Source organism: Hyperoodon ampullatus (assembly GCF_949752795.1).
Source record: "Hyperoodon ampullatus genome assembly, chromosome: 8".
In the NCBI taxonomy this organism is placed as follows: Eukaryota; Metazoa; Chordata; class Mammalia; order Artiodactyla; family Ziphiidae; genus Hyperoodon; species Hyperoodon ampullatus.
The window spans coordinates 53036329-53143463 of NC_136921.1; the positions used below are offsets into that span (position 1 = coordinate 53036329).

General features: G+C 38.9%; 2 protein-coding genes across 8 annotated transcripts; one reads left to right on the top strand and one right to left on the bottom strand.

Moving 5' to 3' along the window:
• Window positions 1-5352: 5352 nt before the first annotated feature.
• On the top strand, window positions 5353-49801 carry CCNT2 (cyclin T2; the record flags this gene model as incomplete). Of its 7 annotated transcripts, none has more annotated exons than XM_079710270.1 (10): window positions 5353-5510; window positions 6337-6418; window positions 8348-8374; window positions 33031-33159; window positions 34976-35036; window positions 37662-37739; window positions 40952-40997; window positions 42641-42804; window positions 47797-47867; window positions 48371-49801. In XM_079710270.1, the coding sequence occupies 10 exons, from the start codon at window positions 5353-5355 to the stop codon at window positions 49799-49801; spliced, it is 2247 nt and encodes a 748-aa protein (XP_079566396.1). The 7 variants fall into 7 exon arrangements, with proteins under 7 accessions (XP_079566396.1, XP_079566395.1, XP_079566397.1 ...); XM_079710269.1 differs by having other exon boundaries at window positions 37677-37739; XM_079710271.1 differs by lacking the exon at window positions 8348-8374 and having other exon boundaries at window positions 37677-37739; window positions 48371-49532; window positions 49634-49701.
• Window positions 49802-58554: 8753 nt separating this feature from the next.
• On the bottom strand, window positions 58555-101433 carry MAP3K19 (mitogen-activated protein kinase kinase kinase 19; the record flags this gene model as incomplete). Its single annotated transcript, XM_079710695.1, is given in 20 exon segments — window positions 58555-58621; window positions 63633-64330; window positions 65060-65209; window positions 68535-69148; window positions 69151-69286; window positions 69290-69359; window positions 69562-69752; window positions 69754-69887; window positions 69890-70838; window positions 72725-72738; window positions 72741-72767; window positions 78391-78490; window positions 78492-78651; window positions 82133-82154; window positions 85156-85216; window positions 85222-85251; window positions 92460-92575; window positions 95774-95889; window positions 98349-98503; window positions 101251-101433. Coding segments are annotated over 20 exon segments (3867 nt in total). The 5' UTR covers window positions 101308-101433.
• Window positions 101434-107135: the final 5702 nt, after the last annotated feature.

Sequence of the window (107135 nt, forward strand, 5' to 3'; positions counted from 1 at the left end):
AAATTGGAAAAGGAGAAGTAAAACTGTCACTGTTTGCAGATGACATGATACTATACATAGAAAATCCTAAAGATGCTACCAGAAAACTACTAGAGCTAATCAATCAATTTGGTAGAGTTGCAGAATACAAAATTAATACACAGAAATCTCTTGCATTCCTATACACTAACAACAAAAGATCAAAAAGACAAATTAAGGAAACAATCCCATTTACCATCATGTCAAAAAGAATAAAATACCTAGGAATAAACCTACCTGAGGAGGCAAAAGACCTGTACTCAAAAAACTATAAGATACTGATGAAAGAAACCAAAGATGACACAAACAGATGGAGATATACCATGTTCTCGGATTAGAAGAATCAGTATTGTGAAAATGACTCTACTACCCAAAGCAATCTACAGATTCAGTGCAATCCCTATCAAATTACCAACAGCATTTTTCAAAGAATTGGAACAAAAAATGTTACAATTTGTATGGAAACACAAAAGACCCCAAATAGCCCAAGCAATTTTGAGAAAGAAAAATGGAGTTTGAGGAATCAGGCTCCCTGACTTCAGACTACCTACAAAGCTACAGCCATCAAAAAAGTATGGTAGGGACTTCCCTGGCAGTCCAGTGGTTAAGACTTCACCTTCCAATTAAGGGGGTGTGGATTTGATCCCTGGTCAGGGAGCTAAGATCCCACATGCCTTGGGGCCAAAAAATAAAACAGAAGCAACATTGTAACACATTCAATAAAGATTTTAAAAATGGTCCACATTAAAAAAATAAAAAAAAAATTTATAATTGAAAAAAAGAAGAAAAAAATGGTCCACTTTAAAAAAAAAAAACCTTGGGAAAAAGAAAAAGCAGTATGGTACTGGCACAAAAACAGAAATATAGATCAATGGAACAGGATAGAAAGTCCAGAGATAAACCCATGCACCTAGGGTCACCTAATCTATGACAAAGGAGGCAAGAATATACAAATGGAGAAAAGACAGTCTCTTCAATAAGTGGTGGTGGGAAAAGTGGACAGCTATATGTAAAAGAATGAAACTAGAACACTCCCTAACACCATACACAAAAATAAACTCAAAGTGGATTAAAGACCTAAATGTAAGGCTGGACACTACAAAACTCTTAGAGGAAAACATAGGCAGAACACAAATCGCAGCAAGATCTTTTTTGATCCACCTCCTAGAGTAATACAAATAGAAACAAAAATAAACAAATGGGATCAAGTAAACTGAAAAGCTGTTGCACAGCAACAGAAACCATAAACAATACAAAAAGACAACCTCAGTATGGGAGAAAATACTTGCAAACAAAACAACCAACAAGGGATTAATCTCCAAAATATGCAAACAGCTCATACAGCTCAGTATCAGAAAAACAAACAACCCAATCAAAAAATGGGTGGAAGATCTAAACAGACATTTCTCCAAAGAAGACATACAGATGGCCAAAAAAGCACATGAAAAGATGCTCAACATCACTAATTATTAGAGAAATGCAAATCGAAACTACAGTGAGGTATCACCTCTCACCGGTGATGGTCATCATCACAAAATCTACAAACAATAAGTGCTGGAGAGGGTGTGGAGAAAAGGGAACCCTCCTACACCATTGGTGGGAAGGTAAACTGGTACAGCCACTATGGAGAACAGTATGGAGTTCCCTTAAAAAACCAAAAATTGAGCTACTAGGAACTTCCCTGGTGGTCCAGTGGTTAAGAATCTGCCTTCCAATGCAGGGGACACGGGTTCAATCCCTGGTCGGGGAACTAAGATCCCACACGCGTGGGGCAACAAGCCCGCGCACTGCAACTAGTGAGCCTGTGCGCTCTAGAGCCTATGTGCCACAATTAGAGAGCCCACGTGCTGCAACTACTAAGCCTGCACACTCTGGAGCCCGCCACAACTAGAGTGAAGCCTGCACACTGCAACAAAGAGCCCGCGCCACAACGAAGAATTCCGCATGCTGCAACGAAGATCCGGCGTGCCGCAACTAAGAACTGCCGCAGCCAAATAAATAAATAAATATTTTTTAAAAATAAAAATAGAGCTACCATATGACCAGCAATCCCACTCCTAGGCACATACCTGGAGAAAACCATAATTTGAAAAGATACATGCACCCCAATGTTCATTGCAGCACTATTTACAGTAGCCAGGACACGGAAGCAAGCTAATGTCCATCAACAGAAGAATGGATAAAGAAGATGTGGTACATATATAACAATGGAATATTACTCAGCAATATAAAAGAACAAAATAATGCCATTTGCTGCAACATGGATGGACCTAGAGATTGTTATACTGAGTGAATTTAAGTCAGACACAGAAAGACAAATATCATATGATATCACTTATATGTGGAATCTAAGAAAAGGGTACAAGTGACCTTACTTACATAACAGAAGTAGAGTCACAGATGTGGAAAACAAACTTAGGGTTGCCTGGGGACAAGTGGGGTGGGGGAGGGATGAGCTGGGATTGACATATGCACACTACTATATACAGAATAGATGACTAGTGGGGACCTGCTGTACAGCACAGGGAACTCTGCTCAATTCTGTAACGGCCTATATGGGGAAAGAATCTTAAAAAAGAGTGGATATATGTATGACTGATTCACTTTGCTATACACCTGAAGCTAACACAGCACTGTGAATCAGCTATACTCCAATAAAAATTTTAAAAAAACCTCATTGCCACACACAGTCACCTCCATTTTCTCCTATGTTATCTTCCAGAGATTTTAAAGTTCTGCATTTTACATTTAGGGATATGATCTACTTAGAGTTAATTTTTGTGAAAGTTGTGAGATCTGTGTCTCAATTTTTTTTTCCATACACATGTCCAGGTGTTCCAGCACTATTTGTTGAAAAGACTATCTTTTCTCAATTGAATTACCTTTGCTCCTTTGTCAAAGATCAGTTGACCATATTTGTGTGGATCTATTCCCAGGCTCCCTATTCTGTTCCACTGATGTATGTCTATTCTTTTGCCAGCAAACGCTGTCTTTGGTACTGTAGCTTTGAGGTCGGATAAAGTCAGTTCAGCTTCTCTGGTATTGTGTTGGCTATTCTGGGTCTTTCACCTTTCCATATAAACTTTAGAATCGATTTGCACATATCTACAAAATAACTTTCTAAATTTTTTTATTGGGATTGCATTTGAATCTACAGATCAAGTTGGGAAGAACTGACATCTAATGATATTAAATCTTCGAATCCATGAACCCAGAATATCCTTCCACTTATATCTACTTTGATTTCCTTAATCAGAGTTTTGTTGTTTTCTGTATACAGATCCTGTACATATTTTAGATTCATACCTAAGTATTACTTTTTGTAAATGGTATTATGTTTTTAACCGCAAATTTCAATTATACGTTGCTGGTATACAGGAAAGCAATTCACTCTTGTATATTATAATCCTGCTATAGCCACTTACTGTTCCAGTTTTTTTAGTACTCTGAGATTTTCTACATGAACAATTATGTTATCCATGAACAAAGTCAGTTTTATTTCTTTCTTCCCAATCTGCTTAGCTTTGATTTCCTTTTCTTATAAGACTTATAATACAACGTTGAAAGGAGCAGTGACAGGGGACATCCATGCCTTAGCAGGAAAGCTTCTAGTTTCTCACCATTAAGTATGCTGTAAGGTTTTTATAAACGTTCTTCATCAAGTTGAAGAAGTTCTCCTCTATTCCTAGTTTGTCGGAGCTTTTATCATGAATGAGCGTTGGAGGTAGACACTTCTAAAATGCTGCTTTAAGTCAATCTATCCTGGAACCTCTAAGCAGCCTAAGATGTGAGGCAAGGTAGGTAAGAAGTTAGACAATGTTCACGATAGCTGCCTACCAAATCAACAGCTCAACACTGTGGCCTGACGGGGGCAGGCAGAGCCAAGGTATATCAGTACATTGAGCAGCCCCGAAACAATGACAAAAGCCTGGAGATATAATCAAGAACTCAATGAAAAGTAGTATTTATTGCCTTTCGAAGTATGACTTCCTGCATGTATACACTACTATGTATAAAATAGATAACTAATGAGAACCTACTGTAGAGCACAGGGAACTCTACTCAATGCTCTGTGGTATCCTAAATGGGAAGGAAATCCAAAAAAGACGGGATATACGTATACTTATAGCTGATTCACTTTGCTGTACAGCAGAAACTAACACAACATCGTAAAGCAACTATACTCCAATAAAAGTTAATTTAAAAAGGAATCCTGATATAACAATGCAAACAAAAAAGTATGTCTTCCTATACGCTGTATCTTTGGCAAATAGCTAAAATTTAAAAGTTAGCAACTTTATTCACACACATTAGGCGTTGGCTCAGAGCCAGAGGCCCACCGACTCCCAGTCTGCAAAATTTCTTGCAGGGACAGGATAAAGAGTTAATCAATAGATATGTGCGGTGTTACCATATTAAACACTGATAACTTTTAAACTCAGTTCCTTTTACACTATCTGCTTCTCTTTAACCTTCTCTTTCAAACTGACTGATTTGAAAACACACTACAGATAGGGACTCCAAACCTAGTTTAGAAATTCAGCTCCTCTGGTTGCTAATCAGATAACCTTTGGCAAGCAATTAAAAAAATAAACCCACGGCCTGCGTGGTCGTAGGATTCAAACAAGATAATGTAGGAAAAAATAAAGTGCGGCACAAACGTAGGCGGGTGCGGGGGGGGGGAGGGGGGAAGCATTTCTTATGCACCCTTTCCCAGGTAGGTCCTTCCCAGAGCCGCCCGCTGGGCGGAGGCTGTCCCTCGGGGACTCCGGAGTCGGGAGCCTACGAGACTGCGCAGACCGACGCTAGAGGAGAATGGAGGATATGGCGCGCGACTGCGACAGAGGAAGGTTCTTCTGCTTTTTAAAGCACCGCCAGACTCCCGGCCCAAGAACCAGCCGGGATTTCAGAGCCCACGCCCAGGCCCCACGGCGCAGCCGCCCGCCCGCGTCTCTCGCCACCCGACACGAAACCAGCCTCTTCTCGCCTCTCCTCCCCGCCCTTCTCCCAGCCAATCCTAGGCCCGGCATGCACCGCGCTGACCTTTCCCTTCCAGCCTACCCCCACCTTTGGGCGCCTCCAAATGACAAGAGGCGCGGAGCATTGTGGTCCCGTGCGCGAGAGCGAGGCCCGGGCCGGAAAAAGAAAGCAAAAGACTAGGGCGAGCCGGTAGGGCGGCCCCCGCGCACGCGCACGGGCGGTGGCGGTGGTGAAAAAGGGTGGTGCGTGATCTACGGCGAGCGGAGTGGGGCGGGGTCGCGCGGCCTTGGCTGGGTGTCCGCGAGCCGGGAGGGGCGGGGGGTGGGTGAGGGAGCGGGCGGAGGAGGAAGTGTCATGGCGTCCGGCCGTGGAGCTTCTTCTCGCTGGTTCTTTACTCGGGAACAGCTGGAGAACACGCCGAGCCGCCGCTGCGGAGTGGAGGCGGATAAAGAGCTCTCGTACCGCCAGCAGGCGGCCAACCTCATCCAGGACATGGGACAGCGTCTCAATGTGTATCCTTCCCTATTTTTGGCCCTGCGCCTCTCACGCCCTGTCCCCCTCACTACTCGCCCGGTCGCCGGGCCTGGTGCCCCGCGAACATGGCGCCGCCGCCTCGGTCTTTCCTGGGCCTCGGCCGCACCGTAAGGGAAGACAAGCTAGGGTCCTGGAGGCTCCGAGCGGCCGGCGGCGGAGGAGGGGAGGAGAAAGGGAGTCCGGTGAACGCGGGCCGGGAGGCTGCGTTGTGTAATCTGTTAGGGGCCGCGCGTGGTGACGGCGGGGGATGGAAGTGCCGCCCGGGCGAGAGGGAAATCTTAGGGATTATCGCAGAAAAGAGGCGGCTGCTTCTACTTCTAGTCCGAGAAGGGGTTGAGAGCTAGGAGGGAGATGCTGAAAGGCGTAAGTGTTGTCTGCAGCCTTTCCCCGCTCTCATCGCCGGTTTGATGGCGGTTCTCATGTACCTTGGGAGCGCACGGGACGTCTTTCTGTTCCTGGCATGGTTTTGCATGGGTGCGCGCGCGCGTTTCAACTGGTTTGATTTTGGGTTTAGTCGTAGCCATTGATAAATCCTTCCTGGGCTCGCTTAATAGCAGTATTGGAGTGGAATGGTCGGCGTTTGTTATTATTCCGGCTATTTATTCGGTGGGGAGCCTTTTCCATCCGCCAGCCCCCACGCCACCATCCTGTGGGTATTTAGTTCCTTATTATTACAGTTTGGGGATTGGTTTTGAGTGAACGGGGGCCTTGGAAAAGAACCGTAGATCGGGAATTTTCCTTCAAAATAGTTTTGGAAAAGAGATCTTGTTTTTCTCCGATATTTCCTAAATATTAACTTTCCAGCTCTCAGCTTACAATAAACACTGCGATTGTTTATATGCACAGGTTTTACATGCACCATTCTTTCACCAAATTCAATAGAAATGTAAGTACTGTTTTACTAATCTGTTTTTGAAACAACCAAATTTTAATATATAATCATACGCAGAAAAAAGTTGGTCGTGGATTTTACTATTGTATTTAATGTTCTAAGTTAACAGTGAAGGTGAATCGCGTGGTAAACATTTTGCTTCAAATGTGGGGTTTCTGGTTGGTTGGTTGGTTTTTTAATTTGTGTTGACAAGCTGCCAGGCGCTGTGTCAGGCTCTGCCAGGTCTTTTGAGCTAAGAGATAAATCAGAAGCATTTCTCTTCTCAAAGAGTATTTATTACATTGGTATTCATTTAAATTTTACACTCAACATTTGAACAATTTATAGGTACAGTGTAATTGTCGAAAACCCAGTCATTTTGTTGTACATCTTAATTGTATTGGACTCATATTGCTTCAAATACTGTGAATTGGGCTTAGTTTAATTGTAACATTGTTTTCAAATGACCCTTTGAAAGAGTTAAATGTTTAGCAGAAATATTTCATTTGCTAACACAATTTAAGTTGTAAAACGTTCTTGTTTATCACATTTTAGCATTAGTTGTCTACTTAAATTTTTGGTGGCTTGAATGGTGTCTTGCTTCAGAAATACTATGTCAGAGGTGTGTCTGTGTATGTACAATTAGTTTGAAGTAAATCTTACCTTCCAATACTAAAGTACTGATTTGGAACATATTCTGTAAATTTTGACAAGCTGAGTAGTGGCATTTAGTTGAAATTTTCATTTTAAGTTATGAAAACGGCACTTCGGTGTCTGTTCTTTTCAGAGAAACACGAATACTGTGTTGTACCTGTTATCAAAGGAAATTGCATATTGTTTAGAAATATTTAGCTCTACCTTATTTCTCACCATATTTTTTGCTCACAGCTATTTATAGAATGCTATTCTGAAAAGAGTGTGGAAAAGTTGACCCTGGAAGACTTTATGCAATTTGTGGATTGTCATTAGAACCTTTTAAGAAAACAGTCTTTGAAAAGGTCCTTTTTTTTAGTTGGAATGAAAAGCTTCATAGTTTAGATTGATTCCTATTTTAATCTCTTCTGATCATAAATCTGATTTGGTTTATCAGATTGGCATATAGGTTTATATTAAACAGTATACATTTTGGTCTCTTGCAGTCTCCACTGCTTCTACTTTTCATCTTTTAAATCTGTTTGATTCTTGCTGTTTATATTTTCCCAGTTATTTCTTGTACACAGAACTTAGGTCAGTGATAGTGTTATGGAAGAGAGAGGAAGCCTTTTTGGTATAACATTTAGATTGAGAGAAATACATTTTTATTTAAATTGTCTCCTAAGGCAGTAGTGAACTGATGAATACTAATATAAGTATGGCTTCCCTTAAATAGCCCTGGAATATTCTGGTAGGAATCACAAATCAAAATAGTTCTGGAAATTCTTGATGTGGCTACAGATGTCCTATTTGCTTACTTTTCTACTTCAGTAGTGATTTCACCTCAAGACTACACTTCTCCTTTTGAACCCTCCGTCTTTCATAATTTGTCTCTATGGCCTGGTTGGTGTGCTTTAAAGCAAAACCTTACTTAACAGCCAAAATTCACAGCTGTAACTTTAAGTTGACTGGTGAAGCCCAGGTCACTTGCATTCTAACTCTTATGATTTTATTTAAATGCCATCATTTAATAAGAAAGCCAGAGTATTCATTTTTATGACCCTACTTTCTGTCTTCTGTGTGTATAAAGGCAGACTTCAGTGTTTTACATTGAGTCGTTATTAGGAGGAATAATTGAAATCTGATGCTAATTTCTGTTTTGAGAAGTAAATTGCACCCTTCATATGTAACCATTGTCTTTTTTACCTTTGCTATTTTATCAAAAGTGGTTTTAATATTTATTTGTGTTGGTACACTTGCATCAATTGCACAGCCTCACTCTTTTATCTTTTTTTTTCCCTATTCTTTTAGGGTGAAGGGGGTGGTCTCAAATTGAATGTGAGTCACTTTCAAATTCATACTCCCTGACATCACTGGGAAAATTTTTCTTACAAGGTTATAATGGAATGTCATGGTAGACTTTAAAAAAGCATGAGTCTCCACCACTAAGTAAATTGAACACCATTCGGTAAATTAAACCGTATAACAAGCTTCAATTTAAAGATGCTAGTAACAACATATATCTAGTTTTATAATAAATATGCATTCATTATGTTAAAATATTTAAAAATATTTATGTGGCTTTATTTTATTTTTTCACATTAACAAATTTAAAAGTAAAAAAATCCCCTAAAGGTCAAGTTGGTCTTGTGTTAAAAGTTAGTGTCAACAGAGCTGTCTTTTATCATTGTTACTTTCTCTTTTTAGAAGGTTGGATGGCTACCAGCAGGAAATGACTTTTATATGTAACCTAATTAAATAAATCTATCCTTTGCTCACTGGATGCAGTGAGGTTTATGTAATTGAGATTAGTAATTGAAGAATGGCCTTGCTGGATCAAGCTCAAGATAAATCTAATGAAGTATATAAAAGAGCCCTGGAACCAGCAGTGCCTCCACAAAGTATGTACTGTGGGAGAGCACCCTCCCAGTGTCAGTCGTAGAATAGATATTGACCCAGCTTTTCCTAGAAACTCTGTTCATTAGTTTTGTTAGTCAAGTTATGATGCATTTGTTTCTTATATTAATTCCAAGTCTTCAGAGTTCTCTTAAGATGAGGTTGTAAAAAACACACTCTTAGTATTTTTGTTGGTCATGGTCTAGTCTCATATCTCTCTCCAATTCATGTGATCATTTTAATCTTCTCTTTCTTTAGTTCTGTTGCCTCTTTTTTGAGCTCCAGCAATTGAAACATTATAGTATGCCAAAATTTAAATGTAGCTTTGTTTAAGGTCTCAAGAGTACACAGTAAGTTAAGGGCAGTATTCAGAACTAATGATTTTTGACTATGATGACATCTAAGAATGCACCATCTATGTCATATCTGAGTTTCACTTAATACATCTAAGATTAGTCAGCTGATATGCATAAAGGAACTTGTATTTGCTTGTGCTAAAATTTGATTACCACTTTTTGCTTGCAGTCTTAATCTTTCTCAGTTGACTTGGTTCTTGACTAGTAGATACCGTTTGAAAATTTAAAGATTTTCTTTTTGCATTCCTTTTTTCCCCTGTAAAGACTTAAGTGATTTAAAGGAAAACCATTCTTTTTTCTCTCTAGAAAAGTGCCCACAATCCCTGTTCTTTGTCCGATAATAAAATGTTCTCCCATTCTAATTTTTATTAAGTCTTTGCATAGAAATTTATTCAAGATTTTTTAATGGTAGATTTCATTCAGTTTACACCAACTGTTGCTTATTTATACTCAAATTGCTCATAAAATTGTCATAAACAATTGCTACTTGTGAAAGAATAACATTTTGGGCAATTTGGTTAGTTAAGGATTTTGTTTAAATTTATATTGTGAAAACCCTAAATTTCTCTCAAACATAGGAATCTAGATAAAGTTAAATGTAACCCCCCTGCCCCAAAAGGACGGGGGGGGGGGTTGTTTCCTTTCTTTTTTGGCTGTACTCACCATTACCTCACATAAAGTTGATATTTGGCAATAGTTTGTTAATAGAATGTATCAAATCTTCTTGCTCACAGGTCTGTTGAGTGAATTCTTCTACATTTTCCTCTATATTCATCCTCCCCACATAGACACATTTTAAATGTTTTATTATTGAAAACTAACAGACACATGGTAAATGAAAACAGTAGATAAAGGGATATGATAAACCTCCCTCCCATCCAGGTATCTAAGCCCCCTGCCCTACAGCATTTGCTGTGCACAGTTTCTGTGTGCCCTTTCAGAAATAGTTTTTGCTTGTGCAAGCATATATGTGTGTATTTTTTTCAGCACAGAAAAGGGTTTTTGTTTGCTTTTTTCACAGTTCTTAGATCCAGCACACAACAGCAATATGAGAACAGACGGAATTGGACTGGTCCTAGTTGGGGTTAGATGTGGCTGTTTCTGGAGAAGTAATTTTTAATATGGCACCAGAAAAGGATAGTATAGATTGACCCAGTGGATCTCAACCAGAGGCAGCTTTGTCCACCAAGGGACATTTTACAATGTTTAGAGATATTTTTGGTTGTCACAGATGGGAAAGGGGTACTACTGGCATCTGGTGGACAGAAGCCGGGGATGCTGCTAAACATTCTACAATGCATAGGATATTCCTGCAAAACAAAAAGTTACCTGGTACAAAATGTCAGTAGTGCTGAGGCTGAAAAAACCATGGGTAAACCTAAAGAGTTAAGAAGTGAGACTAAAAGCTATGTTATCATCACTAGATTAATTTTGAGTGTTTGGTGAATTTTATCTGTTCTAGTAAGAAATAGCCTATTTATCTATAATTCTTCAAGGACCATAAGAACAAAGATCACATTTGTAATCTTTTTCTAATTGGGGGCTTTAGGGAAACTTTTTGGTATTTCTAAAATTTAAAGTTTAAATTTAGCTTGTTAATGTTGCTTTTCTGTTAAGTACTAATGTGTTTTTTAGCCTCTTACTTGAGTTTGTTATGAATCTTACAATATTAGAAGATATTTTAGTAGTTTGGCTTCTAATTTTGTTTATGGTGGGGTTTTTTGGGGGGTTTTTTGTTTTGTTTTTTGCGGTACGCGGGCCTCTCACTGTTATGGCCTCTCCCGTTGCGGAGCACAGGCCCCAGACGCGCAGGCTCAGCGGCCATGGCTCACGGGCCTAGCCGCTCCATAGCATGTGGGATCTTCCCGGACCGGGGCACGAACCCGTGTCCCCTGCATCGGCAGGCTGACTCTCAACCACTGCACCACCAGGGAAGCCCTATGGTGGGTTTTGACATAAATTTTTTTGTTACTCAAATCTACCAGCCTTTAATTTTGCTTTATTTCATTACCTTTATGTTTATCTGGAGATAAATGTCTACCTATATTTATTTACTGATTTCATGGGAAGAGATTCTTGGGTTTTGGCGTTTGTTTTTCCTTGTTAGGTTTATTTTGGTATGTGGTTCCTAAACATTTACTTAAGGTTGATATTCTCTTTCTTACCCCAGATAAGGAAGAAAAGAATCATAAAGGTTAAACACTTCGTCTGAAGTCACACACCAGCTGAGTGACAAAAGCTAAAAATCGCACCCAGATCTAGACTCCATTGTTCATGCAGTTATCAGTATTTCTGCCTCAAGTATCTGTTACTAGGAGTCTTTTCATAGCCCTGAAATTTTTCACTAAAAGCAGTTGATGTGTAAAGCTTTTGTGATGTGCCAGTTGTGATTCACCAACGCTCGGCATGAGAATTATCAGGATGCTCCTCTAAAATATGCTTTCGTGGGCTGTACCTTAGACGTATGTAATCAGAATATTTGTGATGGGACCTGGGATCCTCTCCCTTAACAAGCTTCCCAGGTGATACTGATGCCTGCTAAAGTTGAAGACTGTTCGTTTAAATTTTGATGTTTCCCTTGTGTCTCATAAACTGTTATACAGTCAGCCCTCCATGTCTGTGGGTTCTGCATCTGTGGATTCAACCAACTGCAGATCAAAAATATTTGGGAAAAAATTCATTTACAAAAAGCAAAACTTGTATTACCCCACACCAGTAACTATTTACATAGCATTTGCATTGTATTAGGTATTATAAGTAATCTAGAGATGACTTGAAGTATAAGTAAGGATGTGCGTAGGATATATGCCATTACTATGCCATTTTATATTAAGAGGCTTGAGTATCCATGGATTTCGGTAAATGTGGAGGGGTCCTAGAACCAATCCCCCGCCTGTGGCTACTGAGAGATGACTGTACACTGGCCGTTTTGTAGAAGTTAAATCAGCATGTTTCATTCTTTTACCTACTAAAGTAAAATGTCTTTGAAATCTGAGTGGTTGTTTATATTATAGCTCATTTATGCTTCTGCCTTTTAATTTAATAAAGCAATTAGTCGAAGAATAATCTTATGTTCAAAATCCATTAATGCTACTGGGAAATACTGTAGGGCTGTCCAGTAGAACTTTCTGCAATAATGGACGTATTCTGTATCTTTTATGTTCAAAATCATATGTACTGACCAAACACGTTTCCTAGATTGTAAATTTGAGATTATTAGACTATATGATTTCTAAATTCCTTTTCAACTATAAATTGTGTGGATGAAAATTTATTAAGATCCCACTCTGTAGGGCTTCCCTGGTGGCACAGTGGCTAAGAATCCGCCTGCCCATGCAGGGGACATGGGTTCGAGCCCTGGTCCAGGAAGATACCATGTGCTGGAGAGCAACTAAGCCTGTGCGCCATAACTACTGAGCCTGCACTCTAGAGCCCATGAGTCACAACTACTGAGCCCGCATGCCACAACTGAAGCCCGTGCACCTAGAGCCCGTGCTCTGCAACAAGAGAAGCCACTGCAATGAGAAGCCCACACACTGCAACAAAGAGTAGTCCCCGCTCGCTGCAACTAGAGAAAGCCCGTGCGCGGCAACAAAAACCCAATGCAGCCAAAAATAAAGAAATAAAATAAATAAATTTATTTTTTAAAAAGATTCCACTATGTAATAGGCATTTTACTTATGGCAGCTGAAGTATTCTCCTCCTGAGGAAACAGATGCAATTACTAAGTTACTTGTCCAGAAAGTAGCCGTATGTGATTGGCATTTGAACCTAGATCCCTAGCCTGATCACATGCTGCAGTTCTCGCTTGTGTCTAATGTGCTTAAGAAATGTTCCTAATGTGTTTCAGAAATAGGGCACACTAATTATCGATGCCAGTGATTTCTAAGGAGGAGATGAGTATACAAGTGAATAATGAAAATACTCTCAGATTTTGCTTTTCTCATTGGGTGAAATCCAGTGAAGTCCTCTTTTGAGTTAGGCCCCAATTCCTCCTTCAGCCATACATCAATCTTAGGATTTATGCATTGTGCACCCCTATTTTTCCATGTGGTGCTTTCCCTTCACTTTTCATGTGATCCTGACCTGTCACGTGGTGAGACTGAGCTGAAGTTCCAACTCTTCATAAGCCATTCCCCAGATAACTCCACTCTTTCACTTCTGTTTGATTCTCTGACCTTATCCTTTGGGTCCTGTTCACCTCCTGTTCTATTTCATCTATTTGGTATTCTTTAGTGCTGTAGTGTAACTGTGCATATATGAAATGAAGTGGGTTTCTTTGTGTTTTTTGTTTGGTTGGTTGAGTTTTTTTGGCCATGCCACGTGGCATGCAAGATCTTAGTTCCCCGACCAGGGGTCGAACCCAAGCCCCCCAACAGTGGAAGCGCAGAGGAAGTGGGTTTTTTTAATTGTTATAAAATGAAACACAAACATGTAAAACCACTAAATATATAGCATAGTGAAGTATTATAAGGTAAACAACTTTGTAACTACCACTCAAATCAAACAAGGGAACTTTGCTAACTACCCCAGAAGTGCCTTCATGTTCTCCATCCCAATGTCAACCCTTTCCTTCCCTCCACAAAGGGATAGAAAAACTGTTCTATCCTTTCCCATTATTAAAGATTTGATAGGTTTCTTAAATCTCTCAAGGTACAGGTTTCCCCTCTATCCCTTTCTTTTACTTAAATTTTATCTGTTGAAAGACCTAGGACATTATACCTGTAGAGTTTCCACTTGTCTGGGTTTTGCTAACTGTATATTCATGGTGCAGTTTATTATGTTCCTTTGTTGGTGTATTCCCTGCAAATTGCCAGTTGGATCCAGAAATTTGATCAGACTCATGTTAGATCCCTTTGGCAGGACTACAGGTGATGTTATATTCTTTAATCAGCAGGCACCTAATGTCTGGTTGTCTTTTTGTGGTGTTAGCAGCTGTTGATATTCAATGCCTAGATCCTTTTATTCATTGTGATACTTTAATTCTGTTATTTCTTCTTCATTTATTAATTGGAATGTTTGTATAGTGAAATGTTGTGATTCATCACTATTTGGACATCCGGTGGTACAAGTTCATATAGGAAAGGCAGAATAAATACTTGATTCTTGCCCTATATTTACCACCTTTGTTGAGATAAAATTCACATACCATATATTTCATCCTTTGAAAGTGTACAGTTCAGTGGTTTTTGCGTACATTCACAAAGTTGTACATCAATTTTAGAAATCCGTATCACCCCAAGAAGAAATCCCACATCCTTTAGCCATCTCTTCCCAGTCTTCCAACCAGCCTATTCTGGACAGTCCCTATAAATGGAATCATTCAATGTGTGGTCCTTTGTGACTGGCCTCTTTCACTTAGTACATAATATTTTCAAGGTTCATCTGTGTTGTAGCATGTATCAGTACTTCATTTATTTTTCTTGCTAACTACCATTATACCACATTTTGTATATACATTTATCAGTTAGTGGACATTTGGGTTGTTTCTACTTTTTGGCTGTTATATCGCTACTATGAACATTTATGTATGTTTTTGTGTAGATACATGTTTTGGTTTCTCTTGAATATATACCCAGGAGTAGAATTGCTGGACCATCTAGTAACTCTGTCTGTACCCGTATAGTCTGGGATAGTTTCCTTAGTATCTGTTATAGCAAGATATTCCAGGTTCATCCTGTATATTTTATATCCACAGCTGAAATGGCCATTTCTTTAAGAAACTCTGCTTTTTCTTTTAGTAGAAATGGTATTTCAAGATATCAACCTGGACCCTGGAGATACTCATTGTTGCTATGTTTGTCTTGTTTTTAGGCATCTTCAATGAACAGAGCAAGGAAATACATAGTACAGTAAATATGTATTCACTATACGCATCAACATATTGTTTATTATTCATTTAACAGTAAATATATGAACTATACAAAATATAGGTGGACTTGTTTTATATATATATTTTTTTTAAATACATATATTTAAGATATCTTAGGAATTCATTCTGATTCAAGCAACAATAGCATTTTTACTTAACTTTTTTTTTTTAAACCTCTTTTGTACTACATCTTTGTGACCTTTCTTTCACACCAAAAATCTTAGTTTTGAAGGATGTGGGAATGATAGAATTTAAATATCCCAATATCACTTGTTAATCCCACATTACACAAACATGTTTCAGAATTACAGTACAACCACCACCAGTATAATTACTGAGAACATGTTTTTGTTTGCTTTCCCCTCTCACCCCTGGTTTTTAAAAGTTGTATCTACATTATAATAAATAGCCATTACAAAACTCTCCCTTTTAATCTTCATTCGACCTTAGTTCTGCAAGTAACTTTATTTGTATTGTTCACTACCAGTGTGTATGTTGAAGTCTCTGTAGTCATTTTGATTGTTTAAAGTTATCTTGAAGATCATGGAAACAATATTGTCTAAATCCTTGGATGTTGATAATTGTTTGTGCCCTTTATATCCAAGGTCAGTTTTGCTGGATATAAAATTTTTGGCTTGTGCTTTCTTTTCTTGAGTATCTTAAATATGTAACAATTGCTTTTTTCTTTTTTCCTGGTATAAAGCATTGCTGGCAGTTTGGGTGGTGATCTAACTTTCTTATATTTATTTTTGCCTAAGTGGTCAAAGGATTTTTTTTCCTTAAAAATCTAGGTGGTTCTGGGTTGATATGCTCAGGTGTGTGATGTGCTCTTTGAATGTGTGATTTCATGTCTTTTTTACTTAGGTTTTGTATTATGAATCGTTTTTTTTCTCTTTTTAACATCTTTATTGGAGTATAATTGCTTTACAATGCTGTGTTAGTTTCTGCTGTATAACAGAGTTAATCAGCTATACATATACATACATCCACATATCTCCTCCCTCTTGCGTCTCCCTCCCACCCTCCCTATCCCACCCCTCTAGGTGGACACAAAGCACCTAGCTGATTTCCCTGCGCTATGCGGCTGATTCCCACTAGCTATCTACTTTACATTTGGTAGTATATATATGTCCATGCCACTCTCTCACTTCATCCCAGCTTACCCTTCCCCCTCCCTGTGTCAAGTCCATTCTCTACATCTGCATCTTTATTCCTGTCCTGCCCCTATGTTCTTCAGAACCATTTTTGGGGGGGGGGGATTCCATATATATGTGTTAGCATACGGTATTTGTCTTTCTCTTTCTGACTTACTTCACTCTATGTGAAAGACTCTAGGTCCATCCACCTCACTACAAATAACTCAGTTTCGTTTCTTTCTATGGCTCAGTAATATTCCATTGTGTATATATGCCATATCTTCTTTATCCACTCATGTGTCGATGGACACATAGGTTGCTTCCATGTCCTGGCTATTGTAAATAGAGCTGCACTGAACATTGTGGTACATGACTCTTTTTGAATTATGGTTTTCTCAGGGTATATGCCCAGTAGTGGGATTGCTGGGTCGTATGGTAGTTCTAGTTTTAGTTTTTTAAGGAACCTCCATACTGTTCTCCATAGTGACTGTATCAATTTACATTCCTACCAACAGTGCAAGAGGGTTCCATGTTCTCCACACCCTCTCCAGCATTTATTGTTTGTAGATTTTTTTTTTTAAGATGTTGGGGGTAGGAGTTTATTAATTAATTAATTTATTTTTTCTGTGTTGGGTCTTTGTTTCTATGCGAGGGCTTTCTCTAGTTGTGGCAAGCAGGGGCCACTCTTCATCGCTGTGTGCGGGCCTCTCTTGTTGCGGAGCACAGGCTCCAGACGCACAGGCTCAGTAGTTGTGGCTCACGGGCCTAGTTGCTACGCAGCATGTGGGATCCTCCCAGACCAGGGCTCAAAGCCGTGTCCCCTGCGTTAGCAGGCAGATTCTCAACCACTGCGCCACCAGGGAAGCCCGTGTTTGTAGATTTTTTGATGATGGCCATTCTGACTGGTGTGAGGTGATACTTCACGGTAGTTTTGACTTGCATTTCTCTAATGATTAGTGATGTTCGGCATCCTTTCATGTGTTTGTTGGCAATCTGTATATCCTCTTTGGAGAAATGTCTGTTTAGGTCTTCTGCCCATTTTTGGATCGGGTTGTTTATTTTTTTGATATTAAGCTGCATGAGCTTCTTGTATATTTTGTCAGTAGCTTTGTTTGCAAATATTTTCTCCCATTCTGAGGGTTATCTTTTCATCGTGTTTATGTTTTTCTTTGCTGTGCAAAAGCTTTTAAGCTTCATTAGGTCCCGTTTGTTTATTTTTGTTTTTATTTCCATTTCTCTAGGAGGTGGGTCAAAAAGGATCTTGCTGTGATTTATGTCATAGAGTGTTCTGCCTATGTTTTCCTCTAAGAGTTTGATAGTGTCTGGCCTTACATTTAGGTCTTTAATCCATTTTGAGTTTATTTTTGTGTATGGTGTTCTAATTTCATTCTTTTACATGTAGCTGTCCAGTATTCCCAGCACCACTTACTGAAGAGGCTCTCTTTTCTCCATTGTATATTATTGCCTCCTTTATCAAAAATAAGGTGACCATATGTGAGTGCGTTTATTTCTGGGCTTTCTATCCTGTTCCATTGATCTATATTTCTGTTTTTGTGCCAGTACCATACTTTCTTGATTACTGTAGCTTTGTAGTATAGTCTGAAGTCAGGGAGCCTGATTCCTCCAGCTCCGTTTTTCTTTCTCAGGGTTGCTTTGGCTATTCGGGGTCTTTTGTGTTTCCATACAAATTGTGAAGTTTTTTGTTCTAGTTCTGTGAAAAATACCATTGGTAGATTGTTAGGGATTGCACTGAATCTGTAGATTGCCTTGAGTAGTATGGTCTTTTTAACAATGTTAATAGTATGGTCTTTTTAACAATATTAATTCTTCCAATCCATGAACACAATACATCTCTCCATCTGTTTGTGTCATCTTTAATTTCTTTCATCAGTATCTTATAGTTTTCTGCATACAGGTCTTTTGTCTCCTTAAGTAGGTTTATTCCTAGGTATTTTATTTTTTTGTTGTTGAGTGGTAAATGGGAGTGTTTCCTTAATTTCTCTTTAAGATTTTTCATCATTGATGTATAGGAATGCAAAAGATTTCTGTGCTTTAATTTTGTATCCTGCTACTTTACCAAATTCATTGATTAGCTCTAGTAGTTTTCTGGTAGCATCTTTAGGATTCTCTATGTATAGTAGCACGTTATCTGCAAACAGTGACAGTTTTACGTCTTCTTTTCCAATTTGGATTCCTTTTATTTCTTTTTCTTCTCTGATTGCTGTGGCTAAAACTTCCAAAACTCTGTTGAATAATAGTGGTGAGAGTGGGCAACCTTATCTTGTTCCTGATCTTAGTGGAAATGCTTTCAGTTTTTCACCATTGAGAACGATGTTGGCTGTGGATTTGTCATATATGGCCTTTATTATGTTGAGGTAAGTTCCCTCTATGCCTACTTTCTGGAGGGTTTTTTTCATACATGGGTGTTGAATTTTGTCGAAAGCTTTTTCTGCATCTATTGAGATGATCATATGGTTTTTCTCCTTCAATTTGTTAATATGGTGTATCACATTGATTGATTTGCGTATATTGAAGATATTGAAGAATCCTTGCATTCCTGCAATAAACCCCACTTGATCATGGTGTATGATCCGTTTAATGTGCTGTTGGATTCTGTTTGCTAGTATTTTGTTGAGGATTTTTGCATCTATGTTCATCACTGATATTGGCCTGTAGTTTTCTTTCTTTGTGACATCTTTGTCTGGTTTTGGTATCAGTGTGATGGTGGCCTTGTAGAATGAGTTTGGGAGTGTTCCTCCCTCTGGTATGTTTTGGAAGAGTTTAAGAAGGATAAGTGTTAGCTCTTCTCTAAATGTTTGGATTCACCTGTGAAGCCATCTGGTCCTGGGCTTTTGTTTGTTGGAAGATTTTTAATCACAGTTTCAATTTCAGTGCTTGTGATTGGTCTGTGTATATTTTCTGTTTCTTCCTGGTTCAGTCTCAGAAGGTTGTGCTTTTCTAAGAATGTCCATTTCTTCCAGTTTGTCCATTTTATTGGCATACACTTGCTTGTAGTAATCTCTCATGATCCTTTGTATTTCTGCAGTGTCAGTTGTTACTTCTCCTTTTTCATTTCTAATTGTGTGGATTTGAGTCTTCTCCCTTTTTTTCTTGATGAGTCTGGCTAATGGTTTATTAATTTTATCTTCTCAAAGTACCAGCTTTTAGTTTTACTGATCTTTGCTATCATTTCCTTCATTTCTTTTTCATGTATTTCTGATCTGATCTTTATGCTTTCTTTCCTTCTGCTAACTTTGGTGGTTTTTTGTTCTTCTTTCTGTAATTGCTTTAGGTGTAAGTTTAGGTTGTTTATTTGAGATTTTTTTGTTTCTTGTGGTAGGATTGTATTGCTATAAACTTCCGTCTTAGAACTGCTTTTGTTGCATCCCATAGGTTTTGGGTCATCGTGTTTTCATTGTCATTTGTTTCTAGGTATTTTTTGGTTTCCTTTTTGATTTCTTCTGTGATCTCTTGGTTAAGTATTGTTTAGCCTCTATGTATTTGTATTTTTTACAGATTTTTTTCCTGTAATTGATATCTAGTCACAAAGCATTGTGGTTGGAAAAGATACTTGATACAATTTCAGTTTTCTTACATTTACCAAGGCTTGATTTGTGACCCAAGATATGATCTATCCTGGACAATGTTCCATGAGCACTTGAGAAGAAAGTGTAATCTGCTCTTTTTGGATGGAATGTCCTATAAATATCAATTAAGTCCATCTTGTTTAACATATCATTTAAAGCTTGTGTTTCCTTATTTATTTTCATTTTGGATGATCTGTCTGTTGGTGAAAGTGGGGTGTTTAAGTCCCCTACTATGATTGTGTTACTGTCGATTTCTCCTTTTATGGCTGTTAGCATTTGCCTTATGTATTGAGGTGCTCCTATGTTGGGTGCATAAATATTTACAATTGTTATATCTTCTTCTTGGATTGAGCCCTTGATCATTATGTAGGGTGCTTCTTTGTCTCTTGTCTTTATTTTAAAGTTTATTTTGTCTGGTTTGAGAATTGCTACTCTAGCTTTCTTTTGATTTCCATTTGCATGGAATATCTTTTTCTATCCCCTCACCTTCAGTCTGTATGTGTCCCTAGGTCTGAAGTGGGTCTCTTGTAGACAGCATATATATGGGTCTTGTTTTTGTATCCATTCAGCCAGTCTGTGTCTTTTGGTGGGAGCATTTAATCCATTTACATTTAAGGTAATTATCAATATAACTAAATAAAAAAAGTAATTTTAAAAAGAGAGAAGGAAAAAAGAGAGCAAACCAAAATAACAAATCTTCCAATGATAACAAGCACTAAAAACTATACTAAAAAACAAAAACAAAAAACAGTCTGTCAGAACCCTAGGACAAATGGCAAAAGCAAAGCTATACAGACAGAAAACACACAAAGAAGCATACACATACACACAAAAAGAGAAAAAGGAAAAAATATATGTATATAAAAAATTTTTAAAAAGAGAGCAAACAAATCAGTAAGCAAATCTACCAGTCATAATAAACTCTAAATACTAAACTAAGATAAACATAGAACCAGAAATAAATTAGATGCAGAAAGCAAACCCCAAGTCTGTAGTTGCTCCCAAAGTCCACCACCTCAGTTTTGGGATGATTTGTTGTCTGTTTAGGTATTCCACAGATGCAGGTACATGAAGTTGATTGTGGAGATATAATCCGCTGCTCCTGAGGCTGCCTGGAGAAATTTCCTTTTCTCTTCTTTGTTCGCACAGCTCCCGGGGTTCAGGTTTGTATTTGGACCCACCTCTGCGTGTAGGTCGCCTGAGGACGTCTGTTCCCCACCCAGACAGGACAGGGGTAAAGGATTGGCTGATTCGGGGGCTCTGGCTCACTCAGGCCCTGGGCGGGGAGGGGTACGGATGCAGGGCGAGCCTGCGGCAGCAGAGGCTAGTGTGACATTGCACCAGCCTTATGCACGCTGTGTGTTCTCCCGGGGAAGTTGTCCCTGGATCACGGGGCCCTGGCAGTGGCGGGCTGCACAGGCTCCCAGGAGGGGAGGTGTGGATAGTGACCTGTGCTTGCACACAGGCTTCTTGGTGACTGCAGCGGCAGCCTTAGGGTCTCATGCCCATCTCTGGTGTCCGTGCTGATAGCCACTGCTCGTGCCTGTCTCTGGAGCTCGTTTAGGCGGTGCTCTGAATCCCCTCTCCTTGCTCACCTGGAAACAGTGGTCTCTTGCTTCTTTGGCAGCTCCAGACTTTTTCCCGGACTCCCTCCCAGCTAGCTGTGGCGCACTAGCCCCCTTCAGGCCGTGTTCACGCAGCCAACCCCAGTCCTCTCCGTAGGATCTGACCTCTGAAGCCTGAGCCTCAGCTCCCAGCCCCCGCCCGCCCCAGCGGGTGAGCAGACAAGCCTCTTGGGCTGGTGACTGCTGGTCGGCACCGATCCTCTGTGCGGGCATGTCTCATCTTTGCCCTCCGCACGCCTGTTGCTGTGCTCTTCTCCGTGGCTCTGAAGCTCCCCCCGCCCCCCCGCCCACCCCTCGTCTCCACCAGTGAAGGGGCTTCCTAGTGTGTGGAAACCTTTCCTCCTTCACAGCTCCCTCCTGGGGGTGCAGGTCCCGTCCCTATTCTTCTGTCTCTGTTTATTCTTTTTTCTTTTGCCCTACCCAGGTATGTGGGGAGTTTCTTGCCTTTTGAGAGGTCTGAGGTCTTCTGCCAGTGTTCAGTAGGTGTTCTGTAGGAGTTGTTCCATATGTAGATGTAGTTTTGACGTATTTGTGGGGAGGAAGGTGATCTCCATGTCTTACTCCTCCACCGTCTTGTAGGTGCAAATTCACCATCTGAATCATTTTTTTAATGTCTGTTAGTTCGGAGGTGTGTTTGTTAAATTTTTTGGTGTTTTTAATTGTTGTAAAATATAACATAAAATGTAACATTTAAACCATTTTTAAGTGTACAGTTCAGTGGCATTAAGTACATTCACATTGTGTGCATCCATCCATATCCAGAACGTTTTATCTTCACAAACTGAAAGTCTATTTAGTAATCAAACTTCACATTTCCCCTTTCTCCCCGCTCCCAGCAACCACCATTCTACTCTGCTATGAATTTCACTATTCTTGGTACCTCCTATAAGTGGAGTCTTAAAATAGTTGAACTTTCATGTCTAGCTTATTTCACTTTACCTGATGTCTTCAAGATTCATGTTTGTTGTAGCATATGTCAGAATTTCCTTTCTTTCTAAAGCTGAGTAATATTCCATTGTATGTTTGTACTACAGTTGTTCATCCATTTTAATTTGTTAATGGACAGGTGGATAGCTGCTATAAACATGAATATACAAATTGCTCAATTCCTTGCTTTCAGTATTTCAGGGTGTATACCCAGAAATGGATTTACTGGATCACATTGTAATTCTGGGTTTAATTTTTTGAGGAACTGCCATACTGTTTTCCATAGCAATAGCACCATCTCATATTCCAACTAGTAATGCACTCAGATGCCAATTTCACATCCTCACCATCACTCTTGTTTGGTGTTTTTGGCTGCATTGGGTCTTTGTTGCTGCACACAGGCTTTTCTCTGGTTGCGGAAAGTGGCTACTCTTCATTGCGGTGGCTTATCTTGTTGCAGAGCACGGGCTCTGGGCGTGTGGACTCTAGAGTGCAGGCTCGGTAGTTGTGGCTCACGGGCTTAGTTGCTCTGCAGCATGTGGGATCTTCCTGGACCAGGGCTTGAACCCGTGTCCCCTGCATTGGCAGGCGGATTCTTAACCACCGTGCCACCAGGGAAGCCCCACCAACACTTACTCTTCTCTGGTTTTCTGATAGTAACCATCCTAATAGGTGTGAAGTGATATTCATTGTAGTTTTGATTTGAGATTCTCTGATGACTACTGGTGTTGAGCATCTTTTCATGTGTTTATTGGTCATTTATCTTCTTTGGAGAAATGTCTACTCAAGTCCTTTGTCCATATTTTAGTTGGGTCTTTTGTTGTTAAGTATATGAGTTCTTCATATACTCTGGATGTTGATCCCTTATCATATACATGATTTGCAAGTATTTTCTCCCATTCTGTAGGCCAACTTCATATATATGTATATAATATATATTTTAGTGCACAAAAGTTTTTAATTTTGATGAAGTCCAAATTTTTTCTTTTGTTGCCTGTGCTTTTGGTGTCATATCCAAGAAATCATTGCTGGGCTTCCTTGGTGGCGCAGTGGTTGAGAGTCCGCCTGCCGATGCAGGGGACACGGGTTCATACCCCAGTCCGGGAAGATCCCACATGCCACGGAGCAGCTGGGCCCGTGAGCCATGGCTGCTGAGCCTGCGCGTCCAGAGCCTGTGTTCCACAACGGGAGAGGCCACAACAGTGAGAGGCCCGCGTACCGCAAAAAAAAAAGAAAAAGAAATCATTGCCAAATCCAAAATTATTTCCCGTCTTCTTCTGAGTTTTATAATTTTAGGTCTTACATTTAAGCCTTTGGTCCATAGTGAGCTAATTTTTATATATGGTGTAAGGTAAGGGTCTGATTTTTGCATGCGGATGTTGTTTTCTCAGTACCATTTGTTGAACTTTTTTTAAAGCAAGTCTTTCTAGTGTGATTTTTGTTGCTTGGGGACAACTCTTCTAATTTTTTTCTTATAGTATCTTTGTAAGACCTAAATACTTCTTGTGATACTCACTTTTTTTTTTTTTTTTTTTTTTTTTTTTTTTTGCTGTACATGGGCCTCTCACTGTTGTGGCCTCTCCCATTGCGGAGCACAGGCTCTGGACGCGCAGGCCCAGTGGCCATGGCTCACGGGCCCAGCCGCTCTGCGGCATGTGGGATCTTCCCGGACCGGGGCACGAACCCGTGTCCCCTGCATCGGCAGGCGGACTCTCAACCACTGCGCCACCAGGGAAGCCCGATACTCACTTTTTTGAGAGATTAGTTTTCCTGAGTTTTAAGTAGATGTGTTTCAGAGGAGCTTTTCTAACTTCACTGTTATTTTGTGTAATATTCAGAAATGTAGCAGGTTGCTTTCTGGGGTTTCCTGGCTGTGTTCCCCTACCTCATTTTTATCTCTGCTTTGCCTTGTACCTATCCTGCCAATTTTGCTTTATGTTCCCAGTTTTTCTTCAATATGGAGTCCTGGAAGAGAGCCTTGGAAGATCAGTTTCAAAAGTTCATAGAAGTTAGCTTCAACCCTTTAAGCCTTATTCTAGGCCTCATGCATTCATCCACTTAATTGGACTTGACATAATTTTTCCCAGGTTTAGCTGCTGTTATCAGATTGGCCCGCCATGGTTTCCAGTGGATGCCTGTTGGCTACTTTGAGTTTCTTCTGTTATCAGATCCAGCATATGCCCCATTACTTCCCTTTCCTTATTGCATAGATGCTGATACTGTAGATATTGTGGTTACAGTAGCCTGTTTTCTCCTCTCCCATTTGTATTTTGGGATTTCCTCGTTAAGTGGTTTGGTTATAAGCATCCGTAGGCTCTTGGTTTTGCTGTCTTGTTACTCTGATTTTCTGTGGAGATTTGGGTAAGCAAGGCAGAAGATCCATCAGAGAGAGTTTGATAGACATATGAAAGCATGTGATATTCTTGTTAGATTTTTTTTCAGATTGATTCTGAAAAGAGCTCAGAGTTTAAAAAAAAAAAAGCTTTAAGGTTATTTTGAAACATGGTGCTCTATATGTATAGTTACATATGTTGACTGATGGAGTGTATTGACCATATCTTATACAAGTCTTTATAAAGTCTTCATGAATCAGCTTTTTTCCCTCAAAATTAAATGATTGTAAAATATTCACATAATTCATACCTTTTTTCGTGCACACACATACTTGTGTCTGCTAGTCTTGATAGTTCATATGCTTCTTTGATGGCTTTAGCTTATTTGTCCCAGAACTAAGAAAGTATTTTATACAATTTGGTGATGTAGTAATTCTAAACTGAGCCTGGTCTATAGAATCGAGCAGATTTTTATGTTAACAAATATGCAAAGAGTGTTTGCATTAGCCAAGGCACACAAAGGTCTCTGTATGAAGACTGACTTTATGTAATTTATAAACTGATTTTGAAGGCATAACAAAGATATTTTTAGTACATAAAATTGTTTACAGTAATTTTTTTAAGTGAAAATCAAATTATATCACTATACATTCTACTATAAACATGTATACACATTCTAGGGAATGAGGAAAGTGATAGAAACATCCTTACCACCCCACAGCATTTTGGGACATTAACTTAATATTTTATACTTAAATGTAAGTTGTGGTTCTGGTTGTAAAGCTGGCATGTTAAGTACTCCGTGTATGTCATATTTAAGGAAATAGATGTGATGTGAACTAATGGGCACAGGGTTTCTTTTGGGGGCGATGAAAATATACCTTAAATTCACCACTTTAGAATGTGCAATTCAGTGGGTATATTTATAGAATTGTGCAGCCATTATCACAATCTAAGTGTATAGTACTTTCATCACCCCAGAAAGAAACCCCATGCCTATTAGCAGTTCACTGATTTTTCTCCCCACTCCCAATCCTGGACAACCATTCTGTCTCTGTAGATTCGCCTATTCTGGACATTGCATATAAATGGAATTATGCAATATGTGGTATTACACTTAGCATAATGTTTCCAAGATTTGCCCATGGTTTAGCATATATTAGCACTTAATTCCTTTTTACTGCTGAGTAACATTCCATTCATTGTGTGGATATACCTCATTTTATTCGTCTATTTATCAGTTTGTGGACATCTAGGTTGTTTCAGATTTTTTGCTATTGTGAATAATGCTGGTGCGAACATTCGTGTGCAAGGTTTTGTGTGGAGTTATGGTTTTGTTTTCTCTTGGGTATATACCTGGGAGTGGAATTGCTGGATTGTATGGTAAACCTAGACCTCAATAATCTTAGGTAGCTTTTTTTTTAATATATTTTTTATTTATTTTTATTTATTTATTTATTTTGGCGGCACCAGGTCTTAGTTGCGGCACGTGGGATCTTCCTTGTGGCGTGAGGGATCTTTTAGTTGAGGCATGTAGACTTCTTAGTTGCTGCATGTGGACACTCAGTTGCAGCATGCATGCCGGATCTAGTTCCCTGACTAGGGATTGAACCCGGGCCCCCTGCATTGTGAGTGAGGAGTCTTACCCACTGAACCACCAGGGAAGTCCCTTGGATAGCTTTTTTAAAGACATTTTGTGAAACTGCCAAATGGTTTTCCAAAGTATTCATACCATTTTACCTTCCCACAAACAACGTTAAATGGTTCCACTTTCTCCACATCTTTGCCAACACTTAAACTGTCTTTTTTCAAAATTATGGTTATCCTAGTGAGTGTACAGTAGTATCTCGTGGTTTTGATTTGCATTTCCATAGTGATTAATGGTCTGGAGCATCTTTTCATGTGTGTGTTGGCTATTTGTATATGTTTAAGCCTTGAACAGTGCAGGGTTTAGGGACCCCACCCCCACACACTAGGAAATATGCATAGAACGTTACAGTTGCCCTGCCCTCTGTATACAAGGTTCTGCATCTGTGGATTCAACCCACTGCAGTTGCTAAGGCACTGTAGTATGTATTTATTGAAAAAAATCTAAGTTGTAGGACATCTTTATATATTCTGGGTAATAATCGCTTATCAGAAAAATAATTTGGGAGTATTTTCTTCCATTCCATTGCTTGTCTTTTTCACATTCTTGATGGTGTCATTTGTAGCACATGTATCCAATTTATTAATATTTTTCTTTTGTCACTTGTGCTTTGGTATGTCTAAGAAAGCATTGCCTGATCCAAAGTCATGAAGATTTATTGCTGTATTCTTCTAGGAGTTTTTTTTAAATAGTTTTAGCTCTTACATTTTGGGCTGTGATCCATTTTCAGTTACTTTTGGTGTGTGGTGTTAAAGAGGGAGGGATGGACTTCATTTTTTTGCATGTGATTATATGGTTGTCCCAGCACTATTAGGTGAAAAGACTGTTTATTGAATTATCTTGACACTCTTGTTGAAAAATCAGTTGACCACAAATATGTTTATTTCTGAACTCTTTGTTCTATTCCACAACCTATATGTCTTTATGCAGTACCACATAGTCTTGATTACTGTAGCTTGTAAGTTTTGAATTCAGGAAGTATGAGTCTTTCCAACTTTGTTCTTCTTTTTCAAGGTTGTTTTGGTTATTCTCTGTCCCTTGCATTTCCATATGAATTTTAGGATCATCTGGTCAGTTTCTGCAAAAAAGAAGCTGGGATTTGACAGGGATTGTGTGAATCTGTAGATCAGTTTGGAGAATCAGGCCATCTTCACAGTATAAATTCTTCTATAATATTAGTTTTTGTTTGTTTAGCCATCTGAAGAAAAGTGGTCTTTTTAAGGTTTATGTGGTATGATAGAATACATATGCAACGTTAATGTTCTTATTTCACAATACTATGATTGTTTATTATGGGCTGGTAGGAGCTGAATATGTAAGGGAGAGTTGAACACCAACATTTGAAATGCTAAGGGTATTTTAAACTATAAATTGATTTTTTTTTATTTTTGTAACAAATTCATAATGATGAGGTACTCCTCAATAAATAAATTTTAAAATGCCAAATTGTGTTAAGCATATTAAATGTATTTAAATATAATGTAATTACTCTGAAAATCAAGCCCTGTTCTCTTCATCAGTACTATTTTTCAGCAATACTGAATACTAGTATTTTTTTGGTCTTTATTAAGCCAGCTCTTTTTTAAATGTAACTAGATGTTCCAAATAACATCCAACCTGAAGATTTTTTTAAATTCTCAACATAAAATTTCTTACGTTGACAGTATTACACTCACACATAATTATTTGGGTAGGAAAACAGCTAAAATGCCAGAGTGAGTTAATGACATTTTCTGTAACACTGAAATGCCAGTCTTTTCAGTGCAGTAAAGTTAAGGGTTTAAACCCCTTTCTAACATTGTACTGGAATTTTGGTTTAATTTGTTGAAGCTTGGTGATCTTTCTTAGTAACAAATGGACATTTTGACCTATTCCGTTTTCTTCTTTGTTGGGGGGCTGTTTTTCTTTATATCTAAGTTTTTACTTTACTTTTCCTGTTCTGGGATCCTCTTTCTGTGAGTCTTTGCTGAAGTTATACCATTACCACTTTTCCTTAACTATAGCCATAGGCAAGTGAGTTCCAAATTCAGACTGTGGTATCTAGAACTAGCTGGATATTTATTAATGAAGCATCTTCAAGGCACAGAGAATAGTTACTCCTACTCTTAGGGGACAGGAAGTGTTGGGGCAGTTAAGGGACAAGGCAGAAATGGCCTCACCAGCCTGTAGGACCTAAAGATGAAACCTAAGAAAAGATTAGAAAAAGCTTGTTGATGATGTATTAGCAAATAGAAAGCAGACTTGGAGATCTTTGCTTCTGTTAGGGCTTTTTTGCATTAGGAGATTTAAAGCTGAAGAGTAATTAAACAGCTATGGCTAGTTCTTAAATAAAAATGTATACACAAAGTGTATGCAGAAAATTAACTACTAAAAGAATAAAGACCAGAATGATTTATTTGAAACTGATTTTGATGTAGCCATTTTCAGTGACTTAGAAATCACCCAAGCTTTTTGTTAATGCAAACTGACCTTGCCTCCAACTATCAAGGTTGAAGCCAGCAATGGAGAGTGAAGAATGTCAGCAGTGAGGGCATCATGAGCAGAAGGGGGAGACAGCGGCCAGGAATGGGCAAGAGGAGAAAGATGGAGAAGTAAGGGAGTCAGATCAAGAGATAGGAATGGAAACATACAAAGGAATAGAATAAGAGAAGAATGTAAAAACAGCTGGAGGGAGAAGGGAAGAGAGGAATACAAGTGTAATCATTGAAGTAAAGTCAAGTGTCATTATTTCAGTGTTTGAATCTGCTTATTAGTTAGGACTACAATGAACCCTTTAAAGAATTGAGTTTAACCGTGGAAGAAAGAAGTTGAGCAAGAAAGAAGGGAATTTTGATGAGCATGTTAAATCACTTTTTAAATTTAGGATCAACCCTAAAAATACACAACTGTTGTTTCATTTTGCAGCATAGTAACAATAATATTTGAGTCATATTACAATGGGGCACTATTCTAAGTGCTTTACATATATTGATTCATTTAATCCTTACCACAACTTTATAAGCAGATACTATTTCTCCCATTTTACAGATGCGGAAACTGAGCCACAAAGAGAATAAGTAATTTGCCTAGGCTAGTCAGATAACAGAGCCAGGATTCCACTGAGGCAGTCTGACTACTGTGCTACAGCTGGCTTCATCACCTCTACCTCCCCCTCTCCATCATTTGTATGGTATATTTCTGTAGAAATTTATCTTGTTTTGAGAATGTAATATGCCCTTGAAATAGTTGTACATCTGCTAGAGTGACAAACTGTGGACACTATTTAAAGATCACTTTTTCTTCCCTTTAGTTACAATAACTTGAGAAAGTTTATTAAACTCAGTACCAGAACACAAAAGATGAATAGTGCATGGTCCCTGTCCCCAGTGAACTGAATCTCAGTTTGTAATTGGTCATTTGAACCAACCAAATGTCTACTCCAATATTGGTGTGAATTCTTTTACTTTGAACCAAGTTTGCTAATGAATGTTTATTGCCTTCAGAAGTATGCTCACCTTTAAAAGCCACCGACCAACTAGTATTGTCGTTACTTAAAGGTTTTTGAGTTATTTTTGTTTTAATAAGCTACACAACAGTCAGCTTTTCATACAAAAAGCAGTGGTACCTAGTTTGATTACCTTCCTTAGTCATCCTTAAAATTAAAGCCGCGCATGGATATTCACAAAGTATCTAAAAAGGTGTTTTGTTTTGTTTTGTTTTTACAGCCCTGATGGAGTAAGATGTTTGCAGGCAGTAGAGGAGGAAATGTGAATGGAGGTAGTGGATTTCACCAGGAACTTTGGAAGAGTGTTGGGTATTAGTTGCACTGGAGGAGGATGAGAATTGAGCCCTATTTAGAGGGAGAACAGAAAGACTTCTGTGAGGAGTGTGGGTAAATAAACCAGGAACCTATCCTGAAGATCATTGCTTAGCTCCTTGAATACTTAATTTTTAAAACTTTTTTGTAGAATTTTAGAATCATTCACTAGCATGCATATTTTGTGTCCATTGAGACTGTCTTCTAAGGAGAAGAGCTATGTGGTTTGAAAGTGCTTCTTGATATTGAGGTTTACAAAAAGTCTGAAGAGGATGGAGCTGTGACTGGGAGTCCTAAGAGATTTTACCAAGAAAAACTCATTGGAGACTTTTAGAAGTGCCTTTAGGCAAGTAAGAGAAATTCTGGATTATCTGGTGTTAGGAAGACAGTTTAAATATTAAGTTCAGTCTAATTTGACTTTTCATTTGAGCCTGTATTGCTTCACTGTCTGACAAAGAGTTCTGGCATATGAAGGTTGACTTAGCCATTTCCCTCTTAGACATGAACGAGATAATAAATGAGAGATTGTGGGAAACTGAGAGTATCTTCATTTTATTGAGTGTTTCTTGCATTTCTTACCTTGGCATTGGCTCTTAGATTTTTTTGTTGTGACATTTGGAATACTCTGAACTTAATATTGGTGCCTTTATATTAATATGTGGATTATCCACATGTCATTCCTTCCGCAAGCATTTTGAACAGCAGCTGCACAATGCTGGATAATGGGAACACGAATGAATAATTTAGTCTCTGTGTTCAAGCTGCTTCTAGACTGGTAGGGCAGACAAAATTAATAAACCCCAAGTTAGAGTACAGTGTAAGTACAATGATAGAGGAATACACCGTTTGCTATTGAGTAAAGAAGAGCAATTCGCTCTGACTCGGGAATTTTACCTTGGGCGGTGTGATCTTTTGAGGCAAGCTGTTAAATAGAAAAGGAATTAATCAAACAGACTAGGTAGCAGTGGTAAGAAGTTTTCAGTATGTAGACAGAGTGACAGAACAGATAGAAGATAATTGTCCACTCTCAGTTATCTTACACTTTGTACATCTCAGGGACCCCCCTGCCCTGGATGACTGCCATATAACTGGTATTTCAAGAATATTGACTAATTTTGGCGTTGCTTAATTAAATCTGTTGTAAAGAATAACAGTTTAGTCTGTATCTATGAAAACTAAGAATAAGTTGCTTTTCTGAGCATTCTCAATTTTTTTTTTTTTTTTTTTTTTTTTTTTTTTTTTTTGTGGTACGCGGGCCTCTCACTGTTGTGGCCTCTCCCGTTGCGGAGCACAGGCTCCGGATGCGCAGGCTCAGCAGCCATGGCTCACGGGCCCAGCCGCTCCGCGGCATATGGGATCCTCCCAGACCGGGGCACGAACCCGTATCCCCTGCATCGGCAGGCGGACTCTCAACCACTGCGCCACCAGGGAGGCCCAGCATTCTCAATTTTTTAAACCATTTCCTGTTGTAATTTTAAGAGACTGAAATAAATTGAAAGTCCAAGATGGAATTATTCAGTCTATTTAAGGTAACATTATTTCTGGTTGTTTGTAGCCAAACTCACTTAATTTTAGGTATGTTTTAAAGATTTATACCTAGGAAGAGAACTTCGTGAAGTCATTTTTACTCCATTGACTCATCTGCAAATGCAGTTGGACTAGAGAAGGCCCCTTTCAGATCCAGAATCCAGTGATTAAACTTTATATCTCAAGAATGATATTTATAAGTTGTTTTAAAAGCTATCAGAAGAAAGATCCACCTCCCCTGTATCAAATTTTCTCCTTATGTTAACTACCCAAATCATGTAGCTTGATTTATGCCCTCCTCTCTCCTCCCCTCCTTCTTTTGGCATTGTTTCTGTATAGTGATTGATAACACCCCTCAGATGCAGTTAGACTCAGATATTCATCTCTTGAAAAATAATGTACCTGAATCTTGATGTTTAGAAATTATATTTTCATGACAAATTTTTTGTATATATTCCTAGAATGTTATTTGAACTTAAATTATGCCAGTTTTCTGAGTCAGCAATTATTTGGTTTACTACTAAGTTTTTGGATAAATATTTGCTCAAAATTGGTGTTCTCTTAGTCAGTATCTTTATAGTGCAATGTTCTTATGTTTCTATCCCAAGAACATAACTTACTAAAGCTGAAAAAAAAAAGTTAATTTTTTCATCTCCAGTTAGAAAGGTTTCTACTCTATTGGTTTGTCTTACATGTTTATATTCCCTGGTTTTTTAGCTACTTCTAATATTGCTGTATTGAAGTAATAGAGATATTAGGTAGCAGTTTCATGTTCAGAATCCTCTTATTTTGTCTTGTAGATTCTTGTTCTTTTTCTCTCTTAAGCAAGATTGTATAGCTCTTAGCCACAAAATGAAGCATTGATTAAAAGAATCCTAGTAAGTGGTGACTGCCTCAAAAGAGGGAAAATCTGGGTATACTTTACCCACTTTTCTGTTTTTTCTTTTTTCTTTCTTTTTTTTTTTAAAGCTTTGGCTTCATTATTTTGCTTGAGTTTTTTCATTTACCTCCACAATGTGCGTTAATATTATTTAAACTCTCTTTTAGCTAAAGTGTAAGTCTTTTTCCTTTTAGAATTCTACTTGCAAAACAAGTAAAACAGATTTTATAGACTGAGGTAACTAGTTCTATCTAATGAATAACTTTTAAAAAATTTAATCTCGTCATAGCCCAACTTCAGTTCATACTATTAATATTGCATTCCTTTCTTGCATGCCCCCTCCCTTAGAAAGTAGAAGGTGTTTCCAAAATTTATTTGTTTTTAAATCACCAAATTTTATCTTTCCCACAGATAATATCACCTACTGCATTATTTTTGGCTGCAAAAGTAGAAGAACAGGCTCGAAAACTTGAACATGTTATCAAAGTAGCACATGCTTGTCTTCATCCCCTAGAGCCACTGCTGGATACTAAATGTGATGTATGTAAAAATTGGGTGTTTTGGGTTTTGAAACCTTTTCATTATTTAGACTTAATAAAAATATAATTTGATTAGTGTTGCCTTCCAATGCTGCTTATTACTATTACAACTCAGGAATGTAATACCAGGAAGTGATCTGACAGAAACATATTTCATGTTATGTTCATGAATTTCATTGTCATTCTGCATCATGTAAAGCTTTGATTCAAAGGTACTTTTTAAGGGTTTCACATTTTGTTTATCCTCACAGCAAACCTGTGATATATGTAGAGGGTATATCATATCACCTTCATCGTTTGGGTGTATTTAAGACCAGAGATATATAATTCTCTTAAATTGTCAGCAAATGAGGGAATAGGAAAACCTCTGGATTTATCCCTAGACCAGTAATTACTCTTTTTATGGAAGTGTTCCTTTATTAATGCGTGTATGCTACTACTATTCTCTGATACATAAAGATTTATTTTACCATGCTTTCATGAGTGCCATTTTGAAATTATTTTTGTTTTCCTAAAGAGTAATACTGGTTTACAGGCAGCTTGTTCATCACCAGTGTTTCAATAGACCTTGTTTGAAAACACCATTTTTAAATGTTCTGACATCTTAAAACAGAAGCTAGCATCCTGGGCCTTTCAAATCCTTTTTCTAGCACTCCTATGTAAGTGAGTTGCTTTATCAGGAACTGTTAACTACTGAATGACTACCAGACTGTATGAATTCAGTTTGATTTGGATCAAGTTTAAGGTCCAAATTAAATATATCTGATTTTATTAATGACAGGTTTTATCCTACATGTTGGCTTTAAGGCACTAAAATATTAATGTAGCTATTCAGTAATAGAGAATGTATGATTATTTAAAGTTACTTCTTATAGTTTCTGTTAAGTTTACAAATTCAGAATTATCTCTTGTGAATGCTTAGGGTATTGTTCAAATAATAGAAAAATCTATGTTTTAAAATTCAGCTCAGTGATCTCAAAATGGGCATAAATAAAATTAAAGGTGCTTTCACTCTAAGTTTAGTAATATGTCCTTACAGAAATGAATATTTATATATAATATAGTTTTCTTATCACCTTAGTCAATTGTCATGATATAAGAATGAGATGGCAGGAAAGTTTTCATACCTTTTATCCCCGAGTAATTACATTAGGGCAATGATTTATTGAAGTTGAGGGAGAAGATCATCTATTTTTGTCCCCACAGGTGTATGGTACATTGTTTTGGTATTTTATAGCTAAAATTTTTTCTTTTAATCTAGGGGTTTGAGGGATTGTTTTATTTTGTCTTTTCTGAAGAGAGGAATTTAATTCTAAAAAATAACGCACTGACCTACTGTGACAGTCAAGGAATTACCACATGAAATATCCTAGAGTGAGTTGATAAATCCTTTTCTTTAAAGGCCAGTTCGAATTTAATCTTACTTGGATTGGTGCTTCCTGTCCTTAATGAGTCTTGAAGCACCAATGCCTAGGTAAAGTTTTACGTTAGACTGGAGATGTCTTTTTTCAATTAACCTACCCCCTTTCATATTATTATTTTTAGATTGGTTTTTGTTTTGTTTTGTTTTGCTTTGTTTACATTTCCTGTATTAGAAGTAATTGAATTTAGAGTTTCCTGTATTAGAAGTAATTGAATTTAGAATTATCACAGAAAATAGGTTTTCTCTATCACCCTCAGTTTTATTTTCTTCATATTTCCAAACTATCTTGTAGTAGTTTATAATGAATCTGTAATACTCATGAGATTTAACAGTCCCATAGTCTAGTAGTGTTATGTTTATTAAGCATTTTAATATTATTATTTTTACCTGGCAGGCTTACCTTCAGCAGACTCAAGAACTGGTTTTACTTGAAACCATAATGCTACAAACCCTAGGTATGTACTTATGTCAGGTATTATTTGTGTGTATGTTCTTCAGTGCAGTATTCTAAATAAAGGAAAAGATTTCTGGAATAATTTTATCATTGAAGAAAGTTTTATTTGAAAATAAGGTTTGGCGCCAGGATAGTATTGCCTGGTTCTAAGGAAGCCATTTTTTTAAATTTAATTTTGTTTAGTATTTAATTGAATGGCAAACATCGCCTTCAGTGTGATTTCTTATATTTTCAGATAGTTGAGACACTGTGCTTCATTTTGGATTTGCATTGGGGAATAAAATGGTCCTTTAGGGCTGTGGTGTATGACTGTAATATGTATAATATACATGGCAGTCCTTCTGTACTAGAGCTTATGAATTTATCACATCATTTTATTGTATTTTTTTAATATTTGGTTGCACTGGGTCTTAGTTGGGGCAGGTGGGCACCTTAGTTGAGGCACGTGGGCTCCTTAGTTGTGGCATGCGAACTCTTAGTTGCAGCATGCATGTGGGATCTAGTTCCCTGACCAGGGATGGAACCCAGGACCCCTGCACTGGGAGCATGGAGTCTTATCTGCTGTGCCACCAGAGAAGTCCCTATCACATCATTTTAAATGTGACATAGTAGTTATTTAAATGTTGATTGTCTTTGTCTAAAAGTTATATTGTCTGCAAGGTTTGTGCAACTTAAGTATCTGTAAAAATCGTTTATTCTAATCTTTTACTTTACTCATGAGGAAATTGAGCCCTAAGCAGGTTTTGACTGTGTACAGTCATATATTACTTCTGGAAGAACCTAGCAGGGTGTAGTGGGAAGAACATAGGCTTTATGGAGATCTGCGCTTAAATGTGTAAGCCTCTTTACTTGCTTTCCAAATTTGGTCAGAGTTCCTTTACCTTTCGTACCTCCGTCCTGTATGTGCAAGGTGGAATAATAATGTAGCTATAACATTGTGACTTTGAAGATGAAAGATTGTTTGTTTGTTTGTTTTTTTGCGGTACGGGGGCCTCTCACTGTTGTGGCCTCTCCCGTTGCGGAGCGCAGGCTCAGCGGCCATGGCTCACGGGCCCAGCCGCTCCGTGGCATGTGCGATCTTCCCGGATCGGGGCACGAACCTGTGTCCCCTGCATCAGCAGGCGGACTCTCAACCACTGCACCACCAGGGAAGCCCGAAAGATTGGTTTTTTAAAAAATTGCCACGTAGTGTTTCATAAATACTCATTATTTATTATGGTAGTTATTTTTATCTTATTGATACTCCATTCCCAAATGTTGAATAGAAGTCTAATAGTCACAGCAGATTCTTTTTTTTTTTTTTTTTTTTTTTTTTTTTTTGCGGTACGTGGGCCTCTCACTGCTGTGGCCTCTCCCGCCGCGGAGCGCAGGCTCCGGACACGCAGGCTCAGCGGCCATGGCTCACGGGCCCAGCCGCTCCGTGGCATGTGGGATCTTCCCAGACCGGGGCACGAACCCGCGTCCCCTGCATCGGCAGGCAGACTCCCAACCACTGCGCCACCAGGGAAGCCCCATGACAGATTCTTTTTATTACAAAAGGAGGTTGTTTGAAACACATATAACTTGTTGAAAGTTTTTATAATATAAAGGTATAAAAATAAAAGTGAGAATCTTTTTATTCCCTCCAAATCCAATTATTTAGCATGTTACTGTTTTATTATATAAATATGAATTTTTACGAATAATGAAAGTTGAAGGAAAATAACATTTTAAAATAGTTATTTTATCATGAAATCAATGTATCGTATTCATATTGTTGATGACAGATTCTTAAACACAGAATGAATAGCATTATTTTAAGGGGAGCATTAGAATTAACTATGGCTTTTGTTAAAGTGCGATTTTGCAGGTTTAATGACAGTAGAAATATGAAGAGACCACACAATAACTTTATAAATCCAAATAATCTGTTTATTAGGATGTTATTCCTTTACTACTGCTGAAGGCACCATACAACGACCTCCACTTTAAAAAAAAAAAAAAAGGAAACGGAAAAACCCTGCCCTACCTAAGGGGTTGACTGGACATGATAGCTTTTCAATATGTTGTCTTTCGTTTTAGAAACAGTGATTTAATCTTGAGGCCTATAAGGTTCACTTGCCTTAACAATTTTATTTTTATTAGTAATGAAATGTAGTTATAAGCTAACTGAAACCCATTGATCTAAGGCACAGTGAGAAAATAAGAGGACCATATTTAAAAGGTCATTTCTCCCACTGTGGCCCAAAGGTTATATTTATGAAAAATGTTCTTTTCACATCTTCTGAAAGAGTTGGAACATATTTAAGAAATATGTTATGTAGTTGAATTCCCTGCTTAAACTGTGGGGCAAGCTTAATAATTGTATTTGTCATGATTTTAGTTTGTTTTTAACTTGAGGATAGTCTCAAACTAATTGTAATTGTGAATTTTGAATACATATTATCTCTAAATAACTTTGTCAGTTTTCATAACTGGAACACTATTTTTGAGAAGATATTATTTCATATGATTGGGGATATAATAAACATGTCAGTGATGAGAAACTTTGTCTTTGAGTTTTTTTAATAATGAAAAATATACGTTTATGGTTATGAGTGGCATTTCTCAGGCAAGTATTATAGTGGTAAGTGATTGGGAAAAAAAGTGCTTTTCATTTCAGGTTTTGAGATCACCATTGAACACCCACACACAGATGTGGTGAAATGTACCCAGTTAGTAAGAGGTAAGTGACACTTTTAAGTTTTAATGCTTTTTATTGTCTATAGTTGATAATTGAATGCTATTTTGTTCTTCTAGCCTTTTCTTGAGTTTTATTAAAATGGCAGAAATGTCATTTTGAAGCATTATTTTTCAGTGTTCTACACCTGCCTATTCATCTACTTCTATTTTTGGTTCTTCCTGGTGAATTAGCTTCCTTTAACTTTAGGTGAGAGTCTTGTTTCTCTAAAAAATAAGAGGGCTTCCAAATATTAGGACTCTTTCTACTTCCCCATTGGGCTATGCCCATCCCAATTCAGGTAGTATTTAAGCTGTAGGCCAAATTTAACATATAGGTGCAGAAAATAGTATTAATTTCCAATTTATGTCAAACTTTGATTGACTTCCTGAAAAGTGATTACGGTTTAAGAATTTGGAGGTCAGCTTCAAATCTTTCAGGTAAAAATTGCCTTTCTTAGCGGATTTGTCATTTTGGGAAATGTTTTGCCCATGTTCGTTTGAACAGAATTGATTTAATACATTTTTCAAAGTTCTTCAGCATTACTAAAAATGGTTTCCTTTTTGTGTATAATGAGGAAATTATTATATAGCATGATATATAACAGCATGTGATGTACTTATTAAACCTTTTATAAACAGGAGTACAAAGTTTTTGTATTGTTTTCTTTACTCCTTATAAAGCATGTGATATATATTTTTCTGCTCTTGTTAATGAATCCTATGTATCTATCGTTGTATCTCTAGAAATAATTTTTCACACAGATGCATGCAGTACTACTTCTACTTTCCTGTTTACTATGTGAAGTGTTACACACTAATAGCAACCACTTGGAACCTTTAGCGTGCCTTTTTCTGATACTTCTTTTTGAAAATGAAATTTTGCAGTTTCATTCCTTTACCACCAGACTTGTTTAGGTTTATTCTAAACAAAATGGGTAAGACTTTTGAAGGCCTTGTTTCTAGTGTTTACCTAAGTGTTCTCTTATTCATTCTAAATTGAATTCACTTTATACCTAGGCTAAGGTTTTATTACTATGCTAATGGCTACATATAAAAACAGACAAACCTGTTGTCTGGTATCATTGTTAAGAAATGGACTAATAAAAATCCCATTTATATTTTTTTAATCCTAAAAGCAAATGTTATCATTTATAAACTAAACTAGAACATATTTAATTTTTGTTTCTATTCTTCATGGTTATATATTTTATAGCACTTTCTCATCCTCAGTATTACAGTGTAGTATAGAATTGTATAGATAACTAGTGTAGATGTTGGATTAAGAAATAGAGCTTTAGAGAAGTTCTGTTTTCCTGAAAACTTGAAAGGGTAAGCTGTTTTGTTTAAATAATGGAGAGTCATATAATTTGCCTTAAGTTGAGATTAGTAAAGAAAGATGTTGAAGATATTAAATATAGGTTAAAAATATGTATGTGTATGTGCATATACATACACACACACTCTTAGTAGGAAATGAAACTGAATTTTCAGCTTAATATTGTGAAATTTGAGTCAGCTTCTCTTAAATCCTATCTAAAGAAGCTAGAGACATTAAAGTCCATTTATTTGGCAAAATTGAATAGTAAAATTTAAACATTTACAAAAACTATGAATTTGATATATCATCCAAAGCAAAATATTTAAATCTGATTTTTTTGTTGTTGTTGTTAATGTTTAAAATGTGGCCAATTCTTAAATTTTAGTATGACTCTCATATGTGTTTAACATCATTTTGTCTGACTAACATTTCAAGTAACTATAATTTGCATCTTACTCCATTTTTAAAATGTTCTTTCGTGTTTGGTATATTTTTTTCCTTTGCCCCTAAAACCACTTTCAGCTAACAAAAGAACATTTTCCCTACATTCTTCTCTGTTGCAATGACTTTTAATAGGTTATTGAATTTACATATGTTCTGAGGTGAAAACTGCAATAGCAATTTAAACTTATTTTTACTTACTTTTCTATATGTTTTGATTCTTTCGTGGGTGGGGGTGAGGGTAAAAGTTTTGAGTTCTTTGAAGTTCTCCCCTGCCCCCGACCTCTGGAGATGAGAAAGTTATTATGCTACTTTGCTGCAGGATTGGCTGTTGTCATTTTACAGGGACCTTTCATTTCTGTGATTTCTCCTTCCCTCCCCACCAGGAAAGAATGCCATACTTAAGTCACACTGCCTCCAAGACATCTGATGCTTTGACACTCTTCCTTAGCACAACTCTGCTAAACCCAAATCCCTTTTGTAAACCTTTATGTTGATGATCCACATGGGGCAGCGGGGAATTACAGGTGCCACAAATAAAAATAGGAGAGGGCAAGGAATTTGAGACCTGTTAGAGGGGGTGAGCTGAGGTGAACTGATCCTAGGTGAGCAGAGAGGAAAGGTATGTCAGTGATTATGAATGTAACTGGGGAAAGGGGGGAGACTATAGCAGAGACATCCCTGTTGGGAAGAATAAGAAGCAGAAGAAGGGAGAGGGGAACTGTTTTCAATTTCAGTGTTTCAAGAAGCTAGTTATTAAAAATTGCTTTTCTATTGAGGACCAGTATTGAAGCATCCTGATTCCCTCTAGAGTACTTGTATCTTTTCTAACATTATGGTTAACTGGGTTATATAATTTAAAAATAATACAATAGTGTTTTCTATATCTACATCCTTATGATGTTTCTAGGTTGTTTATTCTCTGTTGATGCTTAGTAGCATGATGAAAAACTGAGCAGTTTGTGCTCTCTGAGTTTGGGGGTTGGGGTTTGTTTTTGTTTTTTCTTTTGGTGGAAGTACTTAAACCAACTTAAATATGATGACTGAGGATTAAGTCTGGCAGGCAACTCTTTGTATTTTGTATTAGACTTCAAAATCTTTTCTTCTTCTTCTTCTTCTTTTTTTTTTTTTTTTAAATCCAGGAGAATGCTTTATTGCAACTTTTAGCTGACTAGATGCTTAACTTAGTAACAAGTTTAGCCCTTGTAACTGGCTAGCTAAAAGCAAATCGGCTTGTTTCTCAGATCTTTGGGGGATAGCAAGAAACATTTGAGTGAATGTTGTTGAAGATTTTCAGTAGTATAGAAAATGATGGCGCTCTTGTGATATTTGTAAGTAGTAAGTAAAATTTACTTTTTGTGTACAAATCTTTGAAGTTTTGTTGTGTTGAGAACTTTTCGATGGTAGCATGTTAAAGCTGATAGTATGGTCTTCGTTTTTTTTTTCTTTTCTTACAGCAAGCAAGGATTTGGCACAGACATCCTATTTCATGGCTACCAACAGGTTGTTATCCTGACCCTCTTTGTTGCACTGTTGTAGCACACTATAGCTTCCTTTAATGCAGGGCCCCCTCAATGTGTCTCTTACCCTTGTTGCAGCAGGAGACTGGACCATCTACTGTGGTGGTACCTTCCTGTCTGCTTTGCGGTGTATTGTACAAGGGACTTTTGGCACAGAGGGGTTAAATGCACAATGTGAAGTGTAGTGGTGCTTTCTGATGACATATTCTCGATTTGTGAGTGCATAAGTCTAAAATTGGTAGCCTGAATAGCAGCTAAAGATTACAAAGAGCTAAACTTAACGTAGAAATTCGAGCAACTTGGTAAGTATAAAGCTATTTCTAGTTTACAATTATAGTTAAATGACAATTTAAAAAAATTTCACATTGATCCAATCTTAACTTTAAAATAATCATTAAAGCTTTTTTAATAAATAAAATTTATATAACTTGGTTTTTTTTTTCCAGATAATACCCACCAGTAGTAGATTAGTAGTAGTCACGTCCTATCAGTGCCTTGATTTGCATAAGTATAACTTTAAAAAAAAAAACTTCCTTTTCAGTTCATATAAAGAATGGTATGGGTTTGTGCTTGATCAGTAGACATTTTCATCAATTCTGAAACTGAACTGGAAGAATAGTTTTTAAAAGTCTTTCACATCTAATATATTAATTTTGTTCTAGATTGATTATATTAATGATTTAAATTTGTTTTTAAAATGAGTCATTGGGGAGGAGTGGACCATACCATCTTTATGTGGTCCTTAATTTCTTGTGACACTATTAAGTTTTGTTTAAAACTTTGGATTGGCAAAAGCCAATATATTTTCTTAGGTATATGTTGTTGGGATTTAACCTCTATCCCTAGAAATTCTGAACAACAAGGCCAAAAAAATCACTTAAATTTAAAACTTTGGTTAGAAGAGGCTAGCTGTGACATGCTACATGCCCAGTCTTTGGCATGTCATGGAAGGAGAAAGGTAGTATTTTTGTAGTATTTAACAACATTGGGCCTTCAAGCTGTTCAGCAAAAGGTAAGTTTCCTCTGTGGCTTTGCTGAGAAGAAGATAGTTTTACCTAGATAGGTTTTAAGTTGTCTGAGTTACTTAAGAATTAAAGTTTGTTAAGCCACATCAAATGGTAATCCCTGATTATGATGTGTTATTGAAATTACCTTGTCAGTTTTACAGTCTTCTGCTTTTTCTTTAGTTTTTTGCCATGACATTACAAAAGAAACAAAAATACCACCAAAGAAAGTTTAAAGCATTTTACTTGTATGTAGTAATTAGTTGAAATATACTGTCTTCCTCTCCTTTTATAGAGAGGTAAAAATACTTTTAATTTAGATGTAAAACAAAAATTTAGAAATATTAATATATTAGTAGTATTAATAATATACTCTAGGAAGTAAGTGTGAAAATGTTCATAATCTATATAGGTTTTTTAGTGTTCAAATTTTTATGACCATAGTCATAAAAAGTGTTATAATGTTAACTTTTAATTTAATAAAATAAGGTTTTATACTCTAGACTTGAAAAAGAAAACCTTTATAATTTTGTTTTTGCTCTAATCTTATTGGTAAATGTTTTTCTTTGTTTTACATATTTGAATTTCTATGACTCTTCATTTCAAACCTGCTCCACAACAGCCTGCATCTTACAACCTTCTGTCTTCAGTATAAACCAACAGTGATAGCATGTGTATGCATTCATTTGGCTTGCAAATGGTCCAATTGGGAGATTCCCGTGTCAACTGATGGAAAACATTGGTGGGAATATGTGGATCCTACCGTTACTCTGGAATTACTAGATGGTAAGTAGAGAAAATAAATCTTTTTGTTACATTAAAATTTTTTTCTTTTTATTATGGATTAAAACTTCTATCTACTTTTGTATAGGTTTGAAAAAATACTCAGTCCCCATATACTCATGCTCAATTGAAGTTATCAGTTCTGGCCAATCCAACATCTTCCTTCCCCCATAGTTACTTTGATGCCAATCCCAGACATCATTTCATCTATTAATATTTCATCTATTTTGAAAAGATAAAGACTCTTTAAAAACATAATTCCATTTTAACAATTTGGCAGTAGAATTTAAAAGTATAGTTACATGGGCTTCCCTGGTGGCGCAGTGGTTGAGAGTCTGCCTGCCGATGCAGGGGACACGGGTTCGTGCCCCGGTCTGGGAAGATCCCACATGCCGCGGAGCAACTGGGCCCGTGAGCCAAAATTACTGAGCCTGCGCGTCTGGAGCCTGTGCTCCGCAACAAGAGAGGCCGCGATAGTGAGAGGCCCGCGCACCGCGATGAAGAGTGGCCCCCGCTCTCCACAACTAGAGAAAGCCCTCGCACAGAAACGAAGACCCAACACAGCCAAAAATAAATAAATAGATAAAGCAAACTGTCAACAAGTAAAAATAAACACTATAAAAAAAAAAAAAAAAAAAGCTTTAAATAAAATAAAAAAAAAAAGTATAGTTACATGATCAGGGCTTCCCTGGTGGCGTAGTGGTTAAGAACCCACCTGCCAATCCAAGGGATACGGGTTTGAGCCCTGGTCCGGGAAGATCCCACATGCCGTGGAGCAACTAAGCCCATGTGCCACAACTGCTGAACCTGTGTTCTAGAGCCCATGAGCCACAACTACTGAAGCCCGCATGCCTAGAGCCCGTGCTCCGCAACAAGAGAAGCCACCGCAATGAGAAGCCCGCACACCGCAACGAAGAGTAGCCCCCGCTTGCCGTAACTAGAGGAAGCCCACGTGCAGCAATGAAGACCCAACACAGCCAAAAATAAATAAAATTTTTTTTTTAAAGTATAGTTACGTGATCAAATGAACAGGATGAAAATAAGGATTCATTAGCCTAAAGGGGGGGGAAATGAGCATATATTAACCACCACTCAATATCTAAAGCCTTTTCAGGACTTTTCAAAGAAATATGATTTATAATGCTACAGGTTGATAATACAAGAATACCTAATTTAAAGTACACTAATTTAGGGCTTCTCTGGTGGCGCAGTGGTTGAGAATCCGCCTGCCAGTGCAGGGGACACAGGTTCAATCCCTGGTCTGGGAAGATCCCACATGCGGCTGAGCAAATAAGCCCATGCGCCACAACTACTGAGCCTGTGTGCCGCAACCTCTGAAGTCCGTGCGCCTAGAGCCCCTACTCCGCAACAAGAGAAGCCACCGCAATGTGAAGCCCACTCACCGCAACTAGAGAAAGCCGCCCGTGCGCAGCAACAAAGACCCGATGCAGCCAAAAATAAATAAAATAAAATTTTAAAAATAAATAAAAAATAAAGTAAACTAATTTTGTTGAGTTTAAAATGTATAAACACAAAGTCAGGTATTAACTTACTGTAGAAGATGTGAAGCAGTGAGCTAAAGGTATTTTCATGGTAGTATTCCTTGCTCTGTTCCACTGATGGTAAAGGGTGTCATTGTTGTCTTGCATTAATAAGTATGAATTCACAAGGAAAGATCGGGAGTATAAGTTCTGTACATTATGGACCTGGAATTTGGAGGTCTCCTGATAGGACGTTTTTCTGGTAGAGAAATAAGCAGGCCAGAGGCAGGGGATTCCTGGGGATTAAGACATTTTAACCAGGCACTCTAGATTTCAGAAAGGAAATAGATAACATTTCTTACCTAATATATACATAAATCTAAACTGGTATGTTAGGTTTTCTGCTTCTTTTTGTGGGCTTTCCCCAATTTCCTTTACAAAATTGAAGCTAATTTGAAAACTGGATTTACATAACTTCTGTTATATAAAGTGAGAGACCCCTATGGCTTTGGAATGTGGTTTTCCATTAATATCTTAGATGCTTCTTTAAGACAGAAATTTCTTTAAGGGTCTGCTCCCTTTTCTGTGAAGGGCCAGATGGTAACTATTTTAGGGTTTGTGCGCTATACTATCTATGCACCTAGACAGCTCTTGCCACCGTAGCTGGAAAGCAGCCATAGGCAACCTGTAAAATGAGTGGCTGTGTTCCAGTAAAACTTTATTTACAGAAACAGGATGCAGGTCATATTTGGCCCACTGGTGATAGTTTGCCTACCCTTGTGGTAAAATATGCTCTTTGTTAGGTCTCTTGATTTTGTTTTGGTTTTTTTTCCTCCCTGAAAAATTTCTTCCGGATTATATACCTCATGCTGTATTACTGCCGCATGATTATCCTCTTTTCCTTACATTGCCAGAGGTTTTTTTAAAGGTTATTGAGAGTGGTAGGAAATCTTCAGTGAGTTGAAATAACATCTTCTAAAAACTAGTGGGGGGCGGGGTGCTTCCCTGGAGGTCCAGTGGTTAGGGCTTCACGCTTCCATTGCAGGGGATGCGGGTTCGATCCCTGGTTGGGGAAGTTCTGCGTGCTGCGAGGTGTGGGCAAAAAAAAAAAATGTAAAGCAACTATACTCCAGTAAAAAAAAATTTTTAATAATAATAAAAAATAGGGCTTGCCTGGTGGCGCAGTGCTTTGCGAGTCCGCCTGCCGATGCAGAGGACACGGGTTCGTGCCCCGGTCCGGGAGGATCCCGCATGCCACGGAGCGGCTGGGCCCGTGAGCCATGGCCACTGGGCCTGCGCGTCTGGAGCCTGTGCTCCGCAGCGGGAGAGGCCACGGCAGTGAGAGGGCCACGTACCGCAAAAAATAATAATTAAAAAATTAATTAATTAATTAATTAATTAATAATAAATTAAAAACTAGTGGGGGCTTTTTTTTTCCATCTGTGACTTGAAATTAGTTTATCTATGCCACCGTTCTATTTTAGCGGTCAATAGGATAAGATAAAATAGGCATAAACTTAATAAAAATAGTTTGTATATATGGTGCTAAAATAAAGCTCACAGAAAAGCAAGTAATCTGCCTTTTATCCTGCTCTTAAATTGTATCAATAGGTAAAGTCTTTTTTTGACACAACAGGAGGCACCTAAATATCCCTTTGCTTCTATTCTGAAAAGGCTCAAGTACATTATTCATTTGGAGAACCACTGAATAGGAATCTTGGACACTTAACACATTGAAAATTTCAACGTATTATGTGGCAGCCTTTTCTCACATTTTTATGGGATCACATTGTGATCCCGTAAAAATAAAGTAACAAAGTATAAGATATTAAGAGTATCTGAATTTTATCAAGATGTCTGAAGTATCAGTGTTTACTAAAATAATTCATTTAATGACTGTCCCCAAAACAACATTGGGTTGTATTTGGCCTACCTGTAACAGGGTTTGGTGTGGGGGGGGGGCTTGGTGGTTTTGTTTTTTTTAATGATTAATAACAAACCTTCATGTGTTTTTTATAACTTGAATTTTTTCTGAAATTGAGTCAAAACAATTTATTGTTAATTTGGGGCCCAAAGGCATGTGTCTGCTAGATTTATTGCTGTGTCCAAGTAGAAAAGTGTTCTTTTTTTTTTTCAGATGGAAAAATGGTAGTACAGACATTAGATTGTTTTCATCCAGACTGAATCGAAAAGCTTCTGAGACTTTAGCAGGAATTAGTTGTCACAGCTTGTGAGCATGTAATGGTGCCAAGTTTTTGCATGAATCTAGTCTCTGTTAAATTAGCATTGATATTATTACATGACATTGTAATTCATTTGACTAATATTATTATTTGTCTTGAGAGTGGCCAATAACTTTATTAATGACACTATTTTGGAGTCAAAAACTATAATTCATCATAACCACACCACTTTGGAAAAGTGGGTCATCTCATTGTAATCCTAAATTTTAGGGAAAAAATTGTAAAAATATGACCAGGGTGATTTACTGATAATGTTACTAGTGTTGATTGCTAGGAAGTTATGGGTATAGGTAAAGGAATTTTTTTCATTTAACTTTGAAATGATTTTAAATCTAAAGAAATTGCGAAATAGTACAGATTCTGTACTATTATACCCTGCACCCAGTTTCTCTAATGTTAACATCTTCTATAATAATAACATGATTATCAGAACGAAGAAGTTAACATTGGTGTAATACTATTAACTACAGATTTTACTCAAATTTCCCCAGTTTTTCTATTCTAGAATCCCATGTTCCATTTAGTTGGCATGCCCCTTTAATCTCTTCCAATCTGTGATAGTTTTTCAACCTTTCCTTTTCTTTCATGTCCTTGACACTTTGAAGAAGAATGGTCAGTTACTTTATAAAATGTTCCTCAATTGGAGTTTGTCTGATGTTTTCCCATTATTAGTGTGAAGTTATACGTTTTTGGCAAGAATACCACAGAAGTGGGTTGTATCCTACTGTGCATTTTATCATGGGGTGTCATGTTGATATGTTGTATTGCTGGTAATGATAATCATGATCACTTGGTTAAGGTCATAAAGTTACTGATTTTCTCTTTATAATTAATATCTTGACGGTATGTTGGGATTACACAAATATTCTCTTTTTCCTTAAACTTTTGCCCACTGATTTTAAAGAATCTACTGATGGATCTTGCCCATCACAATTATTACTATGATGTTTGCCTAATAGAGATTTTCTATTTAGAAGGAATTTTTTAAATGTGACTAAATTTTCCAGAGATTCTAAGTAAGCATGTAAAATCAGGGGGGTGTGGGAGGAGTGTTTTGTTTTGTTTTGTTTAATTAAAACAAATTTTTTTAAGATTCATCTTTGAAAATACCAGTTCAGAGCTGTGTCTACTTCTGTATGTGCTGATGGTTGAATTAGGAGGGTGATAGTGAAGTAGATGAACTCTTGAGCTTTCTTTCTAATATTGCCCACTTGAGAGAATTCTAAATCTAAAGGCACCTTCTAAGTTTTAAATTTGAATTTTATCTTTAGAGCTAACACATGAGTTTCTACAAATATTGGAGAAAACGCCTAGTAGGTTGAAGAGGATTCGAAACTGGAGGGTAAGAGAATGGGCGGGTTTTTAGAACATCAATTTGTTAACTACATAGCTAATCAGTTTGATTTTTTGTGGTTAAATATTCTTATTTCCAGTATTCATAAGTAGTTACAGTGTTTCGTAAGCTACATACACTCATAATTTATTCAACTACGGTGTCCAGTAGACTTTGCTATAAATACTTTATAAATTCCTTATTTAATTCTCTTAGTGATTACCATGGAAATAGTCTCCTCACTTTACAAACAGGAAAATTAAAGCTTAGACGAGTTAAATTCCTTTCTCAAATGCTGGGCTAGGATTTAGTCTGCATCTAATTTAAAACCAGTGCTTTCAACTATTTATATCCTTTTTATGCCTCTAAATAAGATATTTATTTACTGGCAACATAAAGTGAAACCCCAGGTGATTTTATTTCCATGTATTTAATATAGAATCTTTATAAGCAAAGAAATTTGTATTAAATTCCTTTGCTGTCATTGCTTCTTCTGTGTTTTATTTAAATAGGCTAATCAGGCGGCTAAGAAACCAAAAGTAGATGGACAAGTATCTGAAACACCACTTCTTGGTTCATCTTTGGTCCAGAATTCCATTTTAGTAGATAGTGTTACTGGTGTGCCTACCAACCCAAGTTTTCAGAAACCATCTACATCAACATTCCCTGCACCAGTACCTCTAAATTCAGGAAATATTTCTGTTCAAGACAGCCACGCATCTGATAATTTGTCAGTGCTAGCAACAGGAATGCCAAGTACCTCATATGGTTTGTCATCACACCAAGAATGGCCTCAACATCAAGAGTCAGCAAGGACAGAACAGATATATTCACAGAAACAGGAGACATCTTTGTCTGGTAGCCAGTACAGCATCAACTTCCAGCAGGGACCTTCTGTATCACTGCATTCAGGATTACATCATAGACCTGACAAAATTTCTGACCATTCTTCTGTTAAGCAAGATTATACTCATAAAGCAGGAAGCAGTAAACACCATGGGCCAAGTTCTGCTACTCCTGGAGTAATTCCCCAGAAAATGTCTTTAGATAAATATAGAGAAAAACGTAAGCTAGAAACCCTTGATCTGGATGCAAGGGATCATTATATAGCTGCCCAGGTAGAACAGCAACACAAACATGTACAGTCCCAGGCAGCCAGCAGCAGTTCTGTAACCTCTCCCATTAAAATGAAAATTCCCATTACAAATGCTGAAAAACCTGAAAAATATATGGCAGATAAGAAGGAAAAGAGTGGATCGCTGAAATTACGGATTCCAATACCACCACCCACTGATAAAAGTGTCAGTAAAGAAGAACTGAAAATGAAGATAAAAGTTTCTTCCTCAGAAAGACACAGCTCTTCTGATGAAGGCAGTGGGAAGAGCAAGCATTCCAGCCCACATATTAGCAGGGACCATAAGGAGAAGCACAAGGAGCATCCTTCCAACCGCCACCACCCCAGCGGTCACAAGTATTCCCACTCCTACAGTGGCAGCAGCAGTGGTGGCAGCAAGCACAGTGCTGATGGGATACCACCTGCTGTTCTGAGGAGTCCTGTTGGCCTGAGCAGTGATGGCATTTCCTCTAGTTCCAGCTCTTCAAGGAAGAAGCTGCATATCAATGATGCATCTCACAACCATCACTCCAAAATGAGCAAAAGTTCCAAAAGTTCAGGTAGTTCATCTAGTTCTTCCTCCTCTGTTAAGCAGTATGTATCCTCTCACAACTCTGTTTTTAACCATCCCTTACCCCCTCCTCCCCCTGTCACATACCAGGTGGGCTACGGACATCTCAGCACCCTCGTGAAACTGGACAAGAAGCCAGTGGAGACCAACGGTCCTGATGTCAATCACGAGTACAGTACAAACAGCCAGCATATGGACTACAAAGACACATTCGACATGCTGGACTCGCTGTTAAGTGCCCAAGGAATGAACATGTAATCATTTGTTTAGGTCAATTTTTCCTTTACTTTTTTAATTTAAAAATTGTTAGAATGGAAAACTTCCTCCTGATCTAGCAGTGGTAACACCTGCTGTTACTGCCACTGCTTCAATATTTGTAAGTGCTGCTTTATTCTTCATTCTGAAAAGAAGAGATTATAGTAAACAAGTCTTTATCTCCACATATGATAGTGTTATAAATACTGTAAAAGCATGGAAGGTGCAAAACTCAGTATTTCTACAATTGCAGCTAAGAACATTAGGGTGAATGGCTGGCTGCTTCTAGGAATATAAGATGCCTCAAGCATTCGTTTATTTATAATTTGAATACTGTAGCTATTTTTTGTTGTTGCTTGGCTTTTGAATGAGTGTAAATTGTTTTCTTTTGTGTATTTATACTTGTATGTATGATTTGCATGTTTCAATGATAAAGGGATAAAACAGTATACTGACAACTGTTTACAAGAAAGTGGAGAAAAATGTACATACATTTTTGTATGTTTAGATATTACCATAAATACTCAGGATTGGAGCTGCTTGTAAGTATAACAATATACAGAATAACTTTATTTTATCTTGTCAGAGTCCATCACTAATCTAAAACAAAGGTGGCACTTTTTCATGTTAACCTTAAACTCTAGGCCTTACTGGAAGCCACTGAAGGGGGACACTTCACTACCAGATGGGTATGCAGTGCCGCAGATGGTCATTTACACTGTGAGGCACTGATTCTGCCTTCAGAGGTTCTGACCAGATTGGCTGCTGAAATAGCCCCTAATTTTCTGAAGGCTTGAAGAGGAAAAAATAAAGTTTACATACTCTTGATGTGAAGTGCATTTAAGTGTTTGTTGGCTTGTTGCAGTACTATAAACACAGAGCTGTTAATAATGGTTATGTAGATTACTGTGATTTGAAAACTGAATTCACAAAAACTTACATTAGTGAAGAATTAGTAAGTCTTTTTCTTAAATAGAGAACTTTAACACTACGTATTTTAACAGTAAACAGGAATCGCTTTTCCTTTAGCGTTCAGAAGGACACCATGTTCTTAAACATACTCCTCCCCTGAAGCGTGTTTGTGTGTGATGCCATATTTCTTTTTCAGGTAAATGCAGTCTTCCTTATAAAAATGAAATTAAACTTATTGCTCTTTCAGTTCTTTTATATTCTAACAATAAATAAAACAAAAAGATCACTGACTGTGCATTGTACCTGTATTTATAGCTTATGGTTGTTAACAGGAAGCTCACTGAGAAAAAAAAAAGGTAAGCCTCCAGGTAAACAGCTAGTGGAGGTTTTACATTTGTTTGCACATCTCAGTATATTCCTGTTGAAGTCAAGTTTGCACAGTCTTCTGACTTCGGAACAAATGATAGACTTTAACTTGTTTAAAATTTGTCTTAAATGCCGGTAACATGGCTCTGGTTTATCAGCTAATCTTCAATTCTGTGGTAAATCTTTGGGCTGTTGAGTATCTTTGAGATAGATTGAATTCAACTTCTGTTGAATTGAAAACTGTCTTAATTTTTCCTCTATGTATATGAATTATTTTTGTTACAAAGCCACTGATACGTGCACAATTGTAATTTTACTCAAGTATGTTGCAGTTGTAAATATTAGAGTTTAATCTCGTGCTCTACTCTTATTTAGCAATTACCTGATTTGCCAGTAGCTTTATAATTTTTTTTTAAGATAATTGTTCATTATTTTGTCAATGTTATTTGAACTTAGGATACTAGGATCCTCTTTCTAGGGACTTTGCCTAGCTAGCATGTCCTAACTTTGTTCTTGTCTGGCATAACTTTAGTAATCTTTGTCATTACATGTAACTTTGTTACTCTGTATGACATATTATTGTATCCATAAACATGGTAATTTTGATACAGTTATACTTTTACAGTGGTACATAATCCAAGGACTAGTATAGAATTAAGATGAGTGCAAGATGAGGGAGGGAAGGGTTTTGTTCTTGGTAATTTAGATGTGAAACCTCTAAGGAGCTATCATGTGAAACGACGTAGGGTGGTTGTGCTACTGTATAATTGGGGTGATAATACCAGGAATTTTAATGAGATTTTGTAAAGAATATCCAGAAAAGTAATGAACTTATTTTCAGTATGACATAGAAAACAATGTGAATATTTAAGGTCTGTGACTATACTTCACTAAGAATTTGCAGAATTGTTTTGAGATGTGAGAATAAAGGTAATTTTGTTGAATCTTTATTGGTGCTAATGATGGACAGTTAAAAAGGTAGCTAGTGTATATTGTTATGGGTCAGTACTTATTAGTACTTCCAAAATTGAATTTGAAATGCTATGTATTCACTTTTCACTCTGTAAATGTAATTCTTTACAATGACTTTATTTATTAAAGGGCAGCCAGTTGTAATTTTTACAGGATTGTGTGAGCTATTCAAACTCTTCAACCTCTGAACAGGATATTAGCTTCCGTAAACCACAATGGGGATAAAATATGGAATTTCTTTTAAGTTTCGTTTCCATTAAATGAGAACCCTTATAATTCATATTGCCATGAATTTAACCATCTCATTTGCATAAAGTAGTTCATCAGCCTGGTCCCAATAGGCTCAACCAAAGAAAAAGACTCCAATGAATGGACATTATTACTGAGTCTTCTTGTAAGTAGCCATAAATAAACCAAAATAGTATCAAATTTAGGTATGAAATTCCACATGTGCAAAGTACTGTTAAGGTGATACATTTTTGATGAGATTTTTAAAAATATTTGAACTATTAAAAAGCATTATCTTTAAACATCCTATAAAAGAGTGATTCATTTTTTAGTTGTGTTTTCCCTAGATCAAAGATCATAGATTTGTTACCTTTATGCAGAAGCACATTACATAGAAAGGCTTTACTTCTACCTCTTTCAACTAATTTTTCAATATTGAGCTGTGCCCCCTAAATATTTGCCTTAGCTATTTTAAAATACAATATTTTCAGAACCAAAGCAAAGGAGTGGTTTTTTTCACAGAAACATTCTCAGAGGCTTACTTTACCAAATAAACTGATGGTAGTATCCTTGAGTGGTAAGACCTTGCAAAATGTCCTAGTTCCTTTTTCTTGTTTAACCCTGAGGTTCATTTCTTGTTGCAGGTATTTAAATACTGAAAAGTTGTGTAGTCACCCCAAGGTTTATCTTTGAAAACGGTTACAAGTGCATCTTGATCCTCCTCTGTGTATGCAGATTCATTCTTGTTAGAGTTCTTAAGCGTCAAAAGAAAATTTCTACCGTGATACATGGTTTCATGCAGAATGTCATAAGGGGTGCTTACACTACTTTGTGCGAACAGATTATAATTATGTAGGATACATTACTTTTCTGGCCTATCCTCTTTGAACTAAAGAAATGACTAGTTTCAGATAGTTTAAAGGAAATGACTATTTCAGATAACCAAATTTGAAATGTGTTTGTTAGTTACCAGATGTCTTGCCTTAAAACATTTTAAGCACATTTTCTGGTTATATTTGAGAATTTAAGTTACTGATTTTTATTCCTTAACTAATCTTAGAAATAAACCACTGCTTACATATGCATGACTATTATGTACTCTCAAAGTACCCTTGGTTGATTAGATATTTTAGGTTTTGCATTTACTTTGGAAATAAGGATTTTTTAAAACTTAGTAATATCTCTAAAGGGAGACAGTTCTACTGTCAAGATATTTCACCATTTCCGAATTTTATCTAAACAGAAAAGCAGTTGTTTCTCACTTACTACTGTGCTTAAATAGCTAGGTGATTTTTTAAGATGTCTTTGCTAAGAAAAATAAGAGCTTTGGTTATGGAGAATTCTTGATTGAGCAGTCTGTGCTTTCTTGGGATGCAGTAGGATTCATTAACCACATTTACCCAGATGAAGGATTAATAAACCCCACACATGAGGGAAACTTGGTGACACATGCTAATCTCATGTACCAGTTTGTTTATGATAGGCTGATTTAGGGGTTTTTGCATTGGAAAAGTAGCACATTCTGTTTCTACCCTTCTAGGGTCCCAGGTTATGGTACTAATGTGTTAATTTGAGAATTCACAGCTATATTAATATCTGAAATTTGATTGCTGTAAGCAGACAAATGTAAGCCAAATAATCAGAAGTTTGCTTGTTTTGTAAGAGAAGTTTGCCTCTGAAACATCTGTCATTACAGTAGAGATGATCTTGCCAGTGGATCTGGAATGCCCTGAGGGTTTTCGGTCTGATACTATGCATCCATTTTTTATTCCACAGTGTTAATTTGGGCACAGCCAGCTTTTGCTTCTATGACTCCTCTGTTTCTGTTAACTTACTAGTATGTATTCTGCCTGAAGTTTCTTAAGGTAGCTAGATAAGCAAGATACATTGAAGGCTGTGTGGCTAGGAGTAATTCTGGTGTGGTAAAAGTGACTTAACCTGTTTGCTGTAATCCATTCATCTCAAAAGTAAATTCTGAGGGCTAATTTCCTTTATCTCCAAGTTCTGGGAAGAAGCCTCACTTAAAACCTGTTTAGTGGTTGGTTTAACTTTATTTGCCTATTGTTAAGTAATGAGTACATTCTTTTTTTTTTAAGTTGTGTTTTTCAAGCAGCTTCCTTACTTTGGAAAACTTCACGTGTGCTCATTTGTTGTCAGCAAATTGGGATTTCATTTTGTGAATGTACTCAAAACCCCCAAGGACTATTGAACAGGATGTTTGCTGATAGAAAATCTAAAACAGGAGTTTGTGTATATGGTATGAATTCAATTAGACATTGAATTTCAGCTCAGTATCTATTACAAGGAATAATTAATAAAGTTTGTTTATTGACTACATAAATCCAAGGCTCTAACATGTCTTGTTAATGTGAAACAAATAATTTTCAGTCCCTGGGAGATGTGGGAAATAAGGTCTCAAATATAAAAGTTACTCTTTGAGTGACTTCATATATCATCAAGGAGTATGACCACTGAGATCAGATTGTCCATACTCCATTCTCAACCCCATCACTTAGTAGCTGATGTCCTTGGGTAAATTACTTTGTGCCTTGATTTCCTAATCTACAAAATGTCAGTAATAGTACCTATTCATTGGGTTGTGAGGTTTAAGGTTTGGGTGATCAGGGAATAAATAGAATAGATGGCATTGAAAAGAATCCTAATAGAAGCGTGTTTTGGGTATTGGGGAGAGTGGTGAAGGCCCAATCCAGGTGCAGTAGACTTGAGTGTGTATTAAACACTGCATGTGTACCGTTTCCAGAATTTAAGTTGTTCATTCTGATTCATACTTTGGGATTTTCTTGTGTACCCTCTTGCATCACCTTCACAAAAAGCAGAGAGTAGTTGTAATTATCTGCAAGGGGAATTATCCCTGAGAAATTTAATCATAAACTGCTTTAATATTGCTGCTCTTTCCAACCCCCTTCCCTCCCTCACCGATTTTCCTACACCTCACACTTGAGAAAGAAAATGGAAGCCTTGCAATGGCTTTCATAAAATAGAACTAAGATAGACAAGTTACTTCCTCTAACATGAATTTTAAGCCTGAATATAAAATAAATGTTTTGAAATCACATTAAAAGGTTTGTCTTCATTTTATGTTGATAACAGCAGTAAGGGCGTCCTTTTTTTCATATAATAAATTACATGAGCTTTTATCGAGGAACATCACAAAGTTGGTAATTCCCTTTAACCAAAGTTAGTAATCCATTTACTAATTCACCCTACTCCATTGTTTCATCACTTTCACCCCCTGCTGTTTTTAATATAACGGAAAAAATTATGTTTTTGTTTTAGCTCTAGTATATGACCTGCCTGTTCCCTCCCCCCAAACACCACCTCCCAAAGCAATATTGGGCTTCACTAAATGAGGGTTTTTAATCATATTGCCATGAAATTAACCAGCTATTGAGACCTTACAAATGTCCAGGCATATACCCAAGATCAGTTTTCTTTGTTCTTTCAAGTCATAATCCATAGGAGCAAGTGCTTTAGAGACAAATTCAGCCATGATTTTTCACAAGTTTGAGAAGTCATAACAATGAGACAAAGTGCTACAGCTTTTCCTCAGGACTGTTTGCTATTCCAGCTTTTCACAGCACAGTGCCATACACAACAACTCTTCTTGTTAACGTTGTTGCATGAAGATGCAGACTGCCTACAGCCAGTGCTTTCAAGTCGAAAGTTTTTTTTAAATGCAAGTTGCTTTATTATATAGCTGCCTTAAACTGAATACTTGGCAAGTACAGCAAGTATGAGGAATAAAGATGGCCTGGTACGTGATGGAGGCTTTTGATGCTCATTGAGCAGATTAAGTGAGTTTTTATCTTGGAGCTACTCAGTACACTAAAGGCCCAGGACTGCTGTCGTCAAGCAGGAGAGAGTGGGTAAAGCAAGTAAGTGGAATCCTGTACACTCCCCAACCCCATAATCCAGAGCTCGCTCTTTTCCACAACGGCAGCTCTCATTCAGACCCCGAGACCCCGGCAGGTCTCATTCAGACCCCGTCCAGTGGGCTAAAGTAGGTTAAAGTTAAGGAGATGCTGTAGAGCTGGAACTACTGTCAGGATTTTACTTGGGGAGTTAAATTTACTTTGGTTGAGCTTGAGACCCATTCAGTATGTAATGAAATGTGCTTCTGAATGTGATTGAAAACTGGGGTGGTGTTCATGGTGAGAAGGGAAGATAGTCATAGAAGGGAAGGCAATGTTGCTGCAAAGTGAAAAAGGAAAAGCTTTTGACACCAAGTCATCAAAATCACTGGACTGGTGAATTTGTTTATCAGCATCTATGGAGTTTTGTTTGCGTAAAACTTAAAACTGTAACTGATTTCATTTATAAACTACAAATCTGGGAGGCAGCAGGGAGAAGGCTCTAAAGTCAGACAAATCTGGGTGGCAATCCCAACTTGACCTTGAGAAAGTTAAGTACCCTGAGCCTTATTGTGCATTAATAGAATGAGACTACTACCGACCCAAGCAACAGGCAGAATTAAATGATAATGCCTTTCTCCATTAAGAGCCCAAGGAATGCTAGCCTTCCCAGCCCACACCTTTCTTCCCTCTCAGTCTCCTTTTAGGACCTCTGCCTCCTAAAGGAAAATACAAAGAGAGCAACCTGGGCAATGATAAACACAGTGAATGACAGAACAACAGAAAGCTCTTAATATCAAGGCTTGCCTATTAAAAACATACAGGTTTTCAAGGTTCTGTGAAATTAGTGTTCAGTATTTTTCTATATGAGAAGAGGGGTAGGTTTGTTAACAGCAACTTCATGTGTCCATTACTGTGATCTGTATACACAGCATAAACATGTCTTAGTCCCTGCCCTTGCCTCATAGGGTTTAATAGGGTTGAATGTAAATAGGTAATTGCTCCGAAATCAGATATAATCATTCAGATTTTAAAGAATGCTGAAATCCCTACTAAGATTAAAAAATTAAACCCTACTTAAAATGGTGTTATGTTGATATACAAGTAAGTAAAATAAGGGACATATCCCTTAAATTTTTATCAAATATAAGGGAAGAACTCTGCAAACTGGAGAGAGAGAAGGAAGGTACACCCGCAAAGACCCTTCTAAACATGTTGGCCAAAGTAAAAGCTTTTATCTCAGCTGGAGTGCATTTCACATTTATTTCAAAAACTTCTGAAGTAGCAGCTTGATTTTGACAAAGTGACAGACAACTGGTGTTGGAATTCACCTAAAGTTAGTTTGTAGTTGTGCCATCTTCAAATGATAGTAGCTAGTAAAAAAAAAATCTGTAGACCTAGCTTAAGACAACAGGTGTCAGTGAAATTTAGTAGATGAATGGAGTCACAGCAACCGAAACCTTAGCAAAAATGCTCAGTCCACCAACTTAAGACCTTGTAATAACTCTGACAACTTGTCCCTGTTCATTTTTGCAAGGTTTTCCAATGTTCTGGGAATGAAAGTGAAGAATGACCTTAGCAGGGGTGTCCTTCCTTCAGGTGAAGTGAGCAAAAGTGCCCTGGAAAAGTTTATATGCTCACCCACTCTCCCCTTAACAGATCAGTGAGCTTTTATCCCAACAGCTAGCTGTCTTAGGTTTAGCTGGTTCTCAATGCAGTAATTTTCTAATTCACTCTGTAAATACATGAAGACCTCAAAACATACGACCAATCACAGAGAAGGCAGCCTGAGGTTTATGGAAACACCTTGAAGAGCCCAACTTCTTGTAGGTGGAGACTTCTGAGGAGTTAGGGGACCCTCTGATAATGAAAGGCCAAGGCCCTTAGCTCTTCCTGTTAATTTTGAGGCCCCTATAGTCTGCAGCGTTAAGGTTGCTGCCTAAGTAAACTGAATCTAGCGTCTTTCTACTCCTTTTACCTTCTCACCTTCCTCTATTCTCCTTTGTAAGAAATAAGTGTCTTTACCCATCAAGCAAGAAAATACATTTTATCCTTGTTTCTACAATTTAAACTAATGACATTAAAATTGACAGGCCAGAAATAAAAGGAAATATCGTATAAAGCAAGAGAGATTGTAGTTACTGGATAATCAAAACGAAACACCGGAATAGGTTTTCTGTTGTTACTCTTTAAGACAATTTTCTTATATATATGGGTAATTGTGCCTGAAGCTTGAGAAGGCTAACCTGTAACAAACTTTTCAGTTAGTGCCACTGCAGGATCTGGTTAAATTGGGTTAGATTGACTTTCCAGTAGGAAAACAAGGGTCCCTTAGCCATCATTTCCGCAATGAAGCAGTAACGGAGTAATCTATAGTGGAGCTGGGAAGAAAGTCCTGATGTATGTTCAATGACTTCTCTTCAAGAAGGAGTGCTTCAGGAGCTGGACAGCAGAAGGTCGCTCATGCTGGTCCCTAAGAAGAGGAAAAAACACATTAGAGTAAGCAGCACCCAGTATCGTGCCTGCCAACTAGATTCAGTTGACTCAAAATGCCAACTTTAACAATGGAAGTACAGCCTCTGCCAGTCAAACAGATTTGGATTGAGTCCAGACTCCAGATTTTAACTGTGTGATCTTAGGTGAGGGACTCCAACTCTTTCTTCATTGGTAAAATGGGGATAACAATAACACCTAACTCACTGGGAGAGTGTTTTTTTTTTATTTTTATTGCAGTATAGTTGATTTACAATGTTGTGTTAGTTTCTGCTGTACAGCAAAGTGAATCAATTATACATATTCATATATCCACTCTTTTTAAAATTCTTTTCCCATGTGGGTCATTACAGAGTATTGAGAAGAGTTCCCTGTACTATACAGGAAGTCCTTATTAGTTATCTATTTTATATATAGTAGTGTGTATATGTCGACCCCAATTCATTGAGAGAATTTTTTTTAATAATGAATTTTTAAAAAAAAAATTTTTTTTTTTTTGGTTGCACCGGGTCTTAGTTGCAACATGAGGGATCTTTTTAGTTGCGGCATGTGGGATCTAGTTCCCTGACCAGGGATTGAACTCGGGCCCCCTGCATTGGGAGCAGGGAGTCTTAGCCACTGGACCACCAGGGAAGTCCCCATTGGGAGAATTTTTAAAAATGCATATAAAACTTTGAAACAGTGTCACATACTAATAATTCAAAAATTAGAACCTAGTATGATTCAAAACCAGTCCCTCCTTTTCCATTGTACTTCCGCTCAATTTGTTTGGGGTATAATTTATACACAGTAAAATTCACGCTTTTAGGGCTTCCCTGGTGGCTCAGTGGTTGAGAGTCCGCCTGCCAATGCAGGGGACACGGGTTCGTGCCCCGGTCTGGGAAGATCCCACATGCTGCGGAGCGGCTGGGCCCGTGAGCCATGGCCGCTGAGCCTGCACGTCCGGAGCCTGTGCTCTGCAACGGGAGAGGCCACAACAGTGAGAGGTCCGCGTACAACAACAAAAAAAAAAAAAAAAAAAAAAATCACGCTTTTAGATGTACAGTTTAATGCACTTTTAGTTAGCATGAAATTTATTTTTTTTAATTTAGAAGTATCCAGGATTGAAAAACCTTTAAGAAGTAGACGTTTAAATATGCTTTGGTGATTAATTTGAATAATCCCATTTAGGGCACTCTTGGATGAGCATAAAGGGATACAGTTACTTAATTAGTACTATTGTGGCTTAGGTTTATTCCCCTTCAAGAAATCAAAAGCTTTTGCCAATGAACTAGTCAACGAACTAATGAACCAGTCACTGGTTATCTGCAGTGACCTATTCAAAGGCATTCTTTTCATTAAACTGGCTATCTTGATCATTTTGGAAGCAGATGACCACCAAGAACATCCCAGGTAAAAATGGAAATAAAAATAAAATACATTAAAAAGCAAGTGACCGGGCTTCCCTGGTGGCGCAGTGGTTGAGAGTCCACCTGCCAATGCAGGGGACGCGGGTTCGGGCCCTGGTCCGGGAGGATCCCACATGCCGCGGAGCGGCTAAGCCCACGTGCCACAACTACTGACCCTGTGCTCTGGAGCCCACAAGCCACAACTACTGAGTCCACGTGCCACAACTACTGAAGCCCATGCGCCTGGAGCCCGTGCTCTGCAACAAGAGAGGCCACCGCAATGAGAAGCCCGCAGGCACTGCAACGAACTGTGGCCCCTGCTTGCCGAAACTAGAGACAGCCTGAGTGCAGCACCGAAGACCCAATGCAGCCAAAAATAAATAAATTAATTAAAAAAAAAAAAAAGCAAGTGACCAAAAATCATTCTAAAATAAAAAACCTCTCCCCTTCTGGAGGCTCTTTCTCCTGCCTTCAAAAAATGCAGAAATCTCTTTTCTCTTCAAAAAATCCTTAAATGACTACCATTTCTAGCTGCCATCCTATTTCTTCTATTCCTGCCAAATTTCTCTAAGTTGGTCAAACCCAGATTTCTTTTTCAACATTCACTAACCCAAATCCTTACCATTTGGCCTACTCTTCTCTATAGAAATTGCTCTTTTAAAACTAACCATGACCTTCTCCTTACCAAATTTAATGAGCTCACCCTCCTTGTCATCTCTGTAGCATTTGAAGTATTCACTACCCCCTTTTCTCTGAAACAGTCTCTACTTAAGAGAAACTGTCCTCTTCGTTCTTCTCCCACACTGTGGCAACTCCCCTCCTTCCCTTTCTTCCAGTTGTGTACTGGACTTAATTCTATGCATATTTTGTTATCTTCTCCCATGAGCATTTTCAAAAACATTTTCCTCAGCCCTCTAATTTTTTCATGATTATAGCTACCAACCTTATGATTTTCAAATATGCACTTCCAATGTTCACTGCTTTCCTGAGCAACAATTCCACAGCTTCAAATGTTTCCTTCAACTTCCTCCCCTGTTCCTCTTTCACAACTTTCTATTACTTCTTCCATTATCCATGTTCAAAACCATGAGATCCTATCATCCTCTATCACCAAGTCCTGATTCACCTTCCTCTGAAATACTGGTATATATTTTTTAATGTTTATTTATTTAGCCTGCGCCAGGTCTTAGTTGCAGCATGTGGACTTTTAGTTGCGGCATGCATGTGGGATCTAATTCCCTGATGAGGGATCAAACCCGGGCCCTCTGCATTGGGAGCATGGAGTCTTACCTACTGGACCACCGAGGAAGTCCCTGAAATACTGATATTTTGGAATCTTCTTTACACTCCCACTGCTTCCATCACCATCAAAACCCAAACTCTGGGTTCCAGAATGGCCTCCATTCGAGGTCCCTCTACTGAATCTGCTGTCTGACCTGACTCCCCAAAGACCTTTTTCTTCGCATTCTCTACCCCAAATCCTTTGCAGTCCTCTGGTCTTCACTGCCTATCTCAACAAAGTTAAACTCCTTGGCTTCCCAGAACTTCTGAGACCTGCCCATAGGAGTACCCCCAGCCATGCTTCTTACTGCTTCCCCAGATTGATTTCTGTTCTGTCCTTGTTCCTGATTTTTACCTGATCATCTCTACTTCTGAATCTTTAAGAGTGCCTTACCCCTTTATTTGTGACTATCCACACCTCCAAGAAGTTATTGTCATAGACAACAGGCAAGATTCTAGAGTCCTTAGGGTCTCTGGCATAGAATTGCAGGCTTGCAGTAGGACACTCATTAGGAAAGATGTATTAGTATTCTCCCAAAGGGTTATTAATAGTTGAGCCCTAATTACATACCCCAAGCTGTGCTAAGCAATTTACATACACCATTTCCCTTACCCTTCACAACAACCCTGTTAATTGATTATTAGTGGTGTGAGTTGTGTATTGCTTAGTTTATGAAGCAATGGTTCAAAAGGAGAGCCAGAAAAAAATATTCCACCCTTTCTCTTTAAAGCTGTGTGTGTGTGTGTGTGTGTGTGTGTGTGTGTGTGTAATGAGAACTAGAAAGAAAATGAGAATAGCAAGCACTTTCTGTGGATCAATAATAGATAATTGTTCAATTCAGAACAAAGAAACTGCAGTATGTTTAAGAGCTAAGACCAATCTCCAAGACTAGTACTGGTCTAAATGATATTCCTAATACCTTTATGTCCCTTTTGTGAGGCGGTTTTTTGGGGGGGGTGGGGGGCTGGGGGTCATCTCTGTGCCTGGAGCTCTGTCCGCAAAATCCATGCTGGAATGCTTACGGCATCTCTGCATGTAGGGATGCCCAGAACTGCAACCCTGGAGTATGCCTTGCTGCCCTGGCCTATGTGATCCCCTGAAATCAACCAGGACATGCTGATTGGTATACACATGTGCTGGGAGAGGGAGACAGTCTAAAAGAGACACACTCATCGGCAGACAGGGAGGCCTGTGGGTTCTGGAGGTTAACTGAGAAAGATAAAATGAACCCATTCAGGGAGCTGGAGGTTGCCATATATGTTTGCTGAAAGCTGGGGCACTAGAATTTTTCATCTAGCAATAAGAAAGCATACTTCCTTGAAGGGCAAGAAATTTTGTTGGTTTCAGACCTTTCTCATTCTGCACATGCAACTAAATGTTGAGCCTCACTAGGTGGGTGGATTTTAGGCTGTTCTACATCATCACAGAGGCCAGGTAGGTAGGCTTGAGCACCCCTACCTTACTCTTTAGCTCTCCTCCACCGTACACATACATGCATATACATATACACACTTTAACCAGAGCCATCTCTCTGCCTTTATCTTTTATTCTTTGAATTAAGATTTCATATGAGCAGAGAGTGCCTGGGTAAGAAAAGTTTGAAAACCACACAAATGAGTAATCTCTAAGTTCCCTACAGTTCTAACATTTTACACAGGACTTTATTCCATAAGTACCAGGAAGCCTCAGGACAGGAGAAAACAGGCAAACTTCTGGGGCTTTTCTGCTTCCCCAAACACTACCCATTTGATGCTTGAAACACTCCAATTAGAGATTTGTTCCTTTGGCTCAAAATGCTTCCTCTCACTTTAAATGCAAGTGTTTCTGGGGAAACAATACATTAACTGTCAATCATCAATCAGTCAGTTCATATCATTCCCTTGATACGAATGAATTTCTCACATACTCTCCTGAGAGCTGGTTTTAGGAAGGAATGAGAACATTGGTTCCCCGAGAGGGAAGGGAGACTAAAGCATAGGTGATGTCATTTCACCATGGCTAGTCCCTGGGAAGATGTCTCATTGGTAAATAAGTAAATCCTTAGCAATTTTTGCACACCCATTGATTTGAGGAAGTATTGTCTGGACCTGATAAGACATTTCATTGAGGCACTTCCCACTTGAAGCATTACCCCCATACCCTGGTACAACAAGGAACACAATCACCCAATATGGCCAATCATGATTCTTTTCAGCACAAAATCACTCCCTGCTTGATTTCATAACCCAAGCAGAGCTTATAATGGGCCATAAATTGCAGGGGAAACGTCAGCTTCTTGGAATCTCTGGGGATTTATCCTCCTCCTGCTTTCAGTTTCTTACCTGGTGAGGCACACACGCACGAAATCTGCTGCATTTTCTGAGAAGTGTTCTGGTAAAGGAGGCATCAGCCCTCGGTGTGCGCCAATGTAAAACATGGCTGCCATCCTGTCCATGGAAGCTAGTGGGGGCTTCCCTGTGGCCATCTCAAACACAGTGCAGCCAATGCTCCAGATGTCTGACTTCTGTCCATAGCCAGACTCATGGATGACTTCCGGAGCCATCCAATACAGAGACCCATGCATGGACTTCAGCATGTCACTGTGGGTACCATTTAAGCCAGCCCAGGCCAAACACTTGACACAGCCAAAGTCAATCAGCTTTATTATTCCAGTTGGCATAGGCATAATATTATTTCCTTTGATATCTCGAGGCACCACACAGTTCTCATGGAGATAAGCAACACCTTGCAGAATTTGTTTTGTATATTTACAGAACACAATCTCAGGCAATGGCCCAAAATTGTTTATAATACTAGAGATTGAGCCACCAGGAACAAACTCCATGAAAATGCTTACAATGTTCTCCTCCAAGCATGTCCCCAAATAGGCCACAGTGTTGACATGTTTCAGTGCTTTGAGCAAATCTACTTCTCCCTGCAGTTTCCCATATTCTTTTTCAGTAGTTAATTTATCAGAGGTATCCAAAGCCACCTGTTTTACAGCTATTAGCTGTCCTTGGCAAGTAAGACCACAATATACCTAGAAGCAAACCAATGCCTTATTATTAAATGTAAATGACGACACTTGTTCACAAAATGGCTCCCAAACACTTGTCTTTCTCTAAGCTGATACATCCCTACCTAAATGCAAAGTACTTAAGCAAATTGAATGTTTTAGTGGAGACAAGATGGGGATAAGTAGCTTAGTGAATGTATATCATAATGGCTTGGGTTCAGTCTTCTCTTTACCAATCTGTGTAAATATTATCTAAAGTTCTGGGACTTTAGATGGTCTTTTATGCAATTCACAAAATGTAAGGAACATCTTTTGTTTTTGCAAGGCAGCAATGATTCTCCCAACTTCTGGTAACATAACATGAACCGTTGAACAAAGAGACTTCTTTCCCACAGGACTTGGACCTCAGAGAATTAGAGGCTTGAAATACAATGGCTATTGTACTACCCCGTGGAGCCTGAGAACCAGAGCCAGAAGGAGACACAGAGAGACCAGATCCCCAATGACATTGTTTGACCCCTGAAACCAGCTGTGCCCAGAGCCAGTCCTACTCCAAATCCTTCAGTTACATAAAGCTGTGGACATCCTTTTCCTCAAGCCACTTTAGGCTGGGTTTCCTATTACTTCCAACTGAAAGAGTTCTAAGTAAAAGAGTATACGGGGTGGGGAGGGCACTCAGGAAGATTAGGGAAGAGGGAGGAGTCGAGGAGGAGTGGAGACTTTTTATTTCAACATGTTTCCTGTTTCACTTACTGTGCCATAGGCTCCCTTCCCAAGGGTCTCACCCTTGGTCCACAGGATAGGTTCTTCATACTTTAAACTGTTTTCAGAAAGTGTCTTCTTTTCATGTGAGTTGAAAAATCTCTCCTCTTTGTCACATATCCCAAAGCCATTACTGTATCTCTGGAAGAATGAGACAAAAAGAAAAGCCATCATTACATTCTGAGTCCTTAGACGGAGAGAAAGGGTAGAGAGAAAGGTCTTCCTTTTTTCTAACTTAGGACCGACCAGAGAAGGCCAAATATGCACCCCTAACCAATCACGTGGGAGGCCCCTTCTAGTTAGCCCACCTACAGCTTCCCCAGGACAACAGCCTCCAATCAGGGCACACCTGAAGCCTTTTTTTCCACTAAAAAGCTTTCCTACTCCTTGCCTGCTTTTGATTCTCGGCCAAACACAAGTGATGGTGGTTGACTCCTTTGCTATAGTGAGCTCTGAATAAACAACCTTTGTTCTATTTCCACAACGTATGCATACACTCAAATATACACATATGTAAGCATATATGCCTACACTTCCATACACATACACATTTACGCACAAATATACATACAGATAGATACTGTCTCTCTTACACATACACGCACATACATTCACCCATGCACAGCCATGCAAGCAAGTCTAATGGTCAAGACCAGCTGCAATAGACTAAACATCCATGGTCCTCTAGACCCTTGCTACTCAAAGGAGAACCTACAGACCAGCTGTATCAATATCCCATGGGCGATTGTTAGACTTTCAGAATCTCAGGCCTCAGACATACCAAATCAGTGTCTACATTTCAGCATGACCCTCAAGAGATGTGCATCCACAGTAAACTTTGAAAGGCCTTCCCCTGGAAGTTGGGAAACAAGTATATTTTTGTAGAGCTTAGACCATGTTTACCAATTGTTTGATTAGGACCAAAAATACTTTGTTTTGATCTCCTCTATGAGTTCTTAAAAATAAATGATGGGGCTTCCCTGGTGGCGCAGTGGTTGAGAGTTGAGAGTCTGCCTGCCGATGCAGGGGACACAGGCTCGTGCCCCGGTCCGGGAAGATCCCACATGCCTCGGAGCGGCTGGGCCCGTGAGCCATGGCCGCTGAGCCTGCGCGTCCGGAGCCTGTGCTCCGCAACGGGAGAGGCCACAGCAGTGAGAGGCCCGCGTACCACAAAAAAATAAAATAAAAAATAACAATAATAAATGATGATGGTGATGTAGAGGTACGGTGACGGTCCTTAAGAATAAGACAGGCTTCCCTGGTGGCGCAGTGGTTGAGAATCTGCCTGCCGATGCAGAGGACACGGGTTCGAGCCTTGGTCTGGGAAGATGCCACATGCTGCAGAGCAACTGGGCCCGTGAGCCACAACTACTGAGCCTGCGCATCTGGAGCCTGTGCTCCACAACAAGAGAGGCCGTGACAGTGAGAGGCCCGCACACCGCGATGAAGAGTGGCCCCCGCTCACTGCAAATAGAGAAAGCCCACGTGCAGCAACGAAGATCCAACACAGCCAAATAAATAAATAAATAAACTTTATTTAAAAAGAAAAGAATAGGGCTTCCCTGGTGGCGCAGTGGTTGAGAGTCCGCCTGCCGATGCAGAGGACACGGGTTCGTGCCCCGGTCTGGGAAGATCCCACATGCCGCGGAGAGGCTGGGCCCGTGAGCCATGGCCGCTGAGACTGCGCATCCGGAGCCTGTGCTCCGCAACGGGAGAAGCCACAGCAGTGAGAGGCCCGCATACAGCAAAAAAAAAAAAAAAAAAAAAAAAAAAAAAAAAAAGAATAAGGGCCTCCCTGGTGGCGCAGTGGTTGAGAGTCCGCCTGCCGATGCAGGGGATACGGGTTCGTGCCCCGGTCTGGGAGGATCCCATATGCCGCGGGGCGGCTGGGCCCGTGAGCCATGGCTGCTGAGCCTGCGCATCCGGAGCCTGTGCTCCGCGACGGGAGAGGCCACAACGGTGAGAGGCCCGCATACCACAAAAAAAAAAAAAAAAAAAAAAAAAGAATAAGACATTGCACAGGATCTCCTTCCTCGGGAATGAGCACGGGTGCCTCCAGAGGGCCATTTGGGTTCCTCCTCCCCAGCCTCTCATGTTTCTATCCAAACTGAAATTTAAGGATTGCTTAGAAGTGAAAAGGTCACAAAAGGTCAGCTTTTGACTCTGTGATTGCAGGGTAGGGTTATGGGCTGATTGTATTTACTAGCTTGTTAGCTTTTCTTGAACGTGAAATGGCAGGCTGGTGGACCCATCTCAGACACACAGGCATGCACACACGTACCCCCAACTCCCACCCAAGCCTGGCAGCCTCTGTGAATCACTGTCCACGTCCCAGCCAAGACCAGGTTCACATGAGGGTGAAGCTGGCCTTTTACAACCAGGAATATTCCCACTGTGTAGTAATTAAGTGTGGGGCTGGAATCAGAAATTCCTGTCCCCACCACTCACTACCTGCGTGACTTTCTAAACCTCAGTTTCCTCATCTGCAAAATGGGGACTTGTTATTACCTTTAGTATTGATCTCATGGAGCTGTTAGGAAGTATAGAAAGGATGATGTGTCTCACTCATACGTGGTAAGTTCTCAATAAACTTAGCTATGGTATAATTATTTACCTTGTGTATTCTTCTGATCAATTATTTTAAAGGATTCCTGATCCTGAAAGAGTGTGATATAACCTGAGTTAATGTACAGTAAATGATGTTTCAGCTAAACCCACTGTTTGTCTTTAAAATTTAGTAGAACAGGAGGCTCATATACTTCAGTGAGAACTAAAACAAACGTAACCTTACTACCTGCTGATAGTCTTCTCACCGCCCCACTCCAGTGCCAACCAAATTTTTTAAAAATGTGTTCAGGATTGTTGTTTATGCTTCCCTGAGAGCCATGGCTAAGGCTTGTACCCTACCATGTCTTCAGTTCTTATCCCAATACCAAAAACACAGGAGGCATCAATATTTTTGTGTTAAAGTAAACCATTTGGGAACAAATGCTCAGGTGCAGGGAATCTTTGAGAAATGAGCTTTTCATGTTTTCATATGTCTTTTGGAACTAGATGGTGAGCTACTTCGGGGGCTGTGTTAATTTCTTTCTATCTCACACACCACTTAGAGTAATGGTTTACCCATAATTATCTCCCTGCTGTTACTTGTTGATTAAAAACATCATCACTGAATATAATATCTACCTATTTCAATAAGTAGCTTTGCTATATTAATGTAACCAAAGTGATTCCATTGCAGTGTCAGGCTAGCTAAATTCTAGAAGTAAGGCAACATAATGAAAACGTCTTAGCATGAGAGTCAGGAGACCTGGATTCCAAACTTGCAACCAAACAATGAGATCTTGATGAAACTATTTAATTGTTTAGGGTTACTGATTCCTCGTTTGAAAATAAGGGGTTTGAAACAGATTGTCTCTGAGATCCCTTCCCGCCCCCATGAATCTCTGATTCTAATTATACCCACCTGTATTTTGACAGTTGTCTCTCCGCCTAATTCTTGCATGGTATTTCCTCTCTTACTAAGGGCAAGATTTCGGCTTTCAGGATCTGTTTCATCTGCCATTATTTGGCAAGAGTTGTTATCTTTCTCGTCAAGAGCTAGTAGTTCTGCAGCTAGACAACCTAACAGTTCATCTGACGATTCTTCATTCTTTACAGGGTCTAGAATTTCTTGGGAAATTGAATATGCATCATTTAAGGTTTTTCCAAATGTTTGACATGGAATTGACTTACTAGCCAAACTAACATGATCCAAAGAATGTGCCCAACGTTGATATGCTTGAGAAGATGCACTTTCTTGTTTCTCTTGGAAAGAGAAACTCATAAGTGTTTTAGACTTATCTGAAACACTATCAAACTCTACATCGTTAGTTAAAATTTGATTGGCATTAGTTTCACCAGGAGATACTATAGTCTGCTTTTCTTGCAGTACATGCTTGCTGGAACTCTTCTCACTGGGCAGTGCCCAGCTGTTTTCTGAAAGGACAAATGGGGTTTGGTGATGTTGCTCTTCGAGTTCATGCAGATCTCTGAGGCTCGTGGCAAGTATCTGATTGCTAGAAATGTCTCCTTCATCAAGACTTCCTCAACAATGGACAAATCTGAGACAGGAAGGAATTCGTTCTGTTCGATGGACTGCTCATGAGTCTGAACCATGTTCATGGGCTGAACTTCATCTTTGGAAGATAGAAAGTCGTTTCCTGAAGACTTTATCTGCTATTCTGGTTCTGAAATACCATCACCATTTTCAGTGTCATTGCTACTTACAGGCTGGCAACGCTTTTCTTTTCTTTTTTTTTTTCTTTTTGTTTTTGCAGTACGTGGGCCTCTCACTGCTGTGGCCTCTCCCGTTGTGGAGCACAGGCTCCAGACGCACAGGCTCAGAGGCCGTGGCTCACGGGCCCAGCCGCTCCGCGGTATGTGGGATCTTCCCGGACCTGGGCACAAACTTGCGTCCCCTGCATCGGCAGGCAGACTCTATCAACCACTGCGCCACCAGGGAAGCCCCAGAAGACTTTTTTATTCCTGGATTTTTACAGATGCAAGGGAATGATTGCTTTTTAGGTTCCAAAGCCCGGTAAGTGGATTGCTTCTTTTCTATCTGTGGCATTCTCTTTTGAAACTTTGGTGATTGCCGAGGTCTGGGGTCCACAAGCCCCAGAGCAGGAAAAAGTTGAGTTTTTAATGCTGGTTTTGTGCATGGTAGGCTTCATGGGACTTTCAATGGAAACCATGAAATTCTGAGGTGTCCTGTTACTAGCCTTGGTCTTTGAATCCAACTTATTTCTATGGGTTTTCATTTTATGCCTGTCATTTCTTGGTCTTCAAGTATGTTGAAGCTACTGTTGTTATGAAGGGTGCCCTTTCTTTTTTGGAGGCTTGGTTTAGTTATTGTTGGTTCCTTGAGAGTTTCATCTCCAGGGAAATTGATGTGGATAAGAAGCACCATCCCATTCATTATTGGTTTGGTTGCCTCTGCTACTGATATTTTTATGTTTGTCTCCATGCTTCTGTGATCTTCTGGGAGCTTTTCAATGGGGTCCTGAGGAACTATATTGGACAAACTTTTAAGAACAGTATACTCTTCTGAAATATGATTTGGCTCAATTACTTCCCCTTTATGTGCTGAAGCAGTTTTTGAATCAGCTTTGTCATTTCTAGTCCCTTCATCCTGGCTTAGAGTTATTTCTGAATGCAGGGCTTCTTGGAACTTGACTGGTTTGATATATCCAGCTTCTGAATCTTGTTCATAGTTTCTGGCTACTGAACCCTCTTTCTTTGCTGATGAAAGAGATTGAGTGTTCTCTTCTGCTCTTCTCACTTCAGCACCATGGCAGTCAATATCCACTTCCCTATCTGTAGGAAAATTGCCTTCCTTGAAATTCTCAAAGGACACCAAAAACTGTCCTTTTTCAAAGTGAGAGATTTCAATGTTGACACATCGCTCTGTTTCCTTGGATTTCCTACTCTCCTCTGTCTCCAGGTGTTGTCTGTGATGGTGAGCCTTCCAAAAAGAGCACATGTTTCTGGACCAGACAGAGTTATCAAATGACCTGAGAGTCTGATCCTCCAACACCTTGAACGGTGCTTCCTTCTGCTTGTTTGATGGTCTAAACTCATCAGATCGACTAACAGGCTCTGAGAACTTAGGTATGAAAGATATGAAGCTTGGAATATTTCTTTCTCTCTCTTTCTGATCCTTATGATTTGGGGGTATAGTAAGGAGACCAGATCTCACAGGCAGGGGTGACAATGGTGGCTGAGGGAACTAAAAGGAAAGAGAAAACAAATGAATGCAGAAACACATATGCATATCATATTAATAAAGTAATCTGAAGAAATTTTAAGATTCTCTTTAGGAAGTCCTTTAAAGTACAAAGTTATCCTGGAGATCACAGTTTTAAAAACTCAAATCTTATTCCTGGTGTCTTTTAAGAACCAGGGTAAGACAATACTTTTAAAAAACAATGTTAATGGGGCCTCCCTGGTGGCGCAGTGGTTGAGAGTCTGCCTGCCGATGTAGGGGACACAGATTCGTGCCCCGGTCCGGGAGGATCCCACATGCCGCGGAGAGGCTGGGCCCGTGAGCCATGGCCGCTGAGCCTGCGCGTCCGGAGCCTGTGCTCCGCAACGGGAGAGGCCACAACAGTGAAAGGCCCGCGTACCGCAAAAACAAAACAAAACGAAAACCAATGTTAACATATGTAAAGATTCATGGTTATATGTTTAAAATAAAGGTTCTACATTGTAAACAATAAAACTTTTAAGTTTTTTAAAATTTCTATTCTTTTCTGTTTACTTTCTGTTTTATTTCTATTCTCTTTCCATAGAATTGATCTAAGATTTTTAAAATTCCCACTTAGAACAGCTTAAAATTGCTGTTACATTTACTGTAATAGTGATCGTTAGGCTGCAAACCAACCCAGAATTTGTATGCAGAACACAACTGTTCCTCATTATTTGGCTGAATTGTTTTGTTGAGAGTGGCTTATAAATGTGCCTCACTATACACTTGAGAGTTAGCTCCCGAAATGGTTTTTAATTCTCCTTGGCCCTCCAACTATTTTCAAATTAAGCAAGTTTATATTATTATCAACCTCTAGAGGTCAGTGTAACCCAATATATAATATTCAGCTTTTTGGTTGGTTAAGCTATGAACTCTAACTTTACAGTTTTCACTCTGGCCTTCCCCCTCCACCACCCCACCCTCCGGGTATAGAGATTTGATAACTAATTATATCAGTATATTTACAGGCATAGATCACGAGTGGTAATTGAGAGCTCTATGTTTAATTTTCATTCTGTTGCCACCTGTGTGTAAGAGGAAAGGAAAAGGAAACTGACACTAGAAACAGGCATTAGAAACAGGTGAGATGCAGTATAATCCCCTAGTTTCAGTACCTAGATGTCTTTCTTCCATCTCTCAAAATACAGATTCTCCCAGTGCTTAAACACTTCTGCAGTAGCAGCAGTTATTTCATTTATTTATTTTTTAGGCCAATAAAGTCCTTTTTTCAACACTAAGCAGTACCTATGCATTTTCTCAAAGGCTCATAGAATATAGAAGAGTCAGTTGAGAGAATTGCAAGGCTCTTTCCAAACGCTTTACTTACAAATGAGACAACTAGGAAAATCTTTCTACCAATGGAAAAAGGATTACCTCATTTCTCAATACATTAAAACAAGAAAAATTAAATATGTCCAAAAGAGCTACTCACTTCATTATGTGGACAACGGGAAACACCCCAGAAAAGAAATATACCTGTCAAGATATAATTTTCCCAGAAATTAGCTCCCCTATAAACTGTATGTGAGTTGTGGTTTTTCCAAAATATATGCTCAGGATTTGGGCTCTGAGTTTTTTTTTTTTTTTGCAGTATGCGGGCCTCTCACTGCTGTGGTCTCTCCCGTTGCGGAGCACAGGCTCCGGACGCGCAGGCTCAGCGGCTGGCCATGGCTCACGGGCCCAGCCGCTCCGCGGCATGTGGGATCTTCCCGAATCGGGGCACGAACCCATGTCCCCTGCATTGGCAGGCGGACTCTCAACCACTGTGCCACCACGGAAGCTCTGGGCTCTGAGTTCTTCGATAGGATTTGTCTCTAACAAGATTCTTTGGTTAATCCTTAAGTTAAAAATGCTCAAACTACTCTTACCTCAATTCTCTGGCACTATACATCATATTAGAAGAGGAAAACACTGTAACGAGAAAAATTATTTTTTTTTTAAAATAAATAAATTTATTTATTTATTTCTGGCTGCATTGGGTCTTCCTTGCTTCCTTCCTTTCTCTAGTTGTGGCGAGCAGAAGCTGCTCTTTGTTGCACTGCTCAGGCTTCTCATTTCAGTGGCTTCTCTTGTTGCGGAGCACGGCCTCTAGGAGCACGGGCTTCAGTAGTTGTGACACATGGGCTCAGTAGTTGTGGTGCACAGGCTTAGTTGCTCCGCGGCATGTGGGATCTTCCAGGACCAGGGCTTGAACCCGTGTCTGCTGCATTGGCAGGCAATTCTTAACCACTGCGCCACCAGGGAAGTCCCAAAAATTATTATTATTATTATCAGATATTCTTAGTAGTAGAGTGAACACAGTCGGCCTTAAGCCAGGGGATGGCGATGGAGTGATCTTGGTGCTGAGGTTTGAGGAAAAGTTGTCAAAATGAAGAGTTTTTCCAGGTGTGATCCCCGTGACAGTGGGTACAGAATGATTACACAAAACTACTGCCACTGAAGAGGGTTGTTGTTTTATATACAATGTTGTTTTTTATATATATCTATGTTATATATATGTATATATCTCTGTTTTATAGTTATAACATTTGCGTATATATGGTGATATTTATTTATTTATTTATATTTATATTCCTTCTGGAAACACATGGCCTCTGGATCAGAAAGCAGAGCACTTATCACCCACAGGGCATCATAGTGCCAGTTCCCTGCAGCCCGATTTCCCACAGGTTGACACAAATGAGAACCAGGTGCTTACCTGCACCGGTAGTGAGGCTGCACCGTAGGAGGAGACCCTGAAATTATGAGACTCAAAGCTTATGTATAGAGGGCTGGCAGTTCAACCCATCTTTCCATTCTGAGAAAAAGAGACCTTCACTATGAAATGTAAGCAAGTGTCTCCAGGAGAAGGGGGAAATGTGTCTCTGGCTTTTGTTTGTTTGTTTTTTACCCTATTAAGTAAGTAAACAGCTCTTGGCGAAGCCAGCTTCGGTCTTTCTGGAGCAATAGCTTATTTCTAACTTCCAAAGCATGTTTGCCATTCAGTCATCTTTCAACCTAGTCTCCTAGTGCTTTTTGCTCAGAAAACCCAGACTTTGCAGAAAAGTGAAAGTATTTATGTATAATTGTCTCCCATCCATTGTTTGAACTCAAACATGAGATAGATCATACATTCTGAAGGAGGGCGGGGAAGGGCGAGATGAGATTTACTAGGTAGGGTAAAACCCAGACTTTTTTTCTTCTTACGAAAACATCAGAATGGTCCCTAAAACCCCACTCACCATCATGGGTTAAAGTTGAAGCCAAAAGCTCCAATGTATTCAGGGTCAAAGCAGGCACATAAATGAATGAAGTGGGATAAGTAGGGACAGTGATGGACTGAAATTATGTGACCCAACTACAGGGGTATCCATTCCCCAGTTCTAGTTGGTGTTGTCCATTCCAGATGGGTAGTCCAGCACTGCTGGACCTTCCAGTTGCCAAGAGAAGCCAGAGAGCTGGAGACTTTATGTGAAATCTGCTTCCCATCCCTTTTTTTTTTTTTTTTTTTTTTTTTTTGCGGTACGCGGGCCTCTCACTGTTGTGGCCTCTGCTGTTGCGGAGCACAGGCTCCGGACGCACAGGCTCAGCGGCCATGGCTCACGGGCCTAGCTGCTCCACGGCATGTGGGATCCTCCCGGACCGGGGCACGAACCCATGTCCCCCATGGTTTGAGCCCTGGTCCAGGAAGATCCCACATGCCGCAGAGCAACTAAGCCCGTGCACCACAACTACTGAACCTGTGCTCTAAAACCCACGAGCCACAAGTACTGAGCCTGCGTGCCACAACTACTGAAGCCCGTGCGCCTAGAGCCCATGCTCTGCAACAAGAGAAACCACCGCAAGGAGAAGCCCGTGCACTGCAACGAAGAGTAGCCCCTGCTCACCACAACTAGAGACAGCCCGCACGCAGCAACGAAGACCCAACACAACAAGAAATAAATAAATAAATAAATAATTTAAAAAAAAAACTGTATGGATGAATAATAACCAATTTAGTAGTCAGCTTTCTCTGTTCTGCTCACTGACTGCAGAGGGTAGAACTCAACAAGAAATAATAACCCCAGAAAGGAGCAGGAATTAAAGATACCAGGTACCTCTGAAGGTGGGGTTGCAGGTGAGTCTGAAACAAGGGGTTGCTTCAAACTCTGTACAAGGAGTTGGTTCCAGATTCCCTGTCCTGTGTCCTGCCCCACTTGTCAGGAGTTGCTCTTCTCCATTCCTGGCTGGAAGTTTATTCTCTGAAGAGCTTGAAACGAAGATGCGAAGGAGCTAGGTACAGCTGAGAGCAGAAACAGGGTGCTAGAGTGAAAATGTGAGGATAAATGAAAGCCTCCACATTGACATGTGAAGCTCCAGCCTTATAACCTACAGGCAAGAGCTTGGATTCTCCTTCTCTCAGGCAAACTAGCTGAGAGAAAAGCCTACCTACGCACCCTGACACTAGGGGAACCCGTCACCCAACCATCCAGGTCTCTGTCCACTCCACAAGCCCCCTCGAGCCTCTGGCACTTTTTAGTCTCCCCCTCTTAAATACAAATAATCGCCAAGGATCAACTGATATATGGGAATAACCTCTAACATGAAAATAAACAGGACAAAACAGAAAGAAAGAAGAGAACTCAGAGGGAATAGAGACAATGAAAAACTACCGTTAATATCATTCATGTACCTTCTTCAGGAAGCTACGGGAAAATTTACCTTCCTAAAGTTAATGCATTAATCAAGAGAGAGGAAGCCGTGTACCCAGTACACAGGGGTCCAACACAGAGGGTAGCCAAGGGCATTTCCAGGATAATGATGAGGAACTCCCAAAGAGACAGCTGGTCAGGAGGTCCAAAGACCAAGTAACACAGAGTGAAACAGGAGGGCAGAGCATTCCAGGAGCAAGGTCTTAGAAAACAAAAGAAACCAATGGATTACTTGGTGTGCAGTTGCTGTATTGAGGTGCGTTTCACAGGTCCATCAGACAGGATGGGGATGAATTAGTGACAGATACACAGGGAGTAAACAAATGGTGAAATGAGGCGAGTATTAAAGCTGGGATAAATAGAATGTCTCAAAAGAAAAGCAATGTAATCATAGCACACTCTGGGGCTCAGCTGTGAATGATATTTTACCTAGTCATAATAAAAGAGGGCTTCCCTGGTGGTGCAGTGGTTGAGAGTCTACCTGCCGATGCAGGGGACACGGGTTCGTGCCCTGCTCCAGGAAGATCCCACATGCCGCGGAGCGGCTGGGCCCGTGAGCCATGGCTGCTGAGCCTGCGCGTCCGGAGCCTGTGCTCTGCAATGGGAGAGGCCACAACAGTGAGAGGCCTGTGTACCACAAAACCCCCCCAAAAAAACAAACCAAAAAAAAACATAATAAGGGAGACATTGAATATCAATTTTTTTAAAGCACAAAGATTTTGAAGGTTGCCTGTGTGTGTAGAGAGTAATATAAAATTGTTAAACCCTAATAGATAATGCCTAAATTGAGCAATCAAGCAATGTAGTTATAAACATGTTATTTAGAAATGTGGAATTACATTCTAGAAGAAACGGTCTTGAAACAGTATTTGTACTTCTTATTTCTTACTTTTTATTTTTTCTCACCTGTCTTTTCTGACTTTTTCTTAATTGACATATATTGATTGTCTAAAATTTAAGATTGCATTTAAACAAAAATATTTTTAAAAAGGGAACAAACACCAGCCTGGTAAACCCAGCTGACTTCTTCAGACAAGATCGTAACACTGATGGAGCAGATCCCATCACAGGATACTGACCTAACCCAGTTTGTTCTTGTTTGAATGTGCTACTTTTATTACATCTTCAAGACTTTCTGTGGTTTGGCCAGGAGAAGAGGATATTTCCATGATGTCCAATTCAATCTCTCCATCCATCCTTCTTCCAGTTTGTACCTGCACCAACTACCCTCTCTTTTCTCTAAATTCACCTCCACCACAAGACTAAATGTTTCTCCTTTTTTTCCCTCATAACTAAAGTGGGGTTCAAATGGGCGGTGTGAGCTCTGAACACACATGACATGGTGCTTAAGCACGTTGGCTTCAGAGACAGGGGGTCCAGGTTTGAACCCAGCCTCTGTAACCCATTAGCTATGTGACCTGGGCATGCACTTAACCTTCTGAGGCTCACTTTCCTCATTTCTAAAACAAGAATGCTAATATTACCTGTATCAGTGAATATTTGTGCCTTGCGGTAATAGGCACTCAATAAATGGTGACTGCCATTGTTATTAATTCAATATACATTTTAAAATAGTTATATGCCAGATCTGGAGTGAGGTGTGCAGAGGTGCGATGGTTTTTGCCTTTGTCATCTGGTGAAGACTAACACATAAAAAGACAGTGACAATTCAGCATGATGAGTGTTATGTTGCAGACAAGGTCAGGATCCTATGGGAGTCCAAAGGCCTGGCGACTCCCCCAGTCTTGGGGACATTCAGGAAGACTTCCCAGAGGAGGGGGTTTCTAAGGGGAGAACTGAAGGATGGCCTAATGTTCCGGCAGAAAAAAACAACATGTGCAAATATTCACATATTTGTTCTGGGAACAGAAGGCATTTGGTGATGCTGATGTTTAGCATCTGCTGAGGAAGAGTGGCAAGAGAGGAGACTGAAGAGAGGCTGTGGACAACTGGGAGTGAGATTTCTGGATTTCAAGGAACAAGACCCTGGGTCTACGTCACAGTCCAGACCTGATGTTAACACTTTTATACACAGCCTATCGAAACTCAGCTTCAACATCATGTTAAATGAAATCAGCCAGACAGAAAAGGACAAATGTTGTATGATTTCACTTATATGAGGGACCTAGAATAGTCAAATTCATAGAGACACAAAGTAGGATAGTGGCTACCAGGGGTACAGGGGGAAAGTAGAAAGGAGAGTTAAAGTTGAATGGGTATAGATCTTCAGTTTTGCAAGATGAAAAAGTTCTGGGGCTGCATAGTGGCAACGGTTGTGCAACAATGTAAATGTATTTAATTCCACTAAACCGTACACTTAAAAATGGTTAAAATGTGATGTACATTGTACCACAATAAATTTAAAATTAAAAAAAAATTTAAAACACCACTGCTTCATTTAAATTTCATTTGAGCTCAACCCTTGCACCCAAATCCTATAATAATAATTCAATTTTTTTCCCTTCTTTTGGTGAGATGCTTCACATTTCCTCCGCTGTGCGATATCTCTCATTGCAATAAGCCAATAAATGCAAAATTTTGGACTTTGCATACAATTTTGTCCCTGGTGGTTTAGGCCAATTGGTTTAGGACAGTGGTAAGCAGATATCAATGAGAGCAACGTCCTAAGGGGAAACGCTGGTATCAGTGTGCTATCTGTTAAATAAGTCTTCGGCTAGATAGAACAGCTAACTCAAATCTTGGAGGAAAGCATCCTCAGTGTAGGCCCCCCAAACTCCCATAGATAAAGATAAACCAAATATGAGTTCCCTGTAAAGATTTTCAAACGCAGAAGAAAAAGATCAGTAAAGAAATATTTATGGACCAAAGAATAAAGGAATAACTGTGTAATTAAATGAACTCACCTTCAGATTTTCTCGGCTGCCCCTTCAGAAAGTGAGGAACATCTTCTCTGGCTACAGACTTGGAGATGTTCAGTTCTAAGCAAGGTCTTGGCAAAAAAAAAGCCCAAGTTCACATTGCAGAGCTCCTGGTAATGTTCCTCTTTCTTCAGGAGTAAAGGCTGCCTGGTCACCATATTTGTCCTGGAGCCTACCATCTCAATTTCATTTGGAAGTGAAACAGAATGTGCTGGTACCCATTCCTGATGCACTGAGGTTATCTGACTAAAAGGCAGAGGAAACGGTTTGATTTAAAAGTCATTCCCCATGTCTTCTGGGTCTCCAGTTCTCAGTCCAGCCCGACATCACTAGAAAGTTTGGAGGACTACTTCCAAATGCTGCTGCTGTGTGGAATGGCTGTATTCCTGAAAGCACAAGACCTCCCTGTCCTCTGAGTTGCCCCCCACCTCATCTGCCCTCTGCCCCTCACACTTTAGTTTTCCCATTCCCTGTTTCCTCAAGCAGAGATATCAGAGGGGCAAAGGGGAGACATAGGGGGTGCATCCTTGTACTTCTCCAAAGGTGTTGACCAAAGGCCTTTGACCATTCTCCAAAGGACCAGTGCTTCTCAAACTATCTTTGGTGAAGAATCCGTTTAAAATTTTCCATTGCATTGTGGGCTGAAAGTTTTGTAATATGTAATCAAAGTGAATGACTATATGAAATGAACATATGAAAAATTAAAAGAAAATCAAAAACATGAAAATAAATTATAAGACACTCATGAAAGAAATTAAAGATGATACAAATAGATGGAGAGATATACCATGTTCTTGGATTGGAAGAATCAACATTGTGAAAATGACTCTACTACACAAAGCAATCTACAGATTCATTGCAATCCCTATCAAACTACCACTGGCATTTTTCACAGAACTAGAACAAACAATTTCACAATTTGTGTGGAAACACAAAAGACCCCGTAGCCAAAGCAATCTTGAGAAAGAAAAACGGAGCTGGAGGAATCAGGCTCCCTGACTTCAGACTATACTATAAAGCTACAGTAATCAAGACAGTATGGTACCGGCATAAAAACAGAAATATAAATCAATGGAACAGGATAGAAAGCCCAGAAATAAACCCATGCATATACAGTCACCTTATCTTTGATAAAGGAGGCAAGAATATACAATGAAGAAAAGACAGCCTCTTCAGTAAGTGGTGCTGGGAAAACTGGACAGCTACATGTAAAAGAATGAAATTAGAACACTCCCTAACATCATACACAAAACTAAACTCAAAATGGATTAAGGACCTAAATGTAAGGCCAGACACTATAAAACTCTTAGAGGAAAACATAGGCAGAATACTCTATGACATAAATCACAGCAAGATCCTTTTTGGCCCACCTTCTAGAGAAATGGAAATAAAAACAAAAATAAATAAATGAGACCTAATGAAACTTCAAAGCTTTTGCACAGCAAAGGAAACCATAAACAAGACGAAAAGACAATCCTCAGAATGGGAGAAAATATTTGCAAATGAAGCAACTGACAAAGGATTAATCTCCAAAATTTACAAGCAACTCATGCAGCTCAATATCAAAAAAACAAACAACCCAATCCAAAAATGGGCAGAAGACCTAAATAGACATTTCTCCAAAGAAGATATACAGATTGCCAACAAACACATGAAAGAATGCGCAACATCACTAATCATTAGAGAAAGGCAAATCAAAACTACAATGAGATATCATCTCACACTAGTCAGAATGGTCATCAACAAAAAATCTACAAACAATAAATGCTGGAGAGGGTGTGGAGAAAAGGAAACACTCTTGCACTGTTGGTGGGAATGTAAATTGATACAGCCACTATGGAGAACAGTATGGAGGTTCCTTAAAGAACTAAAAATAGAACTACCATACAACCCAGCAATCCCACTACTGGGCATATACCCTGAGAAAACCATAATTCAAAAAGAGTCATGTACCACAATGTTCATTGCAGCTCTATTTACAATAGCCAGGACGTGGAATCAACTTAAGTGTCCATCGACAGATGAATGGATAAAGAAGATGTGGCACATATATACAATGGAATATTATTCAACCATAAAAAGAAAAGAAATTGAGTTATTTGTAGTGAGGTGGATGGACCTGGAGTCTGTCATACAGAGTGAAGTAAGTCAGAAAGAGAAAAATAAATACTATATGCTAACACATATGTATGGAATCTAAAAAACAAAACAAAACAAAACAAAACAAAAATTAAAAAACTGGTCATGAAGAACCTAGGGGCAAGATGGGAATAAAGACGCAGACCTACTAGAGGATGGACTTGAGGACATAGGGAGGGGGAAGGGTGAGCTGGGACAAAGTGAGAGATTGGCATGAACATATATACACTACCAAATGTAAAATAGATAGCTAGTGGGAAGCAGCCACATAGCACAGGGAGATGGATGTCTTTCATACCAGTTTTATAGTCATCCTTGAGGGCAAACACCTAGCTGACAAGTTGGAGTAAGAAAAACATACAGCATACTTTCCTAATAACTAAACTGTCAGTGAAAAGGATGTTCTAGTAAAGGCTAGGTACAGTTAGTATTTTGCTGTGGAAATTAGAAAACTGGGCAGTGTATACATGTGAACACGTTCTTAAGAATGACTGTACTTTTACAATCATTGAGGACTAATAAACCCTGATTATTTTTTTTTTACCCAGAATGTTTTGTGTGTGTGTGTGTGGTACGCGGGCCTCTCACTGCTGTAGCCTCTAACGTTGCGGAGCACAGGCACCGGACATGCAGGCTCAGCGGCCATGGCTCACGGGCCTAGCCGCTCCGCGGCATGTGGGATCTTCCCGGACTGCGGCACGAACCCGTGTCCCCTGAATCGGCAGGGGGACTCTCAACCACTGTGCCACCAGGGAAGCCCTACCCAGAATGTTTTTAAGCCAATTTAATGTGTTCAAAATCTGTTAATTGGTTGATTTCTTCTTTTATTTTGAAACAAGGAGCAAAGATACAATAAGCGAGTATGAGAAATACCTGCCTTTTTAGACATTGTGAAAAGTTAATGGCTCCTAAATGGAAAAAAAAAATTTTGGTCCTAAATGGCGGAGGGGAGGGGGAAAGATTATACAACATTCTGGCTCTGAAATCATCTTGGAACACATGTGTTCTCTTTTTGTCTTTTGAATACTGTGAGTAGTCACGGGAACCTCTAAACATATCCAGTGGTCCCGCAAAGAGGATGCACTGTTACATGTAAAAATAAAACACTTGCTCCCATCTGAGTGAATCTTTCCAGTAAGAAGATGTATTAATAAAATAACCCTGAGACTTCCTTGGTGGTCCAGTGGTTAAGACTTCACCTTCCAGCGCAGAGGGTGCAGGTTCGATCCCTGGTCGAGAAGATAAGATCCCACGTGCCTCGCGGCCAAAAACCCAAAAAATATAAAACAGAAGCAATATTGTACCATATTCAATAAAGACTTTTAAAAAATGGTCCATATCAAAAGAATCTTAATAATTAATTAACCGCACCAGAAAATGTTACAGTGGAGAGAAACTAAAAGGCAACATTTAAACACAACCAGAAACATAATTTCCTTGCAGAAGAGGTGCAAATGACATTTGTAAAAGTCGGGAAATGATGATTAATTTGTTAATGTAAGTGCTAAATCATTAAAATGAAAATTTAAAATTGGCCTAACCTAATTCATTCAATCAAGAAAAATTATTTTCTCCAGAGAAGTTTTACTTTTCTGTGTTTTCCACTTGTTCTGTTTAAATTGATGGGAATCGAATTTCAAAACATTTTGATAACCTCTCCACGTTTTGATAGTTTCCTAAGTCATGATTTTCAACAGAATTTTTTAAAACTACATTTTCCAGCCTTTTTTGCCACTAGAGTTCAGAAAGCTAACTTGAGACATGGATTCACATGGGTTACATGAGAAAAGATAAGGCACAGGCATCATTTGCTGATGTGGGTGTCAACAGAGGAGGGAGGTTCTGAGGTCAGTGTGGGAGCAGCTCCTGGTTGTGACTGAAGCAGCATAATCTGGGGGTCAGTAGCCAGTTTTGAGATGTAGCTACAAGAATTCTTTCTGACAATCCAACCTGGGGTCTGTTCTTCTCCCTTGGTTTTTCAATGGTCTGTGAATTTTCTAGTATCTTTGAAAACTTCCTTCCTTCTTCACTCAAGTAGAGTAGATTCTGTTATCTACACTTAAGAATTGTGATGATACACTATTAAAAATAAATTAAGCCCAGTAATTTCAGAAAATAGGTTCTTATTCACTCATGAAAAGGGTAATTTTACATGCTCAATTTCCAGCCTATGAGGTTTGCATCTGATATGTTCTGGGAAAATAGCTGATTGAGGAATACAAGAAGGTTTTTATACTACGGAAAAAGATGAGGGATTTTGCGGGGGGATTTTATTTTACAAGTTACCATCTGTAAAAGCCCATAATAAAGCAAATGTACGCTGCAGGAATACTTAGTGGTTAAAAGACCAGGGGAGTTATCCAAACATTATATAAAGTTTATACATACTTTAGTCAGTGATGCTCCCTTTTAAAAGAATAATACAATGAACAGATATAAACTAAATGATTAAATGTGCATATCTAGAGCTTCCCTGGTGGCACAGTGGTTAAGAATTTGCCTGCCAATGCAGGAGACATGGGTTCGAGCCCTGGTCCAGGAAGATCCTACATGCCATGGAGCAACTAAGCCCATGCGCCACAACTATTGAAGCCCACGTGCCTAGAGCCCGTGCTCCACAACAACAGAAGCTACCGCAATGAGAAGCCCACACAGTGCAACGAAGAGTAGTCCCCGTTCGCCGCAACTAAGGAAAGCCCACATGCAGCAACGAAGACCTAACACAGCCAAAAATAAATAAATAAATAATTTAAAAAAATGTTCATATCTACAACAGAATAGTCACATGGTATGTGCATAAAGTCTTCATAACATGTGCAAGCACTTTAACATTAACAACCTGGAATATGTTATTGGTAGAAACATGTAAATGGGATTTAAAGAGATTTATTGCTGTTTAAGATGTATACAATGCACAATAATACCCCAAACAGTTTTATTTCAGGCTTTGTGACTTAAAAGAGTAACTAGTTCTAGTGAAGACTCTTATCAACTATGAGAGGAAAATTTAGAAACGTAATTGCTTCTTTCAAATGGTAACCCAAGTTATGAAAGCTTAAAACTGCAAGGGCTTAGTCGAGATGCTGCATGAGTGTTATGGTTCCTATATGAAAACCTAAAATCTTACAAATTGATTTTAAAAGAATTATAAGCACCTCAAATGGCAAGTCACCTCCAAATTGAGCAGAATAAACACATTATTTTAACCTCTTGGAAGATGATGGGGAACACAGTCAGGCTTCTGAGAACTCAGCTTTGAAACCTTTGAAAGTCAAAGGCAGATCACATAGACTGTTTGGAAGGGGATCAGAACTTGTTTATTTTAATTAGGTCTTTCAGGGTTCATCGTTTCAAATGTTATTAAATTATTCCCCGCCCTCCGCCAGGGGAGAGGAGATACTGAGTGAGTTTGAGAAAGACTGAAGGCTCCCCAGAAGAGGGCAGCATCACATAAGGGGCCAAAGGAGACAGCAGCTAGGACAGCACTGTGGCATTCAGGGTGGTTGACAGGGATGAGAAAAAAGACATCCAGAAAGCAGCTTCGCTGGAGTGTTAGAAATGCAAATAGGAAAATTACCAGAGAGAGATTGGAGCAGTTCAAATAAACATTTCATTTAAGAAGTTTGTAGTAGGGGGACTTCCCTGGTGGCACAGTGGTTAAGAATCTGCCTGCCAATGCAGGGAACATGGGTTCGAGCCCTGGTCCAGGAAGATCCCACATGCCGTGGAGCAGCTAAGCCCGTGCCACAATTACTGAGCCTGCGCTCTAGAGCCCGCAAGCCACAACTACTGAGCCCACGTGCCACAACTACTGAAACTCGTGAACCTAGAGTCTGTGCTCCACAACAAGAGAAGCCACCGCAGTGAGAAGCCCGCACACCGCAAAGAAGAGTAGTCCCCGCTCGCCGCAACTAGAGAAAGACTGCACGTAGCAACGAAGACTCAATGAAGCCAAAAATAAACAAATAAATTTATTTTTTAAAAAAAGTTTGTAGGCGAATAGATGACAGACAAATGTGATCTCTGTGATGCCTATTTTTTTGAAGTGAGAATCTGCAAATACTTTGTGATCTGTTCAACACAAGGACACTTATGGGTAGGACAGGATGACATATTTGGAATGGGCATGGTTCTGGAAAATTCCAGACTTATGACCTCCTAGAATACAAGAGTGCAACTTGGGCCTTTAGTTCTTTGTTCAGGCCCCCAACTCCCCCTCAAGGGAGGAGCTCTGGGATGACAGATAGTGGAGAGATGCTTGCCCCTGGAAGAGAACAGATCCCTGGAGCTGATGGAAGATTCTGAGAGGAAAGAAATGAGGGATAAGATGTTATTAGACAGAAAAGAAAGGAGATGAGAACAGTAGGCTGAGCTGGAGTGGGGTAGAACGAAGAGGAGAGACAGAAGAGGGATGCCCATTTTGGCTGGGCAGATTGACAAGACTCACTGATTCAGGTATGGGCCAAAGGATAGGATTATGAGTGATTTTTCTTTTCCTTTGTGCTTGTCTGTGATTTCAACGTTCCTGCACTGAGCACTACCAAAATTAGGGGGGAAATCCAAATAATCCATGTTATCTTTGTAACCATATCAAGGATAGAAGACAGATACCTTCTGTCCTGGGTTGCCAGTCTTGTCCATCACCACTTGGATCTCCTTTTTCACTAATCAGTTGGAATGAGTGCAGACATCATCTTGGTCAAACTCCTGAAATATCATAAAATAGAAACTCAGTTGTTCAATGTAGTACTTGGTTGGCAGAGTGAATGTTGATTTTTTTTCTAGGCTAAAGTTTCACACTGTGGATTCCTTTTAAATCGGATAAAGTATTTAGGACTAAAAAAATGGGAAAGTATTCGCCTCCAGAGCACCAGGCTCAGACAGACACGGACGTGATTAACTGCATAATCAAAAATGAAGATCAAAGCTGAAATCACTGAGACACATAGAAATTCAATATTTTATACTTTATCATGTCCGTGTCCAGGCTGTTAAACTGCCACAAATTCCATCTGGGTGGGTAACTGGAAAGAATCCTTTGGCCACAGTCCGTGAACAACCCCAAAGGAACATGATCTTTTCCATAATGCCTCCCTGGGGCATCATTTGTAAATGATGAGGGTAGAAATCCCTGCCCCATATGGAAGCTGCAGATATAACCTTAGACTGAAAGGAGGCAGCAAAGCTGATTAAAGTTTTCACTATGACAGCTTTTTGATCTAATCGTGGTATGTAACCTCTAAAGCTTTCCTTTTACCCTCTAGAAAATAATCATTATGCTGAAAAACACGGTTGAGAAACAGCTTGATTTATAAAAAGTACTCCTAACTCTCTAAAGGAGAAAGGTTTTCTATGAGAATTCATTGTTGTTGACAGTTTCCTTCATTAGAAGTTGTTGCTGGTGATTTTGCCCTTTCTAACATCTAGAACAGTGATAGATGCAAGTAGTAGTTAAAATATCCCGTCACAACCTGGATGTTACAACTGGCTGTCTGGCTTCTGTGATCTGGTTGAACCGCCTATTTAAGGAGACTGTTGGATAAAAAGCCTTTGCCCTAAATGCAGATGCCTGTTGGACAAGCAGGTAGCCTTTATCACCAAACATCATCTGATATTTCATTCACTAATTCCCAAGAGAGCTTGGGAATCTTTTCTTTTTGCTTTGTTCATTTTAATTATCACAGAAAAAAATAAAAATAAAACCCTGCATTTATACTGCCATGAAAATATTTTAGGTGTTCAATTGTAATAACTTAGTAGTACATCATTTTTAAGATTTTTTTTTGATGTGGACCATTTTTAAAGTCTTTATTGAATTTTTTTCTATTTTTAAAAATCTTTATTAGAGTATAATTGCTTTATAATGTGTTAAGTTCTGCTGTGCAACAAAGTGAATAGGTTATATGTATACATATATCCCCATATCCCCTCCCTCTTAAGCTTCCCTCCCACCCACCCTATCCCACCCCTCTCAACTGCTCAGTTCATTCATTAGCTGGTCCCTTAAGAAAAGTTGGAAGACACAGAGTGTGGGCACACCTACCTACAAAACCCATCATGACTACTAGCATTTACACATAAAGTGCCAGACACTGTTGCACCTTTCACATATTAACTAATTTAATCCTCACAACAACTCTAGAGGTAGGAACTATTGTTCTCTTTTGTATGTGAGGTCCAGAGAAGTTAAGTAACTTACCCAAGGTCACATAGCTAGCCTGAAGTCTGGTTACAGAGGTCTTAACTACTCTGCTTTCTTGTTACTATGAAAAACTTGAAACAGAGTCTCAACAAGAACCAGAAAGAAAAGAATCAATAACAGTGAGCAAAATTAAGAGAAAGAATACTCAAACCTGATTTATAGGTTTTGCACAGGAAAAGATAAAATAAAAGATGTGTGATGCCTACAATCTCCTGACAAAAATTTCTTCCGTAGAATAAACTGAAAAACCATAAGTATCACAAACAAAAAGAATGTAGGGAATAATGTCTACTTTGAAGGTTATCATGGAAATGAAGACAAAAGCAGAAACAGCTCAGAATTTTCTAATTTCTTTTAGAATACTAAATATGAATGACTTTAAGGAGTGCTTGGGTGCTACAAGGAGGAAAATTAAAATAATGACACTCAGTTGTGAGTGAAGGAGAGAAAATGTTAGAATAGCACATCCCAAACATAAATGGAGTTCATAAACCATTGACAGTGATGCAGGAGGTGACAACAGACTAGATAGAGGGCATAGCATTCTAATCTGTAAACAACAGAATGCCAACCACACAGAAAAGAGGCATAGAAATCATACGTAATTAAATTTAGAAAGATGATTCTCCTTAGATGAAAAAAGATTGGGAGAGGGTATGAAGAGCCTCTCAGGAGCAATCCTACAAGCAAGGCAGCTGCTTATATTTGTAAACTATAAAAACCTATTACAGACAACCCAAAAGAAAAGCAAGCTTTCATTCAAAGAAAAGAAGTGAAGAATGACCTTGGGTTTTGCAATTTAAGCACTAGAGAAAGCACTAAGAAGAAGAGGCAAATTCAATAGTGAGAGTCTATTTCTCCTTCAGAAATGAGTTCAGTTATTTCAACCATAATAAGAAAAATATAGAGTGAAAGTTCAGAAAAATGTTTTGCAAGAAAAAATATACTAATATGAAAGGATTTTTAGTCTTTTTAAGAAAGAAAGTTCCGGGGGGCTTCCCTGGTGGTGCAGTGGTTGGGAGTCCGCCTGCCGATGCAGGGGACGCGGGTTCGTGCCCCGGTCCGGGAGGATCCCACATGCCACGGAGCGGCTGGGCCCGTGGGCCATGGCCACTGGGCCTGCGCGTCCAGAGCCTGTGCTCCGCAACGGGAGAGGCCACAACAGTGAGAAGCCCGCGTACCGCAAAAAAAAAAAAAAAAAAAAAAGAAAGAAATTTCCTAACTATACCACAAAAAAAAGAAAAGTAAATGAGTTTTTGTTTATCAATTTCTGATGCATGACACGCATTTTAAAGATTGGTCTCTAGGTATTTTATTCCAATTACTATGTAATATTAGTAGTCAAAAACAATACAACCTTCAATGTTGTGACAAAGCCTACTACACAGCAAGGTTTCTAAGCCTTGCTGCTATTGACATTTGGGGCTGGGTGATTCTTTGCTGTGGAAAGCCTGCCCTGCACACTGTAGGATGTTTAGCAGCATCCCTGACCTCTACCCACTGGATGCCAGCAGCACTTTTGCCCCGGTTGTGACACCAAAAATGTCTCTAAGCCTTGCTAACTGCCTCCTGAGGGGTAAAATCACTCCCTTTTGACAACCACTGTACTAAAGCAACTTTGGTGAGAAGGAGGCTAACCTCTTTAGAAAAGTTACAAATGCACAATAGTAAAATATTCAAATAGTATTAAAAATAAATGTTTCCATTCTACCTCCTCCCATCCCAGGCCCCAGAGGAGTCGGGATTTAACCATTTCTGTATTTTAATTTTTAATTAGTTTTCATTTTTATCTAACTTATACATTTTTTAAAAGTCAAATAATGGTTAAAAACAAAAACTTATAACAAAAAATGTCATCAGTTGCCTTCCCCACTCTTTCCCCCAGAGGCAGCCAGTTCCAGCCTTTTAAGTGTTTCTTTTGGTATTTTCTTCCATATCTCTAGATAATGTACTTATCCTGCTGTCACTAAAGTGATATATTACCTACTGGCTTCTTATTATTGCAGTTGACAATTTAATATTCTTATACTTTGCCTCTAACTTCCCAGTAAATTCACCCTCTTTTTCTTGTTAAATCAATAGGCAAAGTTCAAATTATGATTATTTGAGTATTGTACTATACTGTATGTATTGCACTGTAGTAGTGCAATAGTAGTGTAGTATGTTTATACTTTCCTGAATAACTTTTTTCCTGCACAAAACCCAAAACCCCTATTTTTATTTCATTCACAATTTAACTTAACATTTAATTCCTTTTCTTATATTTTTTTAAATCTTAAATCTTCCAAACATCCTCTGGTCTTTTCACCAGGTTAAATATATCAGATAATATATCAGTTCCATCTTCTTCCTGGAAATCTCCATTATCCTGTTCTCCCTCACTCCTCCCATCCCCCAAGGGTCAGAGCTCTTTGTTCTCTAGACTTCAGACGTGGCTGAAGCCCTGGGACTTGCTTTCTGCTTTATACCAAGGATACCCTCCTCTCTTGTGTTAGGTTCCAGATCCCCTGAATCATGGATCCAATTTTCCCCTCCATTTTTATCTTATTTCGTTAATTTAACAGAGCACATAGTAGCTTCCTTAAAAGGTGTATGAAATGTAAAATGTTTGAGCATTTGTGTGTCTGAAAAATGTCTTTATTCAACTCTAATACTTGACTTATAGTTTGTCTGGATATAAAATCCTAGGTTGAAAACCATATTTTTTCTCAGATATTTGAAGGCATACCCCTTCCCTTTAATTTACTTTTAAGTATAGCATACATTCAGAAAAGTGCACATATCATAAGTGTATAGAGTAGTGAATGTTTATAAACTGAACACACTCATGTAACCAGGACCCGGATCAAGTAAAAGACTTCTTAGACGTAAAAATCAAGACCAGTAAAGGAAAAAGTGGGTACACTGGTTTTCATCAAAATTAAAAACTTTTGTTTGATAAAAGAATTGTCAAAAAGGTGAAAAAGGGCTTCCCTGGTGGCGCAGTGGTTGAGAGTCTGCCTGCCGATGCAGGGGATGCGGGTTCGTGCCCCGCTCCGGGAAGATCCCACATGCCGCGGAGCGGCTAGGCCCGTGAGCCATGGCTGCTGAGCCTGCGCGTCCGGAGCCTGTGCTCCGCAACAGGAGAGGCCACAACAGTGAGAGGCCCGCGTACAGAAAAAAAAAAAAAGGTGAAAAAAACCCCAAGTTTTTCTTATTGGCTAGCAGAAAATATCTGTGAGTCACACATCATTCAGAATATATAAAGAATTCTCTAAACCCAACGATAAGAAAACAAACAATTCAATCAGAAAATGGACAAAATATTTGAACAATTTATGCTGATGGCAAATAAATTTTTTTAAAATGTTCAACATTGGTCATTAGGGAAATGCAAATTAAAACCACAATGAGATAACACCATATACTTATTTTGGTTTAAATTTTTAAAAATGGTTAAAATAGAAAATACTGATAGTACCAAATGCTGGCAAGGGTATAGAGAAACTGGATGTCTCATTTATTGCTGGTGGGAATATAAAATGGTAGAGCCACTCTGGAAAATTGTTTGGCAGTTTTTAAAAAAAACTAAACACACATTTACCAAATGACCCACTGATTGTACTCCTGGGCATGTACCCTAGAGAAATGAAAACATAAGTCACACAAAAATTTATACATGAATGTTCATAGTAGCTTTATTTGTAATAGCCCCAAACTAGAAACAACCCAAATGTCTTTCAACAAGTGAATGGCTAAATAAACTGTGAAACAAAATATAATTGTAATAGAATACTACTTAGCAATAGAAAGAAACTATTGGTACACACAATAGCTTGGATCTATCTCAAGAGCATTATGCTGAGTTGAAAAAGCAATCTTAAAAGTTCACATGTATGATAATTTCATTTATATGACATTTGTGAAATTACAAAATTATAGAGTTGGAGAATAGATCAGTGGTTGCCAGGAGTTAGCAGGGAGGATGTGGCAGTAAAGAGAGGAGTAAGAGGGCGTTCCTTTGTGGAGACAGACCAGGTTTGTATCTTGATCATGATAATACAGGGGATAAAATGTCATAGAACTGTACACACAGGCACACAAAAACAGAAGAAGAAAAAGGAATGCATTCAAAGACTAGTGAAATCCAACTAAGGTCTGTAGTCTAGTTCCTTGTATTGTGTCAATATCAGTTCCCTAGTTTTGACAATCAGCTATAGTTATGATGATAATTCCAATTGGTGGTAGCTCATGGAGGTTATACAGCACATCTCTATTCTATTTTTACAATTTCTTGTGAATCTATACTTATTTCAAACTAATTTTTTACTCAAATTTTTGTTTTTTGTTTTCTTGTTATTTTGGGATGATATTTGGAAGGAGAAAGGGACTGAAAGATCTTACTCCACCATCTCCAAAACTCTTTGTATTGTTTATACATATTATAGTCCATACCTCATTACCTTTTAGAAATAGACAATTTTGTGGTCATATTCTTTTTTTTTTTTTTTTTTTTTTTTTTTGCGGTATGCAGGCCTCTCACTGTTGTGGCCTCTCCTGTTGCCGAGCACAGGCTCCAGATGCGCAGGCTCAGTGGCCATGGCTCACGGGCCTAGCCGCTCCGCAGCATGTGGGATCCTCCCAGACTGGGGCACGAACCCGTGTCCCCTGCATTGGCAGGCGGACCCTCAACCACTGCGCCACCAGGGAAGCCCTGTGGTCATATTCTTTATTACCAATAAAATATAAGGTAGGAATTTCTCTTTTTTTGGTGGGGATCGAATCCAGGTCCCCACAGTGAAAGCACCAAATCCTAACCACTGGACGGCCAGGGAATTCCCATAGAGTAGTAATATTTTTAACAATTTGGGCTATGTTAATTTTTATAAAAATTCAAAAGGTACACATGAGTATACCTTTGCAAAGTTTTTCTCCAATTCTGTTCCTTTAGGCAACCACTTTACCAGTTTACTGTACATCTTGGGAATCATTCCATAATTTTCCATGGGCACAATGTTTGTTACCACTACTGCTACTATACTTTGTGGAGTCATTCATCATGGGCAGGCGGTGATGACCAGGGCCAAGAAGAGGTACCTCCTTTGTCGTACCCTGTGATGGATTTGACATGATCAGAATAATGATTTGCTCCTTTTCCACATTAACATACATAAAGACAAGCTACATTTTACTATTTAGTATGGATTCAACTGCAGTAATATTCTGTGGTATTCCATACACACACACACACACACACACACACACACACACACACACACAGTGCATGAGACTCAGAGTTGACTAGCTCATTACTGCCCTGAGATTAAACTCATGAAAGACTGTCATTAATTGTACTTTAAGTTTCTTTACAATCACATTTAAATCTATAATTGCAATATATGATTGTTATAAATATTCAAGCAGCACAAATGAAGTAGATGTAAATACAGTAAGTGTACATGGAGTAGCTTATCCATTTTTCTGTTACTTTGTTTTTTTTTTTTTTTTGCGGTATGTGGGCCTCTCACTGTTGTGGCCTCTCCCGTTGTGGAGCACAGGCTCCGGACGCGCAGGCTCAGCGGCCATGGCTCACGGGCCCAGCCGCTCCGCGGCATGTGGGATCTTCCCGGATCAGGGCACGAACCCGTGTCCCCTGCCTCGGCAGGCGGACTCTCAACCACTGCGCCACCAGGGAAGCCCATGTTACTTTGTTTTTTTAAAGAGAGTTTCTTACCTTCCTGCTGCTAATGCTTTGCAAGATTATGTTTTGGTTTTTAGTAACTGTCATCATATCAGTTGGAGAAGAGTTTGTATCATGACAAATGTCAAGCAATGATTCAACATGTCTTTCTGCCAAAAGAAACATAATAATGTGTTTTGATGAGATGCATCTCCAGCAGTTTCACAGCAAGATCTAGCTCTAGGTTCTAAAATCAGTTCCATTTTGTCTAAGATTTTCTTGAAATAGTGGACTGGGATCCTGATGAAGCTTTGGGCCATAATTTTCACAAGAGTCCACCTAGAGGGGTGGGATAGGGAGGGTGGGAGGGAGGGAGACGCGAGAGAGAAGAGATATGGAAACATATGTATATGTATAACTGATTCACTTTGTTATAAAGCAGAAACTAACACACCATTGTAAAGCAATTATACTCCAATAAAGATGTTAAAAAAATAAAATAAAATGAAAAATAAGGAAAGAGAAATTATTATCATACAGACAGGAAAGTGATGGATGGTAAGGTAAAAACATACAAAAATGTTTGTCATTAATATTAAGTGGAAATATAGAAGATAACATAGAAAATAGATTAAAGATATAAATATGTGAAAAATATGCATGTAAATGGACAAAAATCAAAAGAAAACATGGAAAATGTTTATGTTATTAAGATTATGACAATTATTAAACATTTAAAATTTATTTTAATGTAATAACAAAATAAAAAGGAAGGAAATAAAAATTGCCCTTAATTAAAAAAAAAAAAAAGAGTCCACAGAATGAATGGGGTTTTGTCTGTTTATTTTTAAAAAGGGGCCAAAGTTTCGAGCACACTTCCTGTCCAGCACTTGAAGCCACATTAAACTGATAGAGTTCTAAAAACCAAACAGTGAATTTCCAGTTAGTTCCTGGGGGACATTGCTCTCATATTCATCCCTCTCCTGCTATCCTGACTTCTTCAAATAAGCACAGGCTCGTCCATGAAAACTTCCTCTTGCAATCGTTCTTCCATTTATCCTAATAACTGAAACAAATTTGAACGAGTGATCTACACTCATATCCTCCATTTCTTCACCATATCCTCTTTCTTTACTCTTTGCAACCTGTCTTCTGCCTCTATCCTGCCATTGAAACTCTCACTTCCTTATCACATCGGCTTTGTAACCTCTTTTCCAATTTGACGTTGTTTCCCACTCCTTCCTTCTTGTAACTCTCTCCCAATTCTCCTCCCTTTCTCATTCCCCTGAGTCTCTATGTGCACAGCTCTCTCTAACTGTGGGCGCACCTCCTCTGTTCAGCCCCTGCAATTTTCTTACCATCATCAGTACACTAGTGATCTTACCTACTCTCAGGTCCTCACAATCTCCTTGTAGAGAACTCCCAAAAGAACATATCAACCCATCCATTCCCACAAGCCCTGTCCTACAGAAAATTGCTACTTTGAACGTCCTAAGTTTCCATCAAATGTAGTGTTTTACAACTCATTACCTTCAACATCCTCACCAAACCAAAGTGTTCTCCTATTTTGTTGATTGTATTTCTATCTCCCCACTTCCTAGGGCTGAAACATTGGAATCATGTTTAACTCACCTCCCTCAACCCTCGTCTCTGTGTCTCCTCTATCAATGTTACAGCACTAATTTCTGTGAATTCTTTCACAATCTCTTAGACTCACCATACCCAGCACTTCTCAGGCCCACTACACACCATGCCCAAAGACTCTTTTCCTGGTCCTTATAACCGCACATGGGTACTTCTGTAGTTTCTTAAGAGAGCTTCCCTGGTGTGAGTCTCTTCCTTCAAATTCATCCAACACAATGACAGCTTAATTTTCCTAAAACATGGCTTTCATCATTACCTGGCTTAAAAGTCTTTAGTGACTCTATTTTATTGGGAAAAAAAATGTCCTTCAGGCTGACATTTAATGAGTCCTCAATGGACCCAGTTTCTTTCTTTCTTTTTTTTAAAATAAATTTATTTATTTTATTTATTTATTCTTGGCTGTGTTGGGTCTTCATTGCTGCATGCGGGCTTTCTCTAGTTGCAGTGAGCAGGGGCTACTCTTCTCTTTATTGGGGCCCACGGACTTCTCATTGCAGTGGCTTCTCTTGTTGCGGAGCACAGGCTCTAGGCATGCAGACTTCCGTAGTTGTGGCTCGTGGGCTATAGAGCACAGGCTCAGTAGTTGTGGCGCACGGGCTTAGTTGCTCCCCGGCATGTGGGATCTTCCTGGACCAGGGCTCGAACCCATGTCCCCTGCATTGGCAAGTGGATTCTTAACCACTGCGCCACCGGGGAAGTCCCTGGACCCAGTTTCTTTATGTATCTAATCTTCTGTATTCCTTTTCCCTGACATGAACTGTTGGTTCTAGTCTCCCATTTGCTCCTGGGATAAGCCATGCTCACTTACAGTATGCTGCCTCTGCTCCACAAAATTAAATCTCATCTTTTTTTTTTTTTTTTTGCGGTACGCGGGCCTCTCAGTGTTGTGACCTCTCCCGTTGCGGAGCACAGGCTCCAGACGCGCAGGCTCAGTGGCCATGGCTCACTGGCCTAGCCGCTCCGCAGCATGTGGGATCTTCCTGGACTGGGGCACGAACCCGTGTCCCCTGCATTGGCAGGCGGACTGTCAACCACTGCGCCACCAGGGAAGCCCAAATCTCATCATTTTTTAAGGACCAGATTGAGTCTCACCTCTTCCATGCAACCTCCCTGGGGATAACCTTGTTCCCTGCCAAGAAGCTTCCAAAAAAAGCCAATCAAACAATAAAGTCAAGCAGCTTTCACAGTCACATGTGGCTCAGTGGCACTTTTTCTATTACACTTTTCTCTGTGGCTGGCTTTTTTGTCCTGCTCAGACTCTTTCTCCCTGCCTATATCACACCTTCTCTCTTCTTCTCTTCCTTCCTATCTTACCCAGCATTTGAGAACCACTGTAAGTCCTTCTTCCCCTTTCAAGTTTACAACAAGCTCTTTCTCCTCTGACTTACATGATGTGTCCCTGACTGTACTGAACACTTTCAAAAGGTTGGACCATGTCTTAGACTTCTTTGCCTGCCTCAGAGTATCTAGTTTTGGGTCTTGTACAAAGTCCCTGCTCAATAAATAGTTGTTCACTTGATTTCTTTTTTAAAAATTTATTGAAGTATCATTGATTTACAATGTTGTGTTAATTTCTACTGTACAGCAACGTGATTCATTTATACATATATACACATTTAGTTTGATTTCTTTAAATGGATCCATCAAATCCATGTAGAAAAAGAAAGATTTCTAATACAGCTTTTGTAGTTAGAGAATTTTGAAAGTGGAATAGAAATATTTACCTGGTTTTGGCATAGAATTCATTAGAATGTCCAATAACTGCTGTTTTCTGAAACTTCCTATTTGTGACACATAATGTATTGCTGATTTTCCACTAAAATCACAGAGTTTAGGGTCTCTAGGAAGAATAGAATCAACATCAAAAATTAGTTAGTTCAATCTATTGAAAAAGAAAACCACTGACATCAAATAAATAAAAGTTATTTATTTTACTATAAAAGTACTTTTACTTTTAATTACTATAAAAGTAATTTTATAGTTTGGGGATAACAATAATGACTTCAACATGTATGAGAGAGAGTGGCAAATTTTCAAGATTTTTAAGTGAGAAGAATATGCTGTATATCTTATGCCTCTCCCATTCTAAAAACCTTCTAAGGCAGAAAATTTCCAACTTTGGACAAGAAGTTTCATAATTCTTTAATAATGCCTAAATCAAGCAAAGATAAAAATTTTTTTTTAATTTTTATTTATTTATTTATTTTAGGCTGTGTTGGGTTTTCATTTCTGTGCGAGGGCTTTCTCTAGTTGCAGTGAGTGGGGGCCACTCCTCATCGCGGTGCGCGGGCCTCTCACTATCGCGGCCTCTCTTGTCGCGGAGCACAGGCTCCAGATGCGCAGGCTCAGTAGTTGTGGCTCACAGGCCAAGTTGCTCCGCGGCATGTGGGATCTTCCCAGACCAGGGCTCAAACCTGTGTCCCCTGCATGGGCAGGCAGATTCTCAACCCCAGCGCCACCAGGGAAGCCCTAAAAAACATCTTGATTAACTGTTGTCTTATCACCTCCACATAGCTGACTTGATTGTTTTTTTTCTTTCCAATGGTTTAGTTAATTGCTTAGTCTTGATATTTCTTTTTCCTAATGCTAACAGCTAGCTCTTTTATAATTCAAAATAGTAGAATGGCCTAGCATCTCACTTTGAAATTAAACTGATATGCTTATTTCACAGGCTTTTGGTTGAGTGGAGTGATCATATCATAAAATCTCTGCATGATTTTTTCATTCCTCTTTGCCTTGCCCTGTGACTGTTAAGCCCAACTGACTGGTCTTAGGGCTCCTTGAATCAGCACCAATCTCCTCTCTCTGCTGTACTGGATCCTAGAATTAGACATGAGCTCAGAGAGGTCCAAAGGGTAAATGATGGAACTCTTATTAACAGATTATGGTGAGAGAAACAATGACTAAACTTGCTTCACTAGTCACATTCTGGGACCAGGAGCGAATTGATCATGGTTTCCAACCTAACACCTTTGAATTTGAATCTCTTTATTGCTATGGGACAGGGTAATGTTTTATGATCTGCAACAATATTCTTATGACCTTTTCTCCATCAAAAGTCATGATTCAAAAGAGTTAGCATGGGACCAAGAATCAATGGACTGCCACTACCTTGATATGTGGCCTTAAGCAAGTCATTTATCTTGTTAGGACCTTGTTTTGCTCATCTGCCTTGATTAGTGTTTCTTCATGTGGTGTCCTTTGGTCTCCAGTATTCTGGACCCCACTCCAGGTCTACTAAACACCATCTCTGGGGTGATGTCCAGTAATCTCCATTTTTTTTTTTTTTTTTTTTTGCCGTACGCGGGCCTCTCACTGTTTGTGGCCTCTCCCGTTGCGGAGCACAGGCTCCGGACGCGCAGGCTCAGCGGCCATGGCTCACGGGCCCAGCCGCTCCGCGGCATGAGGGATCTTCCCGGACCGGGGCATGAACCCGCGTCCCCTGCATCGGCAGGCGGACTCTCAACCACTGCGCCACCAGGGAAGCCCTAATCTCCATTTTTAACAATCTCTTCAGCTGTTGTTTAACGCTAAAGTTTGACATAGCTTCAGACTTCCATCTTCATCCTATTATACTAATTGATCCTTTTACAATAGATCATGTTCTTGACTATACTTTTGTTCTGGAAGTTTCATCTTCCTTTTTTATTCCCAAAACAAAATTCCTGTGAAATACTGAGAAAGAGCTTTGTCCATCTTTTCTTATTTGATGACAAGATAAATAGGTAGCAAACAGAATTAGGAAACTGCAATTCTGACATGAAAGACTGTTTATTAACCCTCTAATTTTTAAAAGAAATTGTTTACGTCTCCTATCCTAAAAGAGCAGGCTGACATGTAATCTTTAGATAACTGTAAATCATTACTATAAATTGTTTTTGATAATTGACAGTACTTTCTGCAATAATTAGTAACATTTAGGGGGTAGGGAGCTGTATACTCCAGAATTATTTGACATTCCCAGGAAGTACCAAAAGAGTAAGTATTTAAACAAGTAAAACAAAGGGCCAATATCATAAGAATAATAGATAGCAACCTCTAACATCTGTACATCACTTTGCAACTTCGAAGTCCCTTTTGTGACCATGCATGTGCGTTTCATATATATATACATTATATATATATATATCTTATATATATACAGCATTTAATATATATTCACTATATATTTATATATATAAAGAACTATATATATATATATATATATAGCAATATATACGTCTAGGTTTGCAAATGACTTTGTAAGTAACAATGGCAGAGACACCCTTCCTTGGGTGCTGACTGACCACTTATACTCACGCGTGATGCCTGAGGAGCTCAAACAGAACCTCCGCAGGTCTACAGAGTGTTAACATATAAAGACTCTCAAACAGGTCCACATCTCTCACAGCCAGCATCAGAGGGGTGAAGCCATGTTGGTTTGGGAAATTTATATCTAGGAACTCTTCAGATGCCTTTAAAAACATGAAACTTTATTTCTGTTATGTCTTTACTGCATGTCTATTAATACTAATCTTTGCATTTTCATTGTTTGGCCAAATTCTCAACTTTAAGACATTCTTCCTCAATATCTTGAGAGGGAGCTGATTAACTGAAAGAACACAGGCCTGAGAGACAGACAGATCTCTGTTTGAATTTGAACTTTTTAAATTGGTTATTTAACCTCCCTGACAGGGTTATATCAAGGACAGTCTGTTAAAAGTTGATCAAATCACCCTGATGAAATAAGGGACCCCTAGTTAAATGATGAATACTTTTCATCTGGGATATAATCATACTAAAAAATTATTTGGTATTTATCTGAAATTCAAATTTAAATGAGTGTCCTGTATTTTTATTTGCAAAATCTGGCAACCCTATACACTGAACTTCAGGGGCTTCAGCTGCAAAGTGGGAATAATAGTGTTTACCCTTCAGGGTTGTTTTGATGATTGGAGATAGATAGAATATGAAAAGCACTGAGCAGAGTGTTTGATACATGCACAGTAAACATTTGTGGAATGAATGAATGATTTACAATGACAAGGTAGCTTATTATTTAACAGTATTTATATAGTCAAATGGATGTGAATATATAGATGTTATATGTTTTTTTAATGAAAGTAAAATTTAATTTGGATAATTCAGAACTGAGAAGCTACTGGAAGGCCAAATTATCCAAATTGTTTATTTTCTAGACCAAAGTAACCCATGAATTTCCATCTCTATTTCACTTTATGCCACATCAATACAGTCGGTGTCTCTACCCCAGTTTCTCCAGGGACAGACTGGAGATAATGATATTACCTCAGAGGGGTGCTGTGGGAATTAATCAGTTATTATTTTTTTAGTCTCTGAAAAGAAACCACTTCTTATATCAATGTTTATTATTAGTTAGAACTAACATGAAAGTTTTGAGCTGAGAATAGTTTTCCAATAGCACAGTAATTGAGGATCTGTTGATTAAACTCTGGATTCAGTTACAGGTACCAGTTTTTTAAAACTTAGGGACTTATCTTGAGGAATGAAAAATGTGGTTATGAAAACAGACATTGTCCCACTACTGGGCATATACCCTGAGAAAACCAGAATTCAAAAAAAGCCGTGTACCAAAGTGTTCATTGCAGCTCTATTTACAATAGCCAGGACATGGAAGTAACCTAAGTGTCCATCAACAGATGAATGGATAAAGAAGATGTGGCATATATATACAATGGAATATTACTCAGCCATAAAAAGGAACGAAATTGAGTTATTTTTAGCGAGGTGGATGGACCTAGAGATTGTCATACAGAGTGAAGTAAGTCAAAAAGAGGAAAACAAATACTGTATGCTAACACATATATATGGAATCTAAAAAAAAGAAAATGGTCAGAAGAACCTAGGGGCAAGACGGGAATAAAGATGTAAAGATGCAGACCTACTAGAGAATGGACTTGAGGATATGGGGAGGGGGAAGGGTAAGCTGGAACAAAGTAAGAGAGTGGCATGGGCATATATACACTACCAAATGTAAAATAGATAACTAGTGGGAAGCAGCCACATAGCACAGGGAGATCAGCTTGGTGCTTTGTGACCACCTAGACGGGTGGGATAGGGAGGGTGGGAGGGAGGGAGATGCAAGAGGGAAGAGATATGGGGACATATGTATATGTATAACTGATTCACTTTGTCATAAAGCAGAAACTGACACACTATTGTAAAGCAATTATACTCTAGTAAAGATGTTAAATATATATATATATATATATATATATATATATGGTGATGGAGCTAACAGATTTAAAAAAAAAGAAAGAAAAGAAAACACATTGAATGACAGCAACAACTGTTGAAAATACCATTAAAGTGAAATTTAGTGTCTTCCAAAAATATTTCTAAACCTCAGTTTATGATGTATGGCAATTTTAGACTATCGTTTAGTACAGCAAAATAATTTAGAGTTCTTTGGATTTTGTTGTCTGTTTCCTTGAACTCTAGGTGACCAGAATATCTTTCACTTTTTCTTTATCTGTGTCTCTACCATAAGGGAATAGAAGAAACTTTCCTAGCAGCAATTGATTTTCTTTCAGTTGGAAAGTCATGTGATCTGACAGTACCTCTGAAGGTAAATGCCAAGAGTAGGCAGTTGCCATTCACCAGTAATTAATGTCCTTGATTATGCATGTGGTTTTGCAAGTTACTTTGGGAAAGAGTCTCTATGGCCAGAAAATCTAAATAAGAAGATCAATACCCTAAAAAGACGGCATTTAAAAATGTATTCTCTTAACTTTAATCACAACTAAATATTATGCAAAGCATAGGCTCTCTGATTCCCTTTTCAAGATAAAGATAAAAACTGCAAATGGTCCAAAGGGATCTAAACAGCAATCGTACAAATGGCAATGATGTCAAGGGAACGCCTGTGAGTAAGTTGACAGTGGTTCTCCAGGGGCATCCTTGGGAGCACATTATTTCCCAGGGGTGCTACATGACTTCTCCTCGCATCCAGCTGGAAGAAGGTGTAAATAGGCTGCTGCTGTGTTCTTTTATTATTTTGTTTTCCACCCCAAGTGTCCAATTTAATTCTGTTTCTTTCTCATATTTCCTGCCTGAAACTTTCTGGAACTGCATTTGAAAAGAACTTATTTTTCTTTAAAAGGAGTCATACGTAGTCTGTTCCTTTCTCACCCCTCACCCACTCACCTACCCAAAGACAGAAGCAAACATCAGATTAACTGATCAGCAAGTGTTGAAGTTGTTCAAGGTCATCTTGCCATGAACTTTGAAGAAGTTGCATTTGGGGAACCTGGATTCCATTGATGGCCAAGAGTTACCTTTGGACATCACAACTAGCCACATGGACCGCGGTTTGATTTCTTTAATTGCAAAGGGTAATATCTACTCCATTTTCCAGAAGAAATCCAACAACCTGCAACACCACAGCATTCTAATTTAGCCTTTTTGAGTACCAATAGTGTCTTCTGGGTTGGGTAGAAAACTTATTTAGTGGGGCACAGCTCTGATTCATGCTATAAGAAAGGAGGATAAGAGAGGCATAAAAATGAAGGATTGATTTGGATGCAGGTGACTGCTATTGCCTTTTTTTAATTTGGGAAACAAAAAATCTCCATGATAATGGGTAGTTTGGGGATACCTTTTTTTTTTTTTTTTTTTTGCAGTACGCGGGCCTCTCACTGTTGTGGCCTCTCCTGTTGCGAAGCACAGGCTCTGGACGCACAGGCTCAGCGGCCATGGCTCACGGGCCCAGCCGCTCTGCAGCATGTGGGATCCTCTCGGACCGGGGCACGAACTCGTGTCCCCTGAATCGGCAGGCGGACTCTCAACCACTGCGCCACCAGGGAAGCCCCTATATACTTATTTTTGAAAACAGTATTTGCAGTATCATTTCAGTTAAAAGAAATGCTTTCAGAAAAAAAGATAATTAAAACCTGTCCTTCAATAAAGATGAAAACTGGATAATCAAATAACAACTAGACTAGAAATACATATTTATATCACCAGCTCATCTATAAAGTGGGAATAAAACCCCAAAGGTATTTTTTCCCAAGCTTATTGCCCCTAGCAATGAAATGACAATGCATGTTATGGAATCGTGGACTTAACTCTTAAGTGAGAGCCTTTCAAAAGTAGTATCTACCTCAAAAATAAAAACTAAAATTAATATTTAAACCAACTGCAACCCAAAAATTATTAAATAAAATCACTACAGTACTGAGCACTGTGGTTGTTTATTTGGTAATCTACTGTCTCATACACTCAGCAGTGACTGGAGGAGGACAATAATGATTGAACTGACATACAATAGTATCCCTATACATGGGTAGCTCTTTCAATGAAAGTGGACGGACCCACCCTGCTTTTTATTAGTGAGCTCCATTTCCTCTTCTGATCTTCAATCTGTACATTTCCATCTTAAGTTTTTTCATGAAAAAGCTTTTCTCAATTTTTCTTTTAGGATTGTTTTGATCAACGATTTTTTTAAGCAATAACATTTCATTCCACAGGGATTGCTGGTTTTGCATCTATTGAAGCCCTGTTCTTGTATCTTTAATTGTATGTATGATTAATCTACAATACTTGTAAAACAAAATCTTTTTATTATACTTTACATATGATTTGGAATCTTATGTAATTAAGACTTAAAGCAATGGGAATCTCCTTTTATGTTAAGAAAATATAGCCAAGAACACATACAATACTGAGTGGCACAAGAAGGTTTATACCATGTGAAGTTAACACATATATAGGTGATTAAACTAAAATAAAAGATTGTTGCTGGGTATAATTCAATGGACATAAGTATTTTTATATACTTCTCTTGTCCTTACCAGTTTAGCCTACTGGTTTAGAGGCATTTATATAAAGTATTGGATGGGATTGTTTCAATATCTGAAAAGTCAAAAATAGCTTATTACAACGACTCTAAGGATATAATTATTTGAGATTAGGACACAGTTTCCTCTATCAGTTTACCTGATGTTCCTCCTTTGGGACATCCTTGGGGAGAAAAAAAAAGTTGCAACATTTGGTATTATCCAAAATGTGATGAAAAGTGGAGATTTGGCTTACCTGTGGTATGTTTTGCAGAGGAAGTTGGTCCACTGTTGAAGAAATACCAAGCCAAACAGCAGTCAACATCATTCTAATTCATCGTGGCACTGATTTCTGGGACAGCTGTCAACCCACACTTCAACAAGGGATCCATTTAAAAGCAGCATAGATATCGATTTTTTCTTTGATTATTTTCCAGTGGTTCACAGCTCACAGTACTTGAAAAAAAAGATATTTAAAGCTGGTTCTGAGTGCACAAACCCTTCAGTTAGCTGCAGAGACTGCTTAGTTTATGGCCTGTCACCTGGGCAACCATCCACTGTGCATTTAGCTTGGAGATTTGAAAGCAGTACAATTTCATTCAAGAAGGAAAACAAGGGTGTACACTCTTCGAAGTTGCTGTTTAGATGCTTAAAAGAGTTCGACCCCTATGGACTATCATGGTTGGCACAATTGCCATTATCACCTTATCCACTGAGATTTTTTCCAGGAAAGCTGTACCTTTATAATTGCTGTAATGTGCCAAAAGGGCCCCTTTCCAAATCTGAATATGGGTTACAGAGTGAGAATCCCATAGATTACCCCCAAACTTGTTGTATTCTTAGAGTCATGCTTGAGAAAGCACTAGTGAATGGAAATTCTTATGTGAGAACATATTTCTTGTCTAGACATGTGCTATTCCAGAGCGAAAGCTTCAGTAAATGGACTGGATTTTTGTTTGAGTCATAAATGGTAATAAATCCAGCTGAAAGAGACTTTAAACTATGGTCTACCAAAACATACTCATGAGGAAGTAGACTCAGGGCACTCCAAAATATAAGGTCACCTGGCATCCCTGTGCCGCCAAATTCTTTTCCACCACTTACTGAAGGATGCAGCGGTTTCTCTTCTAAAGATGTACTTAACACTATATATACTCAACTGAAAAGGGTTTAAATATTTTATCATAACAACAACTAACATTTATTAAATGCTTCCTGGGTTCGTCCTTTACATGAATGATGTCATTGAACCCTCACAACAACTCTATGGAATAGATACTATAATCACCATCTTTCCCATGTTACAGATGAGGACAATGAGGCTTAGACATTTTAAGCTAACAAATGGTAGAGCCTGGGATTAAATCTAAACAGCCTGATCACCATGTTGAAATATTCACCACTTTTACTAAGCTAACATGCAACACACACACACACACACACACACACACACATTTACACACTCAGATACTCACACACTTGCTCACACACACTTCTCCAGTGAGTGAACACGACAGGGTAAAAACCACTCAGAGATTGCTAGGTTTCTGTATACTCTTTCATCAACCAATTCAGCCTGATGCAGATTGACACGAATCCAAGTACAAAGCAGTTTGTTACTGTTTTACTTCCTACATCCTACCTTGTTTCTACTCCCAGGAGGAATAGTACTCTCTCTTAGCTTTTTTTTTTTTTTTTTTTTTTGCGGTACGCGGGCCTCTCACTGTTGTGGCCTCTCCCGTTGCGGAGCACAGGCTCCGGACGTGCAGGCTCAGCGGCCATGGCTCACGGGCCCAGCCGCTCCGCGGCATGTGGGATCTTCCCGGACTGGGGCACGAACCCACGTGCCCTGCCTCGGCAGGCGGACTCCCAACCACTGCACCACCAGGGAAGCCCTCTCTTAGCTTTTATGTCAAGAGAAAGTTACAAGTACTGTAGTTTCCGATGTTTAGCACTTCTACAGGGTTACCCTTGGGTTCAGGATGGTCTGCAATCCATGAATCTTTCACTTGGTTCCCCAAAGAGTAATCCTCCTCCTGTGTCTCGTTTTGAGAAATAGTCATTCATTCAAATCATGTTTTTTCAAGAAACTGAGTTTTTCAGAAAAGTGATGAGACAAGCATGCAAAACTAGGGCAGTATTAGGTGATAAGGCCACCAGAGAGCTGTGTAAAATGCTCTAAGGAAGCACAGGAGGGGAGTGTCTAACTTTTGGAGATATACCATGTTCATAATTAGGAGGCTTGATGTTGTAAAGACATAAATTCTTCTAGAAGTGTCACAATCAAAATCATAAAGTTACTTGGGGAGCATTAACAAGCTGATTTTAAAATTTATATGAAAATTTAAAGGGCCCTAAATAATGAAGATACTCTTAAAGGGCAATAAGGTGCTATTTGAATGGAATAGCAGAGAGATCCCATAAACACACCCATACATACATGGTATACACACTTGGTATGCAACCGGGGTAGCATTGCAAGTAGTGGGAAAAACATGGTCTTTTCAATAATGTGGAGCCAATGAAGTATCCAGATGGGAAAAATAGATCTTCTCCTCACACTATATGCAGAAATAAATTCCATTACTTCAAGACCTATATGTGAAAGATAATACTAAAATGCTTTTAAAGGGACTTCCCTAGTGGTCCAGTGGTTAAGGCTCCACACTTCCACTGCAGGGAGCATGGGCTCCATCCCTGGTTGGGGAGATAACATCCTACATGTCCCGCGGTGTGGCCAAAAAAAAAAAAAAAAAAACTTCCAGAATAGATTATAGTAGAATATCTTCATGAGCTCAAACTAGGGAAAGATTTCTTTTTTGGGGTGGGGGGAGACGATTTCTTAAACAAGACACAAAGTACAGTAACCATAAAGTAAAGTATTGAAATTTTGACTTCATTAAAATTAAGAACTTCTGTTCATAGAAAGACACCATTAAATGAGTGTGACAGGCACAGATGTGCCACTCAGAGCCCCCTTCAAGAAATGACTTGCTGCCCAGCTGCAAGGAGTGTGGTTTGATGACCACCTCCAGCTATTATCTTCGTCAAGTTTGCCTAGCTGTGGAGCCAAGGTCATGCTATTCTTGAGGTGGTCCCCAGGCAAAAACTGACCAGTGATAGTCAAGGTCACTCTCCTCTTGGGGAGGTCCCTGGCCAACGACTAACTGAACACGGCAGTGGTACAAGGGGCTCGTCATCTCTGCCCAATGGAGGACTCATATAATGGAATATTTTTGTCCCAGTGCTCCCCATGGGCTGGCAGAGACTCTTTGAGGTAGGAATTTTTGTCTGATGGCAATCCCTGCCCAACCTTACCTCCTCCCTTGTCCTTCACAGGTGTTACTCCTCAGTAAAATCTTTTTCACTTTCAATTCCAGCTCAGTGTCTGCTTTGCAGGGTACCAATTTGCCAAAGTTAACAGGCAAGTCACAGAGTGGGAGAAGATATTTGCTGCCTATATAAACAATATTGGGGTCATGCATAGAATATATAAATAACTTCTAGATGTCAATAAATGACAGACAGCCCTATAAAAAATAATTTTAAAACTCAATTTTCCACTTTCACATACACACAAAGGATATCCAAATGGCCAATAAGCAAACAAAAAAGTGCTTAACCTCAACAGCACTAGGGAACTGCCAATTCAGATCACAGTGGAATACTCCGTACACCCATTGGAATTGCAAAAATTTTGTAAATCTGAAAATTCCAAGTGTTGGTGTGGATAAAGAGCAATGAGGATTCTCATAAACTACTGGTGGGAATATAATTTGCTAAACCACTTTGAAACACCAACATTATCCAGTAATGTTGATAACACTCTTATCCCATAACCTAGCAAATCCACTCCTAGTATCTCTCACAAATATATACCAGGGCACAGGTACAGGAATATTTACAGCAGTATTACTCACCAAAACCTGAAAACAATCTAAATGCCCATAAGTAGTTGAAGAGATAAATAAATTGTGTTATATTCATATGAAGGAATACCACATAGCAATAGAATAAATGAATTACTACTATGCATAGCAGTGTAGATGAATCTCAAAAGCACGATGTTGAACAAAAGAAGTAAAATACACGCAGAAAAATAGAATGTTCTATTTAAGGCAGGCAACACTAAAATATATTGTTTATGGATAGAATTTTATTACAGGTAATAAAACCACAAAGATTAACAAGGAACTCACCCCACAAAAGTCAGGATAATATTTGTGTCTATAGTGAGGAGGGTCTATAATTGATAGGGGGCACATGAAAGCTGGAAATATTCTATTTCTAT